Source organism: Trichosurus vulpecula, chromosome 9, assembly GCF_011100635.1.
Source record: "Trichosurus vulpecula isolate mTriVul1 chromosome 9, mTriVul1.pri, whole genome shotgun sequence".
NCBI classification, from domain to species: domain Eukaryota; kingdom Metazoa; phylum Chordata; class Mammalia; order Diprotodontia; family Phalangeridae; genus Trichosurus; species Trichosurus vulpecula.
In genome coordinates this window covers 185,309,217-185,431,112 of record NC_050581.1, presented here as the reverse complement: position 1 = coordinate 185,431,112, position 121,896 = coordinate 185,309,217, and the positions used below count along the sequence as shown (strand labels likewise).

At 44.7% G+C, this 121,896-nt stretch overlaps 3 protein-coding genes and 1 pseudogene across 6 annotated transcripts in view; 2 read left to right on the top strand and 2 right to left on the bottom strand.

Moving 5' to 3' along the window:
* Positions 1–17,563: 17,563 nt before the first annotated feature.
* Positions 17,564–35,701, top strand: KCTD6 (potassium channel tetramerization domain containing 6). Of its 2 annotated transcripts, none has more exons than XM_036737561.1 (3): positions 17,564–17,599; positions 32,059–32,143; positions 34,313–35,701. In XM_036737561.1, exons 2-3 carry the CDS (start codon positions 32,117–32,119, stop codon positions 34,997–34,999), a joined length of 714 nt encoding a protein of 237 aa, XP_036593456.1. In that variant the 5' UTR covers positions 17,564–17,599; positions 32,059–32,116; the 3' UTR covers positions 35,000–35,701. The 2 variants fall into 2 exon arrangements, with proteins under 2 accessions (XP_036593456.1, XP_036593457.1); XM_036737562.1 differs by lacking the exon at positions 17,564–17,599 and adding an exon at positions 31,321–31,360.
* Positions 35,702–36,852: 1,151 nt separating this feature from the next.
* Positions 36,853–88,627, bottom strand: ACOX2 (acyl-CoA oxidase 2). Of its 3 annotated transcripts, XM_036738459.1 has the most exons (16): positions 88,340–88,627; positions 84,423–84,559; positions 81,327–81,516; positions 73,991–74,153; positions 73,543–73,694; positions 73,109–73,216; positions 65,096–65,215; positions 64,761–64,876; positions 63,664–63,836; positions 63,062–63,224; positions 61,845–62,035; positions 60,015–60,194; positions 58,066–58,171; positions 51,309–51,526; positions 45,343–45,475; positions 36,853–37,478 (listed from the first exon to the last, which is right to left on the bottom strand). In XM_036738459.1, the coding sequence occupies exons 3-16, from the start codon at positions 81,484–81,486 to the stop codon at positions 37,416–37,418; spliced, it is 2,046 nt and encodes a 681-aa protein (XP_036594354.1). In that variant the 5' UTR covers positions 81,487–81,516; positions 84,423–84,559; positions 88,340–88,627; the 3' UTR covers positions 36,853–37,415. The 3 variants fall into 3 exon arrangements, with proteins under 3 accessions (XP_036594354.1, XP_036594353.1, XP_036594352.1); XM_036738458.1 differs by lacking the exon at positions 84,423–84,559; XM_036738457.1 differs by lacking the exons at positions 84,423–84,559; positions 88,340–88,627 and having other exon boundaries at positions 81,327–81,645.
* Positions 88,628–95,551: 6,924 nt separating this feature from the next.
* On the top strand, positions 95,552–96,493 carry LOC118830518 (annotated as a pseudogene).
* A 16,833-nt stretch (positions 96,494–113,326) lies between these two features.
* FAM107A (family with sequence similarity 107 member A) overlaps positions 113,327–121,896 on the bottom strand; it is a 132,533-nt gene continuing 123,963 nt past the window's right edge. Inside the window, exons 4-5 of the mRNA XM_036739167.1 lie at positions 116,928–117,084; positions 113,327–115,136 (exon numbers count right to left, since the gene is read on the bottom strand). Coding sequence (XP_036595062.1) covers positions 115,032–115,136; positions 116,928–117,084 — 262 coding nt within the window. The 3' untranslated portion in view covers positions 113,327–115,031. The remainder of the gene's footprint in view (positions 115,137–116,927; positions 117,085–121,896) is intronic.

The following is a 121,896-nucleotide window of genomic DNA, read 5'->3' as shown; positions in this document are numbered from 1 at the left end:
TATGATAATCAGCTGTGAATGGCTTAGCTATTCTGATCAATGCAATGATCCAAGACAATTCCAAAGGACTTATGATGAAAAATGCTATCCCTATCCAAGTAAAGAACTGATGGAGTCTGACTACAGATTGAGGCATATTTTTTAAACTTTATTTTCCTTGCCTTTTTTTTTGGCAACATGGCTAATATGAAGACACATTTTGCATGATTTCACATGTATAGTTGATATCACATTTCTTGACTTCTTAATGGGGAGGGGAGGGGCAGGAAGGAAGGAGAGAATTTGGAATGCAAAATTTTTAAATGCTGAAAATAAATAAATAAATAAATAAATAAATAAATAAATGAACCCCTTTCTGATCTGCCTTAATACAAGTGCCTTGCCTCTAAAGGCGAATTATTTAATTATTTCTATTTTAGCTTGTCAATATCTTGTTTATACATAACTGTTTGCATGTTGTCTCTTCATTAGATTATAAGCTTCCTGAGGACAGGGCAGTTTTTATATTTTTTGTTTATTTTGCCTTTTTTTTTTTGGTATCCCCATCACTTGGCACAGCATCTGGCATATGGTAGGCACTTGATAAATATTTGTTGACTTGACCCGTGAACTAGAGCAGCTTGGCCTTGGGGTAATATTTGAAGATTTGTAGAGACATCCTCCTCTCTGCAGCTACCCCAGGCACACCCAGTAGGGGGCTGAGGAAATCCTAATTGCTTCAGCAGGTGGGGCTGGGTGCTTTTACATTATCATTTACAGGGAGATGGTGAGAACATGTATCCCACACCATGCTCTCTCCTTAGCTTTTCTGGTCAAGAATTGCTTGTGTTGCTCACATGGCCTCTGAAACTTGTCTTGCTTCAGTCTGTCCCTGCTAAAACCAGCTCTCCGGGTGTAGGCAGAAGGCTTTGTCCATGTGACTGTAGCCTGACAGTGATCTCTTCAAAGTCCGCTGTGGCAGGCTCTTCAGTGGCTGGGGTGACTTCTTCCTTTGTCTCCTTCACGTCTCCCTTTACTGACAATAGCACTTTCTTCCTCCCCTCACCATGGGTATGCTCCCTTTATTTACTACCTTTGATCTGCACCTGTGCATTCCTGTCCTCAAAGGGGTCAGGCAGAGAACTGTGTTAAATTATTCTCCATGAGAATAACACACAATCTGGATCAAATGAAGTGACCAGATTTCAAATGAATGATTCAGGAGACTCACAGGCAAAAACAGGTGAATTTCATGCTTATTGGGGTCCTAAAGAAGGAAGGGTATCCTGTCTGGGGTTTCTCAGGATGGTAGGGACATTAGAGTGCACTTTGTGAAAGATGGTGTGGAACCAGGGATGAAATAGACATGTTTAGAGAAGATGGGACCAATCAGGAGAGGCAGACAGTACCAGATGAAAAATAGATATGTAGTGTACAAATATTTAAAATTTAATTTAAAAATCTCAGGGCTATGGTTCAGCATGTAAATGTGACTTTTTAAATAGCACTTGAAGGTCTAGGAACCTGAGCTAAGCTCACCTCTATTCTCAGTCACACTCACATATTGCACTAGCTACCACCCTACAATCTCTGGCATGGCTGGCTTTTCTCAGTTCCTGACCTACAATTCTCATCCCTGAGTAACTCCCACCATCAGATTTCTCTGCAGATGCCCCAGAGCAGCTGATCATTGCTGGAAAGGAAGAGATAACATGATAAATAATGTCAGCTGAATCACGGAGGCATCTGGACAATCCCACTACTCTGTACTTATGAGTTCTTATCTCATTCTCCGTATGGAAGGCTCCCAAAGCTTTTCTCTCCTCCTTGCCACCAGCTGCACCCCAGCCCCCTTCCACCGAGCAGAGCAGATGGTCCTAACCTCCCACTTCTCTGAGAAGATCAAGGCTACCCTTTGTGAATTCCTTCAGCTCCCTCTCTCCATTCCTAGTAGAATTCTGGGTTCTTTTTCCTTGTTATCGCAGCAAAAGAGATATCATTCACTAAGACTAATGCTTCTACCTGCGTCCTTGACCCAATCTCCTTCTGCCTTCACTAGTAACAGACACCACTCCACCCCCTCCTCAGATATCTTCAATTTCTCCATCACTTTTTCTCATCTAGTTATAAACATGTCAGGTTCTCCCCAATCTTACCCTCTTCAAACCTTCCCTTGACTCATCTATCCCATTCAACCACTGCCCCTTCACTGCTAAACTTTTTGAAAAAGTTGGCTATGCCTGATGCCTCTACTTTTCCTCAACCCCTTGGGACTGAGCTTCTAGCCACATCACTCTTCTGAAGGTGAGCTCTCCAAGGTCAGCCGTGACTACCTGATTGGCAGATGCAATGGCCTTGACCTCTCTGCAGCTTGGGACATTGTTCATCATGCCGCCTTTGTGGATGACTTCTCTCTTCCCTGGCTATCAGAGACTCGACTCTCTCCTGGATCTCTTCCTACCTAAGCCTTCTTTGTCTTCTTCACTGGTTCATAGGCCAACAAGGGACTTCAGGGGCCATCTAGTCCAACCCCTTCATTTTACAAATGAGGAAATTGAGACCCAGGGGGTGAAGTGAATTGCTGGAGCACACACAGATAACGGGCATCAGAGGCAAGCTCTCATGGCAGATCCTCAGTCTCCAGAGCCAGGGTTCTCCTCTCTGTCCCACACTGTCTCCCAATCTTGACCTCTTATCCACCCCTTAAGTAGAGTATTCCATAGTGGTTTGTCTTTACCCCTCCCCTCTTTGAACTCTCTGAGTGATCTTAGTCACTCTTGAGGCTTCTCTCTCTATGCAAACGACCTTTACTCTCTATCTCTAGTCTTGACCTTTCTTCGGAGGCTCCTTGTTGACTCTAGGATCAAATGGAAGCTTCTCTGTTGGCCCTTCCTACCTTTTAAATCTTACCCTTTACTTCCCAGCGCACACTGTTCCATGGAGCTATACTGGCCTCTTTGTCAATCCCCGGATAGAACCAACACTCCATGTCCCATCTGCTACCTCCCATCTCCATGCCATAGTACCAGCTGTATTGTTTCCTCACACAAACCCCTGGCCCGCCCCCATACCTGAGATGCCACCATTAGCACAGCAACCAACACATATTAGGCTCTAGATAGATGTTTATTCATTGATATCAATTGATTGATTGGAATGCTCTCCCTCTTCCCTTTCATCTCTCAGAATTCTTGACTTCCTCAAATATCACCTGAGGCAGGAAGCCTTTCTCAGTTCCACCTGCTTGTCCAGCTAGTAGAATTTTCCCCTTAAAGATGACCTTCCATTTACTCCGTGTGTATCTTGCAAGTACATATTTATTTGCATATTTTTCCCATTAGAATATGAGCTTGTTGAGGGTTAGGGCTGGTTTTTTCCCCCTTTCTTTGTATAGCTAGCCCTTAGCAAGTACCTGACATATAGTAGGTTATTAATAAATGTTTGTTGATTGAACCCTATCTCAGGACATGTGGATGTCCAACTGGTCCCTTAAACTAACCAAGCTCATTCTTTCCCTATCCCCTCCCCAAACCTGGAAAATCCTGGAAAGCAAATACAAGCAAATATTAAACAGTTCCCACCTTTAGGGAGCTTACATTCTAATGAGATAAGACTGTAGCAGTAAAAGGAAGCTACCAATCTGGGGCTGAAGGCAAGGGAGAACATACCTATATGGGTGACTGATGGAAAAAGTCCAGAGAGTCAGAATGGCTAGCCTGGGCACTTTTCTTTAAATAGAAAGACTTGACCAAGGAGCAGAAGAGGCTCCAGGAATTGAGTGAACTTCCAGGGTGAGGAGGTCACAGGGGCAGAATGAACTTTCAGGCTCAGAAGGTCTCAGTGACATGGTAGAGAAAGTCTATAGAAGCAAGAGTGGACCCCAGAGAAGAATGGAGAATGTTTATGGAACTAGTTTATAATGTCGCCATGCCTCAGTAGATCTCCGTTCTCATCACTTGTAAGCATTCCCTCCATTGGTGAATATTGTGGCTCACCCATGCCTGCTTTCACCTCCTGCATGATTCTCAAACGGGTCAATCCATGATTCCTCCCCAGAGGATCCACCCAATAAACTGGAGATCATCTTCTAGATTTCATGTTTTATGGACCCCTTTGAAAGCGCTCATAACTGGTCATCTGTTTTCCCTTATCTCTAATACATACACTCCTACTCCAATGCCTCGAGATGGAGAAGAGGTGACTGGGGGCTCTCACAGGCCATTCCAGCAGAGTATATAGACTTTGGCAGGTTCATCCAAACTGGAAGACTTCCATGTTCAAGGACTAGTGGTGGAGTCAGCTTTCTGAAGATTAAACTAATTAAGTACAAAAAAATCTTATGACCAGTAGCTTGGCCACTAGACCAAGGCTATCAACCAGAGATATGTGTCCACTCAGGGGTATGAGAAATTTGGCAAGGAGGAATGCAGAATATATAGCAAATAGTTATATTATTCTATTTAAATATTCCAAAAATTATTAGTATTAGTGAAAAAAGTTGCTATACATCAAATTACTTTCTTTCTGAAAAATTAATTCATCTCTTTATCTCTTGTGCATATGCATGGTAAACTCTAGAAATCATTTCTTTTCATGTTGAATCGGGAATATAGGAAGATTTACTGTATTATACCAGAGGCTACAGGGCCGAGAAAGGTTAGGAACGGCCTCACTATGCAATGAATTCTCTGGCCAGAGCAACCTACCTGTCTTTTAATATTAGCATTAGCTGAGCCAAAGCATTACAGTTCCGGCCAAATAGCAGAATATGATAATAGTAGTAGCTGACATTTAAACAGTGTTTTAAGGTTTGCAAAGTGCTTTGCCTCTCTCATGTCCCTTCATCCTCACGATAACCCTGTGAGGTCGGTGTTCTGATCATACTCATTTTATAAAGAAACTGAGACTCACAGGGATTACGTGACTTACCGATAGTTGTCTAAAGCGTTCATGGAACTAAGGAATGGCTGAGTAAATCATATCGTGTGAATGCAATGGAATACTCTTGTCCCATAAGAAATGACGAAAGATTTATATGAACTGATGCAGAGTGAAATGAGCAAAGCCGGAAGAACAAGTTATACGGGGACGATAACATTGTCAAAATAAATGGTTTTGAAAGATGTAGGAATTCTGATCAATGCAGTGATGCACTGTGAGTTCTCAGACCTAAGGGTGAAACGTGCTTCCTACCGCCTGACTCCATGTGTAAATAAGACATTTACTATTGGACAAGGCCCATGTAGGAATTAGTGGCAGCTAGAGGGTGTCATAGTGCATAGAGTGCCAGGCCTGGAGTCAGGAAGACTCGTCTTCCTGAGTTCAAATGTAAGTTCAGATACTTACTTGCTGTGTGACCCTGGATAAGTCATTTAACTCTATTTGCCTCAGTTTCCCCATCTATAAAATGAGCTGGAGAAGGAAATGGCAAATCACTCCATTATCTTGCCAAGAAAACCCCAAATGGGGTCACAAGGAGTTGGATATGACTGAAAACAATTGAATAACAATGTAGGAATCAGTTTTGCTTGACTATGTATATTTGTTAGAAGGGTTTTTTTTTTCCTTATCTTTCCCCCTCCCTCTCCCCCTGCAATGGATGGAGATAGGAGGGAGAGAAAATAAATTTTTATTCATTGGAAAAGTAAAATTTAAATTTAAAAAAGTGTTTGAGGTGGTATTTAAACTAAGTCATCCTAATTTCAAGCAGAATACTCTATCCACTTCACCTGGCTGCCTCTGTCAGCAAACTAGCATTTATTAAGTGCCCACTATGTGCCAGGCACCGCACTAAACATGGAAGATACAAAGGATGTCCTCTGAATCTAAAGTATTCTTTTCCTCTTTATTCCTTCCACCCTCTTGCCCAAAATAAATGTTTCCCAGATTTCCCAGGTGCTTCATCAAATTTTCTTTGTCTGTTATCAAGGAGAATTTCCAGAATAACACACACACATACACAGAACTCCTAGGTAAAAGGACTACCTTGGCATGTTGTACAAATCTTTGTGGCTATATTCTCCAAGGGAAAAGATCACTATGTTAGTAAGAGAATGACTACTACATGGCCGGCCCCCTGCATCTTCATTCTCTCCTCATCATGCATTTTCTTAATGATGTTTTTCATCACCATCATTGGAATTAGGCACCAGCCTCCTTGCATCCATCTCTCCATTGCCCTAAGGTGTGTGTGTGGGGCGGCGGGCGGGGTGGGGGGGGGTGGGGTGGGGAAGGGAAGGAGGGAGGGAGAGAGAGACAGAGAAAGAGAGAGAGAGAGAGAGAGAGAGAGAGAGAGAGAGAGAGAGAGAGAGAGAGAGAGAGAATTGGGATTGCTTAAAATGCTGCCCAGTTTCCCCAAAAGCAATGCCCTCCTTTTCAAATTTGGGTCCAGCTCATCCTCCGTCTGCAGTGTTGGTCCCAGGTATAGGCAGTGATGAATGAAATCAGGGCTCTTTAGTTGGAGTCTGTGGATCTCCATGGGGTCTCTGGAAAGATTTCAGGGGGTCCATGAACTTGGATGGGAAACAATTACATCTTTATTGTCACTAACTTCTACTGGAAATTTAACATTTCCTTCATTTATTTAAAAATATTCTTCTGTGAAGGAATCCATTGGCTTCACCACATGGATTGCTTAAGTGGTTCATGGCACAAAAGAGGTTAAGAACCCTGAACTGAATCAATGAACTGACCATCTAACTTCATGTCAGTCATAGTGTGGAAATAGACATTGTAAAAAATCCTTTAGTGTGTTCTGCCGCTTTCATCCATGAAGGGTCTCTGTGTCTCTTACTATCTCTATCTGTCCATCTGTCTGTCCTCATTCTCTCTCCCTTCTCTGTCCTCTCTCTTTCCTTTCCTCCCCCCTCCTTCATCTTCTTCTTTTCTCTCTCTCTTCCCTCCCCCCAAATCTCTCCACTCCCTTCTATCCTCTTACCTCTTGGTATATAATCCCAAGAGCTTTGGAAGTGGCAACAACCCCTAGACCCTTGTTCCTGCCTCCAGCCCCTGTGACCCTTATTGGTTTGCTGCCAACACCAGCTGCTGACCAATTCCTACTGATGGGCAGATCAAGCCAAGAGTCCTGGGAATGGCAGCCCCCTCTGCTCCAGAGCTCTCAGCTCAGCCTACACGCTCAACCTGGGAACTAAGTTCTTGACACCAAAAGCCTTGTCACTGTCAGAAAGTTCAATGTCTGAAATAGCCGTGGCTTTCCTAATGGGAATGACATTAAAAACAGAGCTATTGCCTCTGCTTTGTTGTTGTATTTTCTCTCTAACTTGGGCTGAAACCTCCTACATCCGGTCTTTCCTCTGTTGGAATGCGTGCTCCTTGAGAGCAGGCTTTCATTTTTCACATTTCCTGCTCTCCTGTTTGGCAGATAGCAAAGGTTTAAAGACTTTTTCATTCATTCACTCACTCACTCATTCACTCACTCATTCATTCCTTCCTTCATTCATCCATCCATTCACTCATTCATTCATTCACTCACTCATTCACCCATCATCCATCCATTCACTCACTCACTCATTCATTCATTCATTCATTCATTCATGAATGAGGTGGATCAGTTGGTTCTCTCACCAAGCCTTCCAGGGGCTCATTTTCCCTGTTCTTTGCCCTTTGATGAGGTGTTACTGCTCGTCACTGTTGGCCAACCTCGTCTGAGGAGTGAATTTGTATTCTGAACAGGTTTAGCAGGAGCACGCTTGCTTCCAGAGGGCGGGCAGGGAGTGAAGGAAGCGTCCTCTAGGGGCAGAATGTGAATGGCCTCTTCCTTTTGTGGAAGGCCTTGTATCCTGAGAGTCTCAATATCGATGCCATTTTCTCCTTAATGATAATAACTGGCATTTACGTGGCGCTTTAAGGTTTGCCGGACATTTTACAAATAGGACCTCATTTGGGCCTCATCATAACCATGGTAGCTATGATTGTCTCCATTTTGCAGATGGGGAAAGTGGGACTCAGAGAGATTGTGTGACTACTACTCAGGGAGGTTTTTGTTGTTGAGTCATTTGAGTCGAGTCCAACTCTCTGTGACTCCATCTGGGGTTTTCTTGGCAGAGATACTGGAGTGGTTTGCATTTCTTTCTCCAGCTCATTCTACAGATGAGAAAACTGAGGCAAAGAAAATTAAGTGACTTGGCCAGGGTTACCCAGCTAGTAAGTGTCTGAGGCTAGATTTGAACTCATGAAAATGAGTCTTCCTGATTCCAAGTGCAATACTCTATGCACTATGGAGCCCCCCTACCTGCCTAAATGACTTGCCCAGGGTCTTGTAGCTAATAAGTATGTGGGGTTGGATTTGAACTCAGGGCTTTCTGACTCCAGGCCCAGTGCTCTATTCATTGTACCACTAGAGGTCACTAAATCAGTGTGTGGCAGAATTTGAACTCAGATCTTCCTGATTGTGACTACACTAGTGAACTGCTTCTTTGCACATCTGTTTGTTGATCTTTGAACAAAGACATCACATTCCAGAATCAGAATTCCACATGTGGAACACGTCAGTGGCCGTGCCTAAATTCCCAGATTGAAGTTCTCTCTGTGGCAGACCTGATGAGGCCCCTTGAACGATTTAGACAACGATGCCCCCCAAGGCAGCCCATTTCACTTTGGGACAGCTCGAATGGGTGGGCAGTTTTCCCCAAATTGCTAATTCTACTGTATCTGCCCCCTCGGGTCCAAGAGAACATGTTCAGTCTTTATATGCTCTAACACAGCTACTGTGTCTTTGCTTTTCCAGAACAAACAAAACATTAATAGAGTCTAGAAACTGGAGATTCTTAGCTCCCTCTATTCCTTTGCTGGTCCCAGGGTGAAAACGAGTTACATTTTTTCTCTGTTTCATGGTTGGGCAAGATCCGAAACATGCTCTCAAGCCTTCTTTCAGTCGAAGTAGTTTATTAAAACACAGGTTGGGGTGGGCAAGATTCCTAGCGAGTGTGAGCTATTTGTGAGACCAATACAAGTGGGCCAGATTTTAAGAATCCAAGAAATTAAATGGGGGAAAGATTGATATTTTATACAGAAAGACTGTAGGAAGATCTGGATGGGGTTAAGTATTGGCGAGTAGTCTGGAGTGGGCCAGGTGCAAACAGTGGAGGGAGTTAAATAGTGAAAGCACTGTTAAAAGGATTATTGACTGGGATGGGATGAGTTCAGGGGCTTTGGGGTCTAGGTCCCAAGAACATGGTCTTTTCCTTTTAGGGGTCCATCATTAGCGCCTCATCACACCTATTAACTCTTCGCTCTGGAGGTACCAATATTTCTCCCTTCCCTGTGAAAGCCCCCAAAAGGGTGGGAAATTCACATTACATCCCATCGTTCTGCCCTCTAGGACCAAACAAGATGAGTCTAATACGTCTTGTGCCACTTCAGATACCTGATGCCAGCTCTCACATTCCCTGCCCCGCCTTCCCCCAACCTCCTGTTTTCTAGGTTAAGCATCCCCGATTCCTTCAGCCAGTTCTCACATGGCACAGATTCGAGACCCTTCACACTCTTGGTTGTCCTTCTCCGTCCTGATCAATGTCCTTCCTAAAATGAGTGCCTAGAACTAAGACTAATAATGCTCTCAATGCAGTTCAACCAGAGCCGAGCACATCAAGACCATCAGCCCTCTAGTCCTAGACATTGTGCTCCTCTTAATGCAGCCCAAGATTGGATTCCCCCTTTGGCTGCCATATGTGATATTACTGACTGCTACTGAGCCAGCTAGGTGACTCAGTAGATAGAGCTTTGAGCCTAGAGTCAGGAAGAACTGAGTAAAAATCTAGCCTTAGGGGCAGCTAGGTGGCACAGTGAGTAGAGCACTAGCCCTGGAGTCAGGAAGACCTGAGTTCAAATCCAGATTCAGACGCTTGACACACTTACTAGCTGTGTGGCCTTGGGCAAGTCGCTTAACCCCAAGTGCCCTGCCTTCCCCCCTCCAAAAAAAAAATCTAACCTTAGACACTGAGACCCTGGGCAAGTCACTTAACCGCTGTCCGCCTTGGTTTCCCCAGCTGTAAAATGAGGATAAAAATATTAAGTACTCCCAAGGGTTGTTGTGAGGATCAAATGAGATCATATTGATAATGCATTTAGCACATAGTAGGTGCTTTAATAAATGCTAGTTTCCTCCTCACCCTTGCCTCTCCCTATGCTGATATTGCCCTTAGACAGTGCCAATAAAAGCCCATGATCTTCGTCAGACAATCCACTCTCTCACTTCTCCTCCCCCATCTTGTATTTCTTGTACAGCACTTCCTCAAACCCAGCTGTTTAAAACACAGTGATCCCTGTTAATTTTCATCTTACTCACTGCAGCCCAATGTTCTGGGCTGTCAGAAGCTTTGGGGATCCTGCTCGTCATCCAGTGGGTTAGCTAGTCCCCCAGGTGCTCTGGCTGAAATGCATTTGCACATGGACTCCTTCAGTGAGAAATCTCCTTCCATGGATAACCATCCTACCGTGCAGGTGAAAAAACTCAAGCATACTTTTTGCAGACAACAAAGAGAGCGGCTCCTGGCCCAATGTGGTGCCCATTATGTATAATTATGGGAAGAATCATTTTGATGATGATTATAAACCCTTGGATTTATAGGCTGCCTTTTTCTTTCTCCAGAAGCCCCGAGCAGTCATGTAAAACCAGCTTCATTCCCCTAGTACCAGAGACCTTAATCTAATAGGCAATCTTAATTCTGGAAGCTCATTAAAGGGTGACCTTCAGAAAAAAAATGGCTAATTAGAGACTTCATATAAAAGAAAGCATGAACTAATGTTAAAAAAAAAAAAAAAACCAACAAAAGCCAGGCCTCAAGGACCCTGCAACTTTGCCTGCCTGACTGGGCAGTGATCAGATACGGAGGGTCAAGGTTCATGAGGAGATAAGGTCCATTAGTCCAAGACAACACTCCCTAAAGTTGTGATTTGAGCAGTATGGAGGCCAAGGTACACAAGAGAGAAATCTGAAGCTAGCTGGGCCCCTGCGGGTGAGTTTGCTTGGCTTCAGACGTGCCAAGTTGTGGTTGGGACTGGTTAAACCCTGGCTTAATTAGTAGGAGCCAGAGGTGAGGGAGAGAAACTTGCCCAGACCTTGAATTTGTCTGTGATCATCACTTTAGGGCAAATTGTCAGTACTGTTGCAGGCTTTCTTCTGGGGCTCAGAATTCCTGGGATTAATCGTGTCTCCCTCCCTGACACCTCCACTCCCAAGAACTATTTTGAATAATATATTGAAGTATTTTCAATAACTGGTTTCTCATTTCTCCCCACAATAACCCTGCTGAAGGACTGAAAAGATCTATCTACTGCGAGAATAAAGGGTTCCTTTTTGTCTTCTAGCCCATGAAATGTGGACGGACAAGATACAGCCAGGTTGATCCAGGGGGCACAGCAGATAGAACCATGAATGCCAAAATGAAAGTTAAGAAGGTCAGATTCAAATCCTGCTTTGTGACAATGGCCAAGTCACTTAACCTCTCTGTGAATCCCATTTGTAAAACAGGGATAACAGTAACATCTGCCTCACGGGAATGTCAGGAGGACCAAATGAGATGACGCAGGTCAAGTGCTATGCAAACCTTGTATAAATTGTGTGTGTCCTCTGGGCTCACCCATTCAGAGTGAGGTTTGTTCCATTACCCTATCAGACATCTAGGGGTAACAGTAAAGATTTTAGAGATATCTCTTCCCCAATGTTATTGGCTCGAGCCCCCACTGGTGTTGCAGTTCCATTTTGTCACTTGACAGCAACAAACTTTGAAAAAGGGATATTTAGATCAAAGGTCACACAAGAAACAAAGTAGAAACACTTCCTTCCAACACCTCAGGGGAGAATCTCCCCCTATATCCCTTTGGTCTCTGGGAAGAGAGGGCTCACCTAGCACAGTTTCTATCTAACATTCCAAGTCTAAGTATGGCATGCATGACTGCCAGATAAATCTTTGTTTCAGCTGCTTTGGGGCTAGGTCCTGAGGGTCACTCCCGCAGTTGACTCCTCTGAGTATGGATGCTGAGCTGGCTGTAAAACTCAGATTCTGGGAAGCTCAGATGCTCAAGTCTAGTCCATATGATGCCAGACAAGGTTACAGACTCCAATCCCTTCACCTAAGAAGGAACAGAACAAATATATAAGCCAAGGACTGAAGCCTATTCCTCAGGATCACATGGCCTTGACTGGAAGAAGGCCAAGGTCTCTCTCTAGCTTATAGTAGAACCTGTCTCTCACCAAACACTGATGAGGTCAGGGAACCATATGTTTTTAGGGGTGCTTGAGACCCCAAAATACCAACATACTGGATCCTGCTAGAATGAATTTGACTCAAGCCTTCTCTCAGCCATAGAGAAAAACAAAGTTTATTATAGATTCGCCATGTTGGGCTGTCTTAAGAAATCTCACCATGTGTGATGCTAGTTTTCACAGTTTCATGGAATCTGAGCCCCTTCATGGAGGCAAGGTGACACTTATATACACAAAGATTGTGGGAGGGATGTAGGGGTGGTTCTGGGGTGATGGAGGAGGGGTTTAGGGAGGGTCTTGAGGAGTAGTCTAAGAAGGAGCTTGATGAGACTGGGGTGAGGTCAGACTCCAGGAACAGAGAATGGAAGGGTGGGAAGTAGGCGAAGGCTACCTGGAGATAACAGACGATGTAGGGCTAGGCTAGTTTAAGGGTAACAGATTTGGGCATAGACACTTTGATAGGATCAAAGATGGAAACTAGCCAGACAATGGAGGGCTAGGCTAGGTTAAGAGTAACCTATCCTAGAGATTTGGGCCTAGCTGTAATGAAAGGCTTAGGGCCTCAGGCAAACGCCTCCTCTAATGGGAAGATTCAAGGGGAGTTCAAGGGGGTTCCCACAGTCTAAACCCCATTAACACCATGATTGAAGGAGTCCAGCTGAAGGGGATGGGGTGAAGAGATTGGACCAAAGCTGACTCAGGCCTTTTTGAAGATACTCTTAGTTCCAGCTATAAAGTCAATCAAAAAGGTTTCTCCTAACCATGTGGTTAGCAGACCAGAACCAGTCACAGAGAGACTAACATATTCAAATCTCTACATGGCCCTTCTGATGGGATACTGTCTCTGGGAGCCCTCTTGAACTCTCCTTGAATCTTCTCACTTGATCTAGCCTTTGACTAAGGCCCTAAGCCTTTCATTATCACTAGACCCAAACCTCTACCTAGCTTAGCCCTCAATGGTCCAGCTACTTCCCACCCTTGGTCCTATCAAAATATCTATGACCAAATCTGTTGCCCTTAAACTAGCCTAGCCCTCCATAGTCTGCTACCTTGGATTGCTTCCCTTCAACTTCCCACCCTTAATCCCATTCCTGGAGTCTGGCTTCTAGTCACTACAGTCCCATCAAGATCCTCTTTAGACTCCTCCTCAAGACCCTCCCTAAACCCCTCCTCCCATCACCCCAGAACCACCCCTAGATCCTTCCTACAGTCTTTCCGTATATAAGCTCCATCTTGCCTCTATCACCGTGCTCAGGCTCAATTGAATCTGGCCTGCTTGTGAAAACAAGTGTTACAAATGGTGAGATTTTTTTAAGACTACCCAATATGGTGAATTTTTAATAAACTTTGTTTTTCTCTTTGGCTGTAGGAAGGCTTGGGTCAATTTCATTTGAGCAGGACCAGGGGTGTTGGTATTTTGGGGTCTTGAGCACCCCTAAACCTCAACATGTGGTTCCCTGACCTCATCACTTCTACTATTCATCCTCCCTCTTCTCCCAGAAGTAGAATCTCTAGCTCCCTGAAAGGGTAGGGGTCCCTGTAGCACCCTTTGAGAACCTTGGATCTATGTCATTGCTCCGGGAATAAGGAAGTCAGTCCCACTGTTCTCTGCCCTGGTCAGACCCCATTTGCAGTATTGTGGTCAGTTCTGAGCAGCACGGTTTAGCAAGGATGTTGATGATGCTGACAGCAGACCATCGTATTGGGTCTTGAGTCTTTTTCACATGAGAATAGGTTGAAAAAACTGGGAATGTTTAGTCTGGAGAAGATCAGAAATAGAGTGGACATGATTGCTGACTTCAGGTACTTGAAGTGATGTCCTGTGGATTTCAGAGTCTCAGGGTCAGGAAGGACCTAAGGGACCATGTAGTCTTGTTGCACTTGAACAAGAATGACCTACCTCCATAGCATAACTTACAAGTGTCCCCTAGCCTCTGCTTGAAGACCTGCCTGGAGGGAGGACTCACTCTGTCCTTGGAAAGCCCGTTCTTCTCCGTCTTGAATTAGTAGGGAGTTTCTTTCTTCTGACCAGGAGATCAGACTGTTTTCTCTTATTCTCCTCCTCATTGCTCCTCACTGTGCTTTCTAGGGCCAAAAGAAACAAGTACAGTCTCTGAGAGAATGTGGGCAAGATTCACCCACAGGGTGATAGAAAGACCCATGATGGCAGTGAGCAGGCGGCTGGATGGTATAATCAGGAAGGAAAGACTCCTATAAAGGACATAATCGGCAAAATTGTTGACATTTACAGTGGTTGTCAGTCATCCATGAGGGAGAGAGCTCATAGGCAGCCAGCATGCTCCATTGATATCCATGCGGTGAATGTCATGCATGTGCTTTTATGTATCTGTATACATGTATGTGTGCATACACATGGGTATGTATATGTGCAAACGTATATTTGCACACATGAATATATGCATGTAAAACACTTGCATGCATGTATACAATGTGTCTATATTTTTGTGCATGCACACTCATGTATACATATGTATACAATGTCTATTTGTGTGCATGCAAACACACCTACGGATATTGGTGTGCATGCATACATACTGTGATGTATAAAAAATTCTGAAGACATAGTTTCTGGGTAATTAATAATTTTATTAATTATTGCCAGTGGATAACTAATAAAAGTAATCAGTGGCACTCTCAAATGCGAAAGACCTATCATGGTGGCTTCTGGACGCTTATATGTCCTTGGAGGAATGGATGTTCCTGACAGGCAGCAGTTAACTCTGGTTAACAATTAATGAATATTATAATGAGAGGTGGACCTATTCTAATAAGGGGCTGGGGGATGTGACTGATCACTCAGACCTGTCTGACTAGAACAGGATAGTCTGGACTTCACCCAGATTCGATTTTCTTTGTAAGGGTTTCTAGTAGGGTGGGGCAACATCTCCATCTAAAAAAGATGGTGTAGGGGTGTAAATTTTTGCGCAAGGTCAGATACCTCCCTGACTGGACTTAAAAAAGGAAAAAAACCCTGGCTCTCCCCAATAACTGGTCATCTACTCGACACCTATTTATTTGTGTGCACGCGTAAACACATGTGTTTTTGTATGTGCGTATACACATACACATTTATTTACATGCTGTTTCCCCCACTAAGACTGTGAGCTCCTGGAGGACAGGGACTGTCTTTTGCCCTTTCTTTGAAGCCCAGTGCTTAGCGCAGTGCCTGGCACGTAGTAGGTGACGGACACATGCTTGTCGACTTGCCTCAATCTGCGGTCATAGGGGGAGCCTCCTCATCTGGGAGCTCTCCATCGACGACGTCACAAGTTCATTCTCTATCTCTCACCAGAACCCACAAAGCCTTTGCACAGGGCTGAGGGTACAAATAGCAGAGAGCATCCCTGGGTTCAGCTGCTTTTCCAGTAGGGAGGCAGGCACCCGCAGGAGGAGCGGAGGCCAGGGAGGACTTTGGGAAGTCGCAGGGATGATGATGGGAGTCGAAGGGAGTTGACTGACGGGGTCCTCTTCAGGCGTGAGGACAAATGGATAGATTTTCAGAGTTGAGAAGTGGGTGGAGGTAGGGAGGCGAGGGTTGGCAGGGTAGGCTGTAAAGCTTTCTGGGGTCTGGCTAGATGTCGTCGGGTGCATGCATACACTTCCTTCTATCCCATTAATCATTTCTCCTCATTAGACTTTGATGGTAGGAGTTCCAGAGCTGAGAGGGTTAAATCTGGGGGGATGGGATTGTTGATCTGAAATAAGTGTTACAGAATATTTTAACCATTTCTGACTGAGAGAGGAGGCCCCGGCAGCTTCTCTCCCACATTCCGGGTATTTATTAGAGAAGATCTAGCCGTCTGCGAGTGAGGAGGTGGGAGCATTTGTTACTGTGGGCATCTTCTGAGAAAAAAGAGCTTCCGAGCTGGCCTTGCCCAGAATCATAACGAACTCCATTTGTTCAGAGCCACCAGCTTCCCAAAGCGCTTTACAGAGGCTATATGATCCTCACCACGACCCTGGGAGGTAGGTGCTCTTATCAGCGCCATTTTACAGATGAGGAAACTGAGTCACGGGCGAGGTTAAGGGAGCTGCCTGCCCAGGGTAACCAAGAGAGCTGTTGTCTGAGGCAGGATTTGCTCTTAGGTCTTCCAGAATCCAGAATCCTTTTACATACTCTACTTATTAACGTGGCTGAAATGCCATTAGAAGGTGCCACTGCAGGGAGCCACGGAAGACCTGGGGCTCCGTGGGGCAGGGGCTTCCCGGGTCCTGTTTGAGGTCCTTGGCTGATCTGGGGCTCCTCGATGGCAGTTTGTGAAGCTGTCACATCAGGGCTTGGGCTAGACCCCAAGTCAATCCAACAAGCAGGGGCTGAGGTCCCCCCAAGGCTCAGGCTCTAAGTTGGGCAGGAGAGCACCCTCTGGTAGTGATCGGTGGGTGTCGGTAGAGAGGCCCCACAGATAGTATAGGGTCCTAGATTACAGGCTGCCTAGTCCCGAGCCCTCTTTGGAGGGCGGCAATGACTCGGCCAAGGTCCTACGGCGAGATGTCCACAAGGGCCAGAGGGGCAGGCTGGGATTCGGGTCGGTCATCTTCGGCTTGGAGGGTTTGCCGCCCAGTGGTTCCATTGCAGCCCGTTGGCCGGAGCTGCGGTCCTGACCACTGGACAGCAAGGCCCAGGCCGGTCTCCGGCTCGGGAAGAAAAAGGGTCAGAAACGCCGGGCTCTGGAGGCCTCTGGTTCCCCGTTCTTCCCTGCAGGATGCGTGGGGGATGCAGTCCAGGGGCAGGCGGTGAAGGGGAGCTGCAGCGTGGGAGGAGGCGGATGCACACGCGCGCTCCCACACGGATACCCCTGTTCACAGGCACACACACACACGCGTGCACACACGCATACTCGCGTGAATACACACAGACACACACACAACACGCACGCACACACACGTGCGCACACCCACAGCACACCTAGAGCACACCCAGCTGGTTCCAGGCCCCGCCCCCGCTGCTTCCTCCCGGGCCCAGCCGGCTTGGGCTCCCAGGTCTGGGTGGGGGCGAGGAGCGGAGGGGGCGGGGCGGACTGCAGCGTCGCCAGGGCCCGCCAGGGGGCACCCGAGCGCGGGTGGCCGTCGCTCCTCCCCGCCCCCCCCCCTCCCGCTCGCTCTCGCCCGTGCGCTCCCGCCCAGCCGGGCCCTGCAGCCGCTGCGGGAGCGCGCTCGCCCTGCCCGTGCCCGCGCCCGCGCGCCCCCGCGCCCCCGCGCCCCTGCGCCCGCGCTCGCTCGGCGGCGGCTCGCGAGGCTGGAGGCGGCGGCGGCGGCGGGAGCAGCGGGAGCGGCGGGAGCGGCGGCGGCGGCGGGAGCGGCGGCGCTGTGTCCCCGGCCCGGCCCGGCCCGGCCCGCCTCCCGCCCCGGCCCGGCCCGGCCCAGACTGCGGCGGTGAGTGAGGCCGGGGCTGGGGATCACCCCACCGAAGGAGGGGAGAAGCGGCGGGGGAGTGACCCGGGCAAGCGGCGGGGGGGCCCCAAGGGACCCCCTGCCCTCCCCCCAGAAAAGTTGGAAGGGGGCCTGGGCTCAAGGGAGGGGCCCCTCAGCGAGGGAGGCGGTGGGACTGAAGGGGGCCACGAGGATGCGCCCCCTCCCCAGGAGGGATGGAGGGACGTGCAGGGGAGACCCTCAGAGAGGGGAGAGCTCCCCGAAGAAGCGGGGGGGGGCAAGAGACCCCTATAGGGGGAGCTCCCGGGGGGGGCAAGAGACCCCTATGGGGGAGCTCCCGGGGGGGCAAGAGACCCCTATGGAGGGAGCTCCCCAAAGGTAAGGGGCCTGTAGAGGGCGGGGGGGGGGCAGGAGACCCCCTATAGGGGAAGGAGAGGGGCGGGGAGGAGGGGAGGAGAGGAGGAGACCCCTATGGGAGCAGGAGACTCTGGGGAGGAGAGCGCCCCGAAGGAGGGGCTTGTAGAGGGGCGGGGGAAAGGAGACCTGCTTTGGGGGGGAGAGCCCCCCGAAAGTAAGGGGCTTGTAGGGGGTGGGGGAACGAGCTCCCCTTGGCAGCAGAGCGCCCCAAAGGAGGGGTTTGCAGAGGTGTGGGGGGAGGAGACCCTTGTGGGCGCAGAAGGCTCCTCTGGGGGGGAAGCTCCCCAAAGGTGAGGGGCGGGGGCAGGAGACCCCCCTAAAGGGGAAAGGGAGGGGCTGGGGGAGGGGAGGAGACCCTATGGGGGTAAGAGGGACTCGTGGAACGCGTCGGACCGGGCCGGGGGTCGCGTGGGTGGGATGCGGCAGGCACGCGTGGGTCCCCCCCATTTCGGCCAGGGCTCGGGGACTCCCGAGTGTGACTTGGAGTGGACCGTGCCCTGGTGCTGTTGGCTCGCCAGGGCTGCTTCTCTTCTCGCCCTCCCGCCCTCACCGAGGCCCAGCCCCCCCCCCTCCCGCGGAGGGGACCTTGGGTCGGCAGGTTCTGGGGGACCCGCGGTCCTAGACCCCAGCCCCTCCCTGGGATCCCCGGTGCGGCGGGAGGGGGTCAGTGACAGCGACACCCCGGCGTTCGGCCTCTGAGTTATTCCTGGGGCTGTTTGTGCTGTTCCTAAACGCCCCCTGGGAGCCGGGGCTCCTAACCGGGGTGGGTAGGGCACTGATCCTTTCCTTAGGAGATGTTACATCCTGAGAAGATTTACACGATCCAGGACTGTGTGTGTGGTATTTAAAAATTCTGGAAGCCGGATTAGGAAAAATTGAGACCGCAGGCTGGGCAGTCCGCGGAGCGTGAACAGCTAGGTACCGAGGAGCCGAGGAAAGGAGAGCCCCGGGTAACCCTGGGCTGCGGGGGCCAGAGAGTGAGCCAGCTCAGGCTAGTCCTTCGGGCCAGCGCCCGCTCGGGGCTCTGACCTCGCTCGGAGAAAGCCTAGCCAGCCGGGGGGAGCCCACCGCCCTTTCGGCCTCGCCCCTCCACCTTTGAGGAGTCGGGGGCACTGCCAGGCCGTCCCATGACGGTGTCGTGGTTGTATCAGTGGCGACTGAACTTTAGGAGGATGTAGTGGTTTTCAAGATCATCCCCGATATTTTCTGAGTAGATCTTTGCATATTTAAGAGAGGGGCATCCCACACGGGGGTCCGAGGGCCGCCTCGGTGCCCGCAAAATGCAGGGGCCCGGAGGTGGTAGATCCTGGGTGGAGGATCTGGGGCTGAGCGTGGGCCAAGAGGCTCGCCGGATGAAAAGACCCGCCTTCCCGGGGTTGTGATCTTCGCTGTCTGCCGATAGAAGAAATGCCTGCATAGGTGAGATGGCTGATACAAGTTTGGAAGTAACAAACAGTAGTTTTAAAGGACTGCACTTTAGCTAAGGTTTTTTCTTAAGGTTTGGGTGATGGGATAGGCACACCTGAGCCGGATTTAATTGCGCTGTCAAGCATTTTGTATAGTCACCAATGCAGCAGGTAGGTTTGGACCCCCTATTGCAAGTGGGGCTTGGTGGTGTCATGAGACTCTGAGTCAGTCAATAAACATTTATTAAGTGCCTCATGGCTGCCTTTATCTACCTTCCCTTTTTCAGAGATATTAATTTTCTATCACAAATGCCCAGGAGAGGAAAAAAAATGACAAGCGAGCAGTAGCTTATCAAGAAGTAAAGGTTGGATGTTTTTAAATGAATGGATAGCTGAAGGAAAGCAGCCTTTTATTTGGGGGCAGGGAGAAGGCCTGTTCCTTTTAACATAGTTAAGAAAATTGTTCTTGGGCTAGCTAAGCATCTATATGAGTATTCTTCATATTATGCAGTAAGACTGATAGATCAATTATTGGGCACCTGCTATATGCTAGGGACTGCTCCTGTGAAGTTTTGTGTAAATATAATCACTTTTTAATTGTGTGAGGAGAACTTGCAATTTAAATGAATCTGGTGACAAGAGAATCATCACCTTCCTTTATCTGGATTTTTTACACTTCAGCTTTACTCAGCTTTACTTGGGTCATCTTTTGTGGAGCCACTTTCGCCATAGCAATCCTCCTGAACCTTATATACTTCAGGCTAGTGGCTAGTGGGGGACCCCAGTTCTGATAAGGCTGCAATCTGGAGGTCCCCCTGGAAGTCTTGTGGTTTCAAGGCTTTGCCACCGGCCCCTTAGGAGAGCCCAGGTGGTGGAAGCAGGGGCACCTCTGCTGCTCCTTGTCCCTGTTCTGTTAGCTACAGAGCTCTGTGGTCCCTCTGTTGATTCAGGCCTTCAGCATATTACAGAAATTTAATGTAGTGAAGTTATGTACTACATGGAAAGATGATAAAGATAATATGGTACTTAAAAAAAGAAGCAAGCTTCCCACCCATGGCACCCTTCCCCTCCCCCCCCCCAAATCATTTAATCATCATTTTCATATACTCTCAGAGCTGAAAAGGAAGGAAATAGTCCCATTTACCAAATGTGTTCCACGTGCAGCAGGGAGGAAAGGCTGTATTCCCATCTTATCATTGGAGGATTGGAGGTGCCCTAATGCTGGTTAGATGGAATTAATGTCCTCTCACCCATTGAGTTAGCGATGCTAGAACTTGATTTTCCTTCCTCTCACAAATGCCTATTCTGCTGGACCGCACTGTGGTGATGAACAGCGAAAGCAAAAAGATTTTAAGGATAATACCACCTTCGTAGTGCTGGCTAACAACAAGGAGGTGTGCCCCTGTGGCTTGGAACCAGGAGAGATTGCAAGGACTCCAGACCCGTGTCCAACAGCCCCAGTGTGTGACTTAGGATCACATCAACTCTCGAAGCCTCAGTAAAAATGGAGGTGATTGCTACCAGGAGTACCTGCCTACCTGCCTGCCTTTCAGGGCTATGGCCAAGATCGGTGAGATCATGTTTGTAAGCTTTGAAGCGTGGGCCAGCACAGTTGTAGTGAGTGGATGGTTAGCAGGTCTCACAACCAGGAAGATCTGGGCTCAAGAGCTGTCTCTGACACCTAGTCTTTTGCCCTGATAGCTCTCTGACGCTAGGGTACAGAGAAGGTGCTGAACTGACTGCATGGGGGAGGGAGTTTCTGCACCTGGGAGTTTTATACTAATGAAATCACAAGCCAGTTCCTATTGTTATAAGTATAAAAACATTTGCCCCCCAAGATGCAGTGGCTGCCTGTGCTAGCTTGCATGTTAATCTGAAGGACTCTTTAGATTTCTCTGATCTAGTTGCTATAAAAAGTATTCTACTTTTAAACTCCCACGTGGTTCCATAACAGAGAAACTGAGTACAAAGGTAATTTTGAAGGTATGGGCAGATGTTAGAAATTTATTCTTGCCTTGTGTTTCTAAGTGCCAGAAGCAGGGACTTTAGTAGAATGGCGTTTTAAGTGTTTGTCTGGACACTCTATGAAGGCAGTAGTTATTGGTCTTTAGTATTATTTATTCAAGTTCTGAGGTGTCTTTAGAAATTTATAGATTGTTATAAAATAACAGGGCTTCGGCCCCAGGGAATTTTTTGGTCTGAGGTCATGGCAGAGACAATAAAACCAGGAAAAAAAAGGTTAAATCAGCTCTTAAGAATCATAGAACCTGGAATGAGGTTTCTGTAGCAGTAAGGAGATTAGCTTTCAGGCTGGTTCTTGAGTTGTTTAAATGCTATCGATATGTTGACTTGTGTAGTTGTGAGCACACCAGACACACTATAGATTTTTTTTAACAGTTTGCTTATAAAGCTCCCATAAATTCTTAACTGAGAACTGAGCTGTCTTTGAATTAATTGCCTAGTAAAGTTACCTTGTCAGAATTAATGCCTTAGTCTTAATTAAACTTTGAAGCCTAGAAGTGGATGTTTTTTCAGTATTTCTTCAGGATGGATTAACTGGTTCTTTCTGCAGAAATCAGGATTGAACTCTAGGTATGACTTCAGAACAAAGATCTTTTCAGGTGAACTGGTTCAATAGGATGGGAGCAGTCATTCTGTCAGTGTGTGTGTTAGCACAAGGCCACTTCTGGCTTTTGGAGCATTCATAGTTTTTTTTTCTTGGAGAGATTTCTTTATTAGGAAAGATTACTTTAATGGAAACTTTATTTGCTTTTTTACCATGAAGCTTTTATTCCTCATTATAAGCAATTTCTCTGAACAATTAGATTTTTTTGTCATTATCTTAGTAAAATAGGCCCCTGTTATTCTCATTTCAAGAGAATACTCCCTATCCTGTGGTCATTTTATTCTACGTTAGGCACTCTCCTAGAGACCAAGTAGGGAGAGAGAAGATGAAACTAAAATCAATGATTAAAATCAATTGTTAACAGCTCTGGTCGGTTGTTAAAAGCTCCATTTTCTGTCTCCTTTTTTAAAGACCATTGTCAGTGGTTTGGTGGAAGGAGAAGATCAAACTATGGATGAAACCAGATTTGTTTGAATTGACTGTTGTTGATGTTCGTTCCTTTCAGTTGTGTCCCACTCTCTGTGACCCCATTTGAGGTTTTCTTGGCAAAGATACTGGCTTGGTTTGTCATTTCCTTCTCCAGCTCATTTTATATATGAGGAAACCGAGGCAAACAGAGTTAAATGACTTGCCCAGGGTCACCCAGCTAAGTAAGTGTCCGAGGCCAGATTTGAACTCAGGAAGATGAGGCTTCCTGACTCCAAGCCCAGGCACTCTTCGCTCTATGGTGCCTAGCTGTACATTTCATTTATCTAAGCTTTTCAGTTGGCTGTCCCCCATTCATGTGATTCTTTCCCTCACTTCTGCTTCTTGCCTTCCCTGGCTTTCTTTTCAAGTCCCAGCAAAAATTTTACTTTCTCTAGGAGTCTTTTCCCAATTTCCCTTAATCTGGTTAATTAATTCTTAATTCCCAGTTGATTATCTCCCATTTATCTCGTTTGTACATAATCGTTTGCATGTTGACTTCCCCATTAGAATGTGAGCTCCCTGAGAGCAGGAACTGTCTTTTTGACTCTCTTTGTATCCCTAACACTTAGCCCAGTGCCTGGCATACAGTAGACACTTAATAAATGCTTGTTGACATGTTGATTTGCCCATCTTCCCAGAATTAACCAGTTAACTATATAAAGATAATTCAGAGACCCATTTTCCAGTTGATCCATAACCTGTGGCCCATGATCAAAAATGATGGTCTCTTATGACCTTAGTTTGAATTTTGAAGGCCTATCAATAATTAATACTCTCTATGGCATTTTATTTGTCCCTACAGAAGCTCTCCGCTGGTAACAGGAGTCTTTGGCTTGTGCTTCTACCCTGATAACATCTCAGTTTGGCTCTTGTCTGAAAGGGCTTCCTAGGCAAGTACTTGGACTAACAAAGTACTGAATACTAGACAGGTTTTCTTTAACTTGGTAAATAATGCAAAGGACTCCTATCTGAGCTCTTTAAACAGTCTAGGGAGCCCAGCTGCTCTCTCCTCTGGGCCTTTGCCTTCTCTGGGGACGGGTATTGACTTCCAAGACTAAAGTTCTGCCCCGGGAAGGCTTCCCTTGCATTCAGGGTAATTAGAGTCCAGCAACTGTCTCTGCCGGTAGGTCCCACCTTCCTTCTGGGCTGATAGAACTAATAATAACTCATAGTAAATACTTTGCATCTCCGTTTGGAAAGAGCTCTTTCTGTCTTCCTGCATCTCCATCTCTGTGTGTCTCGTTTCTCTTTGTACAGTCTCTCAGGGGAGCCTGGACTTCTCTGGACCTTCTGGTGTCTTTCTCTTCCAGGGGATCTCTCTGGAGGTTCTCGTGTTATTTCCCTTAGGAGGCTCCTTTTCCTTTTACTCCTTTGTGTTTCTATCTGGTGCCCGGCAGAACTGCTTTTATTTTTAAGAAGCTATGTAGAATAATCTGAATTGGGTGGGTGGGGTAGAGAGTGAATAAAATCAGGTTTTTGGCTTATCTGTGTATTATGACTGTCCTATTGTTTTCTATTATCATGAATAATGTAGCATAGTTTGTAATTCTTTTGTGAATTCAAGAGCCATTTAAATAATTGCTTGATGGGGAAACTGATATTCTCCAGGATATCCTGAAATTGTTAATGAGGAAATGACTGCTAAAGAGGCCAGTTTCCTATTAAGTATCTTCAGTTCAACTCTCTTAATATTTATTAGGCTGTTAGTTGTAAGGCAGTATGTCATGGTGTAAAGAGGACTGGCCTCAGAGTTTGGGAGACCTGGGTTCAAGTTCTGCGACTGACACATACTGGCCCAGTGACCATGGGCGAGTCACTTACCTCTCAGTGCTCTAGGCAGCTCTAAGATCATACATCGCAGAGAAAATGCCCATCTGGGAGTTCCTTACAGCACTAAAATCACAGGTCCAGGTCTTAGTTCCTTTATATAAAAAGAAATATATAAATAAAAATAAATATATTTATAGTTTATGTAAAAGTTACTGTCTTTTGTTTTTATATCAGTCATTCCCCACTGCCTTGTAACAAAGAAAAACACTTAAGCAAAACATCTGCTACAAAAACTTTGTCTGGCATTGTATATAACATTCTGCTCATTAGCCCCCTACCTTTCTTTTAAACTTTTTTTTTTATTAAATTTAATTTTTTTCAATTAACAGATTTTTTTCCCCCATCTCTCTACCACCCCTTCCGCCTCACTGGAAAAAAAAAGAATAAAACCTTTGAAACAAAAATGCAGGGTTACACAAAAATTTCTGTATTGACCATTTGCCACATATGTGTCACATTCCCCATCTTGAGTCCATTACTTTGTCAGGTGGGTAGTTTTCTTCATCACTGATCCTTTGGAATCATGGTTGGTCAGTGCATTGAACAGAGTTCTTAAGTCTTTCGACCTTTGTCTTTATAAGATGATGTTATTGTGTAACTTGTTCTCCTGGTTTTGCTCACTTCATTCTGCATCAGTTCACATAAGCCTTCTCAGTTTTCTCTGAAACCAGTCCCCCTCGTTATATACCATAATTTGTTCTGCCATTCCCTACTTGATGGGCACCCTTTTAGTTCCCAGGTCTTTGCCACCACGAAAAGTTGCTATAAGTATTTTTGTACATACAGATCCTTTTCTACTCTCTTTGATTTCTGTGGGGTATATAGAGCTATAAGCTGGGTCAAAGAGGACCACTCCAGGTTGCTTTCCAGAGTGGCCAGACCAATATACAGTTTCACCTACAGTGCAACAATATGCCTGATTTCCTATGGCACCTCTAACATTTGTCATTTCCCTTTTTTGCCAACTTGGTACCATTTCTCTTTCGGAGATACTGGATGTAAATATTTTTAACATTTGGCAGTTTCCTCTCATGTCATTGATTCTTGTGCAAAAGCTTTTCAGTTTATGTAATGGAAATTATCTATTTATTGCTTGTGATGACTTCTATTCCTTCTCTGAGTTAACATTCTCCCTTCAACTGTAGTTGTAAAAGGCACTGCCTTTGGGTTTTTTCCATTTTTTTTAAAATGATGTGACCTTTTATGTTTAGGTTGAGTATCCATTTGGAACTTAGTGCGTTATTTTGCTAAGATGCTGGCCTAAACTGATTTATTGCCAAATTGCTTTCTCATTTTCCCAGCAGCTCTTGTTGAATAGAGCATTTGCCATGAGTTGATGGTTATGTTTATGTTCTTAGGGTTAAATTTAGTTTCTAGGGTTATTGCACAGGGGGCTATTGTTTTGATTCTAACTTTTCTATTTCTAAATCATTACCACATAGTTTTGATAATTACTGCTTTATCATACAATTTGAGATCATTCGTTATTTCATTATTTTCCTTGAAGTTCTAGACCTCTTATTTCTCTAGATGGATTTTAAGCTATTATTTTGTCTAGCTTTATAATGTAATACTTTGGTAGTTTGATGTAGCATTAAACATATGAATTAATTTAAGTTGTATAGTCATTTTGCTATTTTGGTATAGCCCAGCCACGAGGAATATCCCCTTGTTTATTTAAGTTATTCTCTCACCTTTTAAAAAAGTATAAAAATATAAAATGATATAAATATAAAATAAAAAAAATATAAAAATAATCTTGAGCATATTTAGTGTATTGACTGTCAGATAGATTGGATGTTTTGAATGAGGTTTTTTCCTGTTCTGGTTTTTGTTATTGCTAATATAAATGCTGATGAATTTTTGGACCTAATTTGTATGTTGCCACTTTATCAGAACTATTGATTGTCTTCATTTGCTGATGATGTGAAGTTTTCTAAATAAGTTATGTTGTCTATAAATAGGGTTAAATTCATAAATCAAGGTGGTTGTTGTGGTTTTTTTTTTTTAAGAGGGAACTGGAAACTATCCAGTGGACTAAGAAAGAGTGAAGACAGAGTGTATGATTGGGAGTAGCTGGCAGAGGATTCTGGAGAGGGAGGGGGTTCAAGGGTTCAAGCAGAGGAGTTGACTTTGGCAGGACTAACCATGCCTTACTCAGAGACTGGAGCATAAGAGGAGAGAACGAAAGATAATGAAGTGGAGCGCTGAGGTATAGAGCAGTGGAAAGGAGGGAGCTTGTGGTAGGTGGCTCTACTTTTTAATATATTAATTACATTTGGGTATTTGAGGGGTAGTATAACCGATAGTACTATACTAAACTATAGGGGACTTGTGAGAGAAGGGGGCATGATGGAGGCAGTCAGGGAAGAATCAAAGCCTGCCACAGTGAGGGCCCATGGCCACTGAGCTAAGATATGCAGCGGACCCATTCAGTGCAGTCGTTTTGATTTAATCCTGCAGTGTTCTGCAGGAGTTGAGTAGGAGCAGAGAAGGTGGCTTCTATGAGTAAATCTAGGGTTGGAGTTTGTTAAAAAAGACAAGGGATTCAGAGGTTGAACTGGTTAACCACAGGGTCAGAATTATGGAGGGAGGAAAGGAAGGACAGAGGATGGGTGACGCATTGGGAGAACTGGGAAAGGTGGAGGGACTAGAGGTCGTACACAGTGTGGATGAAGAGGAGGTACGGGAGGGATGTGGCAGAAGAAGAGGTGGGTGGGTAGGATTTTATGCTCTGAGAGTATAGTTTTAGAGTTTAGGTTCATAGAGTCATGGGTGATAAGATTTTTATTGCCCTTGTGACTGAGATAGAATGAAAAATCAGACCATGTGTGTTAAGAAGGTTGGTGACCTGAGAGTTTTTGAGGGGACATTAATCTGTATATTGAAGACCTGAGTATAAGGGCAGGGACAGAAGTACAGAGGAAGACTGTAAGCCAGGTCCTGAACTCCTCATGAAACAAAGGAGAGAGATCTGAAGGTTGGTAGATGACTACCACAAGGACCTGGATCAGATGACGTGGATGGGGAAATGTACCTCTTCTAGTCCATGAGGAGTCAGGAGAAAAGAAACTCCCTCAAATGCAGGGAGGCTGAAGCCACATTTCATGGGCCCCAGATGATGGAATTAGAGACAGAAGAAGAGTTTGTAAACAATAAAGTTGGGATCCCAAAGGACTTGATGTCATGAAGGACAGAGTAGAGGATATAGCCTTGGAGGCTACAGGAGTGAGAATATGGGGGAGTGGTAGCTGGAGGAAAGGATTTTCACATCAGCAGCTAACTGAATCATGGGGGCGCAGAGAGCAGGAAGTAGGAGGTTGCCAACTGTACAGTGGGAGAAAAATCAATTGTTTGGACCTGCCTCCCCATTCAAACAAAAGGAAAAACAAAACCCTTGTAACACATATGCATTGTCAAGCAAAACATTGCCACGTTGCCACTGTCCAAAACTCTGTCTTACTCTGCGTCTCGAATCTGTCCTCTACCTGTCAGAAGGTGGTTGGCTGGCAAGCTCCATCGTTGGTCCCTTGCAATCATGGTTGGTGATTGCATTGATCCAAGTTAAGTCTTTAAATGTTACTTCTCTTTGTGATACTGTTATTCTATCGGTTCTCCAGGGACCACTTTCCAGGGTTCTCTGATGACTTAAGTCTTTCCATGTGTAAGGTTGTGGTCAAACTTCTTTAGTCATCACTCCAGACATCAGGGAGTGGGCAGATGTGTGTAGATAGAAGGTCAGTAAATATTTGGAGTGGGAGTCCCCTTGGTCAGACTGAACTCATGCTGCAGCCTCATCCCAAGGTAGTGGAGGATAAAGCACAGCCAGAGGCTCCTCCCCAGCTGTGAATGGAGGAAACTCACCATTCCTGGGCTCCGAGTCATTCCAAGAGGACCAGAGTAGTGCATGCCAGTGGCTAGGGCCCCAGCCTTGGAGTCCAGAGCAACAGGCTTTAACTTTTGTTCTAGACGCTTCTAGGCTATATGGTCCTGGGTACATCACTTAACATCTGGTTACCACCTCCTGCTCTGCTGGGTTTCAGTTCCATCATCGCCTTCATCATGCACTTCCCAGGATAAAGTCAGTGCCAGGACACTCATCCTCACAGCCCTTGCTTCATCTTTGCCACTCAGTAGCCTCAGTGGCTTCTGCCCCTCTGATTGGCAACCTAGAGGAAAGAGCAGAAAGCTCCTTCTATGGCTTGCCTTCAGAGAGGGCTCAAAATGCTGGCCATCTCATGCCCTTGCTGCCAGTACCCCCGGGCACTCCTCTTTTTCAGCTTCCTTTTTTATTTTGTCTTTCCTCATTAGATCAGAGGTTTTTTGAGGGCAGGGGCTGTCTTTTTCTTTCTAGTCCCAGCATTTAGCACAGTGCCTGGCACTAAGTTGGTGTGTAGTAAATGTTTATTGTATTTCGTGCTAAACCTCTTTGGGCTTGAGGTTTTTGTCTTTTCTTTTCATCCATAAAATAGGGAACAATGGTACCAACTTCCCAGAACTATGATACTCAAATGAGATGATGTCTGTAAAGGGCAGAACCTAAACTGCTCATTTTTACATTTTTACTCTTATTTACACAAACTAGTCCATGTGGTGGTCTGAGGCTTCGGAGAGCTGAGGGATGTGTGAGCCCCCTTTGGCCTGGGATCCTTGCTGCTCTCAGCTTCAAAGGCATAGGATCCTTGCTTTGAGACACTGGTAGATGAGTGGAATGAGTAGGTCCCTAGGGATCATACTGAACTTTCTCTAGGGGCCAGCTTGAGGTGGAGGAAGCCTTAAATGCAGTCTCTTCCCCTAACCTTCGTTACTTTGGAGCCCTGATACTCTGGATCTCATATTTCATTAGCGTACAATTTACATGTTCAGAAATAAAATGGTCAAAGAGATCTGGATTCCAAATGCCAAAAGAGATTTTGTTCTCTACAAAGACCAGAAGTTAGAGTTGAAGCAGGTTGTGCTATTTTGGTGTTTCTAATACTTTTAGAAAGGAAAATTGTTTTCGTCTAGGCCTCTTGAATAAATATAAAGGTCTAAATTTCCAGGTACATGATGAATATAGTTTCTAGGAAAGCAGATGCCTTTAACAAATCACAGCAGTATTTTACTTAGAAGCAGTTGGGCACAGACTAACATTAACCTTGCCATGTTGGGTTTAGTGTATCTCTGGCAGAAGTTTGGGGGGACTTAGGGGTGCTTTTGGTCAACTGATTGCTCTCATCAATTATGAATTTAGGAGTTTCATAGCAGCCCTGTAACTGAATTTTGGTGTTTGCCATGATGCAGATGGGAGATATTGTCTGGTTTGATTTTATGAACACCCAAGAGTTTATCTGGTTTTGATTTAGCAATAAAAATGGTTCCTAGGAGCACAGATCTTCCATATCAGATAGCACATTGATGCTCTCTGCTCCTTCTTTATTTTTACCTCCTGTTTCATTTTGTGGATTTGATAGTCATGGGCTTCCCATCACTTATGACAAAGAATTGTGGATATCAGTCCCTGCCAGTGACCTGCTGATGTACCACTAAGAAAGGCTGGGGTTGGGTGGCAGGAAGTGAATGGTGGGAAGGAGTTTATAGTTTGAGTGACTCATACTGCCAGGATTTTCTGAGTCCTGACTTCAAACATTGTGTTTGCTTGTCACCATAAGGAATATTTTGAAATAACCTGTCAAGCACCATAGCCTGACTTTTTTGTTTGGACAGTATGGTTACCATGTCTGCATGTGGACCCCTAGAGCAAGCAAGATGATGATGTGCAGAAAAAGGTCTGAAAGGTAGGGGCACGATTGGGTCCAAAGCACAGGTAGTCAGCCAGGCTCTAGGGTAAGGCTGTCTTCACCTGGCTTTGGGCCTCCTGCCATTCTCTTTTTTAACAGAAAACATCAGGGTCGTGATACTTGCCTGTCTCACGAAGTTGTGGTAGGGATGAGATAAAATTATTCCAAGCTGCCAATGCCTCCACAGATATGAGGTGTCACCATGGACTGTCCCAGCCTGGCTTGTGGAGGCCATTCAGGAGAATGTACAAAGGTACCAGCTGCCTAGTGATAATTTGTGGATGACTTTGATTCATTTTAGTGATCTGTCTCATGGTAGGGACTGGAGTGATTGTTGTTTATCTAAGAAAAGTTGGTTGTGTCTATTTCTCGGGCCCATTTGCTTCAGCTTACTGTCTGTAGAAACAATGATGGATGACAGAAACCACGGGGCTGTGATGTTCAGTCTTCCCTTAGAAGGACTCCCCCATCAGTCTACTGAACATCACAATTCCTCCTTTGGGGTGGGGGCGGGGCTAGGTGATGTTATTACTAAACCCTCAGTGAAACTTGGAAGTGCAGAGACCTGGCGAGCCGCCAGCAGCCCCGGAGCTGGACGTTGGTTCCAGTTTTCCCATTAGGGAGAACCTGTGCTGACCCTCTCTGGATCCAGCTGCTGAGGGTCAGCCCACAGAGCATGACTCCCCTTCTGACTGCTCCACAGTTCACTTGGTTGTTTGCTTTGAAGAAATCGCAAGGTGGGAAAGTAGATGTTTTAGGCTCTGATTTCAGTCCCTGCTGGGCTATGCAAATGTTCTCTACATGCCTGAGTGACCTTTTGAAAAAGAGCCTTTGTGATCTCCTGTAGCCAGGGCCTGTTTTGGGAATTGTGGGCCAGATCCCGCTAAAGTGGGAAAAGTGGGTCTGGTGAAGGATTCGGGAGAACAGCAAATGCTTTGCCTGTTGGACGGGAAATAAGCCCAGCTTTCTCCCTGCATTTGCTGGAGCATGACACTTTGCTTGGCGATTTTCTTTATAGGTTGATTGTGGAATGAAGTGTGACTGAGGAGAAAACTGAGGCTGTCCCTGGAGCTGGGACCGTGTTTGCTTAGAGGCTTCAGGATAGCTGATATGAGGAAGTGACCTCACTGTACAGCCAGATGTGTAGCATGGCATCGGCTCTGTAGCACAGGGTGGGCTCAGAGTCGGGGACTGATTTTTGGCTTGAAAGTGCAGAGATTGTCTCTATTATACAGTTGTGAGTTGGTTTAAAATTTTTTTTTTGCAGCATTAAAATTCATAGAAAAATATTTTATCTTAGAAACTTCAACATTTGTTTTGATTTTTAGTGAATAGGTTTTAAAAGGAGAATCACTTGAAAAGTTGATAAGGGAGAGATTCATGATTTTCACTGTTTTTGTTTTACTTTATGTTGATGGGGAGGGGAGAGTTTTATTTTTCCCTTTTCATAAATGACCTTCCGGATACAGGGTCATTGTAGATTCGAATCAGGATGAAGTCACACAATAATTTCTTTGTAAAAATTCTGAAAACTGTATTTCAGAGAAGGTAGACAACTGTTTATTAATTAGCACACAGCATTGGAACTCCCAGTTTTACTTGTTAGGGTTTTCCTTCTTTCCTAACTGAAATAATTCTTTTTCTTTGTGAGCATGTCAGCCATGCAGATAAGTCACTTATTATTTAGCCAAAGTGGAATGCAGAGGACAGTCTAGGAATTAATTATTTGCTGTCCCTAGAGACTGTGGTCCTTGAGGTGAGGAGAGAGGACGCGGGAAGGGCTTTGAAAAGACAATACAGTGCAGACCTTTGCTTGGTGGCAGGTTGGGGGATAAATACAAACCATGAGTTGGGATGTTTAGTCTTCTGTTAGAAGGGTATGATGAGTGTTTTTCTGTAAGTCTTTAACATTCTCTTTTCTCTTCTGGGGGCTAGGTGATATAATTGACCCCTCAGTGAAACTTGGAAGTGCAGAGACCAAGCATCGGAGCAGATGGATAATGGAGACTGGGCCTATATGGTGAGTGCGGCGCCGTGGCTCTATGTGTATAGGTTGCAAAATGTAGCTGAATAACTTTTATTTTTCTTACATGCCCACACAGGCCTTTCAACATGAATTTAAATACATAAATAAGTTATAAATTCATAGATATAATCTGTAAATTAGAATAACCTGGATCATGACATTTATCACGTTTGATTATTCTTGTGGTGTTGTAATACATTTAATAATAGATTTATGTATTCCCATCCAATATAAGTGTCTCTTTTAAATACTAAAGTTTAATAGTGGCCAATGAAACCAGATTATGAAATTTAAAGTTTTGCTCTTTAATGTTGTTTTCTTCAATGAACTCTAACTGCATTGACGTGATGCTCGTGGAAAACATTTATCCATTTACTTTGGCGTTATGGAATTTAGTGAGTTTTTTATGTAATTTGGCAGCTAAGTGCCACTGCCATTAATGTTAGCTCCTTCCCCAAATGTAAGATTATTTTTGTTTTTTCTGTCTTTGGTCAGGACGTACTTTTCTCATTAAATCCTGATCTCTTATTGCTATGGGCTGGTAAGACTGAAGGTTCATGATAGTTTGGAGAAGATGCTTCTTCTCAAAATTAAGGGCAAAATTATGACATCAACATTACAAATATAACGGGGCAGCTAGGTGGCGCAGTGAGCAGAGCACCGGCCCTGGAGTCAGGAGGACCTGAGTTCAAATCCAGCCTCAGACATCGATACACCTACTAGCTGTGTGACCTTGGGCAAGTCGCTTAACCCCAACTGCCTTGCCTTCCCCCCTCCAAAACAAAACAAAACAAAAAACATTACAAGTATAAGCAAATTGTCAGGATATGGAGACTCAAAAATAGCCTTGTACGCCTTGCATGTATCATGGTTCTGTGGGTAGGGTGGGGGGATGAGGCAACAGCCTTTAGCTTACTTGCTAATACAAGTCGCTTGTTCCATACCAGTACATTTGCCCACATTTTGATCTTAGCACAATTTTTAGTTTTTTTTTCTTTTGGGGGGAAGTAAACAGAGGAAGTATCAAGAAGAGCCTTTTTGGTCATCAGCTCACTTTTCTTTTTGTTCAGTAAAATGATTCCATAGATTTAGGGTAGTTCCTTTTCAGTTCCTCTGCCACAGAGGTTGACTTGGCAGTCAGAGTTTCTTACCCTTCTCCATCACTGAGTAAAGGCTGCAGTAGAGCCTGGGTTATGCCGTGTCCTGGAGACACAGAAGTAGGGTGGCCCATTGAGCAGCCTGTGAGGCAGATGCTAGTCCCCGAGCCTTCAGCCCTGGTGTTGTATGTGGTCCTAGAGGCAGGTCTGATGTGTTCCAAATGGTCCTTTTAAGTGCAGAGTTTTTGTTTTTAGAGTGTCTGATTCCGAACAGGCTGAAGCTTTTATTCTTAGCAACTCTAGTTTGGATAGGTCTTTTTTTTTTTTAAGTGAGAATATAACTAGCAAATATCTGTCTTTCTGGTCTGCAATATTTATCTTTCTAATTTTAGTATCCCTGAGGCAGCTGGTGCGGCAGGGGATAGAGCAGTGGGCCTGGAGTTGGGAAGACTCGAGTTCAGATTTGGTTTCAGAAGCTTACTAGCTGTATGACCTTGGGCAAGTCACTTAACTTCCTGTTTCCTCCACTGTAAAATGGGGATAATAATAGAACCTGCCTCTGGTTTTTATGAGGATCAAGTGAAGTAACATTTGTAAACCACTTAGCGCAGTGCCTGATACAAGTAAATGCTATGTAAATGTCAGTTATATTGTTACTTCATTTTTTGTTGCTTTTAACGAAAACAGACATTTGTAAGATTGAATTTCCAGTATTCTATATTTTGAACTGCGTTAATCCTTTTTGGTAGCATACTCTGGAAAACTATTCCCTTTGGTTATGAAAAAAATTGTACATATCTGGAAGTGATAGAGTAAGTAATTCCTTATTTTCAGAGTCAGGATTCAGAAAACAGGACCTTCAAATTTGGGCAACTTCTCTTTTACTCTATTGAAGGAGGTCCTTAAATTTAGCAGTAATATTAAAACCATTGCATTTGATTCCTTAGGGCTATTATTTGTCATTTAAACTAATGGGGTAAACCTAATTCCTGTGCGCTGCTGATGTTTGACAAGACAAGCCGGATCCCTCTCCACGCCTGAGTCATGCTTTCTGTTGTGTTTTCAGATGACTGATCCAGTCACACTAAATGTCGGGGGCCACTTGTACACGACCTCCCTCACCACGCTGACGAGGTATCCCGACTCCATGCTGGGAGCCATGTTTGGGGGGGACTTCCCCACAGCCAGAGACTCTCAGGGCAACTACTTCATTGACCGGGACGGACCCCTTTTCCGATACGTTCTCAACTTCTTAAGGACTTCAGAACTGACTTTGCCTCTGGACTTTAAGGAGTTTGATCTGCTTCGGAAAGAAGCTGACTTCTACCAGATCGAGCCCTTGATTCAGTGTCTCAACGACCCAAAGCCCCTGTATCCCATGGATACTTTTGAAGAGGTCGTTGAGCTGTCCAGTACTCGGAAGCTCTCCAAGTATTCCAACCCGGTGGCGGTGATCATCACGCAGCTGACCATCACCACCAAGGTCCACCCTCTGCTGGAGGGCATCTCCAACTACTTCACCAAGTGGAACAAGCACATGATGGACACCAGAGACTGCCAAGTGTCCTTCACGTTTGGTCCCTGCGATTACCACCAAGAAGTTTCTCTGCGTGTCCATCTCATGGAGTACATTACAAAGCAAGGCTTCACGATCCGCAACACACGGGTGCATCACATGAGCGAGCGGGCCAACGAGAACACAGTGGAGCACAACTGGACTTTCTGTCGCTTGGCCCGCAAGACAGATGACTGACCCATGACCCCCGGAGAAACTGGTGGACACTGGCTCACAGACGAAAGGTTAATAAAACCATCCCAGTGGGCTTAAAAAAAATTGTATTTATTTAAAGGATGTGAGGACTGGAAAAGAAATTTGTGCTTATCAAAACTTCTCTCCTCTCCCCTCCTCCCCACTTGTCCCATTCACACCGAGTATGCATGTGCCTGTTCAAATTCTCAAGATACCTTTTTTATAAAAAGAATTCTAAAAATCATTATGGTCTATAATCTACCTGTTAACAGAACTTTTTCTATTACAGTGCTAAAATTATTACTGTTTAAATGGTTCCTAATGCAACTACAAGGCTAAAAACACTGGAAATGGAAGAATTAGCAGGGTACTTCTGATGCCTTTGAGAAAATCAAAACTTGATGAGGGACCTAGTTTCCAGGCCAATAAACGGTGTTGGGATATGAAAGGAAGCCCTGCTCCAATCGGTTTAAAGTACTTGTTAAGTCCTGCTTTTTCTAGCCAGGACAACGTTTCTTTCTATGCATATAAATCAAGCAACCAAATATCTGTAGCCATGGAAATGTCGGACTAGAAATATTTATATTGGATTTTGAACACAAAATGTCCCCATGGTAGAAGTCTTACTTTTTATGCCTGGTGCAATATTATTCCCAAGTGTACTGCCTGCCCAAAAGAAGCTAATAAAAAAGTGAAATATGGAAATTAGGATTGGATTCATTAATTATTGTTGGTAACGTGCCTGTGTGAGAGCGTACACTTTTTTTCTTAGAATAATTTCAGTGTAATATTTTGGAGAGGTTATCGGTAGTGTAATGATCGCTGTGTTAAAATAGTGACATTTGGAAGACATGGAATCTTCCTGGATGTCTAAAATGAACATGTTGGAACAGTTTCACTTCCTAATATCCAGTTCCTTTTAACCCAAGCTTGTGCTCTAGCATAGTCCCCACTGGTAACATTCCTAATGTCCAGGTTTTAGCTCACTAGTCTGTTTTTGCTGCCTGTGTGCTAGGCAGAGGAATCTGCTAAAAATGGACCCAACTCAGCTAAACCAAAGCCTCTGTTGCTTGAGATTTTTTTTTTCACCTTTATTTTATTTTTAATTTATGGAATAAAATGAGCATTTCCATGTGGTGCTTGAGATTTAAAAAAAATTTAATTCTTCTAATGTGAATGCAGATAACCTCGCCACAATGAAAAAAGTACAACCATTTCTCTTCCATCGTCATGTTTTATTTTAAATGACTCTTACGTGGGTCTGTTTCCTGCAGCAAAAAGGATCAGCTGTGATAGCTACAGTTTGCTGATTGCTAGAATATCAGGCTGCTGATATTTTTTGCTCGGGAAAACTGCTTCAGAGCCACACAAACCCTGGGTCATGGGACCGAGGTTGAGTCGTTTCACCTCTGGCTCCCCAAGTCCTCCTGGCCGGCTGTCTCATTTTACTGATGTGATGAACGTCCATTCCAGGGCTAACAAACGGAGCAGGAAAGGACCCTAGGAGGGAAGCCTGGAACCCCAACCAGCAGGGACAAAATGGCAGAATTTTCCTGTGAAACTTCTTTATCCCGTTTAGGCAATGGCCAAGTTCCTGTATTATAAATAGAACTTTAACGAAACCTTAGCAAGCTGACAATTCCCCCTGTTTGGGTGCCTGTAAATTGGGTACAACGCAGCTGTAAATTCAGCTTGCATTTCCTCTCTGTAAAATTCTTGTTACCTTGTTAAGTTACGGACCCCCACCTCCGACCCCCCAGTTTAGGGAGGTCTGGCACTATGAGAGGCTTTTGGAGTATGGGAAGAGGCAGAAGACCAATTGAATCCAGTTTAAGAAACATTTTAAACTCACAATAAAACATTCTCCACATCTTTCTTTATTCAGTCACATGGTCGAGTCGAAAGCCTTGAAACCAGTCATTTTCTTTCAGATTTTTGAACGATGAGTACATTGCTCCATTTAATCATCTAACAACTAAATATTTAAATGGATTAGGTGCAAACTTGGGTTAGTAATATATTGATTTGTGGTAGGATATTCCATAAGAAAATGGTATTTAAAATAGACAATCTAGTACTTTAATTGTGAAAAAATAGTTTTAAATCTGTATAAAAAAATCAGGCATAATTATTGCCCTTCAGAGGATTAGGCTGGTTTGATTATTAGCTCTTGCTTGTATCCATACGTTTCTTTCTGTGAACCTAAGAAGTTTGTCAAGAACTAGGCCCTTGAAGAGGAAAGGTTTATTTTTTCACAGAATGTGTAGAAGCGTACTGCTGAAAGCACCTGTCTAATGGCTAACAATGTGCTTGGCTTTTCCTCAACTTAAGTACCCTGGATTTCCTTTTCTCACAGTATAAATTTAGAGTGCGATTTCCTTCTACTTGAATGTAAAATACAGTTCGTAGTTGGCAAATCTCATAATTTGGATTGGTTACTTTTTAAGAATGGCCTCAGGTATTTCTCATAGGCAGGATTCCCCTGTTTGGAGAAAGAAAGAGAGATTAAAATGACTATTTCAACCAGGATTAATGTCAAGTTTTTCTTCACAGCCAACTCTACATTGGAAAGATTACATAAGATTCTTAATTTTTATTTTTTTAAAGAACTTGTGCTGTGTGAACTTATGGAGAAATATTTTTCAAAGGTCAGTCTCCTTTTTTTTTTTTTTTTTTTACCAGTGTAGATTTCATAGTGTGGATGCACGAGGCCAGTTGCAAAGTACCGTTCAGTCTTTGGTCTTAAAGTTCTGACTCAGTCAACATTTATCAAGTGAGGGCACTGTGCTCGGTGCAGAGGGTATAAGGAGAAAAGCATATACATTCTGGGGCCTCATGAATATGTATAGCTTTCTGCATAAGGTTCTTTGAAACTGGGGAAAAAATACTCTCTGTCCTCGGGGACTACTAGATGAATTTGCCTACTTACCTGAGCTACTTGCTTTTGTAGCAGCAAAGGTTAAAGATGCCAGGAGGGTAAGGTAGAGTGGCAAAGACCTGCTCCTAATTTCAGAACCCAGACCTCTCCTTCACCCCATTTTACCCCCTTCCCTCCTTCCCAATGTGGTAGAATGGACCAAGTGGAAAGAGCCATCCCTTACGCCTCTCCCAGGCTGACGAAGTTCTCTCATTTATCAGAATAAGACATTTAAAAAATAAATTGGCACGAAAGATATTGGTAGGCCTTCTGAAGCCACATTCCACAATTAGTGCTGAAGGTAGGCCAAGATCAGTCAGTGAGTCCAACAAGCTGGGATAAAGGCTGAGGTAGTTTGGATTCTCCCTGTTAAAAATATATATATTTTTTCAGGATGGCAGAATTGGGAGTAGTGAATCAAAGAAAGGCAGATTTGGGATCCACGAAATGACAATTTTCCTAATAACTAGAGCTTCCTCAAATGGAATGGATTGCTTGGGGAGCACAGGCTCATTGTTCCTGGAGTCTTCAGGTGGAGGCTGGATGAATACCCGGGGATATTGTACCAGGAATTTCTGTTCAGTTATGGGTCAGACCAAGTGACCTCTGAGGTCCCTTTCAACTCCGAGTGCTGGTGACTTTTTTTTTTTAAAACTCCTGACACTGTATCCAAAAGTATAATCGTGTTTCACGTACAATTTTCTCTCTCCTCACCCTACCCCAGCAAAAAAATAAAAATAATTGTAGTGTAGCGGCTGTTATATTAATTTGAGCCTATCTCTGATTGCATCGCTTTTCCATTTGTAGGTATTTTAAAAATTTATACACTGTGCATTTTTCTACCCATGTAAATAGGTTAAAATATATTTTATAACAACTAATTCAACTGTTTCTGGAAATTTTGGAGGTCAGCCAGGTTCCATTTGAACCTTTTACCACTGAAACTTTTGGGGCCTTCAAGCTATTTGAAATTACACATTCTTCTAATCAGGGTCACTGTATTCTGAAAATCCATATAATAATGTAGTCGATTATGTTTAAGAACCTGCATAGCTAGAGTAAGAGGCCACATATTCTAAAGTCTCATTTTGTATGTGACATTGTTGTTAAATAGGCTGACACCCCATCAGCTTTAAAATTCAGCAACTCACCAGTGCGGTTCCCTGTTTACACAGAAATGTGGGTATTTAAAAGCCACTTTATAGATCCCCTTTCAGAGTGATATATGATGCTATCATTATAATGGAGTTCTGTATGCTGACATGCTTATGGTGATAATACAAAAATCAGCTAATTAAAGACTCAAGTGCTTTTGGGATATATAAACTATTAAAAGCTATATATTTTTTTTCATGGTAACTTGGAGAAGGACCCGATTCCTTTTGCTGTCAGAAACCTGGTTTTCCCTATAACATGTCAGTTATTTTGGATATAGAGGAGTGAGTTGATTTTTTTTCCTCTGTTGTATACCAAAGGAGGAAAATATGTATTACCATTTAGCCATGTGAAAATTACATATTTTACATATTACATATGTATATATCTACACATACACATACACACGTGTATCTATACATATATATATACACACACATGCACACACACATATGCTGTGAGTTTACTTTTCAGATTAGATCCACTAGTCTGGGTAGGAATACCCTTTTATTTCTCTTTTAGGATTTGTACCATAATATCACAGAACATTAGGGCTGGAAGGTACTTTAGTTTCTTCCTCTTTAAAATAAAGAGTATCAGATGGTCTTTGAGCCTCAGAGCTAGTGATTTACCTGAACTAGTTAGCAGCAGAGCCTGGGTCCTCTGACTCATAATCACAGAACTAAAATCCAGGTTGGAAGGGAGGCCATTTAATCTAACCCATAGATGTAAAGGAATCCCCTTGATGATATCTATGGGGATTCATTCATCTAGCTTCCACCTGACTATGAACAAAACCTCGACAACGCGCCCCCACGCCCACCCCAGTGGTCCTCCAACCAATGTCAAGTAACTTCAAATTCAGTGCCCACTATTCCTCTCAGAGGTGCCCCATTTCACTTTTGGACAGCTCTAATGGCTAGGAAATTTTTCCTTACCTTAAGCCTAAATTGAAGTCTTTGTGACTTCAATCCACTACTCCTAATTCTGTATTTTAGGAACAAGCCAAGCAAATCTCATCTTCTTTCAAATACTTGAGGACAGTGATCATATCCTCACTAAGTTTTTCCTTCTCCAGGCTAAAAGTCCGCACATGCTTTAGCCCATCCTCACATGCCATGATCTCAAGGCTCTTCTCCTGATTTTCCTTCTGATACTCTAGATCATCAATGAGCCTTCCTAAAATGTGGCACCCAGTGCTTAATGGACATGGGGCTCCCGGATGCTTTCCTTCTCCTAATGTAGCCCTAAGTTACAGAAACTTTCTTGGTGAATACGCTGTTGACTCATATTGAGCTTGGAAAGTTCCAGCTATTTTTTTCAGGTGAATTGTTCTTTAGCCTCCATCTTGTCCTTATGGTGTTGATTTTTTGAACCCAAGTGTAACACTTTACATTTATCCCTATTAAATTTCATCTTATTAGATATGGCCCAATACTCTAGTCTATTAAGATAGCTTTTCATCCTGTCATCCTTTGTGTTAGCTCTTCTTCCCAGCTTTGAGTCATTTTACAGTTTTGCCAAGCATGCTTTCTCTGTTTCTAGCCAGATTGCTGATAGAAACGTTGAAATGAAAGCACGGCCCTTCTCTGAAAACCTCCGTTAAAGCTGACATTGAACTTACTGGGTCTGGCCTTTCAATCAGTTGTGAATGCACTTATCTTACTTCTGTCTAGTCCACATCTTTCCATCTCTTCTACAAGGATAGCGTGAGAAATTTTATTACAAGCTTTGCTAAAAATCTAGATAAACCATCTCTATAGCGTTCTTCTGTTCTACTAATGTAGCATCCCTGTAAAAAAAAGGAAATGAAGTTAGTCTGGCACAACTTGTTCTTGATGGAGCCAGGCTGTTCTCTAGAATCATAATTTCCTTTTCTGGACAATCTCTTGCCATCTTTTATAAATTCACAGTTTCTTATACAAGCTACCTTGCCTATTTTCTCATTTGTACAGTGAAATGTTTCTCTTGTTGATGAATAAGTTCACAGAAAGAAAATTTGATTTAAAAAATAAATTCTAGAATTTTGCCTGGAATCAAAATCAAGCTTGTTGGCCTATAGCTCACAGACTCCATTCTCTTCCCTTTTTTGAAAATCAAAAGAACATCTACTTAGCCCTGCAGGTACCTCTTCTAGTCTCCATAGTCTTTCAGAGATCGCTGGCGGTGTCTTGGCATTCATTTTTTCAGTACCTTGGGGTGTAGTTCACTTGGGTTTGATGACTTGAACCCATCAAGGGTAGCTGGGGGCTTAATATCATTTGTTTATTTACTATTTTTTATTTCTTTCCTGTCCAAAGATCATTCTTAGCTCGAGCAGAAGCAGGTGCAGATATCAGAAGCTCTGGCTTCTCCCTTCTGCAAGTTCCTCAAATCTCTTCCACTCTAAGAAGTGGTCCTATTTCTTCTTTCATCCTTCCTTGGACTAAACATCCCACCTAGAGCTTTTAGTTATCCCTAGCTTTCTCCACCAGCTCATTCTGAGCATTAGCATTTCTGACACTATTCTTAGAGGACTGAGCTATGCTTATGTATTCATCCTCTGTTCCCTGTCCTTGCTTTTATTTTTTGTATATGGTTTTTAAAAATCTAAATTAGGTAGTGAATTCCTTGCACATCCATATTAGTCTCTTTAGACAGCTCTTTTTCCTTATCCATTGTATTATATTGGATTGGATTGCAGGCATATTCAGAATTTTATTCTTGAGAATATCCCATCCCTTGTGGGTTGGTTTCCTGTTTAGAATTTTAGTCTATGGGATCCTATTTTTCCTTTGAACTTTTTGAATTCTCTTGTCCTCCAGATCTAGGATATGTGTCTGACTATTCTTGATAACTTTCTTTATCACAAAGATTAAATGGTCTTTGTTTCACTTGAAGTTTCCCGTCATTTCCACCCCAGCAACCAGGTCCTTCCTGTTGGTAGGAATCAGATCCATAATAGAATTTCCATTCCTCCATTTTAAAATGATGTTATCATTAACGTAAGTCATGAAATTGTTAGCTATCCTACTTTTAGTAGTGTGAGAGAGCTCCAGCAGATGTCCAAATGATCGAAATCTCCCATCACTAATGTATTACTCTTGTTTCTTGGACTTGTCTATTTTTTCTTTTGGCCCATATGGTCTGTGGAATACTCTGATGACAAGGTCAGGTCTGTTTCTTTAATGGAACTGTGCTGAAATGTTCTCCACGTTTCCCCAACTCGATGTTCCACCTCCACCTCTCTTCCTTGGTATAGGTTGTCCCCCTAGCCCGGAGCACTCTCCCCACTCCCCTCAGCCTCTTGAGGTCTTCTTTCCAGCTCAGTTCAAATGCTTCCCCCTATGAGAAGCCTTTTCTGATTTTCTCACTTGTTGGTCTTCTTCACCCATTAACTTTGTATTTATTCTGAATATGTTTTGGATTTACTTACCTATCCACATATTGTTTTGGCCTCAGTTCTTCAAGGGCAGGGACAGTTTTGTTTTTGTATTTTCTCCCTAGTATTTTTCATAGTGAGTGTCTGGCACTTAGAAGGCATTTGATAAACATTTATTGAATTATATAAAATAAAATGCCTCCTCCCTCTCATTCTTGGCTTTCTGCACATGAAATTGCCTTCTTACTATGTAGCACTGTTTCCTTCCTCTCCTTGTCTTCCTCCTGTTTCATTTGGATATACAGCACATACACATATGCACACGTATGCGGGCATATATGTGTATATAGACAGATAATATATGTCATTATTGTATTTTAAGGCATGGACCAGAAATTCAAATCCAATCCCCTGATGTTATCTTCACTTTCCCAAACTGCACTGCCACTTAGGAAGCTCTTGCCTTTGATGGAAATGCCCCCTGTGCATCTAAGGTTGACAGCCTCTTGCTCAAGACTTTGTACCCTAGCAGAGCTTTCTGGGTCATTTGTGCCTAAGGGAATTGCTACATATATGTAGTTGTCTGGTCTGACCAGAAGTTCTGGGCTGCATCTTGGCTCTGTGCTCTGGGAAAGACAAGAGAACTTTACTCTTGAGAGGCAGTGGGCTCCAGTGGATAGAATGCTGGACCTGGAGCAAAGATGTGGGTTCAGATCCTGCCTCTGACGCCTAACTGTGTTACTTACATCATGAACCTCAGTTTCCTCATCTGTGAGATGGAGATAATGCCTCTAGTAATTAGCCCACGGGGTTGTCGTGAGGCTCAAATGAGAGAGTTCATGTGAGGTACTTTGTAGCGCAGTGGAAGGGGCCCTGGCTCTGGAGTCAGCCTCTTTCTTGAGTCTTTTTCCTTTTTCTTTTCTTCTTCTCAAATTTCTCCTCATCCTCGGGACCTTCTACGGTCCTCCTCCTCGAATCTTCTTTTAGCTTGATTCCTTTCTCAGCTCGGTCCATTCTCTTCTTTCATCTCTGCCCACTTCTTCCCAGAGGATGCCTTCACCTTTTCTGCTCCTCCTTCACCTTCCTATTTTCCCTTCTCCAAAGCTCATTGCTGGTGTTTGCAATGATTCCGGAGCCAGCCTGATCACCCTCACAATTCCTCTTTCATCTGAAAACCTTCTCTTCCTACTCCTTCCGTACCTGGGAAGGGGCATGCACCAACGATGCCTGGGCCAGGCCTTTGTCTGCTCAGCCGCATGGCCTCCAAGCCATTCCTGGACAGCCAGGACATGTCCAACTTAGGACCTGCCAAGGAGAAACAGCACTGTCCTTGCCATTGGCAAGGTACTTATAAGTAAAATAGAGCTGATGCAGTACTCTTAGTGCAGAATGGAAACCTTCTGGAGTGAAAAAAACACCGTGGACTCACCCTTTCCACTGGTTATGTTGGGAGGGGGCAGTGAGGAGGGAAGGAGTGTGACTTCATTTAAAATGGTGATCTAAAATTAGGCTTGATATTGACATGACGAAATGCAAATTAAGTGTGAATTTAAGTCACAGAGCTGTCAATGCAAGGATGTGGCAAGACACCTTTTTGAAATTTCAAGAAGAAAAAAAGTCATGTTTATTCACTTTCATTATCCCAGTAACACATTTATGCTATAGAACATGGTGAAACATGTTTAAGTACCTATAGGCAACAAATATGAGGTCATGTTCTAAATCAGGGCTTCTTAGCCTGGGGCCTGGGAACTTTAAATAAATAAATATATATTTGATAGTCATTACTACAATTGGTTTCCTTTGAATTCCTATGTAATTTATTTATGCATTTAAAAACATTAAAAATGCAAATTTTAAAAAAATTTGAAAATTAGTCTGAGAAGGGCTTTATGGGCTTCACGAATTGCCCAAGAGGGTCCATGATGCCAAAGAGGTAAAGAAGCCATCTATGTTAAATCTGCTGTTACATTAATTAGATATAGGTCACAGAGCCCTCAATGCAGGTTATAGATTTTTTAATTTAAAGATCCATGATTTAATTGCTGGGAACACTCTTTCCAGTGACTCCGATGGCAACCCCACGACATCTTAACCTGTATGACTCTTGTCTGGTCTTTTCTTAAATCTCCGAAGAGTCGCTGTACATTGCACTTAGATCGCTTCCTTGTGTTCTTAAAAAAAATTTTGTGGGGGGTGGGGTAGAGCTGTGCCCAATAATCTGAGCCTCAGTTTAGAGTCAGAAGGGACTTGGGACCCACTTATTTTATAGGTGAGGAAGGTGGACCCCAGAAAGGTAGTAAGGGACAGCTGGGATTTGAATCCAAATCTTTCCATTAAATACCATGAAAAGGATGAATGGGGTATTAATGAATGTGCCTGAGACTCAGGAGAGACAAGCTGTCTTTGGGACCAAAGGCCACAGCTTTCTGATGAGTTTCCAGGCTAGCCTGACTTCTAATTACATAAAATCCTTGTCTTCCTTCAAGGAAGAGCTGATTATCTGAGAATGGTCATCGTAACTGTTGTCCGTCACCATCAGGGCCTCTGCTCTAACTCCACCTCTCTCCATGGAACACAGTCTTTGCAGCAATAAATGTCACTTGGATTTGTCACTCGAAAGCCCCGTGCTGGATGAGCATGCACTTTGGGCCTACATTTAGAGCCTGGCGTGTCGTTCCAGCTCCCCATCCCTTGTTCTCAGCAGTGTCTTCCTGGCTCGAGCTTCTCATGGGCCCGGACCTCTCCCCCTCGCCTATGTGCTTAAAATACTTTTAATTGATTTCCGTTAGGTTGAAAATCACATGGTGTGGCTTGTCTGTTCTGCATTCTAGAAAACTAGACAACAAGGAGATAAATCCTGGCCTTGTTCTCTGCTCTCTTGCATAATTGATGGCATGTTGCACTCCCTACCTCAGTATTGGTTGGTGATAGCTGGGCCCACTCAAACAGCCGCTCGTAGGCATTTCCGTCATAGCAGCCAAGTGCGGAATTTAAGGACTCATCAGAGAAGTCAAAGGCATCAGTTAATAAAACTGCATCTTTCCTAAGAGAGAGAACATAGGAGTTGATGAGTTTCTTTCAGATTATGTTCATGTGGCGATTTCCTGGTGGGGATAACAGTGTTGGCGGGGCTGTATTCATTGCTTCCATCATAACCAAAGCATCCTGGTACCCAGTGAATAAATCAACAGTGTGGGCTTCTCTGTTTTTACAGGGCTGCCACAGCCAACATCTGGGTGCTCACGGAAGATCATCACTAACCCTCAGGTCTCTGTGTACTCTGCGATGTCAGACACTAATCTGGCATCTGTCACTGCTACTTTTCACACAGTTCAGTGTCTTTCTGGGTGTCTCTTGAGCAGCTAGAAGGCACTAGTGGATGGAGCTCTGAACTTGGAGCCGAGAAGACCAGAATTCAAGTCCTACCTCATTCCGTTAGTAGCTGTGTGACCCTGGGCCAGTCACTTGACCTTGCAGCCTGTTTCTTTATCTCTAAAATGGTGATAATGATCACACCTTTCTCAAGGGTTGTTGTAACATGTATAAAGTGCTTACACAAATTATTACTTCTAGACCTCCTAAGAAATTGTATTATGATGATTGTCCTATCTGCCCCTATACAGGCATTGCCTACTTTAGCTTTAGAAATCTTGCCATAAGACCTGGGATTGCATTGATGTGGACACTCCCTCTGCTGACCTAACATCCAGCTGACAGCTTTATGAGAGTCTCCAGCTGCTACAAAGGAAATGCATCATCTGGTGGCCGGCCTTCTCATAACTGGGTGGTTCAAGTGTAGACAGTTTGGTTCTTGGGACAGCAGATGTACAGCTCATTTCCAGCCCACATTCAAATGCTTTCTCACTTAGAAGGACTCAGGGCCATTGCTCTAGAAGGAGCCGTAGAGGTCATTTGCCCACTCCAGCATTTTACAGTTGAGGAATGGATGGCCTTTAGAGCCCTTGGGGCAGAGGAATGCAGATAATTGGCTCCATGCTCTGAAAGAGGCATCCTCTAGTTCTCTGGGAACCAGGTCATAAATGAGACCCGTAAACAGACAGACCTCACACAGCTAATTAAAAGCAACTCATTTTAAGTAGGATGATGTGTAAGGCCCAGAGATCACTGGGTGCAGTTCTGTTTCATTTGAATATTGGGTGAGGATGGGATTTAATTGGGTTTGGTTATAATTTGGGAAATGGTGGTGTTCAGGGTGATCATGGGATCAGAGATTGAGACTGTGGAAGGGATCTTAGAGGCAAATTTAGGTCAGCTTCCTCGTTTTACAGCTTCGGAGACTGAGGCTGAGACAGAGGAAGGCAGTAAGTGACTGAGGCAGCAAAGCATCTGTATCAAGGAAAACTCCAATATCTTTTGTTTTATTCAATAAGAACATAGGCAAATATAAATTTAAGAAAGTTATTCCATGTATGTTAGACACGGCACTTTGCGTATTTCAGTTTGTCTTTTGGACAATCTTTGCTGTTTAGTAGAAGAAGCACTGGCCTCAGAGTCCAAAGGCCCGGGTTCAGGACCTCATCCTTTCAAGCTGCGTGACCTTGAGATAATCACTTAACGCTATGGACCCCCAGTTTTTTCATCTCAAAAACAGAGAAAATGCTTGTACTACCAACTTCACAGGGTTGATATGAGTAAGGGGCTTTATTAGCTTTAGAGGGGGCTGTAAATAAGGGCTATTATTAATAATTAGCTCAGTTCATTAGTACTATTATAAGCCTCAATAGCATTATCACAGCATTACATTGTGTATTATAAATACTGCATTATAAAATAGAGCGATAATGAATGTGATACATATTCACTGTAAAATGTTATCTCCTATTAGCAGTATGGTATGCAGATAGAAACATTAATGGCTTTTGAGTCAGGAAAACCTTCGTTCAAGGTCTGGCTCTGACACATCCTGGCTGTGTGACCCTGTGCAAGTCACTTACCCTCTTGGTGTCCCAGGCAACTCTCTAAGAGTGAGTTACAGAGGAACTGCTGATCAGCATCAGTGGAGGGAGTTTTTGTGCCAGGAGTTCCAAGCACAGATTACATCATAGGCCCTGGCCTTGCCTCCTCTCCCCACCCCCACCCCCAAAAGTGAAATAAGAGACGTGTTTGCTTACTAATCAATCGCTTTGAAGCACCTATGTACACAGCCAACGTGCTGTAACACGAGTCAACATAATTTACTGAGTTGAGAAAAAACACGATGGTTCTTATTCCACTATGAAAATCTTGTGGAAGATTTTAAAGCCCGGTGACAACAGTCTCTGTCAACAGGGGGCTAAGAGAATAACAAATAAATGGAAATGGAATGCCTGCTGGTACAGCCTGATTCTGTGGAGTTTGTCTAAGGTTCATCAGGCTGTCCTGATCCCCCACACGGCTGCAGTAAACCATTTCGGGCCTAGAGCACAGGACCCTGGCTCCACAGCGTTAGAGCCGATGGGACCTTGGACGGCATCTAGTACAGCCCCTTGACAGAGGTGTGAGGGTCATGGTGAGGAAGAGCAGAGCTGGCTCGTGAATCCAGGTCCTCTCATTCTTCTGCCCCTTGCTGCCTCTGAGGTACTCACCCTGCCTATATGCTTAATGTTCACCTGGGATCATGCTTTGAGAATGCTCTGACCAAAATTGTGCCTTAGCCAACAGACTTTGTAAAAGTAGTTTAAACTCTTTCAGACACATCACTGCGTTTGGTAGAATATGCATTTCTGATTACTTTGGTTACCAGTGACTTCATCATATAGCTTACAATTTGTCTGTGACTTGGAGAGAAACCTTCAAGAGTAGCAGTCATTGAAAAACTCATCGCATTAATAAAAGAACCATAGCCAACCTGCCAGTGACCCTTTCTGGACTTAGAGCAGACACTTGAATCCTTGGCCAGCTGGCCTGTGGTTTATCCCTGGACCCATCCTCAGTGCCCCTCCAGAGCATGGGGCTGCTGGCATAAAAGCTGGACTTTTCTGGAGGAGACTTGTGTGGATCCTAGATCTAGTACCTGGGAGTCCAGCTCATTCATTTTGTAGAGCAGGAGACTAAGGCTTAGAAAGATGAAGTGAGAATTAGCCAAATGGAAAAGGAGGTCCAAAAGACCACTGAAGAAAATACTACCTTAAGAATTAGATTGGAGCAAGTGGAAGCTAGTGACTTGATGAGAAACCAAGATATTATAAAACAGAACCAAAGGAATGAAAAAATGGAAGACAATGTGAAATATCTCATTGGAAAAACCACTGACCTGGAAAACAGATCCAGGAGAGATAATTTAAAAATTATTGGACTGCCTGAAAGCCATGATCAAAAAAAGAGCCTAGGCATCATCTTTCAAGAAATTATCAAGGAGAACTGCCCTGATATTGTAGAGCCAGAGGGTAAAATAGAAATTGAAAGAATCCACTGATCACCTCCTGAAAAAGATCCCCAAAAGAAAACTCAAAGGAATATTGTCGCCAAATTCCAGAGCTCCGAGATCAAGGAGAAAATACTGCAAGCAGCCAGAAAGAAACAATTTGAGTATTGTGGAAACACAATCAGAATAACACAAGATCTAGCAGCTTCTACATTAAGGGATCGAAGGGCTTGGAATATGATATTCCAGAGGTCACTGGAGCTAGGATTAAAACCAAGAATCACCTACCCAGCAAAACTGAGTATCGTGCTGCAAGGCAAAATATGGATTTTCAATAAAATAGAGGACTTTCAAGCTTTCTCAATGAAAAGACCAGAGCTGAATAGAAAATATGACTTTCAAACACAAGAATCAAGAGAAGCATGAGAAGGTAAACAAGGAAGAGAAATCATAAAGGACTTACTAAAGTTGAACTATTTTGTTTACATTCCTACATGGAAAGGTAATGTGTATAATTTATGAGACCTCAGTATTAGGTTAACTGAAGGGAATATACATATTTAGAGATACAGAGGGCACAGAGTGAGTTGAATATGAAGGGATGATATCTAAAAAAATAAAATCAAATTAAGGGATGAGAGAGGAATATATTGAGAGAGGGAGAAAGGGAGAGATAGAATGGGGTAAATTATCTCACACAAAAGTGGCAAGAAAAAGCAGTTCTGTTGGAAGGGAAGAGGGGGCAGGTGAGGGGGAATGAGTGAATCTTGCTCTCATCGGATTTGACTTGAGGAGGGAATAACATACCCACTCAAATGGGTATCTTACTCCACAGGAAAGAAGGAGGAAGGAGATAAAAAAGAGGGGACGATAGAAGGGAGGGCAGATAGGGGGAGGAGGCAATCAAAAACAAACACTTTTGAAAAGGGACAGGGTCAAGGGAGAAAACTGAATAAAGGGGGATAGGATAGGAAGGAGCAAAATACAGTTAGTCTTTCACAATATGAGTATTGTGGAAGGGTTTTGCGTAATGATACACATGTGGCCTATGTTGAATTGCTTGCCTTCTTAGGGAGGGTGGGTGGGGAGGGAAGAGGGGAGAGAATTTGGAACTCAAAGTTTTAAAAACAGATGTTCAAAAAAAAAGTTTTTGCATGCAACTAGGAAATAATATATACAGGCAATGGGGCATAGAAATCTATCTTGCCCTACAAGAAAGTAAGGGAAAAGGGGATGGGGGGAGTGGGGTAACAGAAGGGAGGGCTGACTGGGGAATGGGGTAACCAGAACATATGCCATCTTGGAGTGGGGGGAGGGTAGAAATGGGGAGAAAATTTGTAATTCAAACTTGTGAAAATCAATGCTGAAAACTAAAAATATTAAATAAAAAAAATTAAAAAAAAAAGATGAAGTGATTTGTCCAAGGTCACACAAGTATACACATGATGGACTTGGGATTTATTTGTAAGTGAATTGGGACAGTGACTAAGGTACAAGAAAACAGCAAATAATCCATGCATGGTACCCAAATGGAGTCTGCTCCACATTCCTCCACAATCCATCTTCTCCCTGGCAACAGATATGCCAGCTCTCTCTCTCTCTCTCTCTCTCTCTCTCTCTCTCTCTCTCTCTCTCTCTCTCTCGATCTCTCTCTCTCTCTCTCTCTCTCTCTCGATCTCTCTCTCTCTCTCTCTCCCCCCCCCCCCCTCTCTCTCACACACACACACACACACACACACACACACCCCACAGCTTTTTAAGAAATATTTTTATTTTAGTACAGTCCTTTGCCAATTTCTGATGCTGCTGTCTTTTTAGCAGAGCTCGCTGATATCAAATTTCCACCTAGGCCACTTTCCTTGTATTGGGAAATGACAGAAGGCCTAGACTTGTGCTCTCATTGGTCTAGGGAACTCCCTCCCCTAATGCAGGAGGGCAGCTTATGGTCTTAGCTGCCCAGACCACTAAAAGGTTAAGTGATTTGCTCAGTCACACAGTATGTGTGGCTTTCAAGCAATGCTGTCTTCCCATTACACAGTGTAAAATATCTCTTTAAAGTCAAGTCTAGAATAGCTTGGGTCTTTAACATTCCTCCCCCCAGGAATCCAACTTGCTACCTTAATGAAATCTTTGTTTCCTGGAATCAGCCCGTTGTACCATGTACCACATCTCCCTTTCTCCCCCTTCTCCTGCCCTCCCCCCAGCTAACATGTATAGGCTAATGCAGTCCTTCTCTTTCCCTTCCTTTCAAATTTGGCAAAACACAAACTAAATTAAAATATCCTCTTACTAATCCTGTTTTGGAAGCACGTTGGAATTTGATGGTGATACATATCAATGGGATAACATGTAAAACTGCTTTGCAAACCACTAAGTGCTATCTAAATGCTAGCTGTTATTATTGGCAGTAATAATAATAAAAAATTAAATATCATAAAGGAATAGGTACCAATATCCTGCTGGCTGCCTCTCACTTCCTACTCCAGGGATGTTCTCAGGATTAATCGCTTACCGGATCAGAGAAAGGAGGTCCAAATAGGTCGCTGTGGCTAGGTCTGCTTGGGCCCCAGACATGTAGCCATCATGTAGGAAGTCACCCAGATTAGACAGAAGGCCGTGTAGGGCATACAGGTCACAGAGCCGTTTAATTACGTGGTAGATCTCTGGTTCGTTTTCAAGTTTTCTTAGAGAGTCCACAAAAGTTTTTACAGTGAAGTGGTAGCAGTGAGCCTAGGAAAGATGCAGCTGTGTGAACCTTTGTTGCCCAATCCAGAATGCCCTTTGACCAAAGCAAAGAGCTGGGAGGAAAGAAGTGTTTTCTGCTCAGAAGTGCACAGTGGTCTTAGCTGGAAGGGGGCTCAGGGACCGCCTGGGCCAGCAGGGTTGGAAGCTGCCATCTCTGAACAGGCTTGTTAAAGTGTTTGGATAACTGCATTTCACTGTGTGCTTTCCTTTGTAATCTTGGGTACTTTATTCTCTGTATGTAAAAGCATTATTCTCAAGGGGTCCCATAGGCTTCAACTGCCCAAGGGCCCATGACAAAAAGATGATGAAACTCCGATCTAGGCCCCCCTAGGCCAGAGCAGGAGGGAATAGGTCTCTGCAAGGTCTGCAACATGGCTGGGGAACCCGTGGCCTTGAGGTCACATGTGGTCTTCTAGATCCCCTTAAAGCCACACTTAAGGATCTAGAAGACCACATGTGGCCTCAAGGCTGCAGGTTCCTCACCCCTGGTCTACAATAAGTGGTTCTGTGGCCTTTGCTTTGAGACTTTGGGCAGGGGGTGGGGTGGGGGGTGGTGGGAGCTCACTGCCTTCTGAGGCAGCTGTGTCCTTTTGGATGGCTCCAATTATTAGGCAGTTTGTTTTTTGTAAATATAAGGAGAAAGCTGTGTCCTTGTAACCTCTACCTACTGTTCTTAATTCTCCCCTCCAGGGCTCAGCTGAGCAAGTCTAATCTATCTTCCCCATGATAATCTTTCCAATGCCTGAAGACAGTGGTTCTGTCACCACTTAATATAAACATTGCTAGACTTAACTGGTCCTCATCTGGGATGGTCTTTAGTCCCTTCACCATCCTGCTTATACTCTACTGGACACATTCCAGTTTCCCAACGTCCTCTTTAAAATATGGTGCCCAGAACCAAACAAAATACCTCAGATGTGGCAGAGTATAGTGGGATTGTTATAGAACCAAAGAATTTTAGTGTTGGAAGAGCCCTCTGGGCCCATTTGGTCTGACTAGATGGCCAGGCCCCTACAGCATGCCTGACAAATTGTTATCTAGCATCTACAGGAAGGCTTCCAGAGAGAAGGAACCCACCACTTCCCAGGGCAGTGCATCCTGCTTTGGAGGCTCTGATTATTAGGGAACCCAAGCCCGAATATGCCTCTTTGTGGCTTCCACTCATGCCTCCTGGTTCTGTCCTCTTGGAACCAAGGAAAACAAGAATAATCCCTCTTCTGTATGACAGTCCTTCAAATGTTTGAATACAGGTATTGTGTCCCCTTTTCTTCTCCAGGCCAAACATCCCCAATTCCTTAAACTGAACCTCTCATGATATGGACTTAAGGCCCTGGTTTTGGGCCTGGAGTCCTTCTCTGGCTCATCAATCTATCAGTTTCTTGCTTCTGGACACCACTTCTCTTAGTACAACCCAAAATCACATTAGCTGATCAATGTGAATTTTTTTTTCATTTTGTTTTATTTTCAATTAATAAGCATGTTTTCTCTATCTCCCCTCCCCCCTCTGTAATTCCCTTTACATCAACTGAACATCATTAACACAAACAAGAAGAAGAGGAAGAAGAAGGAAAAGCTCGGTAGTAAATATGCCTGGTCAAGCAAAGAAAATTCCTGAATTGATTCTGCCCCCAAAATGGATGTCTTATCCTTTATCTTTGAACCCATCGTCTCTGTTAGGAAGTGAGTAGCATCGTCTCTGGAGTCTCGGTCGGTCATTGTGTTTATTAGATTTCCTAAGTTGTTTAAAGTTGTTTGTCTTTAAAAAGTCTTGGTTATTACATAAAATTGTTCCTGGTCCTGTTCACTTTATTCTTCATTAGTTTGTTCAGCTCTTTCTAGGTTTCTCTGGTGCTGCACCTTTTGCCATTTCTTTGGACACAGCGGTATTCCATTACATGCAGATGCCGTAATTTGTTTGGCTATTCCCGATCGATGGGTGCCCTACTAGTTTCTGGTTCTTTGCTACTACAAAAGAGCTGCCATAAATATTTTTGTATGTAAGGTCCCTTCTTTCTTTGATCTCTTTAGGGCATAAACTTAGTGGGTCACAGGGCAATGCACAGTGGAGTGATTTTGAGGTGCAGTTCCAAATTATTTTCCAAAATGGCCAGGCCAACTCAGAGCTCCACCAAGTGCATTAATATGCCTGTTTTCCCACAGCCACTCCAACATTTGTTATTTTCCTTTTTTGGTCATCTTTGCCTATCTGATGAATGTGAAGTGGAACCTCAGAGATGCTTAATCGATCAACGTCAATTAGAAGGGAGGTCTATGAGTGTTCCTGGGATCCATCTTTGATTCTGTACTGATACACGTTTGTTATCAATGCTTTGGCCTACCAAATTTGCAGATGACACAAAACTGGAAGGGGCAGCTCATATGTTGGGTGACAGACTCAGGATCCCCAAAGATCTTGAACACCGGACCAAACACTGGACCTGATAGGAATCCTTGTAAAGCTCCACACTTGAGTTTAAAAAACGAAAAGTACAATATGGGGGAGTACAAGATGCCTTTCACAGGAAAAAGGTCTGGAGGTCTTAGAGGATCGCAAGCTGAATACAAATCAGCAGTATGATACATCATCCAAAAAAACCTCTCAGTCATCTCATCCGTTGCTGCGGGCTCAATTATCTCCACAGAGATGAGATCCAGCCTTCATCTCTCTCTCAAATTCTAGGCCTATTTCGACAAGACTTCTCCCTGGATGTCCCACCAGCATCTCAATCTCAACATGTCTGAGATTATATTTTTCCTCCCAGACTTAATCCTCCTCCTCATTGTCCCTGTTTCTGCTAAGGACACTGCCCATCCTTCCGGTCACCCAGGTCTGTGACCTCCGAGCCGTCTATGACTCCTAGCTTGGCTTCATTTCCTGTGTCCAGTCAGTCGCCGTGTCTTGTTCATCCTACCTCAAAACCTCTGTCTCCCATCGCAGCTGCCCCCTTAGCAGGCCTTCATCACCTCTGCTTCTGGCCTCTCCCTCCCGCCACCTTGCACACAGCTGCCTCAATCCTGTTTGCAAGCATCTGCTCAGGCTCTTTAGTGGCCCCCTCTAGCCCTCAGGATAAAACACAAACTTCTCAGCTTGTTATTTCAAGCCTTTCACAATCTGGCTCCAGACAATGTTTCTAGACTCCTTTCACATTTCTCACATTCCCACACTTTATATTCCAGCCAAATTATCTGTTCAGCCAAACTGCCGCTTCCCCACCTGACATCCCAACTCTCTGCTTTTGTACACAGTCTGTCTGCCGTAGCTGGGATGCTCCTCTGTGCCTCTGTCTGCTAGAACCCTGTGCTTCCAGGCAGAGTTCAGGTGCTGCTTCTTGCACAAGGCCTTTTCTGATCCCCCTAGTTGTTCCTGCTCTTGTACCCCCACCATATTGCTTTTTTTAAAACCATATTGTATCCCCTAGTAGAATGTAAGCTCTTCGAGGGTGAGTTCTATCGCATTTCTATCTTTGTCTTCTCAGTGTCCAGCACGGTGCCTGGTGCGTAGTAGGCACTGATTAAATGTTTACTGTGGAGATCGTACTGAAGGGTGTGATAGCATTGTTTCTGGGGGGTCTTGCTTTCCACTGTCGGTTGCTTCACGTGTAATTTGCGATTTTTCACTAGTCATCTCTACATTGGTTGTCTCTCTGTGTTTCTTTGATGGCTTCGATCTCAGATGCTTGTAGTGTGGGGTGGGTGGGGGGTCCATTATGTTCGCATGACCAGGTTTTGTCTCAAATGGTGCTTCTAATAGTGAGTGCTCCTCCTGAAATGTCCGCTCAGGTTGCAAAGACAATTTGCATGAAGCACGTATTTTCGTTGCAGACAAAATGAGTGAAACCCAAATAGTTGTCTGAATGGGATTCGGGTCTCGGACTTACACCTAGCTATATTACCACACCATGTGGTCATGCTGGTATCGGATAAACTGAGTCACAGGTCACAGTTTGGAAGGACGTGAATCATTGTTTTGAGGACGAGGCATCTTAGTTAAGGCCAGGTGTTGAACTCTTCCCTGACTACAGGCCAGGTTACAACAGCTTGCTGCGACACCCGCTGGGGTGGGAAGATGGTCAGTGTGCATTTGTGACTTTCTTCAGACCCACCCCCCCCTACATATCTGGGCAGGAAACTTGAACCTTTAACTTTCCATCAGATTTTCGGGAGCGCGATTCTACTGGCAGAGTTCAACAACTTTCGATCCGTGATTTCAATCACAGCAAAATTGCCTCTGCATTTATTCCCGCTACCTCCTGAAACCATGGTGCGTATCCTGAAGTAGAAGAGGAGGGGAGGATGATGTCTGCAGGTGAAGAATCTTGTCCTATAAAGTCGTAGCCAAAATGTGGGTGGTGTGCACTGATGTGCTGCTCTGCGAAAGGAACAGTTTTGAGAAGAAAGCTCTTGGGAAAGGGTCTTCATCAAGTAGGTCTTCATTCCTGAGAGACCCAGCTCAGCTTTCTTTGTTTTACTCAGTGGTCCCAGGTTTAAGAAACCGTTTTTGTTGAGAACTAGTGAGGAGGCTCCTTGGTTCCTCCACTTAGTTTCTCTCTGTCTCTCTGTGTCTCTTGTCTGTCTCTTCTCTCTCTTTGTCTCTGTCTTTCTTTTCTCCCTTTGTGTCTCTCTTCTCTCCCTCTCTCTTTTCTCTTTCTATGTCTCTGTCTCTCTGTGTCTCTGTCTGTCTCTTCTCTCTCTTTGTCTCTTTCTTTTCTCCCTTTGTGTCTCTCTTCTCTCCCTCTCTCTTTGTCTCTCTCTCTTTTCTCTTTCTATGTCTCTGTCTCTCTTCTCTGTCTCTTTTTTTGTGTGTCTGTCTCTCATAGTTGTAATGAGCGTTTACATTTGAACAGTAATTTACACTTCAACTTTCCAAGACTCTCCCACGTTTCTGATTGCCTTTGATCTAGGTTACCTTGGGGTAGCCATCCATCTGTCTGGTGGGCCTAGGGTTTATTCTTCTGAGCTCTTCTGCTCTGTCCGAGCTCCTGCCTACCAAAGACAATACCATTTTTGAACAACAGGATCTATGCTGCCTATGGAAGGAAATGGTGCTGATGTGCCACTAGGTGGCACTATCTACTCAAGTCTGCCATGTCTCACCCTGTCAAAGGACCTTCCAAGCCTTCTTAGGGAGCCTCACAATCCTTGCTGTCAGCAGGATTCTAGTTTCTGCTCTGTGTAGGATTCTCAGGTCTTTTTAGGTTGCTGAATCTTCAACAACCCCATAGCAACCTCAGTGTCATCCTCAGCTCCTCCCCCCTCTCTTACTGCCCTCTCCCCATATTCAGTCTGTCAGTTCTCCCATCATAGAATCCTCTTCTCTCTGCTGACCTTGCTACCACCCTGGTGGAGACCTTCATCCCCTGCTTACTGGCTGATCTCTCTCCTCGAGTTTCTCTGCACTCCAGACCATCTTCCCTCAACTGTCAAAGTGATCTTCCTAAGACAAACCTGACCATGTCACCTCCCTACTCAATAAACTCCACCGTCTCCCTCTTCTATAATCAAATAAAAAAAACCCTTGGTTTGACTTTTTAAACCCTCCACAGCCTGGCCCCTTCCTGCCTTTGCTGTCTTCCTCCTCACTCCCTTCCCCGTCCTCTGATTCAGTGCCACTGGCCTCCTTGTACCTACTTCATCTCCCAGCTCTGGGTATGTGCTCTGGCTGGCCCTCATGCATGGAACGGAACACTTGCCATCCTCACCTCTGCCCCTTGGCTTTCCTGGCTTCCTTCAAACCTAAGCTAAAGTCCTGCTTTCTGAAAGAAGCCTGTCCTGATCCCTCATGTTAGTGCTTTCCCTCAGAGAGTCCTTCTAAGTGGCCCTGGCCGTGTCTCATTTGTATGCAGTTGTGTGCATGTTTTCTCCCTAATTAGACCATCTAGTAAGCTCCATGAAGGCAGGGACTTGTCTTTCACCCTTCTTTAAATTCCCAGTGCTTAGCACAGTGCCTGGCACATAGTAGGTGCTTCATAAATGCTCATTGCCCTTTATCTTCCAGACATTGGCAAGGGGGGAGGAGGAGACCCTTTTCCAAAAACGCAGAAGGCCAAAGTAGTATATCCATGAAATTCAATGAGACACCATCAGGATACAGGAGGAGGCCGTAAGGGAAAGGCATCTGGACCATAGATCCTTGCTCTTCTGTCCCTTTGAAGTGAAGTCTTTAAACAGCCAGGACCAAATAGAGCTGTAGTGTTAAGCTGTATCATAAATCCAGAGCAATCTCACTGGTTCTTTAATTAAAATATGGAATACTGAAGCCTTGGGAGTAAAATGAGGGCAGTAGTGAAATGATGATGAGGAGGTGATGATGGCAGAGAGTTGATGACATTTTTCCCTCTCCTGAATGTAGTCGTAGGTGGGGGAGAGAGAGAGAGAGAGAGAGAGAGAGAGAGAGAGACAGAGAGAGAGAGAGAGACAGAGAGACAGAGAGAGAGACAGAGACAGAGAGAGACAGAGAGAGAGACAGAGACAGAGAGAGACAGAGATCTGTCATGTCATCATTCATTAGCCAGTAAAGGACTTACTTTGGCTGCCTGGACGAGCAGGATGGTGGTCTGGTTCCATGCTACATGCTGGTCAGTCCCTGAGCTGGTCAAATCATGTAGTTTATGAGCTGAGTTCCTTATAAGCCTGCAGAAGGTAAAAACAAAGACTATACAGCAGCATTCATTCATCAGTCCTTTTTCTGTTGGGCCATGTGCACGTGGGTCTCTGGCCTATGACAGAGCCCTGTTTCCTGGTACTTGGAACGTGAAACCCTGGCTCGCCTAGGAGACCAGCTTTATCCTTGGCCTCTTTTTGTGTTAGGTTAAGTTTGTATGGGGCATCTCACTTTCAAGGACACAGGTTCCACACAACTGAACTCAACAAGCATTTGTGAAGCCCTTGGTACGTACCAAGTACTGGGCACACAAGAACCAGAACCAAGACAGGCTGTACCTCAAGGCCCCGCCGTTCTGCTCCGTTATCTGTTACCTCCAGGATCAGATGTCAAATCCTCTGCTCAGCTTCTAAGGCCCTTCCTGTCCTGGGCATATGCACACACACACGTACACATATATATATATGTGCATATATGTATGGATGTATGCATATGTACATGCACGTACTTCCATAGCTTCTCAAACTTGGGTATGATAACTTTTCTTAGAACTTATTTCAGCGCACCCCTTTTTCAGACCTGGCACCCCACTGTTTCTTCATTGGTAAGTTCATCATGACCTCAGTGCATCGGTAACACTGGCTTAACACGGACAGACCGGTCTGCTTAGTTAGTTTGGTTCCTGTACATATGCCTGTTCTTAGTGGGCATAACTATGCAATGTTACAGGTTAATTTTCTCTTATCCTTACAAAGTGTCCGTTATTTATCCCGTATATAATACATTCAGAGTCGTTTGCATGTTGTCTCCCCCATTAGATTGTAAGCTCCTTGAGGGCAGGGCTCGTTTTTGTCTTTTTTAATATGTGCACTGCTTAGCAGAGTGCTTGGCACACAGTTGGCACTTAATAAATGCTTGTTGACTTGACTCAACTTGGTGAAAGAAAATCAGCATCATTAGAAGGTTCTAGGGTGAATGTTTTTCAACCTGCCTGTCCTGCCCACCCTGCCCATGGTCAGAAGGGTTCTAGGCCTCTGCCTTTCACTCAGTGAACAAGCCCACCTGACTGGCAGGGCCTAGGGAGGAGGTAACCCTGCTGACCCCGGCCCTGACTGCCAGGATAGTGGTGCCTGGGGTCGGTCAATCCTGGCAGCTTCCAGAAATGACTGAGCCTTTGGGGAGAAGAGTCAGCAGACAGGTGACTGACTGGCCCTCTGAAAACCCTGCCAGGCGTTGGCTTCTAGACTTGGTCTGGACCTGCCCCCACTTCCCTCAGCCTCCTCTCCACCGGCTGCTTGTGTTGCTCCTCTGAGCCCCTGGAGCTCGGCACTTTGCAGAGACTGGTACCAACCTGGCCTGGCTCTCTGGCTTCTGTTTGCTCTCTTCTTAACTTAGAATCTTCCTTCTCCCAGGCAGGGTTTGACCTTTCCAGGCCGGTGTTTGTCTAATCACTAACATATGTGGGCCTAGCCTCAGGCAGGATATGACACGCAGCCTGATTACTTAAGGCTCTTTAAAGGTTTTTGTATTACAGTTCTCTCTCTTCCCCCCTCTCCCTCCTTTTCTGCCCCTCTTTATCTCTGCCTTTCTCCTCTCTGTGTCTCTGCTCTTTCTCTGTCTCTCTTCCTGTCTCTCTCCCTCCCCATCCCTCTCCCTGTCTCTGCCTCCCTTTCTCCCTTCTCTGTCTCTCTTTCTCTCCCCCTTCCCCCCTTGCCCTCTCCCTCTCCTTCTCCATCTCTCTCCCTCTTCTCTTCTCTCATCATGGATGTACTTCTTCAGATCGGTCTAACCCAAAGGGAACCTTGTACAATGAAAGAAGGAAAAGCCATCTGTCCCCTCCTGTGTGGTGAGAGTCTTCTGCATCTCACTGACCTGGCTGCTACATGTGCATAGGCTTCAATGTAGATGGCTGGGCTGAGGAAGTCTGCTGCCTTCTGCGCCAGACACCTGTCTGTCCAAGTTGAAGTGAGATATCGGATGGACTGAGGAAGGGTTGTCTGCAGCAGGGAGCCTTGGGAAGGCTGAGCCTGTAGATAGCTCTTCACCAGATACCTGAAGGAAATGTCAAGTGAGTAGGTGGTCTGGTTCCTCGTTAGTCACTCAGCAACCATCTGGCTTGTGTCTAGAAGCATCCCTTTGGATGGGGCTCTTAAGATTCACTAGAAATACAACTGGGGGCCAAGAGCCAAGGAGAGAGCCTTGGATCTCTTCCCAGTTTCCCACCTGATGTGGGTAGAGTTGCCATTGCTCATCCCCCGATGTTAAATGCAGTGTGAGCCCCTGGATTCTGAGACTCTGCGTAAAGGTCTGCTGGTGCTGGGAAACCCTAGTCCCAGGACACCATTCTACTCTGGGGCTGCTTCATTTGGTGGGAATATTCTGCCTCTGCAACTTCTGTTCATTGTTCCTAGTTCTGGCCTGTCCTGTCAAGCAGATAAAGCCTAATTCCTCTACCACATACTTGAAGACAGCGATTGTGCCCTTGGAGCCTTTCTCCTCCAGGTTAAAAACCTCCCTCACTTTCCTTATCTGAAAAATGGGGCAATGATTCTCCCACACAGGGCTGTTGTGAGGATTAATCGAGATAACATTTGTAGTTTTCTATAAACTCGGAAGTGCTTTACAAATGTTAGCTCTTATGATATGACAGGGTTTCAAGTTGTCTCAGCCATCCTGGTCATCCTTCTCTGCATGTGACTCATTTTGTCAGTATCTTTGGTAAAATGTGCTCAGAACTGAACACAATATTCCAGATGTGCTCTGACCCAAGCAGAGCCCGCTGAGATCGACCCTTGTCTGATTCTGTTTGCTGGGCTTCCATTGATGTAGTCTAAGACCACCCAGATGAGCTCTTCTGGGTGTTGTGTTAGGCTGCTGACTTAAGCACCCCCCCCCCCCCCCGATCTCTTTGCCACGGAAGAGCCAAGCTGACTCTGTCTTGTAGAAGAAAAGAATTAAATCACATTTGCAAAAACTTGTAAAATTGGGATCAAGCCTCCCTCAAATCAGCATGAATTTGTGAGCTCAAATCGTACCTCCCTTAAAGCAAAAGAGGGAAGCCGAATCCGCCTAGGAATCTCTAGTCACTGTTACTAAGGTCTGTGAGGCTGAGCCTGTCCCCAGGTCCCTCAGTGACCACTACAGACGGGAAACAACATGGCGTCCAATGCCGGTAGATGCGCATGTTGCTGCAGCCCAGTGAGCATCAGAACAATGAGGTTGTGCCAGCTGGACATCATCCGTCAGTAGTACAGTGCCCTGGAAAAACCTGGGTTCAAATCCGGGCTCTGACCACGTCTAGTTGGGTGACTGTGGCCAAGGTGCTTTCCTTGTCTGGGCCTCAATTTTCTCACATGTCAAATGAGTTAAGATGACTAAGATTTCTTTCTGCTTTGAATCTCTGAACTCTATGTAAGCTTCAGAAAGCCACTTATTCATCCTCTTTGGGGCCTTGGTTTTTTCATCTGTAAAATGAAAGGATTAGAGTAGATTATTTCCAGGGCCCCTTCCAGCTCCAAAATCTATAATTCCAGGGAGTTGCCATCACAACTGTTCCCCAGGGGAGGGGGGTGGGGAGGTTCCCTTCTAATGCAGGGATATATTTTGGAGGGGCTTCAAAGAAGCCCAGTGACATTCCTGGGAAGGCGGCCAGAGATGTCCAGCTCCTAGGGTAATCGGCCTGTGAATGGATTTCAGGCATACCTGGCTGTCTGCAGGTACATCACAGTGTTTTCTCCTTCATAGGTACAGGAGGCTGTTACTTTTGTGACCAGGGAGGGCAGTCCACTCAGCAGGGAGTAGCCGTGCCCACCACAGGCTCTCCGACAGACCTCAGCCCCCAGGATGCTGTGGTCTGACAGCATGGCCTTCATTCCTGCACTGAGCACATGGAGCTGTGAAGAGAAACAGACAAGACTCATCAGGGGAGGAGTGAGCTGGGGGTGGGGGGTTCAGTGAGAGGGAGAATGAGGGAAAACTCTTAAATTCAACTTTTCTGTCCAAACATTGCTTCTTCCGGGGATGCAAAATACAATCATTCTTGATAACCATGGCAAAAACCCAAAGTGGGTATATCTAGAAATGAGAAGGAGCAATACTGCCTTGGATGAAACCCATTATAATCAGTAACTTCTTAATTCTTGGCAATGATGTGACTATATTTTGCACCCCAAGAAGCAATCTTTGCAGAAAAAGTTGAATATAAGAGTTTCCCCCATAGTCATTCTCCCTCTCACTGCACTGCCACTGCAAGGGCCCAGTATTATGCCAGGCATGCAATATGTACTTAATAAATGCTTACTGAAGAATGAATGAATGGAGCTGCCACCTGGAGAGGCTTGGCCACCTTGCCAAGGCAACAGGTGACGTCTGATTCAGGGATCTGGTCCCCACTGCCCTCCACTGAGGAGCTGGATAATAGGGTGTGAATATCACTGGGTTCAAATCCTGCTTCTGATACTTCTTACTAATGTCCCTTCCCTTCCCAAGTCCCTTCCACATCTAGAACCAAGATGCTGCGAGGTCTGCCTGCCTCCATTGTAATGTCCTGTCCCTCTCTCTGTTCTTCTCCAAGATCTCACTGCCCCTTGTCTGCACTGCCAGTGGAGCCTCCTGATCGGTCTGGCCAGTGACCATTTTGTTCTAAAACTGTGAGCTCCTTGAGGGTAGGCGGGCAGGGACAGTGTTTTGTCTTCCTTTGTGGCCTCAATGAAAGAAAAAGACAGAGAGAGGAAGTGGGGCTGGAGACCCAGAGGGCAGGGGAGAGAGCTGGAAGGGAGCCCAGAGCCATGTCTGGGAAGCACGTACTCTGTACTAACTTGACCTTTGATTCTTGGGAGATGGCATGAGCTGGAAGGAGAGAGGAGAGCCTTTGGAGGCTAGGCCTGTGTGGAAGAAGGGAATGCCCCTCCCCCCATTACCTCTGGCAGGCTGACGGCATTTCCGTTGAGTATCTCTTGGTAGGATTTCTTGAAGAATTCATTGATGCTTTTATCTATGAAATGGAAGGCGTAGGCCCTGGCCAGCTGGGGAAACAGCTTCTCTTGCTGAGTTTGATAGTCAAGAATTTTCACCTCTGGCTCACTGGGAGAATGGGAGGAGGAGGAGAGATTATATAACCGCTTATGAAACTGGGGCCCTTGTGACTGAGGCTGTCCCCTGTCCAGCCCCCGTCTCACACCTGCCTCCAAGAGCTGGCTGTAAACAGAAGGGTCATGAAATCACAGATCTTGACTGGTCAGAAGCTATCTGGTCCTGCTGACAATTGAAGAAACTGAGGAGGCCAAAAGAGAATAAGTGACTTTCTCAGTTCAGACAGGGCAGGATTTGAAGTCAGGACCTCTGACTTAGAAAAAGTGTTATTTATTTCCATTGCTACACAATGCTTCACTTATCAGAATCTGGCTAAACTGGGCCATTTTGTGAATTACTGGAGGTAGTCTAGACCTTCCCTAACCCTACCCTAGAAGAGCTCAGTCCTACCAACTGGGTGAGGGGACGGGTAGGAGCAGCACTCCCATACCTGGGCTTGATCTTAGACTGGCGCCGGACGACGGAGTAGCGGGTGGCAATGACGCATGCCTTCATCAGGGCAGAGATGACCTCGCTGGGCAGCATCTGGACCCGGACCACGATCATGCTGAAGTAATTGCTTTGGGGGGTGCCCTGCTTCACATAGGTACCGTCCGGTAAAACCTGGGGGTGAGATGGAGAGAATGAGGGACTCTGGGCACTGGGGGCTCAGGAACAGGACAAGAAGGGCACCCCCATAGAATCTGGGGGTGTCAGGGTTGTAAAGGACCTGAGGTCAAGCTGCTGCTCTTACAAATGGAGAGACCAGAGCATGTGGTCCCCCTCTGCCTCTTGTTTCTGCCAGCTTTAGAACTGGAAAGGACTTGGGAGGACAACCAGTGGAAACTGAGGCTCAGAGATGTCCAGTGACTTACCCAAAGTCACAAAGGCAGTATGGAGTGGAGCCAGAATTTGAATACAGGGCCTCTCTGTTCTCCCTGCCCTCAGCGGGCTTATATTCTTTGGGAGATGAAGCTGAGACATGACTATGAAGCGGTAAGCTTATTTTCTTAAACAAGCAAACCCATCCCATTCATGCATCCAAATGATTGCTGTCCTTTACCCCTCAGGAGAACTCAGTAATGGGACCATTACTCAAACCATGTTTAAAACTCCTACTGGGTTCCTAAGGAAATTCAGCAAGCATTTCTAACAGGCCTACTGTACGCCTGACCTGGTGCTAGATGCTGGAGACACAAAGACAAAACCAAGTCAGGAATGACTTACTAAGCACCTACTATGTGGAGCTCCTGGTCCCTCAGAAGAGTGATGTGATTTTTGGAAACAGCCATAAAAAGGGATGGAGGTTTGATGCTGCTAAAGCTAGTCCATGGAACCTATCATTCCTAGGAGAGTGCTAGCTCTCTGAAGGCAGGGACCTTTTCACCTGGGCCAGTGCCCAACAGGGGCCTAAGAAATGCTGGTGGAAGGAAGGAGTTTCCTTCAAGCCTCAGATTTGAAGTTCTCTCCTCCTGATCTCTGCTCAAAAGCAGTTCTGAAAGTTGAAGATCAGAGGCACCCCGGCCTCCTGGCCTCACGATTTTTTACCTGAGAGAAACGGTTCAGCATGTTTTCCCTGGGAATCCGCACGTGATCTAACTGGAGGAAGCCATTGTCTGTTTGCTCAAAGTTCATTTTCGGCCCGATATCCCCTACAGTTATTCCTGGAAAAGAGCAAGAGACAACAGAGGCCCTCGGCATGAGGGTTTCTACCCACGTCCCTCCCCTGCTCTTTCCCACCTGAGGACAGGAAGGGGAGGTGGCAGAGCCTTGTCATTGGGTGATTGGCCAATGTCCTTGCCTCTGGAAGCAGTGAGCTGGCTTCCATGGCCTGGACACCCCCAGAAATGGATGGGGCAGCAGCTGAGACCACCAAACGTTACCTGGCAGAGGGGAGTGGTCTTGAAGGCTCCGGATGGGCACTAAGAAGGCATGCATACCATGGCACCTTCCTGAGCAGTACAGCTGTGCCAGGATCAGAGCATGGGTTGCTGTTCTGCCCACTGTAGAATGGAGGAAAAATGAGTCCCAAACCTCCCACTCTAGGTCTGGGATAATTACCATCCTGGGTTAGGGGCTTTGTGTGGAGGCTCTGGGGGTTGGTCGGTGGAAGGGGAGTTTGTCCAGGAGCCAGGAAGAGGCTTGGAACTCAGCCCCTCAGAGCTGGTGAATGGCGCTCAATCACGTGGAGTAGTCAAGACTTGATGGAGCTGATTAGGGACCTGGGTTCAAACCTGGGCTCTGTGGGTCACCTGGGGCAAGGACAACAGCAGCAGCTACCATTTCTAAAGCCCATGATATAGTCTAGCTCCCTGGCTCCTCACAATAATCCTGTAATGACGTACTCCAGGTCTGAGCATTTCCATTTCACAGATGAGTTAGCTGAGGCTTGGCCACAGTAAACAATCTGCCCAGCGTCACACAGCTAGTAAGTCTCTGAGGCAGGAGATGCAGCCAGATCTTAGCGATCTGTCCGTGTATCATGTGGCCTCATCCAAGTGACTTACCTCTCTGGGCCTCAGTGTCCCCATCTGTAAAATGAGGAGTTGAACCAGATGGCCTTTGATCTTCATTTAGTCAACTAGCACAAAGCACCTATTGTGCACCAGGCATTGTGCCTTAGGAATTTAGGGATACAAAGAAAAGCCAAAGACAGTGCCAGTCCTCAAGGAGCTTATAGTCTAGTGGGGAGACAACATACAAACAACCATGTGCCTAAAAGAAACAGACAGAACTGGTTGGGGATGGTCTTACACAACAGTTAGAGAGGGTCTCCTGGCTACAGGTGGGCCCTGAAGGAAGCTGGGGAAGCTAAGAAGCAGCAATGAGGAAAGAGACAGTTCCAGGCATGAGGGATGGACAGTGAAAATGCCTGGAGTCTGGAGATGGGTGTCTCCTGAAAAGAGCAGCCAGGAGGCCAGTGCCATTGGATGGAAGAGTATATGGAGGGGAGTCAGGTGTAAGAAGATGGGAAAGGTAAGAAAGAATATGTCTGAAGGCCTTTCGGTGCCCAGTGGAGGAGTTTATATTTGAATCTGGAGGTGATAGAGAACCATTGGAATGTATTGAATTGGGAGATGATATAGGCAGACCTGAACTTTAGGAAGATCCATTGGACAGCTGAGCGGAGGAAGGGCTGGAGTGGGGAGAGACTTGAGGCAGGCAGACCCTCCCCACCCCTAACAGCTATTGGCATAGTCTAGGCCTGAGGTGATGGAGGCCTACACCAGGGTGGGGGCCATGTCAGAGAAGAGAAGGTGGCATATTTGAGAGATGTTGTGAAGATGGAATTGACAGACCTTGGCAACAGCTTGAAAATGGGGTGTGGGAGTAGTTTAGAGATAGTGAGGAGTCCTGGGCGACTCCTAGGTTGGGAGCCAGCATGGAGGATGGCGGGTGATGACACCTTCAAAAGCAAAAGGGAAGTTAAGGAGACAGGAGGAATTTTTGTTTTTGTTTGTGTTTGCTTTTGCAACATAAGATCATGAGTTCTGTTTTGGACAGGCCAGATTTTAGCTATCTACAGGACATCTTGTTGAAGATGTCTAACAGGCACCTGGGAGGGCAAGGCTGGAGGCTGGGAGAGTTAGGGAGGGCCAGGTAGATCTGAGAGTCATCTGCAGAGAGAGGACCATCCAAGCCATGGGGGCTGATGATATCACCAAGGAAAATTGCCTACAGAGAGAAGAGGGCTCAGTTCAGAGCCTGCGTAGGAGAGATCTGGGTGAAGATCCAGGAAAGCGAACAGGTCTGGTCACACGGCTAGGAGGGAAACCAGGAGAAATGAAAACCTAAAGAGAAGAGAGTGTTAAGAGAAGAGGGTGGTCAGCAGGGTCAAGGAAGGGCTGCAGAAGAAGCAAGAAGGCTGAAGACTGAGAATAGCCCATCGAGTGTAAACAGAGATCCTTGGGAATTGGGAAAGAGCAGCTTCAGCTGAATAATGAGGCCAGAAGCCAGACGGCAAAGAGTGAAGAGAATGAAGAGGAAAATGGCAGCCCCCAGCTACAAATCTATTGTCTTGTGAATGTTACTATATTTAAAGCTCAGATTTTCCCTAGTGAAATCTGCACGAGTAAATTGGCATCCTCATCCTCATTCTTTGGCTTGTAATCCAAACTACAGTGGGGAATGACTGAAGGCTTTTAAGAAGGCTGATAATGCACACTGAAAATGTGCACTGAAGCTATTTTCCCTGGGGAGGAAGAGCTGCCATTGGCCTGGAGTTCAGATCCACCTCTTCCTTCTCCAAACCATCCTCTTCGAAGCTGCCAACATTATTTTCTTAAGGTACAGGGCAGAACATGCCACTCCCTTACTCAAGAATCTTCAGTGGCTCCCTACTACTGCCAGAAGGACAAAGTACAAACTTGAAGCTTGGCATTTAAAGTTCTTTCTAATCTGCCTTTGTACGATTTTTCTTCCAGACATTTCATATCACTTCCTTTCATGTACTCTACTGACAAAGTCTGTAGCCCAAACTTGGGTTTTGATTTCCCACTGCCATACCTTTGTCTAGTTGTCTCACAAATGACTGCCCCATAGAGTATTTAGCTCCCTTCAAGGAATCGCTCAGGAACGCTAAGAGTGTGGTGCCCTGGAAGAAGCGCGGGATTTGGAATCAGGTGATGTGGGTTTGAATTCCAGCGCTGTTTTGCCTGGGTGATCTTACAGAAAGTCCCTTTGCTTTTGCCTGCATGAGGGATCCCATTCCGGCTCTGCCTACAACAGGAGATTGCCTCCTCAATCATTCCCACTCCCTCTTCATTTCAGTCTCCCCTGTCTACTGGTTCCTTCCCTACATCTCCCCCCTCTTCAAAAAGCATCCTCCCTCACTTGATCCTTCCGTCCTCTCTGCCCTTTGTGGCCAAACTCTTTAAAAGCCTACCTAAGTTAGGTGCCCCCGTGGTCTCTCTTCTTGACCCCCTAGAATCTGGTTTCTGATCTCACCATCCCCTTGGAACCACTCTCTCCAGAATGAGTAGGCATCTCTTAATTGACCTTATCTCAGTCCTCATTCTCTACTTCCCGGTGGCCTTTTGCCACTCACTCCACCTTGAGACGCCTGCCTCTCTCTCTCTCTCTCTCTCTCTCTCTCTCTCTCTCTCTCTCTCTCTCTCGGTTGCTCTCCTGGTTCTCCTCCTACCTCTCTGACCACTCCTTCTCTGTCTCCTTTGCTGGATCCTCCTCCAGCTCCTGCCCATTAACTGTGGTGTCCCACAGGACTCTGTTCTGGGCCCTCTCGTCTTCGCCCTCTGTACTGCTTGACCTCATCAGCTCTCCTGGATTTAATTACCATCTTTATGCTGATGATTCTCAAATCTTCCTGTCCAGCCTTAACTTCTCCGCTAACCTCCAGGCTTACATCTCCAGTTACCTTTCAGACATCTTGAACTGGATGTTCAGTGAAGATCTTGCATTGGTTACATCCAAACTGGAATTCATCTTTCCCCCAAACACTCCTTACCTCTTATCTTCCCGGTTACTACTCTGGGCACGGCCATCCTCCCTGGTCCAACAATCTAGGTATCTTCCTGGATTCCTCACTATCTCTCATCCCTCCTCCCCCATATCTAGTCTGGTGCCAAAGCCTGTTGATTTTACCTTTGCAACATCTCTTGAATATGCCCCCTTCTCTCCTCTGACACCTCCCCCCCCTCCCCCACCCAGTGCAGGCCCTCATCACCTTGGCCTCTGGTGAATCTGCCTGTCTTTGACCTCTCCATGCTCCAGCCCATCCTCCACTCAGCCTCTGGTGACTCTGCCTGCCTCTGACCTCTCCATACTCCAGCCATCCTCCACTCAGCTCCCCTCCCAAAGTACCGTTCTGATTACACTGCCTTCCCACTCAATAAACTAGTTGCTTGCTGTCACCTCCAGGATCAAATACAAAATCCTCTGGTTTTCATTCAAAGTCCTTTCTAACCTCCTCCCCTCCGACTTTTCCAGTCTTCCTATACCTTACTCCCCAAATGTACTCTAAGATCCAGTGACACGGGCCTTCTGGCTGTTCCCCAAACAAGACTTTCCATCTCTCTGCTCTGGGCATTCTCTCTGGCTGTCCCTTGTGCCTGGAATGCTCTCCTGCCTCTGCTCTGACCACTGACCACCCTGACTTCGAGGCCCAGCAAAATCCCACCTCCTACAGGAAGCCTTTCCCAGTCCCTCTTCATTCTAGCACCTGCCTTCTTAATTATTTCCTATTCGTCCTGGATAGAGCTTGTTTGTATATATTTGTTAGCTTGGCTCCCTCGTTAGATTGTCAGCTCCTTGAGGACAGGGACTATCTTTTGCCTCTTTTTGTAACCCCAGTGCTTTGCCCAGTCCCTGGCACACACTAGGTGCTCAATAAATGCTTATTAACAGACTTTTTTGGGCTCAGCTTCCTCATTTGTAAAATGAGAGGGTTTGCTTATTCATCAAACATGTAGTAAATGTCCCAGGCACTGTGGAAGAGCCAGGAATCCAAAGAAAAACAAATTGGTCCCTGCCCTCAAGGAGCTTACGTTCTATGGGAGGTAAACCGTAAGGATGCAGGACACTAACAGGTTAAATATAAAGTAATTTCTGGGGGAAAGGCTTTAGCCCCTGAGAGCAGAGGAGATCTGGAAAGGCTTTCTGTGGGAAGCCTTGCCATGTGAGTGGGTCTTTGAAGGAAGCTCAGCATTCTCTGAAGTGGAGCTGAGGGAGGGCATTCCAGGTGGGCCAGTTTGCTACTTCACCAGCAAGGGGCCATAAGCCTGGGGAGGCAGACTGGGGTCAGACTTTAGGAGGAAAAGGAGGAGCTTTATAAACCAAACAGAAGAGTTTGTATTTTACCTTAGAGGCAGAGAGCCATGGCCAGACTCATCTGGCATCAATGTGGAGGGTGATTCTGAGAGGGGAGAGATTGGCTACAGGGGCCCCACTGAGCAGACTACTGAAATGGTGCAGATGGGAGATGAAAATGGCCTGAAGGAGCATGGTGGCCTTGTGAGTGGAGAGAGGCAATGTAGAGGTAAAGATAAAGGGTCTACCCTGGATTTGGAGTGAGGCCCGCATTTGAATCCTGGGCAAGTCACAGCCTCTCAACCACAGTATAATAATAGCCTCCCTCTATCATACAGGGAGGATTGTGAGGGTTGAGGAGATGTTTGTAAAGTGCTCTGCAAACATTTGTTAAGATTTGGCAACTCTTTGGCTATGTGGGGTTGGGAACCTGGGTGATTGGAGGGATGGTGGTACCATTCACCCAAGCAAGGAAGTTAAGAAGGGGTGGGGCGGGGAGGGGGTTGAGTTCCCTTCTGTGATCTGATCGAGGCATAATAATACAGGGAAGGACTGATGGGGCATCAAATACAAACTGCCTTGAGGAAGGAGTGAGTAAATCTACCATGGGAGATCTATGGGAGGGAAGGACTTGGACAAGGTGGCGGGGATGGGACCACAGTGGAAGAGCACTGGCCCTGGAGTCAGGAGGACCTGAGTTCAAATCTGACCTCAGACACTTACTAGCTGCGTGACCCTGGGCAAATCACTTAACCCTGACTACCTCAAAAAAAAGGGGTGTAAGTACCATCCTTAAGACCTGTAACCTTAGCTGACTTCTGGCTTTCTTGGAAAGTGTGGGAAAGACTGCCACCTAGTGTCTACAGTTGAACTTTCTGGCTGCCTTGGTAGCATTCCTATGTATTGGTGATGGATGACCTGCTTGGAATAGTAAGACTTTTTTTCTCCTTTAGGAAATGGAGGGGAGGGGGAGGGGAAGGGTGCAGTTAGGAGTAGCATTCTCATCTGCAGCACCCCTCTGGATTTAGCTCTCAGAGTCCACGTTGTTTCCCTTCAATGGAATGTTAAGCTACAGGAGGGGCAGAGATTGCTGTGTGTTTTAGTCTTCTGGTCCCAAGCACCCAGCCCAGTGCCTGACACACAGTAGGTTCCTAATAAGTGTTTGTTCATTTGGATCTTTCTAGGCTCATTCCCCATCCAGTACTCTGCCATCCTGCCAAACTGGGCTTCTTCGATGCCTCACCCATCTCGGGGCTCATGCCTTTGCCCAGGCTGCCCCCCATGCCTGGCATGCTCTCACTCATTACCTGTCTCCTAGAATCCCTAGTTTTTTTTCAAAGATCAGTTTAAGCATCACCTCCTACAGGAGGCTTTTACTAATCTCCCATCTAGGAATGCCTTCCTCCCCCAAGTGACTGACAGTATATAAGGCAGGGGAGGCAGTGTTCTATACCTTGACCTTGACAGTTACAAAGAGATCAGACTTCTCAATTGAGTCCGTAAGTGGGGAACTCTGTGTGAATAAGGCCTAAACACCTCTAGAATCAATCAGGAATCAGAGACTTTAGACAAAATAGGAAAAATCCTTGATCAGTTCAAAAGGAGTGAAGGCTATAGGATGTGAGCCACAGAAGAAGTGTGTTTAGATTAATAAAGGAGACTTGGTCACACTCTGTGGTGCTTGTAGTATAAAACCCAGAACAGGAGCCAGTTTGGAGTGGTCTGTCAGTAGAGAAGAAGGACCTCAGCTGTTGAATTGTAAAGAATCAGAGGCCCAGGGGGCAACAGACAGAAATAGAAAGGACAGAAAGAAAATGTGGGCTGAGCTGTGGCCGAGGAAGGAAAGACTGAGGACCACTGACCCGACAGGCACCTGGGAACTGAAGGCTCCAGGTGGACCAACCTCTTTGAGGACCGAGGACAGTTCCAAGAAAAGGTCAGCCATCCTGAGTGTCTCCTCCCAAGGCCTGTCTTTTAAGTTGTATACTCAGCTTTCTGCTTTTCCCAAATATTTTCAGTAAATTGAATTTTTGTTTCAACCATAATGAGAGGCCAGAGGATAGCTAGAAATAATTAAGTCACAGAGCCCAGTCTCTGCCTAAATGTTAGGAATTTTTCTAACTGAGGAATCACTAATTTTAGTTGTTCTCCTAACTTTTTGTTTAATATAAACTCTATAAAGCAACAGTGAAGGAAACCTGAGGAGACATTTCACTCTTGGGCTTAAAAAATAATAGGCAGGAGCCAGGGGTGGGGTGGTGGAGAGAGCTGGCTGTACTATAGTGTGGGGCTCATTAAATATCCAGAGGAGAGAGAGAGCAGAGAGGAGGGGATGGTAGGGATTCCTGGTCACCAGCAGCCCTCAGTGACATCTGGGTCCATGGTGTGGCACTTTTCTATGTCCTCTGATACAATGGAAGGTTTTTTTCGGTCTGTATTCCCAGGTCTTAGCACGGTGCTTGGCACACAGTAGATACTTAATCGCCGATTGATTAAATGAATGAGGTGACTTGGCAATACTCCAAGGCCCTTTTCTTGAGGATAGAGCCTGTGCCCTGAGATCTGGCAAGGGGACCCCATCTCCTCCCCTTCTTCTATACCCCTGGAGCCAACTTATATTCTATACTGGGTGGGAGACAAACTCAGTCCTACTCTGACTCCCTGGGGGGTCTTCCAAGGTCTAAGATCTTGTCTCTTGTGGGAGGCAATATTCACCTTTACTGTAATGGAACAGAAGCTATAATTTGGCTTGTGACAAAAATGTAAATAAAAATTGCTTAAGGTATTAAGGCAGCATGATGTAATCAGGAGTGCAGGGGGCTAGGAGTCACACCTGGGTTCTGGGGCCACCTCAGCAGCTAACACTGTATAACCTTGGACACAGGATCACAGACGTAGGGCTGCAAGGGACCTTAGAGGCCATTTAGTGCATTTTAGAGATGGGAAAGGTGAGTCTCAGAGAGGAGAGGCCCATGGTCCCCCTGCACCTGTCAAAGGCAGAATTTGAACTCAGGTCTCAGCATAATGACAAACTTTACCATCTTGCCTTGGCTCTGCCCGCCTGGAGATGGGTACCTGGTACAGGAAGAGGGATCTGGGGCATAAGGGACAGGGTGGGGCTGGATACTTACAATCTCCAGGCCACCACTTGGTTGCAGATAACGTTGGTGTGTTCAGCACAAACTCTTGGGTGGAAGCGTCATAAGTGGCTGTCGTCTCAAGACCTTGAAGGTATGTCCCTTGGAGCCAAGGAAACCAAGCCATCAATGAATAATGTTATTCTAGTTGTCTTAGAGGGGCCACTATTGGCCAAGCCCACTGCTCCTCAGATTCCCAGATAGGGACTGAATTTGCTGTCATCTGCCCTTCCCATTTGTCACCATGCAGACTGAACAAGACAGGTGGCCTCCTGGGATGTTGGGAGACAGCCCTCCAGTGGGGCTCTTCCACAGATGCTTTGGGGGGGTTGCAGGACCCCCCAGCGTTTGTACTTGGCTACACCTTTGGACCAGGGCTGTGGTTTGTGTCCCCCCAAGTACACAGCCCAACATCTTCTCTGTCTTACCGTGCCCCATTTCTGTCTGAGCATAGGTGACAATGATCTGGAAGTTGTCTGTCAGGGGGCCCCACTTCCTGATTTGCTCCTCTGAACCCAGGCTCCTGAGGGCTCTCTGGAAGACTGAGTGTATGTTAAAGGCCGTGTCTCCTGCAAGGGCCCTGTAAGACACAAACGTGCATGTCAGGGGTTGGAGGTGGGGTGAGCATGGGAAATGGGTGCAGATGGGCTCGGAGGCCACCGGCACTCACTTGCTGTCTTAGGATCAAGGGGACAAGTATTTAAGCAGCTGTTACGTGCCGGGTGCTACACTAAGCACTTTACAAATACTACCTCGGACTCCACCGGTGCCCTTGCCAGGTTAGCTCTGGGCTGGTGGGCTTGGGGCCTTTGTGATGGCTGTTCCCCCAGCCAGTTCCAGAGGCTCCCCTGCCGTCGTTTGCCCCACAGTGATCACCTGTAGATATAGTTTTGTTCAACTCCATCCTCCTTCCAGCCCCTTTGCTTCATCAACTTCTTATAATGAACGGCCTTCTGAACGGCAGCTTCATACCGCTGGTTCTGGCTCATGAAGTAGTTGCTCTTTAGGGTGAACACGGGGTCACTGTAGATGATGCTCTCTGCCAAACAGATGAGAGGGGTCAGCAGATGGCTCCTCCGTACCTAGCAGCAATTCCTCCTACATCTCCTTGATTCACTTATCCCAAAAAGATACTCTTATCTCATTCTGTCCTCATCATGTCCCTGGGAGGGTAGGTGTGAGGCTAGGCATCTTAACTCCCCATTTTAAAGCAAGGAGATCAAGGCTTACAAAGGCAGTCACATATCCCAAGGCCAAGCGCAGCCTTGGGATTCATGCCCAGGTTTTCTCCTTGCTCCAATTCATCCTGCACAGGTGTGCCTGGTCACTCAGCTACATGATAAACCCCAGTGCGGCCTTGTGTCCTTATGTGGCCTTCTAAATCTTTAAGTGCAGCCTTTTGACTGAATCTGAATTTTGTAAAATTTCGTAAGCATCTAGAAGGCCACAGGTTCCCCACCCCTGCCCTATGCTTAGCACAGTGCCTGGCACATAGTAGGTGCTTAATAAATGCTTATCAATTGAGTGATTCGAGTGGCTCTCAATTGCCAATACTATCTGGCATTAAAAACCTTCAGTTATTTCCAGTTCTGTGGTACATTACAGACTTTTCCACCTCTACCATCCAGCCAACCTGGCTTATTTTCCTGTTCTTCCCTTTTTTAAAGTTTATGTCCCTAGCACCAAGCAGGCACTTCATAAATAATTGTGGACTGATTACTGATTCAGGGACATACAATTCACCGTGCTCTTCATGGTACCTGTGTCTCTTAAATATTTCTTTATTTGCTTATTTATTAAAGCATTCCTTGAACTCAGATTTCCTGATGCCGAGGCTGGTCCTTTAGTGGCTGTACCATATTGTCTCTCTCTTGAGACCAGAAATGTTCTTTATTTGTAGCTTTAAAATGTACATATTAGCTTAGTCAAGTCAGTAATCAAAGCATCCTCTTGGCTTCTGTGTTCCCCCCTGACACTGTTAATTCTGTGTATTTTCCCGCACTCTGTGGCTATTCTTGTGGTTTGTTGTTGTTCAGGTGTTTCAGTTGTGTCCAGCTGTCTGTGACCCCATTTGGGGTTTTCTTGGTAGAGACACTGGAGCCGTTTGCCATTTCCTTCTCCAGCTCATTTGACAGATGAGGAAACTGAGGCACGTAGGGTTAAGTGACTTGCCCAGGGTCAAACAGCCAGTGAGTGTCTGGGGCCATATTTGAACCTAGGAAGATAAGCCTTCCTGACTCCAGGCTTGGTGCTCTGTGTGCTGTGGCTCCCTGTAGCTGCCCTATTGTGGATGTTTTTATTGTTGTGGTTTACAGAGTGGTCATTTGTGTATACAGTATTTTTCTGCTTCTAATTTCCTCATCACATGTCACTTAGTAGTAGTTTTTCCGTATTTCTTTGTGTATTTCATACTTAAGTCCAAAGGCAGAACTCTCCTGCTAAATTCACACACCGCACTTTGTTCAGCCATTTCCCAGGCATGTGGTGAAGTACACAGACAGCCGGATGAGGAGCTGGGGACCTGGGTTCAGATCCCAGCTCTGCCACTGCCCCGTTGTGGAACCAAGGCCCCTCCTTTGTCATTTCTGAAATGAGGTGGGGCGGACTAGATGACAAGTCTTAGGAGCTTACAATCTTCAATCAATCGTCTGACATTTGGGCCTTCCTTCCTTCCTTCCTTCCTTCCTTCCTTCCTTCCTTCCTTCCTTCCTTCCTTCCTTCCTTCCTCCCTTCCTTCCTTCCTTCCTTCCTTCCTTCCTTCCTTCCTTCCTTCCTTCCTTCCTTCCTCCCTCCTTCCCTTCCTTCCTTCCTTCCTTCCTTCCTTCCTTCCTTCCTTCCTTCCTTCCTTCCTTCCTTCCTTTCTTCTTCCTCCTTCCCTTCCTCCCTCCTTCCGTTCGTTCATTTGTTCATTCGTTCCTTCCCTCCTTCCTTCCTCCCTCCCTCCCTTCCTTCTTTCCTTTCTTTTGCTATTACAAGCATTATTGCTAGGAACATTTTTGTATAATTATCTCATTATTATCTTTGTATAATAATCTTACCAATAACATACTTAGGGACTGTTCTAGTGCCAGGCTCACAAGGTCAAAGGGCCCAGGTGATTTTGTAACCCCTATCACATAATGCTATGCTGCTTTCTGAAAAGATTGCACCAATCCAGTAGGAGTGTCACAATGTGCCTATTTCTTTTTATCCTTATCAGCCTTCAATTTTACAATATTAAAATTATCTGTCAATTTAATGGGGGTAAGGGAGAATCTAGAGTTCTTTTAATTTTAATTTTTCTGATTATTAGTTTAAAGAGTTTTTGGAGAGTGGTCTGTTTTTTCTTTTTTTTGGGAGGGCAATTGGGGTTAAGTGACTTGCCCAAGGTCACACAGCTAGTACATGTATCAAGTGTCTGAGGCCGCATTTGAACTCAGGTCCTCCTGACTCCAGGGCCAGTGCTCTACTCACCATGCCACCTAGCTGGCTCTGAGAGTGGTCTGTGTGTATATCCTTTGGCCACTTATCCCTTGGGGAAATGAATCTTATTCTTAGAAACTTATATCAACTCTGCCTCAGTATTAGATGTCAGACAGAGATGGTTATAGCAAAGATTTTTTTTTCTTTTTGGAGGGGAGAAGGCAGGGCAATTGGGGTTAAGTGACTTGCCCAAGGTCACACAGGTACGTAAGTGTGTCAGGTGTCTGAGGCTGGATTTGAACTCAGGTCCTCTTGACTCCAGGGCCAGTACTCTACTCACTGCGCCACCTAGCTGCCCCTATAGCAAAGAGTTTTCACCTAACCCCTACTCTAATCTGTTAAATTATTCATTCTGTCAGGAGGGAATGCAGTTGTCTTTATTTTACTACAATACTCATCTAGTCATAACTGTAACACTCCCACATCCACACATCACACTCATCATAGTTCCTAAATTTTATGCTATTAACTCTAAGTCATGTAAAAACCTAACTTCCCAACCCACATAAATCCTCGGCATTCCTGTGCATCATTAACAAAGCCCAACAGCAAGAGATAGAAAGAGAAATTCCATTTAAAGTTACTATAGATACTATAAAATATTTGGGTGTCTACCTGCTAAGACAAACCCAGGGACTATATGAAAACAATTACCAAACACTTCTCACACAAATAAAGTCTGATCTAAATAAATGGAAAAAACATCAGTTCCTCATGGTTAGGCTGAGCTAATATAATAAAAATGACAATTTTACCTAAATTATTTTACTTATTCAGTGCCATACCAATCGAACTACCAAAAAATTATTTTACAGAGCTGGATAAAATAACAATAAAATTCATCTGGAAGAACAAAAGACCCAGAATACCAAGGGAATTAATGAAAAGAAATGCTAGATATTAAACTTTATTATAAAGCTGCAGTCATCAAAACTACTTGGTGCTGGCTAAGAAACATAGCGGTGGATCAGTGGAATAGGTTAGGTACACAAGATGCAGTAGTCAACGACTATAGCAATGTACTCTTTGATAAACCCAAAGAGTCCAGCTTCTGGGCTAAGAATTCACTATTTCACAAAAACTCCTGGAAAATAGTATGGGAGAAACTGGGCCAATATCTTACACCATATACCAAAATAAAGTCAAAATGGGTCCACGATCTAGGTATAAAGGCTGATACTATAAGCAGTTTGGGAGAGCAAGGAATAGTTTACCTGTCAGATTTATGGAGAATGGAAGAATTTATGACCGAACAAGAGACAGAGAGCATTACAAAATGCAAAATGGATAATTTTGATTATATCAAATTGAAAAGTTTTTGCACAAACAAAGCCAATGCAGCTAAGATTAGGAGGGAAGCAGAAAATTGGGAAAGAATTTTTCCAACCAGTATCTTTGACAAAGGCCTCATCTCTAAAATATACAGGGAACTGAGTCAAATTTATAGGAATACAAGTCATTCCCCAATTGATAAATGGTCAAAGGATATGAGCAGGCAGTTTTCAGAAGAAGAAATTAAAGATAGCTATAGTCATATGAGAAAAATGCTCTAAATCACTATTGATTAGAGAAATGCAAATCAAAACAACTTTTAGGTACCACATTTCTCCTGTCAGATTGGCTAACATGACAAAACAGGAGAATCATAGATGCTGGTGAGAATGTGGGAAAATTAGAACACTGTTACATTGTTGACGGAATTGTGAACTGATCCAGCCATTCTGGAGAGCAATTTGAAACTATGCCCAAAGGGCTATAAAAATGTGCATACCTTTTGATCCAGCAATACCACTTCTAGGGCTGTTATCCCAAAGAGATCACACAAATGGGAAAGGGACTCATATGTACAAAAATATTTATAGCAGCTCTTTTTGCGGCGGCAAAGAATTGGAAATCAAGGGGATACCCATCAATTGGGGAATGGCTATACAAGTTGTGGTATGGAATACTATTGTGCTATAAGAAATGGGGAACATACTGACTTCATAATAACCTGGAAAGACCTACATGATCTGATGCTGAGTGAGGGGAGCAGAACCAAGAGAGCATTGTACACAATCACAGACATATTGCTTCTGTGATGACTAACTTTGATAGACTTGGCTCTTTTCAAGAATACAAGGTTCAAAGACAGCTCCAAAGGACTCATGATGGAGAAAACTATCTACACCCAGAGAAAGAACTATGGAGTCTGAACGTGGATTGAGGCAAACTGTTTACTCTCTCTCTTTTTTTCTCTTCTTTTTTGGTTTTATTTCTTCCTTTTCATGATTCATCCCATTGGTCATAATTCCTCTTTACAATTTGACTATTGTGTAAATAATTTTAATGCGAAGGTATATGTAGAACGTATATCAGATTCCATGCCCTTTTGGGGGGAGGGGGAAGAGAAGGGAGGGGAAAAAATTGAGAACTTAAAAACTTGTGGAACTGAGTGTTGTAAACTAAAAATAAAAAAAATTTTAAAAGTAGGCAAAACCCCCTAACTTCTCCATCCTTCCTCCCATCTGAGAAATGAACACCTTTCTGGGATCCACCCTACTCTTCATTTTATCCTTTTTGCCCTTTGTTCTTTTTTTCCTTTCATTCTTTATCTGTACCGTTCATAATCAATTTATTACTTACCTCCTTCATCCCCTCCCCTCCAGGTCATTCAGTTCTTAAAGCAGTATTGCTGTTATTTTATTACACTCTTGTGATAATTAGAGCTATAGACTTCAAATATTAATGCAATGGAATATTATTGTTCTGTAAGGAATGATGAATATGATGAATTTAGAGAAATATGGGAAGACTTGTATGAAGTAATTGTTGTCGTTTGCCCTTCATTCTCAAAGAGGACCTTGATATCAGGAAGGTGATGCCATGAATTGAAAGTGAATTGGATTTAAGTGAGGGAGGGCTGTGCAAAGTCACCAGCCTCACTTTCTCCTCTGGAGCCATCTGGGTCTAGTGGTGAGATATAGATCAGGATGACTGGAGATGGCCCTCATGAAGCGATGCAGAGTGAATAAAGCAGAACCAACAGAACAATATACATAATGAGTACATCGGTCTAAATAAAGACAACACTGGGAAAAAAGAAAACTCAAATATAGCAATGTCAATACCATACTATCAAAGTTAAAGCACCTATCTTTTCTGCTAAAAACTGGTAAACTACAAGAATAGAAAGTAGTATAAAACTTCAGTCACAATCATACTAATAGGTAGTTTTGCTTACATTTTCAGCGAATGTACTTTGGAGTGGGGTTTGTTTGGTTGTTGGGAAGTGTTTGTTTTGTTGGAAAAAAAAGAAAAAATTAATAAATTAAGTCAAAAGTAGATTTGAGATGCTGTATTGTTCAGATATAAAAGGGTTAAAATTATTCCATCATAAAGCTTTGAATCTTAATGGCAAAACAGGGTGGATGTGTGAAGAAGACACCCTGCATAGTACTCACTAGTCCTTATGACCTTTCTACACCCTACTTCCTTCTATGCTCAGTTGTATCCTGAATATTTTGGGATATCATTTCACCATTGTGATTCTTATTACTTTAGTAATATATTATTTTTCCATGAACCACTCACTGTGTAGTATAGCCTTAATTTAGATATGCACCTTTTGTTTCTTTCCCTCATTGATCACAATTTTTTATCACATTATATTCTGTAAAGGGTATATTGTTGCTACCTTTCTGCATTTATTTATGAATTATTTATGCCCTGGCACATCACATGTCTTGTTTTTATAAAGTTACCAAACAATGCATTTTTTAAAATTCCTTTTCAGTAATCACCACAGATCCATCAAATTTAGTTTCCAACATTCTGCTTAGGTCCATAATCTTCTTGGTTATCTTAATGTTGGATTTGTCAAGATCTGAAGGTGTTAGGTTCAAATCACCTGTAACTATTATCTTACTATGTAAATCTTTTGCATTTCATTTTGCTTTTCCTTTAAATATCTGAATATTATGCTATTTGGTGTATTATATGTGTATATATGTATGTATATATAAGTTTGTGTATATTGTTTTATCTATGGTACCTTTATACTATAGTTTCCATGATTATCTCACTTGACAGTATCTTTTTTTTTTTTTACCATCACCTTATCCAAAATCATAATTAAACCTGCTTTTTTGGGGGGGAGGGGAGGAGGGGCTGGAGGGTCAGCTGAAATATAATAAATTTTTTTTGGTGTCTCTAATTGCTATTTTTGAGAGGAGCTAGGCTCTCTTATGATCTCTCTGCTATCTTCTAGGAAGTAGTATTTACATGGCAGAGTGAAAGTGAATAGATGTGGCCTTTTCCCTTAGGGGTCCATGCAGCCCACACTGTGTGTATGCCTATGGGAAGGAAGGCTGGATTTGGGGTCAGAGGTCCTGGGTTCGAATATTGGCTGCCACTTGCTCCCTTTGTGATTATTGGCAAATTGCTTCACCTTTCTTGAGCTTTAGTTTCCTCATATGTAAAATGGAAATTGTGAGGATTACAGGGCTACCATGAGAATCAAATGAGATAAGGTGTGTAAAAGTGCTTTACAAACCTTAAAGCACATTTGTGAATTATTGTTGTTGTCATCACAGCACATTGACTTCTATCACATCACATGCCCAGAATTATTTGTATTTTAATAGAGGGTTTTTTGAATCATGGACTGCATAGAGAGCATTAATCTTCAGTGGGGAAATTCGGGGGAGATTTTTTTTTTTTGTGAGTAAAGAAGGGAGAAGGGAGGGAGAAGACCAGAGGGTTGTCTCACCAATTTGTCTCCGTTTCTGGGTAAATTCTGCACCGCCATCCAGGATGTTTGTGAGTTTCTCGACATCGAATGACTTGTTCTGCCTCTCAATGTCCAGGTCTGGGTTCACTCCTTTGTTCCAGGTGCTCCTGGGAGTCGTGCTGTAGATCTGGTTGGCCATTTTGAGAGGTTCTGTCTGGGTCCCAGCCTTCTGCAAGAGAAAGGCCCAATGCACCATCAGCTCTGGCTCGCCATCCTGCCCTGAGCTTACCCTCTATGGCTGCTCTGCCTCTATCATGGAGAAGTAAGCTTAGCAATGAGGCAAAAGGGCATGTTAAAGAGTAACTGGTGACTTTCGACATCTGGGGCAAGAGGTGTCGGAGCAGGACTGAGCCAGCTGATAATCTGGTCCTGGATGGACCCTGGGCGGGGCGGGGGTGGGAGGTGGGGTGGGGAAGTGATTGCCTGGGGCCAAAGCTCCTCCCAGCCTCTGTGCAATCATTACTTGAGAATGTAGGGACATTCAATTTCTGCAGCTGGTGTACAATTTATATTTGGCTTCCAAGTTAGATTGACCCCAAAGGAGGACAATGAAAACAGTGCAGGGGAGAAAAGAGGGAATGGTGCTAAGGGATATGATCTATCATAGGATCATTAATTTCAAGCTGGGGAGGGCCTTGTGACCTTACAGATGAGGAACCTGGATCCCAAAGAGGCTCAGTTATTTGTCCAGGATCATGGAGTTGGCAAGTCACTGAGGCAAGATTTGAGCCCAGGTCCTTCTGATTCTAAGTCCAGTGCTCTATTCATGATACCATGATGAAATGAAATCCCTTGAGAGGCAGCATGGTGTAGAGACCTATTTGCTGGACTTGGACTCAAGACCTGGCCTCTGACTATGGACAGCTCAGCGTGTCTGAGATTCGGTTCCCTCATCTGTAAAATGGGACTGTTAGGCAAATCAGCAAGCATTTATTAAGCACCTACTGTGTCAGGCACTGTGCTGAGTAAGCATTAGAGATACAGAAGGAGGCAAAAGACAGTCTCTGCCCTCAAGGAGCTTGCTGTCCATCCTTTGTTTTCAAAGAGGAGCAATGATATCGCAGGTTGATGTTTTGACTTGTGTCCAAATTGGATTTAGGTGAGGTAGAGTTGCACAAAGTCATTAGCTTCACTCTCTCTTCTAGAGTCACCAAAGTCCGGTGGCGAATCAGGACAACTGGCAAAGGGCTGGGATGCAGTGAATGACCTTGGTCTTGTTGTTTTTGATGCCTAACCAGCCCTCAAGGGCTCCACGGCACCTGTTTCAGCTGCCTTCGTGGCCGTTGGAACAAATTATTCTCGTCTGCCCATTCTGTTGGGGGAAGTCTTCACATGCTTGGGGTAGACATCCCCCTAATTCACCGCCTGCTGGTCACCCTCCACTTGGTTTAGCTCTTCTGCCTGGACAGTTTCCTGGAGGGTGGACACTATGCGTCCTGCAGTTTCTTGGAGCCACAGGTGAGATTTGGGTAAAGGTGGACACCGAAGGTAGATGAACACCCCTGAAGAAGGCTTGGTAAGTCCTCATACCAGAGGAGTTAGTCCTCCCTGAACACCCCATATACAAGATATACAAAGGAGGGAAAGATGCCGAAGGCATGGAAAAAATCTTGGACCTTATTAATACTGAAAAAAATGGACCTAGAGAACATCGATAACCATGAACCTCTATGGCCACACTGCCATCTATATACAATCTTTTAAGAGTCGTCTACATATGAATCAAGAACACTCTTGATGAGGGTATTAGTAAGGGACTAACAGTCTTCTACAAATGACATTCAATAATGGACCATGTCAGTTTGGATTAACTGAAAGATGTAGAGAGTTTAAGATCCCCTGTGTTTGTTGTTTGCTAATTATTAAGGGAAAAAAACCATTTTATTCATTAGAACAAAATAGTCTTAGAGACTCATTTACAACAAGGTGAATCCTGCCCATACATCGAAATTGTTCATGATTCCTTGGAAAACAGAACAACAGGAATAGAGCCATTCAACTGTCCTCTGAAAGAGATATCAAGTGAGGCATAAAGCACGGAAGTATATACTCATCAAAGATATTGCCTGTGATAGAGGAGATCTAGCACTGAATCCAAGTTGAAGAGGGAAGGAGGAGTCCTGAAGGAGCTCCTACTTATAGATGGCTCTTACATTTGAAAATTACACAGAACTGAGGGGCAAGGTTCTGAGCATGATCAATCTATTAGTCGGGCTGGCAGTAACCAATAAATTGGGTCCATGGCCTCTCTCGACGGCCCAAGACCCTGAGTGAGGGCTGACAGGGTCTTCCTTCTGACTGGCCCGACAGCACATCATTTGTACTTCTCCTGGCAAAGGTAAGACAATCCTGATTGGTAGACAGTTTAATGAGGAGGTGGGTTAAGAGTCACCTCAGCTCCTTCCCATTACTTTTTCCTTGGGAGATGGGAGCAATCCTCAGGTGATAGGCAGACATGAGTATTTGAATCAGCTTTAATTTAAGTTAACTGGGCAGTGGGTAAGGTTGCAAAGGTAGACAATACAAGAGTAGAGATTCAATTCACAACTGAATTGAGTCCTGAGTGGAAGTAATTACAAGACAAAAGCTTGGTAAGTTTCTCCTTAAAAGTTAACAGGGTAAGGAACTTAGACTCACAGAGTGTGGGAGAGCATTAAACCTATGCCAGCTTGACTATGTCTTAAAAATAGAATTAAAATCAATTTTCAATTTTACATGGCATTGTCTTTATTGCATAAAGCCCTAGAACATCTCAGAGCCTCCTGGAAGACAGCTGTAATTGCTCAAAGTTATCTAGTCTAACCATCCACACAGAAAACACCAGGTGGATGAAGAAATGTCTGTTGCCCAGATTTCAACGTTTTTGAATGAGCAACCTATAGGAGTTTCTCCAAAAGTGTGTGTGTGTGTGTGTGTGTGTGTGTGTGTGTGTGTGTGTGTAACAGCTGGATAACAAGTTAGGCCCAGAGTTGAACAGGATGAGAAGAGGCTGGTTTGCCTTTGGGAGATAACAGAACTCCTTTCATGATTCCAAACTTCCGATAAAAACAAAGACCCATTAAAAAAAATACTAACATCCTGGTGGTGCTGCCTTATGGCAGTGAGAAATGGAAAATCAGTCTCTAAAGAACTGAGAATGAATATCTCTCAGACAGCAAAGGAGAGCGGCAAAGGAGGTCTGACTCAGCTGTTGCATGTAACCAGTGAGGAACCTGTAAGGACAGGAGTAAGAGATATCAGCAAGGAATTGTACGATAGGAAGAAAAGACAGGTTAGTGATGTGATGAGGGTAGAGGATGGCCGATGAATGGACAGAATACAGTTATCTCTTCCACATCTCAGGGGTCAGGGGTGCGGTGCCCCTGTGATCTAGAAAATCTGTGTAAAACTTTTTTGGCTCTCCCTCCATACCGGAGACATCTGAATTATCATGGTATTAAAGGATAAAATGTGTTGATATTATACAATGCCACACACATGTTTTTTGCATTCTGAGTTTCTAAACTTTTTTTTTTGTCATCCGCTGGCCTTTGTGTCTTCTGTAGCTGCTGCAAAATTCCCATTTAATTTCTTATGCTGTCCTGCAATATATTGAAACCATGATGGGGAAAGTTGTAATATGGAAGGGTTAACTATACTCCATGGGACTCTTGTCATGATGTTAGGAGAAAGTAAGGAATGCTTCCAGCACATTGAGAAGACCCTTTCAGGTGATTTGTGGAAGGACATGGACAGCATTCCATAGAATGAATAAGCATGTACTGGTTGCCCTCTGCACCATTATGGGGAGCCAGCAAAGTGATGAGAGTCCAAATGTCTCTTCTCACTGTCTCTCTCTTCCTCTCCCTCCCCCCTATCTGTGTCTCAGTCTCTCTCCCCCTCTAGTTTTTTGTCTCTCCTTTCCCCCTCTCTCTTTCTCTGTCTGACTCTCTGTCCCTCTCTCTCTCCTTCTCTCTGTATCTCTTTCTCTGTGTCTCTGTCTCTCCCTCTCTCTGTCTGTCTATCTGTCTCTCTCTTCCTCTTCCCCCTCCCCTGTGTCTTAGTCTCTCTACCTACTTTTTTGTCTCTCTCTTCCTCCCTCTCTCCTTCTTTCTCTCTCTTTCTCTGACTCTCTGTCCCTGCCTGTCTGTCTCTCCCTCCCTCCCCCTCTCTCTGTGTCTCCATCTCTTCCTCCCTCCCTCTGTCCGTATATATCTCTCTCTGTCTCTCCTTACCTTTCTTGCGGCAGCCCCCCACCCAACACCTCTACCTTTAGCAGCACCCAAGTCTCACTTGTCCACTTTTCCCAATCCATTTTTCTCTCTGGAAATGTGTGAAGCCTCGGCACAGGGACCGAATGACACCCGTAGGGGTCTTTTAGCTTTGGATCAAGAGTCTCCAAACAGGCCCAACTGGAAATTAAACTTCCAGGTTTTAATAAAATTAATAAACTCACTTCAATTGATATTTGGCTAAGTACCTTTTATAAGCAAAGTCCTCTCAAATGAAAATCATTAATATTGCTTTAAGAGAGGCAGGACTTGGAGGGAGGAAGCCCTGGGTTCAAGTCTCACCTCTAGCACAGACTGGCTATGTGACCTTGGGTAAGGTACATCATTTCTTGGAGCTTTAGGCAACTCTGAGGTTCTAAGCTACAGAGAGTGGCCAACATGAATTGGCAAAGGGACTTTCCACAATTTTTTTTTTTAAATACATTTTACCAGGGGACACGACACGCACATCTATAGGCATACACAAAAAGGTCAGCTGGGTGCCGCCATAGTGGATAGCGCGCTGGGCCTGGAGTCAGGAAGACTCCTCTTTCTGAGTTCAAATCTGGCCGCAGACACTCACTAGCTGTGTGACCCTGGGAAAGTCACTGTTTGCCTCAGTTTCCTCATCTGTAAAATAAGCTACAGAAGGAAATGGTGAACCACTCCAGGATTTTTGCTAAGAAAACCCCCAACGGAGTCACAAAGAGTCAAACACAACTGAAATGACCAAACAACAACAAAATACATATAAAGTGATATGAGTAATGTTAGAAGCTGGCAATATTAGGAATTCTAAAAGGTCTCAGAGGCAGGGTGGGAGTAAGTTCCAGGCATGAGGGAAGTTCTATACAAAGGCCTGGAGAAGGGCGATGGAGTTGACGTACATCAGGAATCATAAAGCCAGACTGACTAGACCCTTGGTTCTCAATTGTGACCCTTCAGGGGAGATAAAAAACAACCACCATTTTCATAATAATACTAAGATGTTTCATTTACAATGTAGTAAATATGATGGAAGGGGTGTCCACAGTAACTTTGAAGAGTGTAAAGGATTGCTGAGACCAAAGGGTGAGAAATCTTGGACTAGACGGAGAGTACGTGAAGGGGAGTAAGGTTTCAGAAGGCCCTTAGCTGGATACCCATACCCACTCAGTCTCTGTGTGTTGCTGTCAGCTTTGGGAAGTACTTTTCCTACCACAGTACCACAGAGATGAAGAGAGACAGTCAGGAATGCCTCAGTCCTGAATTCCAGCTCTATCTCTGACGCCTTCTGGTTCTGACACCCTTGGCAAAGCTTAACCTTTTGTGCCCCTCTCTCTTAAGACTCCAAGTAGGAGAATAGGTACATCGGTCTCCATTGCTGGAGGTCTTCTCCTACCTAGAATTACTTATGCCCATGAAATCACCCATCCGGCAAAAATACAAAAAAACGAACATTGATTCAACGAATGAGTATTAGGTATCTACTATATGCAATGCCCTTTGAGAAGGTTCTTGAAAAGAAACACAAGAAACACAAATCCAGGGTCCCACAGTGGGCTAGTTTAATTCAATTAAGTATTGATTAAGTGCCAGACACTGGCACAAAACAGTCCCTGCCATCAAGGAACTTCTGTTCCTAATCTGGGAGCAATGTGTATGTGTACGTAAATAAGAACTGTCTTGAGAGAATTCTGGTACCTGAGCCATGCTCTGAATGAAGCTTGGGATTCCGAGAGTCAGAACTCAAGCTAACATCGCCTTCTTCCAGGCTCTTCTTTGACAGCATTCTATACCAAGCTCCCAATTGCCTCCGGAATAGAACAGGCGCCCCTCTGGGGAGGGAGCAGCTGGAGGCATTCACCAGAGTCTTACTCCAGCCTATCTTGGCAGGCAGGTCTATTCCCTTCTTACTTTCTACGTTCCAGTTTGCCTGGTCTGTTGGCTATTTGCTGTGTACAACATTCTATCTCCAGACCCTATGCCTTTGCTGAGCCTGGAATACCAGGTCCACCTCTTGGCACTGCTCCCTTCCTTGGAGCTCACTTAGGTGTTCTCTCCCTCAGGAGGCCTTTCCTCCACTGTTAGTGCCCTCCTTTCCTAATATGGGGCTTCCTCTCCCCCCAGGACCATGCCAACTCCTTGGGAACAGTGGCTGTTTCATTTTTTCTCGGCCGGGTACTTAAGAAATATAAATATTCTTTGAATTGAACAGAACCCACCAATAAAAATAACTCTTAACTTTCTGAATTGAAGGACTCTCTGTCCCAGAATGAGGTAGATGCTGGGTTCAAGTACTAATCTTCAGGAAGTCAGGCTGCTTAATTGTAATTCCCTGGTCTAACTGTCATGATCACAGAGTCACAGAGTCACAGATTCACACCCAGAAGGGACCACATCCAGCCCAACCCAGTCATTTTACTAATAAGGAAATGCAGACCAAGGGGTTACAAGACTTGAGGTGGATTCTGAGTAGGCCCAGGTCACCCAGGTAGGAAGAGGCAGAGACATGATTTGAACACGGCTGGTCTGAGTCCAAATATCTCCCTCTTTCCAGACCGTCTCAGGTGGGGTCGGCAGGAATCCACCCCTGTCCTTTATCTGCTCTCCCTGACAACGCCAGGTATAAAACAGATTCTGGGGCTCCCTGGGGGCCAGAACCACGTAGTCTCTGCTCGGTAAACACCCTCCCTGTTCCCCCCCACTCCGCCCCAAAGCGGGGTTTGGCCGTCCTTGGCTTCCCCTCCGTGGGATACTTACCCTTCTGCCCTCTCTTCCCCCTCCCGTGAAGCTCGCGGAGCTGCAGCTGGGGATCCCTTGCGGGGACAGGTGGAGGGGAGCCCACAGACCTGACCAGGGTCTCCGCAGCGGGTTGCCAGCTTCTAGCCTTGCTACTGACCTTCCTGACCTCCAGGGGCCAAGCTCTTCTTTATGTCCCGGGAGCCAGAGGGGAGGGCATCACAGTCTCCACCTCCCTAGTGCCTCACAGCCACAATAGGAGGCCAGAGATTCCATTTTCCCGGCTGAACCCGAACAGCTGAGCCCTGGCTGGACCTGGGAGAGATGACTCACTTCCCTGTGAGCCCGTCAGAGGCTGAGGGCAGCAGTATCGGTAACGCAGTGCCGGTGCCCGTGCCCGGTAGGGCAAGGCAGCAGAGGGCGAGCTCAAACCTGCGTGCACACCCACACACACCGACTGGGTCATAACTTGGAGCGCAGACATCCACGAATGATGGCGTGTGTGTGTGTGTGTGTGTGGGCATGCACATGTTGGGGCTTCTGTGTGTGAGCGTGTGTGTGTTGGGGCTGCTATGTGTGAGCATATGCCCGGTGGTCGTAAGGAGCTGAAAGGGACACTTTCTACTGGAGAGCCCCACCATAGGTCAGCGAAAGCTCTCTGGAAGACAGGTTTGATAAGATCACCCGCCTGACAACTCCCAGGGTGGTTGTAAGAATCCAAAGGACCAATGTTTCTAAAGGTATTGGAGCCTTAGAATGCTAGGAGAAGGGCAGTTATTCAGTCCAACCTTTTCATTTTGCACATGAGGAAACTGAGACAGGGGCTATGTCTTGCCCAAGGGCAGGGGCTCTTGACACGTGTTCATGGATCCCAGATCTAGTGTGCAGTATCAACATTAAAGTACATGGAGTAAATGTACTGAGGTGTATAAAAAGTTTTACTGATACATTTTTTTTGCCAGTCACTTCCCAGTATCCCCTCCACTTCACAAACAACAGAACTCTTTCTTTCTAAAAAAATGTAAAACATTTTTATTTAAAGTTTTGAGTTCCAAATTCTATCTTCCATTCTCTCCCCTCCTCCCTCTGTGAGATGGTAAACAATCAGATTATAGGGTATAAATGTGTAATTATGAAAAAACACTTCCATGTTAGTCATTTTGTACAAGAAGACTTGGAAAAAAAGTAAAAAAAGAAAGAAAGAAAGTGAAAAATAGCATGTGTCAGTATGTATTCAAATAATCAGTTCTTTCTCTAGAGGCAGATAGTGTCTTTGATCATTAGTCCTTTGGGATTGTCTTGGATCATTGTATTGCTGAGAATAGCTGAATCATTCACAAAATTCTTCCTCCAACAGTATTGCTGTTACCCTGTACAACGTTTTCCTGGTTCTGTTTATTATGCATCAAGAACTCTCTTAAGAATAAAAAACAGTTTAGCAAAACCAACTGCCCCAGACTTTGTATGATTGCCCTACTGTAGCCAGCCAGCTGTGCCCCATCTTTCTTGAGGATAGAGAGATTCCTGCTTCCTTCTCAGTCAGTTCTCAGGACTGCAGGCAACCATTTTGTACCATCTTAATTTCTTTTAGTGTACTTCTGGTTCCTGGTGGTTGTGGACTTTGTGTGATTCCTCTGGTTTCCTCATTCCCTTTGCTTTCTTTTCATGCCAGTGTTCTTAAGTTTCTTGGAAGCCCTTATACTGAGCAGCATCTGACTTGATAATATTATCGCGTTGTATTCACATCTCTTGGCATCCATGTTTCCAGTTTTTTGCTACCACAAAAAGTGTCCTTATGAACAACCAGGAGGCTGAATGAAGGGCTCTGTTGAAGGAACTAGGGCTGCTGGCCTGGAGAAGAGAAGACTGGGGTGGTGGGGAAACAGGGCTTGAGAGCTGTCTTCAAGTATTTGAGGGGCTGTCACTGAAAGAGGGATTACTAATGCTCTTGGCAGAGGACTGTTAGCATTTTACTAGACATCCTGGCCTGAAACCTTCGACTCATTTTCCAATTTTCTCTCTCCCTCATTCTACCTAAATCTGATCAAATCCTGCTAATCAACGACATTCATCTCATTTTGTTGATCCAACAGCTACTATTTAGTTGTAATAGCTTCCTTTTTTATGGTGCTTTAAGGTTTGCAAAGCACTGCATATATGTTCACCCATTTGATTCTCACAATAACCTTGTGAGTGTAAACTTGAAGATTGATTTTAATTCTATTTTTAGAAAAGTCAAGTTGTCGTATTTTTAATATTCTCCCACTCAGAGTCTAAAGTCCTTACCTTTGTAACTTTGCCCTTTACCTACATTCTGGAGAAATTTGCCTAAAGGTCCAATTTTGGTCTTGTGATTACTTCTACCCTTTTACGCTAGCCTTTTGAGTCTCAATTCTATTATTTTAATTTGTATCTCCACCCTGGTATTGTCTACCTTTGTGACTTTACACACCACTCATTTAGCTCAACTGCAAGTTCCTTTGTAACCTCATCCTTGGTGTTGTCGTCTTGTCTGACTCATCTCATCTCATGGACCTCGTGGACCATAGCACACCAGGTCCTTCTATACTTCACTGTCTCTCAAAATCTGACCAAGCTCATGTTCATTGCTTCCATGACACTCTCTATCCATCTCATCCTCTGCCCCTCCCTTCTCCTTTGGCCGTCAATCTTTCCCAACATCAAGGCCTTTTCCAATGAGTCTCATCTTGTTATTGTGTGGCCAAAGTATTTAAACTTCAACTTCAGTTATTTTACCTTCCAATGAATAGTCTGAATTAATTTCTTTAAGTATTGGTCTCCCAGCCGTCCAAAGGACTCTCAAAAATCTTCTCTAGCACCACAATTCAAAAGCCTTGATTCTACAGTGCTCATCTTTCCTTATAATCCAACTTTAACAGCTCTCTCTCATATATACATATATATACACACATACATATATATATATACACACATACATATATATATACATACACATATATATGATAGATATAGAGATATAGATATAGATATGGAAAAACCATAGCTTTGATTTTTTCCACTTATTTTTAGTTTATAACACTCAATTCCACAAGTTTTTGAGTTCCAAAATTTTTTCCCCTCCATTCTCTTCCCCCTCCCCCCCAAGATGGTATGGAATCCAATATATGTTCTACATATACCTTTGCATTAAACTTATTTATTCATAGTTAAGTTGTAAAGAAGAATTGTGACCAATGGAATGACTCATGAGAAAGAAGAAACAAAACCAAAAAAGAAGAGAAAAAATAAAAGAGAGCAAATAGTTTGCCTCAATCTGCATTCAGACTCTGTAGTTCTTTCTCTGGATATAGATAGCTTTTTCCATCATGAGTCCTTTTGGAGCTGTCTTTGAACCTTGTATTGTTGAGAAGAGCCAAGTCTATCAGAGTTAGTCATCACAGAAGCAATATGACTGTGGTGTTCTCCTGGTTCTGCTCCCCTCATTCCATAGCTTTGATTTTAAAGACCTTTGTCAGAAAGGTGATGTCTCTGTTTTTTGGTATTGTGCCCAGATTTGAAATAGCTTTCCTTCCAGGGATCCAGTGACTTTTAATTTCATGGCTTCAGTTGCTGTCTGCAGTAATCTTTGAGCCCAAGAATATAAAATCTGATACTGCTTCCAATTTGTTCTTTCCCTATTTGCCAGGAAGTGATGGGACCAGTTGCCGTGATCTTAGTTTTTTTTTAATGTTAATCTTCAAGCCAACTTTTATACTCTTTTCTTTCACCTTTGTCAAGAGGCTTCTTAATTCTTTCACCTTCTGTCATCAGAATGGTATTGATGGGATTATGGGATTTGTGCTGGACCCTTAAAAGGAAAAGACCATGTCTTTGAACACAACCCAGGCCCTAAACTTTTCCACATGTTTCAGCAGCGCAGGTCACTGGTATTTTGCCTGAGACATCTGATTCATCCCAGTTCACCTAGACACTCAATGATCCTTTTAACTGCCCTTTCATTGTGGCTCTCAGACCACTTAACTCCTTTCATTGTTTGCCCCTAGCCCACCCCAGTCTACTTACTACTCCTCAATCTCATCAAGATCTTTTCCCTGACCCTTATCCCCCTTTTCTGCATAAAAGTATCAATCTTACCCCCTTTAAATTGTGCAGATTCCCTAAGAATCTCCCCTGCTTCTATTGGCATCACAACAAACTTGCTACTTTGACTAGAAGGTTTGAGTGGTCAAATTCTTTCAAGGCAGATCCCTTGTACCCTTGCATTTCAGAGATCCCAGCACCATAACATAACAGTATCATCTGCATATCTGAGATCTGCAAATTTGGGCAGCTGTATTTCTGGCTTTTGATTTATCTAGCCTGGCATTTCACATGATGTGCTCTGTACTTAAGTTAAATAAATAAGGTAACAACAGCCTTGTATTCCTTTCCTAATCTTAGAACTGTCAGTTCCAGTTAGGTTCTAATTGTTGCTTTTTGACCTACATGCAGTTTCCTTGGGAGGCAAGTAAGATAATCTGATACTCCCATTTCTTTGAGGACTTGCCATATTTTGTTGTGATCCACACAGTCAAAGGCTTTAATGTAATCAATGAAGCAGAAGCAGATGTTTTTCTGGAACTCATTTGCTTTCTCCATAACCGTAAATGTTGGCAATTTGGTCTCTAGTTCTTCTGCCTCTTTGAAAACCAGCATGTACCTCTGGTAATTCTCAGTTCATATAATGCTGAAGCTTAGCTTACAGAATCTTCAGCATAACTATACTGGAATAAGAAATGAACCCAATTGTTCAGTAATTTGAACATTCTTTGGCATTGCCCTTCTTTAGGATTGGGACATAAACTGATCTTTTCCAATTCAGTGGCCATTGTTGAGTTTTCCAAATTTGCTGGTACGTTGAGTGCAGCATTTTAGCAGCAACATCTTTTAAGATTTTAAATAGACAGCTGGAATTCCATTGCCTCCACTAGCCTTATTGTAAGCAACACTTCCTAAGCCCACATGTCTTCATTCTCAGGGTATTTGGCTCTAGATTAGTAATCGCGCCATCATGGTTATTAGTGAAGTTAGGATCTTTCTTGCAGAGTTCTTCTGTATATTATTTCCACCTTTTCTTAATCTCTTCTACTTCTGTTAAGTCCATGCCATTTTTGTTTTTTTATCATGCCCATTTTTATATGAAATCTTCCCTTGTTATCTCTAATTGTCTTGAAGAGATTTCTTCTATTCTTCACTCTACTGTTTTCCTCTATTTCTTTGCATTGTTCATTAAGAAAACCTTCTTATCTTTCCTTGCTATACTCTGGAATTCTGTATTCCTTTAAGTATATATTTCCCTTTCTCCTTTCCCTTTCTCTCTCCTTTTTTCCCCAGCTATTTGTACAGCCTCATCAGGCAGCCATTTTGCTTTCTTACTCTTTTTCTTTCGAAAAAAAGTTGGTGGGGTCATTGTGTTTATCAAACACTAGGCTATTAGGTTTGTCTGCTTCTGTTTGTTGTGTTTCCAATCTGTTATACACTGATTGATCTCTATATTTTTAAACCTCTACCAAACAATTTTGATGATTATTGCTTTGAAGTATGGTTTGAGATCTGGTACAGATGACCCTTTTCCTGTCCACTATTTTTTCATCATTTTCCTTGAGATTTTTGACCTTTTTTTCCAGATAAATTGTGTTATTATTTTTTCCAGTTCTATAAAGTAATCTTTTAGTAGCTTGATTGCCATGGCACTGAATAAGTAAATTGATCTAATGAGAAGTGTTATTTTTACAGTGGCTCTGCCTACCTATGCATAATTAATATTTCTCCAATTATTTAAATATGTCTTTATTTCTTTAATTATCATTTTAATTACAAAAGAAAGTTTTGTAATTATAGTAATATAATTCCTATGTATGTCTTAGTATGTAGAGTCCCAACTATTTATATATTACATAGTTATCATAAATAAAATTTCTTTCTCTTTCTGCTTGTTTTTTTAAAAATATTTTTATTTATCTCATTAAATATTTCCCAGTTACACATAATTTTTTTTAACATTTAAAAAAATTTTGAGTTCAAAATTTTCTCTCTCCCTTTACTCCTCTACCCCCTGAGGAGGCAAGCTATATGATATCAATTATTCATGTGAAGTCATGCAAAATATATTTCCATATTTAGCCATGTTGCAGAAGAATCCACACACACACACATGCACACACACACCAAGAAAAATAAAGTTAAAAAATATGCTTCAATCTGTATTCAGTGTTCATCATTTCTCTCTCTGGACGTAGGTAGCATTTTCATCATGGGGCCTCTGTAACTGCCTTGGATCATTGTCTTGATCAGAGTAGCTAAGTCTTTCAAAGTTGATCATCATTATAATATTGCTGTTACTGTGTACAGTGTTCTCCTGGTTCTGCTCACTTCACTCTGCCTCAGTTCATGTAAGTCTTTCCAGGTTTTTCTGAACCATCCTGTTCATCATTCTTATCTCATACTAGAATTTCATTGCAATTGTATGCCACAACTTGTTCAGCCATTCCCCAATTGTTGGGCATTCCCTCGGTTTCCAATTCTTTGCCACCATGAAAAGAGCTGCTATAAATATTTTTGTATATGTAGGTCCTTTTCCCTTTTGATCTCTTTGGGATACAGACCTAGTAGTGGTATTGCTGGATCAAGGGGGATACACAGTTTTATAGCCCTTTGGGCATAGTTCCAAATTGTTCTCCAGAATGGTTGAATTACTCCACCAACAGTGCACTGGTGTCCCAATTTTTCCACATCCCCTTAACATTGTTCATTTTCCTTTTCTGGTTAGTCTTGTTAGCCAATCTGGTAGCTGTGAAGTAGTACCTCAGAGTTGTTTCAATTTGCATTTCTCTGATGAAGGGTGTTTTGAATTGTGTCCATATGGTTCCTGGGTTTGTCTTGACAGCTAGACTCCCAAGTGTTTTATGTTGTCTGAAGTTATTTTAAATGGAATGTCTCATTCTATCTCTTCCTACTTGGGTTTATTGGTGATTTATGGAAGTAGTAATGATTGGTCCTCACCGGAAATAGGGGAAGAGTTTAGGAGACAGTGCTCTCCCGGTGCCCTTTCTCTTGGGAGGAGCCGAGCAGGTAGCTAATCCGGGTGTGAGAGGCCCAGATTCCGGAAGAGGCCGTATGGGCCGAGTCTAGGGCTGGGGACTGGGGAAGGGCAAGGGGAGAAGCTGTCGGCATTCCCGGCCTAGTTCCCCACCTCGGTGCCAGGGAGTGGACATGGCCCAGAACCTGAAGGACTTTGCGGGGCGGAAGCCCACCGGGCCCCGAGGCATGGGCGCAGCACTGAAGATGCTGCTTGGGCCCAGGCCGTAGACTCCATAGAGTCTGACTGTCCGTGTTCACTGTGGAAGGCTGCCAAAGAGCCATTTTCTTTAACCGAATTGGGGTTGTACAACAGGACACTATCCTCACGGAAGGACTACATTTCAGTAGTTGTATGAACAATGACTCCAGTACTTCATCATCTATGACATTCGTTCGTGCCCCGCAAGGTCTCTTTTCCCACAGGCTCCAAAGACCTTCAGATGGTGAACATCTCCCTTGCAGTGCTCTCCCGGCCCAGTGCCCTGGAGCTGTCCAGCATGTGCCAGAGCCTAGGCTTGGACTATGAGGAGCGTGTGCTGCCTTCAGTAGCCAATGAGGTGCTCAAGATTGTTGTGGACAAGTTTAATGCCTCACAGCTTATCACGCAGCAGGCCCAGGTGTTCTTGTTGATCCGGCAGGAGCCGACAGAATGGGCCAAGGACTTTAGCCTCATTCTGGACGATGAAGCTTAGCTTCAGCAGTGTTCCAGTGGAGGCCAAGCAAGTGGCCCAGCAGGAGGCCCAGAGGGCTCAGTTTCTGGTGGAAAAGGCAAAACAGGAGCAGCGACATAAGATGGTACAAGCTGAGGGTGAAGCTGAGGCCGTCAAGATGCTGGGGGAAGCTCTGAGCAAGAACCCTGGCTGCATCAAACTAGGAAGATCCAGGCACCCAGAACATCTCCAAAACCATCGCCACCTCTCAGAACCGAATCTAGCTCACTGAAGGCAACCTTGTGCTGAACTTGCAGGAGGAAAGCTTCACTGGGGAAGTGACAGCCTCATCAAGGGCAAGAAATACAGAGCTCCTCCTGACCTCCAGAGAAAGCTGATCTCTTCCTCCCTGAGTTAGTCTTGGGTGAGCTGGCAGACGGGCCCACCTCCTTCACCCCACCATCTTGTGACTTTCCTCCACCACCCACCCACTACCCCCTCCCCACTTGTTGCATAAATGAAGACTGACAGATGTTCCTTTCCCTAATCCCCCTCCCCATATTTTTCTGGGGGCCTGTAGCGTAAGGACTGTGTGATTTATCAGTGATTTCCTCCAAGACCAGGAGGAGATAGCAGCTATCCCAGGAATTCTCAATAAATTTTTATTACTTAAGTGGAGTCCAACAAAAAGAAAAGAAAAAGAAATACTAATGATTTATGTGGATTTATTTTATATGCTGCAGCTTGCTGAAGTTAATCATTGCAATTCATTTTTAGTTGACTCTTTATGTAAACCATCTTATTGTCTGCAAAAAGTCTGCTAACCATGTAGTGGTAACCTCCTCTTTGAATGGATTCATTCATAGATGGAACCGAGGAGGAGAGATGTTCAGAAGGCGGGAGGTGACCAGAACTTTGTCCTTTCCTTTGGTCTGTCTTCTTCTTGCCTGGGACTTTCTAGTGGGACAAGAGAGATAATGTTATAAGGGAAGAGGCTGTCGACACTTCTCCTCTAAGACTGGCCTGTGGCCCATTTGGGCCTTGTGCTCTTTGCCTTGGCATTTGTTCTTGTGTTTGAAGTGAAAGACATTAGAGGTTATGACCTAGTGAGTTTCAAAAGGACAGGAGAGTGAATCACTGGGAGGGCCAGGAGTGGAGTCTGTGCTGGGATTTGTAGCCATTTGAAGGCCCTGCTGATCGATGAATGATCCCAGACAAAGCAGAGCCAAGAACTCATCCCACAATGATGCAGAATTGGATGCAAACTTGGTGAGGTCAAAGCTGTGTAGAAACTGTCAAATCTGAGCCCACTCTTCTCAGACCTTACGGTAGGACAGGAGAGAAAGTGCTGGGGGAAATTTGTACTTCTGTTCAAGCCACATCTTAGAAGGAAAGATCCCTTTATAAAAGCTAACTGATTTTACTTGGTTAAATGGGGCTAGAGTACTAGTCACTGCCAGCTAACATTAGGGGGCAGCACACAGGGATGGGGGCTTGAGCTTTTAGCATTAGCCAAGAGATACTCTGATTTCTCAGTGATATGCCTGGAACCCTGTAGGAGAGATATAGCCATCCTTTCTCTGGAAGAGTGAGGTTATAATATTCACTACAATTATATTTCTGAATTAAACAATTCAACAAAATTTTTACCAAGTGCTTTATTGTGTGCCTTCTCTTGTCTATATGATGGGGATCCAAAGACAAAATGAAAATTAGGTCTCCTCAGGGGATGTGACATGTACATACACAAGTCAACACTCCCTAGTCTGAGGTAGGGGAGGATGGGGAAGGATTCCTGCAGGAGTTGAGTGGTTCTTGAATTGAACAGATAGTCCTACATAGCTCCAGAGAAGAAAAAGTAAGGTCAAGGGAGGCAGATTTTAGCTCAATGTTAAGGAAAAAAATTCCAACAATTAGAATCATCTGACAATGGAACAGTCTTCTTCATCAGAGTGGATTTGCTATTGTGGAAAGATTTGAATATCTTTAGATGATTTCGATTAACTGGAGAACTCACATAAGGCAAGGGCTCATATGGAGGGCAGAAGAAGCAGTACAAGGGCATTCTCCCAGTGTCTCTAAAGAACTTTGGAATTGATTGTGAGATGTGGGAGACACTGGCACAGGGCTGCCCAGCATGGTGTGCCCCAATCAAAGAAGGTGCTGTGCTCATGAACAGAGCAGAACTGCAGTAGCTCAAAAGAAACATGAGACGTGCAAATTTAGAGCCGTCTCCACTCCCGATGTTCATATGGACTATTTGTGCCTGACCTGTGGCAGAGCCTTCTGATCAGCCACAGTCTGACACACTGTACCTTGACTCCAACATAGTGAGTCATTTTGGTCCTCTTCGAAAATGAAAGGCAACAACCAACCAAGATGGTCATCCTTTGGGGACACTGTAAAAGAGATCCCAAATCAGAGCAGATACTTTTGGAGATCTTCTAACACCAAGATTTTCTGATTATGGGCTCTCAGCTCCCTGAGTGTCTGTTTTTAAACCCTTGGAGGATATGACTGTGTATATGCAACATTCCAATAATTGAGAATAATAAATTCCAGAGGAATACGAACTCCCTGAAGGCACTTTAAATGGTGTCTTTGCATCCTCAATGCCTTAAGCATAGGCAGGACTTGATTGATCGACCATGACTTATTGAATTGGATTGTAGAATAGAAAGAAAGAACATTGACCTTGACTTTGGAAGATTTAGGTCTGAATCATGGCTCAGATCATTACTAACCACGTTGCTGAGGTGAATGGCTTTAGAGGAAGTTTCACATAGGATAGACTTGCCTGGCAGATGCTGGTGTGAATCTCTCCTCAGTGTGTGACCCTTAACTTCTTTGTGCTTCAGTCAATGAAGGGCTTGGACTCCATGACCTTTGACATCCCTTCCCGCTCTGGGCCCATGATTCTGTGACTTCTGTGATTTCATCTCTAAAACTGGAACAAAACCTGCCACTCCCTATCTTAGGTCCTATGAGGGAAGTTCTTTGTGACTTGGACAGTGCTACAGATGTGTGAATTATTGTTGTCCTTTTAGCCATGTAACTGCTGATTCTCATCTTTCCTGTCCTCTGGCCAATCTTAAAACCATCCTGACTGATTCTAGTTTGGAGGATGCTGAGCTAGCAGCACCCAACTCACAGAGTTATGTGTGGCTCACATGATGGAAGTCACTTTATAAACCTCGAAGCACTATAGAAATGCCAGCTGTTATCATTATTAATTATTATTATCCTGACCTACACTTCAAAGTATTTTCTTAGATGGCATTGGATTGGACTGATGCCAGGTTAGACTATGCTTCAAGACATTTTCTTATATATTAATTGGCTGAAACAGAGATACTTGTACCTGTCAATCAGCCAACACAATTTATTAAGCCCTTACTATATGCCAGGCACTGTGCTAAGCTCTGAGATTACAAAGACAGGCACAAATGATAGTCTCTGCCTTCAAGAAGCTCACAGTCTAATGGGAAAGATAAACAGGTACATCGAATAGTTAAACAGAGTGTATGGAAGGTGTCCAAGAGAAGAAATTAGCAGGGGACTGGAGAGTCTCCTGCAATAGAAGGTACTTAAGCTGAGCCTTAAAGTCAGAGAAAGCAAGAGGCAGAGATGATAGGGTAGAGTGGTCCTGGCATGGGAATACGTGTTTTCACAAGCTCCCACAGAAGACATAGAGATGGGAGATGATGTTGGATTTTAGGAAGGACAAATGGATCAGTGTTGCTGGAACATCAGCTGTGGACCTGGCCTACATCAGGGCAGATGAGGTCTATTGTCATGGACTCATTAAGTGGGGAAAAGGAGAGAAAGGCAATTGGTAAGGTGTAGATTTGATTATAGACCATTTCTAATAGCAGATGGGAAAGCTCACAAAAAATAAAAGAGCTAAAGCCGTATCTATAGATCATGTAGTATTGGGGCACATGAAGATGAGGTCGGAGAAAACCACAGCCTGCTTCTCTTTCTGATTATTTTACTGGCTGAGCCATCTCTCAGTCAGCATCAGTTCATACTACCCAGGGTCACAACTATGCATCGGCTGACGTAACACTCACTGGCATTCAGTGCAGCCAGCCAGTGCCCTGGGATGAAAGAATGCTGATGTTGCTATCCCTGTTCTCCTCCACTCCTTCTTCCCACACAAGAAGGTGGTTACAGGCAGTAGCCTTCTCTTAATTTTCTAAATAGGTTCTATATAAGCAGCTTAATTCACAGGAGAAAAATTAGGTTGGGAAGAGGGAGAGAAGCCCATAATGCCTCTGCTAAGCTGCTTAGTGATGGGACTAGGTAGGATAAATTTCTCTTCACACCAAATGTATTGTTTTCACAAAATGGAAGAATGACCCATCTGGGATTTATTGTTCCCCTGACAGCCTTGTAATAATACAGATTTGGAAGGGCAGAGGGGCATGCCCTTCTAGCTGGGGCTTCTTTATTGGGTAGATTCTTAGGAGGCAAGGGGAGGAGGAAGAGGAAGGCAATCACAGTCTCCTGCTAATTGGTGCAGTGTACCCACAAGGCCCTGTGTCTCTATGGCCCCATACAAACCCATCTGTAGCTTAAACCAGGAAGCTGACATTTTCTACCAGCCTTTTGGGCTGGATCTAACCTCATCACATAGAATGAATGGAAGGTTTACTAATCTAGATATCAAGGAGGTAGTCAGTCAACAAGCATTTATTAAGTGTTTAGACCTTCGGCCTCCCTGACCCCCAGTTACCTACTCAGAAAACCAGCTCCTCCTCCTATGTCCCATCTGCAGGACCTTGCCTTTGAGCCCCAGATGCCTTTACCTTCCACTCCTTATTATGATGTCCTGGCTCCTTGAACCCCTAACTCAAGGTCTGGGGACCCCTGATCCTGAGCCTCCTTGTACCCAGAGTTCACAGACCTTTTGTCCTTAAACCTGAAATTTCCTTCTGCCTTCTGCCACTGGCACCACTTCTGGGTGCCCTTCCTGGATCCTACTTATTGCCAGACTCCTATTCTCTTCTTGCTTCATCTCTAATGAGAAGCATCATCATGTAATTGACAGAGAACCAACCTTGAAGCCAGAAAGACTCGGTTAAAGTCCTGCCTCAGATGTAATGTAATTCCAAGTTGCAAAGAAGATGCCATCCTGCACTGTTGGAAGGAATTTCCTCACCTGGGAGTTCCCTATACTAAAGTAATCACAGTCCTAGTCCCTGTCTCTATCTCATATTTACACACTTCAGATTAGGAGAGGGTATTTTCCAGGATTTAACAACAAAGGAAGTTGAATATACAGTGTTAAACCTGAAAATTTGGTTGAAGGAAACAACAGAGCTAGGTGATAGAAAAATTCATGTTGTTTATTATTTTCCCTTAAAGCATAGCTAAGCTAGCTTACTTGTACGTACAAGGAGTCAGAGCATAAGCTCTGGCTGTCTGAACAAAGGAATGAGAAAACTTATATACGTTATTTTAGCAGACCCAGCAAGCCTATGTTACCTCATTTTTTATGACCCCCATGTATGTTTAACCATGATACAAGGAGAGGATTTTCCTTAATGGAATAAGGTTGTAAAGAATGTTGACAAAGGTCAGTTAATATTAAGCGAGGTAGTCTCTCTTGGGTTTAGGGTCTCATCCCTTAATGGCTAACAGGTATCTGGCCTTGTTGACCGTGGTAAGGATATTTCCTGAGCAAACTTTTAGAGAGAACAACGAAGCCCAGGTCCTGGATCTTCATCCAGTTACTCATTAATTCAGGCTCTGGGTCTGGTTGAAATTAAAAATGATATAAAATAGTGTAATATTTTTCACAACAGATTCAAAAACAATATTCTGGCAAGATAATTCCTAAATTTCTTCCAGCCAACATGGCTACTCTGATTGCCTCTTGACTGCCACTCTCCCCTTCTCCCTTTCTCTTCCCTCCTGCCCCCAACCCCATGAGAATAAATATGCCTAAAGCCAAGTTTTAGGTTAACCCACTGGAGCTCTCCAGCACTCACTCATTGACTGTTTAACCAAACCCAACCTCATTCTCAGCCAATCAGGAAGCATCTTGATAGAACAGGGACTCTCATCCTCTACCCTTAGATCAAAGTGGACTAATGAGATAGGAAACCTCACCTTGACCTACCCGTTCAAATAAGAAAATACTAACAATTAAGAACAGTTTGCATTGCCTCATGATTAAAATACAATGTGAAGGACATGTCAGTCTTTAAAAATGCAGCCCACTTTTTTTTTAAAGCATGGAAGCTTTCCCCTTTTCCTTCCACTTGAAAAAAAAAAACTTTTTCCCACTCTTCTCTACTTGAGAACAATTTGTTCCAACAGCCATGAAGGTAGTAGAGTGCTTAGAGCTTGGTCAGACGTCAAAGACATTAAAGTCCTCCACTGCATCCCGGGCCCTCACCAGTTGTTTTGACTTTTCACTGGACTTTGATGACTCAGGAAGAGAATGAGGTTGACGACTTTCAATTCTGCCTCCCTTAAATCCAATTCAGGCCTGAGTCAAGACCTCACCTTTGATGTCATTGGTCCTTGAAATAAAAAATGGACAACAGCACCATTAAGAATCCCCGCTTTTGGGTTAAGGCATTGCTTTCAGGTAACTCTTGTTTATAAAAATAGGAGCCTATATTTTCACCTAAAGACCACAGGGAGCCACTGAAGCTCTTTGAGGAGGGGAGTAACATGGTCAGATTTATGCTTTAGGAATATGGGTTTAGAGGTTGTGTGGAGGATGGATTGGCAAGGGGGGAAAGAGCTGAGTCAGGGAGACCAGTTAGGCCACTTCAGTAGTGTAGGTGGGAGATAAAGGCCTGAGCTAGGGCAGCTGGAGTGAAGGCAACAGAGGAGAGGAATGTTTATCTTTGAATCTGTGATCCACAGTATTCGAGGTGGGAGTTGTTAAACCTGAAAATTTGGTTGAAGTAAACAACAGAGCTAGGTGATAGAAAAATTCATATTACTTATTGATTTATTCATTCCCTTTAAACATAGCAGACACATGATAATTAGAAGCTCTCATGAGTTGGCTATTAGCACCCCTATGGTCTTTGGGGAAGCCTTGGCGTTCCTGATTTTTCTGACTCTCCATATCCTATCCCTTAGGAAGGGGGAAAGGGGAGATGGAGGAGGACTAGGGAAGGTAAGGGAAGGCTAGGAGTAAGGATAAAATGCATTTATCCTCCCTATAATCAGAGCCTTTAAGGGAAAGGAAGCAGGAATAGGGCAGAAGGCAAAAACAGAGCCCTTAAGGGAAAGGGGCAAAGGGGGGAGCAGAACAGAGTTACCCCCCTCCGGATTGGAGCCTTTACTGGGAGGCAGAGGGGGAGGGGGTAACAGTAAAATGCAGTTTTTTCTCCCCAGGATCAAGGGCCTCCAAGGGAAGGAAGGGAGGGAGTGAGGAATAGGATGGAGGGAGTGGAGGAACGGTCGGATTTCTAATTCTAGGTTTTGATTGATCCATAGCCATTTTTTTTCTTTTTCTCTTTTTTTTCCTTTTTTTTTTTTCTCCAAAGGGGACCTGATTAATCCAAAGCGAGCAATTTAATTCAAGGTGGTCCCTGTTTTCTCTTAGATCCGGATCCTCAAAGGGGACCTGATTAATCCAAAGCAAGCGATTTCACTCAAATTGGTCCCTGTAACCTAAGGCTAGTTTAAAGGGAATTTTGGACTTCAGCCAAATTTGTGGGAGTCCTTTTTGGAAGCTGAGGATAGGAATGAACTTACCCAATTCTTGTCAAGGTTAGGACTCCAGGAAAAATGGATCCTGTGGCGCCCGAGTCAAAGCATTACTGAGATTGGGGTGCAGTTCTCCTATGATGTCAGTTCCAATCCGTGTCATGGCACCATAACTGTTAAACCTGAAAATTTGGTTGAAGGAAACAACAGAGCTAGGTGATAGGAAAATTCGTATTACTTATTGATTTATTCATTCCCTTTAAACATAGCAGACAGACATGATCATGGATTGAGCCAGACAGCGTCTGACTGACTTGTACAGAAACATGAACAGGTTTTACATTTTTTTAGAACAATCACAATTCAGCATGTTACTCAAATTTATGATCCCCATGTATGTTTAACCACAAGACAAGGATTTCCCTTAATGGAATAGGGTTGTAAAGAATGTTGACAAAGGTCAGTTAAAACTATAGCCCAGCATCTCTGTGTCTCATTAACATTCCATAACATAGTATATACCTGTAGAATATGAAGCGAGGTAGTCTCTCTTGGGGTTAGGGGCTCATCCTTTAATGGCTAACAGGGAAAAGAATGTCCTTAGGTCAGTCTGATCTGGCCTTGTTGACAGAGGAAGGGTATTTCCTGAGTAAACTCTAGAGAACAAAGAAGCCCAGGTCCTGGATCTTCTTCCAGTCACTCATTAATTCAGGCTCTGGGTCTGGTTGAAATTAAAAATGATATAAAATGGTATAATATTTTCCACAGAGTCAAACCAAGGTCTCTCCTGACTCCAAATCCAGCACACTTTTCATTACACCACAGGCTGCAGAATGGTCATGATGAATATTTGACTACCTCCAAGCCCCTATGCCATTCTGCTAGAAGAGGAGAGAATGAGAAGTGAGAATGAGATGAGGCAGTTGGGTGGGAGGGATCAAGGAAGATGCACCAGAATGGTTTTCATCATCAGACTTGGAAGCTTTGGAATGCAAACCAATCCAACAAACCTTTATTGAGTACCTACTATGTGCAAGGCACTATGGTAGACATGGAGAGACAAAGACAAAATGAAAGCTGGTTCTTGCCCTCAGGGATCTTATATTCTACTAGAGGGATACAGCATATAAACAGAAAAGTCTATACATGAGAAGGGTGAGAGAGTCGCTGGAGTGAAGGGGACATGAAGAAAGCTGAACAAGGGGATTCTAAGAAGTGGAACTGAGGAGGGAATGCATTCTAGGCATGAGAGACAGCCAGGCAAAGACATGGAGGTGGGAGATTACTGTATTAATGTTTTTGGTTTTCATGTCACTATCATTTTTGGACATATCCTTTGCCTTGCCCTCCCAGCTCTGACTCCTTAGGAGCAAAAACTTCAGTGAAAACAACTATAGCATTGATACCACAAGACATTTTAGGCAGCTTTCTATGTTTATAGTCTCCTGCCTTTCTGCCAAGAGGAAGGATATATCTCATAATCTGTTCTCTGGCACTGTTTTGCAGTTAGGAACACTTAGATTTCATCTTCCTTCTTAGTGTTCTTTTCATTTGCAGTGTTCTAATCCTGCTTTCCTAGAGGCAACAGGGAGCCACAGAAAATTCTTGAAGTTGGAAAGGACATGGTCAGACTTGTACTTCAGGAATACTAGGGAGGTGCTTAGTAGAGTGCTTAGAGCTTGGTCAGACATCAAAGATGTTAAAGTCCTCCACTCCTTTTCTCCATCCTATTTCAAGCAGTTAAGCAAAGACCTCCCAGTACAAAAGAATCTGGGCTTAGTATTGCCACCAGCTGAGATCTATGGCTGAATCTATTGGAAAGCAGTGTACAACCAGTCACAAGACCTGAGTTCAAATGCTGGCTTTGCGACATACTACTAGCTGTGTGACCTTGGGAAGTGATTGAATGAAAAAGCATTTATTAAGCACATACTGTATATCAAGCACAGGGGTTACAAATAGAAAAGCAAATATAATCCTTGTTCTCAGGGACTTTGAATTCACAATAGGAGGAGACAACACATCTAAGGATATGATGACCTGGGTGAAGTAGTTTGCAGGACAGTTGCAGGGATGATGGGGGGAGCCATAGGGGAGTAGACTGATACATCCTTTCCAGGAGCTATAGCAGAATTGATTTCATTATGGTCTCAGAACTGGGAATTGAGGGTGGGTGGCAAGATGGTTGGGAATAAAATGAAGCATGTTTGGGTCACTAGATCTGGTGGGACACATGATCACTGATCAGGAAAAGTCACCGAGCCTCTCAGTTTCCTCATCTGTACAATGTATCTGTTCAATGAGGGGTTGGACTAAGCGACCTCTAGGGTCCCTTCAGCTAAATCTGTGATCCTGAGGTCCTAGTGGCTACTGAGTGGAGATGAAACTCCTCAGCCAGGCATCGAAGGACTCTCCTACACTGGCACCTTGCTGCCTTCCTACCTTCATTTTGTATTACTCCTTTCCAACCATACGGGCCCACTTGTCTTCTCTGTGGACTTCCTGCACCTCTTTACCTTCTGGACTTTTCCTGAAGCTGTTCTCTAGGCCCTGAAAGCCTTCCCTCCCTTTCCTCCCTATTGAATTCTTATACTTCCTTTAAAAAGTCCAGCTCAAATGCCACCTCTTTGAGGAAGCCTGATGCCTAGATGTCCAAGCGCTAGTGTAATATTAATTAAGATGGGACTTTTTTACTGTTTTCTCTTTTGGAGCACTTATTCGATCAAGTGATCTTGATGAGTCTGGCCTTTGTTTCTTTGATTAAATTAGGAGCCTTTGATGACCTCCTTGCCTCAAGGGAAACCTGGTTTGCATGGGTCTGAGTGACATGTTTGTGACTCCAGAGGCTTGTAGGCCACCTGGGTTTGAGTGCAATGTTTGTGATGTTTTTAGATCATGTGGGTTTGAGTCACACGCTGTGACCCCCTTTGACCCTGAACAAGATATATAAACCCAGAGGCTGGTGTTCTTCCTTGGGGCTCTCACTCACTGGAAGAGTGCCACGTGACTCTGGGCAAGCCGTTATAACTGCCCCCTGGCTTTGCTAACCCAGATGTTGGTTTGCATTTGGTCTGTGTATAATGTATGTTTGTAGTTTGTATTTGCTCTGAAGTGCAGGTTGCTGGCTTTTCCTCCTGAACTAAGTGAATGATATTTGTATGTTGGATTAAAGTGAGATTGTTAACCCTTTAAAGTTACTTTCCTTAGTAAAGCAGACCAAAAGAACCTGTGTTGGCAGCTTTCTGTGTGCTGGTTGTTGTTGGTTTTACACAGCCACAGTACTGCTAGCAGATTGTTGCTACACCTACTCACCTGACTGGTCAATACTGGCCTTTTCCAGCCTTGGACTTTGAAAAACTCTCCGAATGTGTCTCCCTGATGCACTTATCAAGGCCATGACTAGTCCCAGGTCACACAAAAGCTGCTGGTAGCATCAGGACTGTATCAAGGGTCTACTCTCTTAGACCAATAAGGCAGCAGAAGGCAGCGAGTGAAGGAGCTATATTTGGGTAGTAGGGGGTCTTTGGGGCCCCTCAACATCATGCCACATAGACCAATCTCTAGGCATAAGGCTGGCCTGTCGCAGAGAGTGGGCAACTTTAAACATGGCTACAGATCAGAGGTGGATTCAAATCTCCTGGACTCTGAGGAGCAGGACTTGGAGGGGCTTTGCCTCTTAATTTGTGATGTCTCAGAAAAAAAAACAACACACACACACACACAGAGAAAACTCCATTTAAAAGAAGTTTAAAAGTTTTTTTTTTAATTACAATTCCCATTTCTCTTTGCCCCACCCCCAAGGGAAATCAGACTTATTGGTTATATTCTTTTATTTCCTAAGGATTTGGCATTTTAAAAAATGTGTATTTCAATGTTAAAATATACGCATGAGCCATTGAATGGTTTTATTTTACTATTAGAATGTCATAGGGACTTGTAGAGTCTGAAAAGAAGGAGCAGGTTCAGAAAATACAAAGATTATACTGAATGCAATTTGAAAGAATAAGAGAAAATGAATCTGAGAAGAGCTGATACCAAGTGAATCAAGATTCTTAACCTGGGCCCAGAGGGGTTTGTGGATATAGCTCATGGGATCTGTGAACTTAGCTGGTTATTTTCATTCATTTCTGATGAATGGGCATTTTGCATTTCCTTCAATTAATTAAAAACAGGATTCTGAAAACAGGTTCAGAGGTATCACCAGACTAAGTGCTGAAGGGGTCTGGGACCCCAAAGTGGTTAAGAACTCCTGAATTAAATGAAATAAATAAAAAACCTTGAAAAAATATATATTACCCTTCAAAGAACGAAAGGCTAGTAGTCTCACGGATGGTGATGGAATGGATAGGTGTTGTACTTGGAGCCAGGAAGCTCTGGGATTCGAATTTTGCCTCAGAGCCTTCCTAGAGTCCCAGGTAAGATGCCTCAGGGAACTCTCTGGACCACTAATTTATGGGCATGAGGCAGCTGGGTGGTGCAGTGAATAGAGCGCTAGGCCTGGAGTCAGGAAGACTCATCTTTTTGAGTTCAAATCTGGCCTCAGGCACTTACTATCTATGTGACCTTGGGCAAGTCACTTAACCCTGTTTGTCGGTTGTCTCATCTGCAAATGAGCCAGAGAAGGAAATGGCAAATTGCTTTGGTGTCTTTGCCAAGAAAACCCTGACTGGGGCCACAAAGAGTCTGAAAGACTGAATAACAACGTGAGCAGAATTGTTTTAGCATGAACTAGCTGCGCCTTAAGATTTACAAATATTCTGTTATTTTGTCTTTACAGATGGGGGAACTGAGGCAGCGGAAGTTAAATGACTTGCCCAGCATCACACTCTCTGAAGGGAGATTTGAACTCGTCTCCCTGACTTCAGTGTCCTGTGTTATCCAGGTGCCTCTAATATAGAGCAGATAGAAGAGTGAGAAGACGGTGTAATTATATTTACAAAATAATTGTTAGGCCACAGCAGACTTAAGTACTTTATGTATTGGTTAAACCTTTGGCCCAATGTATCTCTCAGTCTGTGTTGTCTGGTGAGCATTGCAAATTCTGAAGAATCAGGATATAGAGAAAAATCTGGTCCAGAGGATCCACTGAAGGACCTGGGGGATCCATGGCTGCTTCAGTTTTGGAAGGACTGTCAAAGGGAAGAGGAAGGAGGCCCAGCAGAGGATCACAGATCTGAAATGGAGGCTGTGCCATCCGCCCCCTTCACTTTCCAGAGGAGGAGAATGAAGTCCAGGGAAGGCCAGTGATTTGTCCAGGGCCACACAAGGCAGGTTTTTGTGCTCTTTCTACCATACCTACTGTCTCTCCAGACTTGTCCTTCTTGGCCTCAGAGGACAGAACAGGGGGCAGAAGGAGAGAGGCAGGTCTAGGCTGGAAATAAGGTCCTAACAATGAGAGCTACCTCACTGTGGAATGGGCCACTGCAGGGAGTTGTGAGTTTCCCCTCCATGGTGGTCTCCAAGCAGAGGCTGGAGGATCGCTTGTTGAGGATGTTGTTAAGCGGTTTCTGGATCAGGTCTGGGGGGTGGGACTCGATGGCCTCTGAAGTCCCTTCCCACTGTGTATATGAAGAGAAGGTGAGTTGACCCAAGATGGACAGCCAGAGGCTGGTCTCCACACCCAGATATTAAAAGAATAAGGAGAAGGGCCTTCCTTAACACATTGTATGACTCCTCTATGGAAGCTTAATGGAAAGACATGAAAAAGAAATGGTGAGTGTTTATTTTAGTCTGTGTTTGGGGAAGGACTTTCCATGCTGATGAGATATCCTAGCAAAATGTGGATGTACTGTTTATATTTCCTGCCTATGTAGAAAAACTGGAAAAGTGCCACAAACATTTCCTTCTTACTTTTAATTGCCCTTAATTGCCTGAGGCTGTGGTAGTTTTCTGTTTTTTGAGGGAGGGAGAGGAGGGCGTTTGGCATGTGACAAAGTCCTCAGGCATCCAGCCAGAATTTAGGCCAAGAACAGGCCATCAAAGACCAGCTATGCACAAAACCACTCTCTGTCTGTTCAAGGGTCAGCAGTGAAAGGTCAAGAAAGGCGAGCACTCGGTTCAGATCAGGATGAGTCAAGACATGATCCTTTGTACTTATTATCCATCCTGTGCTTATCTGTGTACATGTTCTGTCCCCTCTGTAGAGTAGGGGATTAATAAATCCTTGATGGATTGAATTACCTTAATCCAGGGGCTTCAGTACCCACCTGGCTCACACCCTATGGCTTCTCTTAATAGATGATGTGTAGACATGTGGCCACGCCTGGACAATACTGTTGGATATCTGCTGCTCATGGCTCTCCCACCTGCCACCGTTGGGGGACCACCAGGCAGGTGCCCAGGGGGCTGCTGGGTAATCCAGCTTTGCTGACATGATCTGTGCCTGCAGGGTAGAGTGTCCCTGGCCTGGGCTTCCAGAAGTTGGGTCTTGGTCCTGACTCTGCTACCAAGTCACTGCATGACCTTTGACAAGTCATGCTGTCTCCGAGCCTGTTTCCTCCTTGTCCACATGAGGTTGGACCAAATGAATGTTTCCCAGACTCTGTTATTATTATTGGTGTTTACATAGTTATAACTCGGGGATACATTGTTGGTCCTGATTTCTTCTTCCTGTTAATTTTCTCATATTTCTTTGTATTTTTCATACTTGCCGTTGCTAAAGACATAGAAATATTTTATCGTATTCCTATACAACTTCTTTTTGGGGGGAGAAAGGGTTCCTAGGTAGGGTAGAAGAGAATCTCAGCCCAGTTACCGCCTGGTAGCTTCCTATGTTCCATGTTCCATGTTCTAGCAAGTTCTTTTTGCTGACTGGTTGCCTTCTGGTTACTCTCTCAGACTAAATATTACAGGCAGGTGCTGCTTCATTGGTGAAGGGAATTCCTCACCAGGGGTTCTCTACACAGACACCATCACAGCTCTGGAAAACAGCTCCCTTTCCCCCCAAAGGGGGTGCTGAGGTCTGTCGCATCTGTGCTGCTGAAGGATTGCAGCTACAGTTTCCCTGGGATAATGTCCCAATTGCCCCACCCGAGTTCTGGCTGCCATCCAGTGTCTGATGTATATCCCCCAGCTGCTTGTCGTGTCACATGTGTCATCTCTCTGACAGTCCTTCCCCACATTCCCAACACTATGCTGGCCACTCATGCTCCACTGTCCTCCTCATACCGTGTGACTGAGACACACATCACCTTCATTCACACAGCATCCATCACCCCTTTTATCTTGTCCCCTATACTCTTCTGGCCAGACTTTGTGGGCTCTATGTACTTCCAGTCCTCGTACGCTCTATGGTCACACTGAGGCACAGCGCGTGTGGATCTGAGGACCTCCCTCCCTGTTTCTCAGCTCCTCTGGACACTGTCAGTAGCCAGGCTGACAGAATCCTCTGAGAGGAGACCTTGGGCTCCTCCAATCTAAGGCTTCCCAGACTAGGATAATGAAATCAAGGATCTCAGGAACTTCTAGGCCAACCCTCTCATTTTACAGATGAGGAAACTGAGGCTCAAAGATATTAATTAAGTGACTTGCCTCAGGGCGAACAGGATTTGAACTCAGGGCCAGCGCTCCTTCTACCACATCACAATGCCTCAGACAATTGAAAATCCTTTGTCTGCTTACTTCTTGGTCTTTGAGAGTGTACGGATGCTGGGAAGAGCCCCAGTCAGCTAGAACCATCAGATCGTGAATGCCAGCGACCACGTGGGTTGCTTCCTCCCCTTCTCTGAGCTGCCTCCTCCCACCCCCCTCACCCTTCGACATGCCCAGTGCCCACTTGCTGGAGTCCTCTCTCCCTTTCCTGGGCCTGCTTTTCCTGCCCTGCTCATCTGGTCCATGTCCTTCTCAACTCAGAACAATAAAGAGACATTGCAACCAAGCTTCTTCAGGAGACTGGAGAACTCTCAGCTTTATTTTGAGGCCATGCATCACTTTTGGTGGAGAATGTCAACATTGTCTCACTGGGCTCACATCCAGTTGCCCTTTTAGAAGGCAGACTCCATAATATAGATCACACCTGCCTACTCCACAATTCCCTGGAGAGCATGGGTGCATTGGACAGAAACATCTTCCGAGAAGTCAGCATGGGCTTATGTAAAGGCATTGTTCTTGGGGTGAAGAGATCTGAATTCAAGTCCCAACTTAGCCACCTACTAGCCATGTGACTCTGGGCCTTTCCTGATCTGAGCCTCCGTTTCCTCGTCCATCTTTCACAAGGGAATTGGACTCTGTTTCCAAAGTCCCTTCCAGCATTACCAGGGAGTGATGTGATTCAGTTCAGTTCAGTTCAATTCAACCAACATTTATACCTGGAATTAGTCAGGTAGGAAAGTAAAACCAGTCTGATAGCTTTCTTGTGGTCGACTTTCTTGGCCATCAAAGAAATGTGAATTAACAGGCTTTCTTAAAAAACTGAACTTGTAGAGGCTAGCTACCTTTGAAACCTTTTGGCAGAGCCTAGAGAATGGAATTTTAAAGAAGGAATATGACGAACTTGTTTTGTTTCTTGAATCTTTTTTCCTTACAAAAAATTAGTGTAGGAGACAAGCTCAGTATAAGTGATGAGCTGTGTCAGTCAAAAGAGACCCAAGGCAATCTTGGGCTGCCTTGAGAGGCACAGCCTCTGGGATTAAGGACGTGCCAATCCTATGGTACCCCCCAGGCTGCTTCTGGAGTGCTGTGTTGAATTCCAAATGCCCAATCTTAGATGGGTCAATAAACTGGAGAATGTGCAGAAGAAGCTGACCAGGATGGTGCCTAATTCATACCTTGTGAACATTTGTTGAAGGGCCTGAAGAAGAGAAGACTCAGGAGAGATGTGAAGGCCACCTTCAGGTATTTGAAGGGCTGTCATGTAGAAGAGGGATGACCTACTCTATCTGACCTCGAAGGGCAGAAACAGGAGCCACGGGGAGAGGTTGCAAAGAGACCAGATGAAATGTGATACCCCAGAGGGAGATGGGCTGCCCCGGGAGGTAGTGGGGTCCCCCTCACTGGAAGCCTTCAGGCACAGGCTAGATGACCACTCATCAGACAGGCTGTACATGGGAAACTTTGTTGGGAATGGATTGGACTGGATGGTCACTGATTTGCCTTCCATCTCCCAAATTCTATGATCCAGTGATTAGTTGAGAATCAGAATTTGAGAACTGGAGGAGGTCTTAGGGTTTTAGTTTTCTAGGGCCCAAAATGAGACCCATGGGCCACATGTAGCCCTCTTGGCCTCAGGGTGGCACCACTTGACATTTTCAGTGGAAACATTTGGTATTTAGTGAGCCAGCACATAAGAACCTATAGGCCAATGTGGGTTGAACTGCCTGCCACAGCTATTCAGAGATTTAGAGCTGGAAGGTCTAGTTCAACCTACTAATTTCACTCTAACTCCCTTCTTCCTCCATCTTCCTCCCTCTCCCTCCATTTTGTTTTTCCTTCCCTTCAAAGAAGTTTCACCCACTGGGAATTATTCAACAAATATATCAATACGAAGGGAATGAATGAAGAATTCTTGTTAGCACAAGCCCCTTGTTCCTGGAAGGCTGGTATGGTTCGAATGGAGAGGTGGGATGGGGAGGGCATATAGGGAGATGAACTGGTTTGGAAAGACCTTGGTTTCACAATCTGCACTTCACTCATTCAGCCTTATCTCATCCATGGCACTGGATCCAGCAAGTGGAATTTTTATATAGCTTAAAGATATTTGATTTACTTCACGGTTTTATTTATTCATCCATTCATTTAGATGTTTTGATTCGTGTTATCTTGTTTAGCCCAGATCTGTGATTTGGACCTGTGCAGGTCAGCACCTTCCCTGAAACTCCTTGTTTTAATCCTGGGAGCATTGAGGGCCTGGTGGTCTGCTGGGGACCAGGTACCCAGTGTAGGCCTAGTTCCTCCTGACTCTGAGGTGGGCTTTCTCTTCACTACACAGGGCCTGTCCCAGTTCTGTTTTAAGCTGTTTTGTATTCTCCAAACTTCCTTTGGTCTGCCTCTTTTATGCAGTTAGATTAGGGAGATGGTTAGATATGGTTTAGCTCTCAGCCCGGGGGGTTGCTGAGGACTGGCATTGGGGTAGCTGGCATGAACAGATACACTGGCTTTGTGCAACTCTTCCAGATTGGACTGATCCTGGAGAGGGACTGGGAGGAGCAAAGTATGGTCCCAGCTGTCACTGCTCTCTCTTTGCCACCCTCTGCCCAGCTCTTCCCTTCCTGGACAGAATTCTGTTAGAAGTAATAATATAGGAGTACAGTTGGAGCAACAGGGGTGGAAGACCTGGGGGATAATCATTCTCCAGTTTTCTCAAAAATGCAAGGCATCACAAATGGCACAGAACTCAAGGGAGTGCTCGTAGCCTAGGGCCAGGGGGTGGGTAGGTAAGGAGACAAAGGATGCCCCAGGAGGCAGAAAAGTAAACGGAGTGGGTGGTCAGAAGGATCCTAGTAAGTCAGGCCTGAACACTAGATCTGGAGATGTCAGCAGCTACTGGGGTGGGGCAAGGGCAGGGAGGGCATCTTGGTGATCCCCTGTCATGACAACCTAGTGTGATTCCATCCCCCTAGCAGGCATGGCTGATCCTGACCCCAGGAATTATCATCGCTATGCCGATGACCTCAAGCCCTATGGCTGGCAAATCTGGGGGAAAATAGGAACTCAGGCTTCCAAATACTTGGCAGCTTTTTTTTTTTTTGCCCAGATAGGGCTCACCTCTGATCAGGATATCCCAGCTTACAGTCCCTGGGCAGATTCAAGCCAGGGGTCACTTGTGTGGATCAGCAAGGGCAGACCACAGAGAGACTGCCACTAAGTGGTCCCTGTGACTCTCAAGCTGATAACATCAATGACATCAGGTTCACCAATATCAAGCTTTCCCTTCAGACAAAAACACTTGTGTGGGCCCTCCCTCTCCTTTAACATGCTGGAGTTTCTGACGGGCAGGTCTTTGCTCAGAATACACCTGGGGGTTGTTACTGAGAAAGAAGAGACTTAGATGTTAGTGTGCCTGCAGGGAGGAGAGGCCCTGGCAGTGGTGCCATGGCCATCCCCATGGGTAGGTTCCTGCTAGTAAGTACTACATGTACCTTGACCATTAAAATAACCCTGTTCTGGACCCAGAGCCACCATGGGGCATTTTGGAGCAAGCGTTAGTGCCGGGAAGGAGTCCCAAAGGTCTGGTTGCCGATGTCCATGTGGTACACAGAGATGCCGGGATACACGTGGGTGTGGATGCTGCTGGGGTTGAGGCTCCGGGAGTCCTAGTGGATGCCACGTAGCTCTGTCCTCACCTGCTAGACTTGTTCCTCCCCTGCTATTGTGGCAATACGCCGCAGATTTTCTTTAACTTTAATAAACTCAGGTGCCTGGTCTTCTTCCTTTTTGGTTTCTTTTTCCATCTGAAGAAAAGAGAAGTTGAAATGTCAAGGGGGAATGGTGGGGCTATTTCTTGATTTTAGTCAGTTGATCGACAAGCATTTATTAAGTACTTACTCTGTGCCTAGCACTGTGTTAGTGGACCTCGACTAGGGAGACCTGGGATTGAACCTAACCTGGGCAAGTCATGTGAATGCAGAGCTTGGAGCTGGATGGCAGCACCTTGACCAGCTCCATACATCGCTCTCCTGTTAATTCGGCATCAGTGTGGTCAGTGAAAAGAGCTCTGGGTTCCTATCCCACCTCTGAGATTTACTACATACAGTCCCAGTGTGACTTTGGCCGAGTCACTTATTCTTTCTAGGCCTATAAAATGAAGGAGTTGGATACGGTCCCTCTCAACCCTGAGGTTCCTTCCAACTTGAGCCAGGACCCCATAAAACCTAGAACCCCTCGATGGTAAGTGACTCATACAGTGCCATTCAGATACAAAGGAGCTGAGCAAAAATTTGAATCTGGGTCTTCTGACTGCAAATCCAGTGCTCTCTCCACTGTACCAAGTCCCTAAAAACCACTGAGGCTTTTTCTCCATCTATAAAATGGGGATCATAGTACTGAAGATAATACTATCCAGCATTTATCTGTCACTTAGGGTTTATAAAACACTTTACAGGAGATGCTAACTCATTTACTACCAATGTAGTTTATGTTACCTATGTCACAGGGTGGTTATGAAGAGAAGACTGACTCTTAATTAAAGCACCATGTAAATGTGTTCTTGTCATTAGCTGGAGCTATTACCTGGATTTCTTTTTGCCCTCTCCTAATTTGTTGTTCAGCTGTGTCTGACTCTGTGACCCCATTCAGAGTGGTTTGCCATTTCTTTCTTCAGCTAATTTTACAGATGAGGAAACTGAGGCAAACAGGGTTAAATGACTTGCCCAGGGTCACACAGCCACTAAGAGTCTGAGGCCAGATTTGAACTCAGGAAGACGAGTCTTCCTGTCTCCAAGCCCAGGGCTCTATCTACTGTACCACAGGGCTGTCCACATAGTACTGCCCAATTCCAGAGGGTATTTTTCTGGCCATGTGGTAAGAACCTTAATCTCAGATTCGGTCTTCACAGAACCAGTGTTACCTGGAAGGAATCTTAGAGACCCAGTCCAGATCCCACATTTTATACAGGAGAAAACCAAGGGCTGGAGAAGTTAAGCACTGCCCAAGGTCAGAGAGTAGATCAGGCAGGATTTGGATTGAAGCTTCCTGGCTCCAAATCCAGCTCTCTCCTCCTGTGTCAATCACTTCAGTTCTTTGAGACTTAGTTTCTCCATCAGTAAAACTGGGGTAACAGTACTTGCAGTCTCCACCTTGCAGGGAAAGGCCCTAGTAAAACTTAAGATGTGATTTCAGAGTGCTTATGCTCAGAAAGGCCCTCGAGGCCCTTGCCAGGCTTTGCTGGGCTCCCCAGCTTCATGAACTAACAAAGGAGGGTTTTGTTTCACTTGGTGATGCAATAAGAACCTTGATCTCACACACTGCATTCTCAGGAGCACAGAATGTTCTGCCTAGAGAGGATCTTGGACATCTCATCTAAGCCCTTGGCTTTCAGACCCCAGAGGCTGTGCCCATGGGGCTGCCCGGCAGGTGGCAGGGCTTGGGTGGGCATCAGGGCCTGGCTGGCCCTCCAGGCCCAGGCTCCTCCGCATGGCAGGTCCCTGCCTTCCCTGCCGCCTGCCCTTCTCCCCTATCCTCTGCCCTGCATTAGGGTGGCCCCTCGCTTTAACACATCTTGAATTTGTTGGGACCTTTTCTACCTCCTCCAGTCTTTGCTGTCTCTTCAGAAGCTCCTGTTCAAATGGCGACTTGAGTTTCTTGGCCTCTTCTTCCTCTTTCTTCAGCTTAAGCAGCTGATTGCGCCTCCGGTGCTCCAGGACCCGCTGCAGCTCTGGCTTGCTGTCCACTCCCAGGCCTCTGCAAGTGTCAGGGTGGGGGCAGGGGTGAGGCAGGGGAGGGAGGGAACAAGGAAAGAGTCTCAGTGGAAAAAACATCTGGTTTGGGTTCCCATCCCACCTCCTCAGCTCACGATTTCCTATTGCTCCTTGTGAAAATGAGACCTTGGATTCTGCACATAGAAATGAAGGGGCTGCCTGATATTTTGGCTTCTGGCTCCCTATCACCATGGGATCTTGGGGAGTCTGCAAAGCTCAGTTTGCCTGTCAATAAAATGGGGGCATGAAGGGGATTTACTGCAGGTTGCCACCTGTTTGGGAGGGTTACTCCAAAAATAAAGATGTACTTTTGGGGTTGCTGTTGTTCAGTCTTCTTACTTGAAAAGGATCAATGACATCATGAGGGTGATATCTCCACTTGCTCATGGATTGGTTATAAGAATGGGTGTAATGAACAGAAAGTGAGTGAGGCTGTTGGCCTCCTTGCCCTCTCCTATCCTTGGTGACTTAGACCAGCAGGAAGGAAGATGCCTCCTGATCTTAGAGATGGAGATCGGAGCCCCTGTCCAGGCCTTGGCGCTTCCAGCTGCGGGACCCTGGCAGGTCACCACCTCTCACTGAGCCTTAGCTCACTCCTGCAAAATGTGAAGAATGCTATGCCTCGTGCTACTTACCTTGAAGGTGTCGGGAGGGAAGCTCTTTGCAAACCTTAGCATGGTAGAGAAATGTGAGCTCGGCTTAGTGTTGGCTCCAAAGCAAGTTACCCAAAATGCTCCCTGAGGGGTTGTGGGGAGTGTGTTTTCTATTGTAGAGATAAGTGTACAGTGAACAGAACAGTGAAAACCAGAACTATGGTGATAGTTATTACCTCAGATAGGAGAAGGATCAGGGTCTAAGGCAGGGTCTATGGCTCAGTGGATAAATGGCAGGCAGCTGACTGCTTGAAGTTCAGAGATTTGGAGTGACTTGTCCAGTCACACAACTGCTAGGCCAGAGGTGGGGTCTGACTGTAAGCCCAGAGCTCTAACCATTACCCTATCCTGCCTCTCTGATGGTATTATTTTTTGGTCTTGTTTTGTGATTTCATAGGTGTAAGAACCCTTCTACCAATGCAGAATAGCAAAATATTTCGCAATTTATTGTCTTGGAGAATTTCTCAGGGGCAGTAAGAGATTAAGTGGCTTCAGGGTCACACAGCTAGTATGTATCAGAGGCTGGTGGTCAGGATTTGGATAGATGTCTTCCTAACCCCAAGGCCACATCTTTGATGGCCTTTACTAGGGCAACAACTAGAACGCCAAAACGTTGGTAGTTGCTGCTGCTGTGGCCAGTGACCACAACAGGAAGAAAAGTAGCCTTATTACTCAGGCTTAAAAAATTGACTTCATGAGGACAAGATGGAAATTAATCTGAAAAAAATCTTGAAGTCTTAGTGGACCGCAAGCTCCAAATGAGCCAGTTATGTGATGCAGGAGCCTCTTAGAAGAGCTCTTTCAGTATGGGGCTACATTACGGGAAACCTTGTTCTCAGAAGTCAAGAGGATGCAGTCCCTGGTCAGACCACATCTGCTCAGTTCTGGGCACCCCAGTTTAGCTGGAAAGCACTCAGAGGAGGGCAGCCAGGATGCTGGGTGACCATCACATCGTACCACACCAGGATCATTTGAAGGAGCTGGAGAGGTTTAGCCTGGTGAAGGGAAGACTCAGGACAAGATGCCTGGGTTCTAGTATTCAAAGGGAAGAAGGATCGGATGTATTTGACTCAGCCCCAGAGGGTAGAACAAAGGGGATGAGGAAGGCAAGATGGAAAATTGAGGTTTGAGGTCAGGAAAGAGAGAGAAGAAAAATCTGTGATTCTGTGACTGTGAATGGAGGAGTCTGAAGGCCAAAAGGGTGGGGAGCCCGAACTCCTGGGGACATTCGGGATCCTGAGGAATTGTGGCCCCTCCTGACCAGTAGAGGGAATAACTGACTGTTACCAGTCAGAGGATTCCAGTGGCAGAAGGGAGCTCCATGAGAGGTCCAGAAAGAGAGCGCCTGGCACATAGTAGGCACTTAACAAATATTCATTGATTGATTGATCTCCTCCTCCCCCTTTTGAGGACCCCCAGGGATGGAGAACTCACTACCCAGCATTCTCCTTTTAGAAGGTGCTCACTGTCAGGAAGGTCTTCCTTCTATATCAAGCTGACATGCACTTCCCTCAGCCTCCAGAACTCCTTGTTCTGCCCAAGCAGAACGAGTTATCTTTGTGTGACTTAGAAAAGCCACAGAGGGTGAGGCAGAAGGCAACTGAAAGCCTTCTTCGTTGCACAATTTGGGGACATTCTGGGCTCATAACCTCAGCTGGCTTATGGCAAACTCCCTGAATTCTGGATGAAAGAAAGCCAGAGTTGATTTTTTTAATAGGGCACAGAGACTTCAGGCAGAGCTTTTCTGTTTTCCTGGAAATTGGGTGCCTTTCTGTCTCTCTCTGTGTCTCTGTCTTCATCTCTTTGTCTCTGTCTCTGTCTCTCTGTCTCTGTCTCTCTCTCTCTGATGGGGGAAAATTGGCCAAGAACCACTATCTGGGGGATTTCATTAGTTCTATACTTCTGACTCATTGAAATAGGTAAAATTAAGGTACAATGAGGCACAAAGTTCTTAGCATGATCAATTTATTAGCAATGCATAACCATACCCATGGGTAGGACCTCAGCTTCCTCAAATAAGCTAAGACCCTGAATGAGGGGGTCTGGCTTGCTGTTATAGTTTTTTGGGGACAGAACCAAGAACAGGGCTTTGTGGGCAGGGAACAAATTATGATTGGTTAAAAGAACTTGAAATCCTGAATGATGAAATCAATATGATTGGTTAGAGAACTGAGGCTTGGGGGACAATATGATTGTTGTAAACTGGGGATGTGGGGCTAGCAACAACCCCGCTCCTTCCCTTCTCTGACCCAGAAGTGTTCACTGTTTGAGTCCACCCGCGAGGCCAGAGAGCATGGACCAGATGTCTTTGGCTAGCAAACCAGACATCCATGAAGGGTAGTTTGGCGATGCGAAGATACTAGATCAGACTCCCTGCTGTCTTATCTGCATTCCTCAAGGATAGCAGATTTCCTCGAGGCAAGAATAGAGCAGTGATTACCAGGAGAACTGGATTTCTAAACTTAACTTATTACAGGCCATTTGAGTTTCTGAACTAAGGTCAAAAACAAAGAACCATGACTTAGGTAGTTACAGGACAAGAATCAATTAATTGTAAGTACGATGAATAAATAAAATGATAATAAATAAATAATAAGTGGTATTATTACTTGAACTGTAATAGTCCTCAAGAAAGAAAAGGCGCTGGCATTCCCTCCCTTACGCATAGCCTTTACTTAGGGTTTTTGGTCTGGATCTGGAGTTTCACTGGCACGGGGGACTTGGTATGGAGACTATTTTGTGAACTTACTAATGTGCCTTGCCCAGAGTCACCCGCAAGAGACAGTTAGTCTTAGAGAGTAGTCTGGAGACGCTGAGAGGTTAAATGTTTTGCCCACAGTCACAGAGTTAGTATGTGACAGCAGTGGGATTTGAACCCACTTGGGCTCCAAGTCCAGCGGTGCCCTGCCTCTTTTACCCATTTTCTCCTAGTTTTGCCTCTGGGAGCAGACAGAGCCAATCTAATCCTTCTTCTAGGGAAAAGCCCTTCAAGTCACAATGATCATATTCTTTTCTAGTGAAACTACTATCACTCTCATTTTACAGATAAAGAAACTGAAGCTGATGCCAACCAACAGGGCAGATGGCTTGCATCTGCCACCCCCACCCCCAGTAGCCAATTATAGACTTGTCCCCAACATGGCTAAATGACCTCCTTCATCCATTACTGACTAACACTCTTATCCCCTCCTGACACTGGCCTTCCTTGGCGCACTGCTGTTGCACCCTCACAGTGGGCAACCCAACCTTGATCCAGGTCTGTCAGTGGCTGGTGAGAGAGCCACTGCTCCTACTTTTCATTTTTCACTGGAAACAGCACGAGTACATTGTGGATGGGATCCATTGCCCATCTCATCACTTTGTCTCTCCCTCCTCTACCAAACTTCCCTCTTTCCTTCAAGGGCACCAACATTCCTCCAGGCTCCCAGGTTCATTTCTCTGATTACACTTGACTCCCCTCTCAACTGAGAGCTGCTCCTTCTTCAAGGATCTCTTAATTGCCAAATATAATGGCCTTTTCTCAGTTCTCATCCTTCCAGATGGCTTTGCAGCCTTTGAACTGTGGACCACCCTCTTCTCATCTCTGGGTTGCTGAAAATGTTATGTGTCACTTGTAAAAATTCTCACACTTATATAATTAAAATTTAAAAACAGAATTTTGAGATGTGTTTAAAAATCTTCCAGCATTTCAATGGGTTTAAACCTATTTGTTAAAAATATAAAATTGCAACACCTTCTGACTGATTTGTGAGAACTGATTGACATCAGGGAAGATGGAAATTTACCAGCTGGATTCCATCAAAAGCCTTTGCGTGATTGGCAGATGGCACTGAAAAATTAAGATCATGTTTTAGTGTAGCTGGTGATGTCTTTCTTCTGTGGGGACCTTCAGAGCCTTAGGTGGCATTTTTAAAAAAGCTATGATAGCTGTTGAAACCACGTACTGAAACAAAGGATGTAGGACTACAGCTTTGAATCCCTATATCATTGTTGTTGTCGTTGAGTCTTTTTCAGTCATGTGCGACTTTTCCTGACCCCATTTAGAGTTTTCTTGGCAAAGATACTAGAGTGGTTTGCCACTTCCTTCTCTAGCTCATTTTACAGATGAGGAAACTGAGGCAAACAGGGATTAAGTGATTTGC

What these genes read in the sequence shown, in the direction of transcription:
- KCTD6 (XM_036737561.1), top strand. Translation starts at nt 32,117, where the DNA reads ATGGATAATGGAGACTGGGCCTATATG. An exon ending in ATGGAGACTGGGCCTATATG is followed by an intron (nt 32,144 to 34,312) that starts GTGAGTGCGGCG and finishes TTGTGTTTTCAG; the next exon opens with ATGACTGATCCAGTCACACT.
- ACOX2 (XM_036738457.1), bottom strand. Translation starts at nt 81,543, where the DNA reads ATGGTGCATTGGGCCTTTCTCTTGCAGAAGGCTGGGACCCAGACAGAA. An exon ending in AGACCACTCCCCTCTGCCAG is followed by an intron (nt 64,877 to 65,095) that starts GTAACGTTTGGT and finishes GCTCTTTTCCAG; the next exon opens with GAATAACTGTAGGGGATATC. An exon ending in GACCTCCTTTCTCTGATCCG is followed by an intron (nt 45,476 to 51,308) that starts GTAAGCGATTAA and finishes TCTCTCTCTTAG; the next exon opens with GAAAGATGCAGTTTTATTAA.